The sequence below is a fragment of the Chrysemys picta genome, chromosome 1, assembly GCF_011386835.1.
Source record: "Chrysemys picta bellii isolate R12L10 chromosome 1, ASM1138683v2, whole genome shotgun sequence".
Classification (NCBI taxonomy): Eukaryota; Metazoa; Chordata; order Testudines; family Emydidae; genus Chrysemys; species Chrysemys picta.
Window position 1 is genome coordinate 150028645 of NC_088791.1, and position 110421 is coordinate 150139065.

At 44.9% G+C, this 110421-nt stretch overlaps 1 protein-coding gene and 1 long non-coding RNA gene across 3 annotated transcripts; one reads left to right on the forward strand and one right to left on the reverse strand.

Annotated features, from left to right (window-relative positions):
- Positions 1-5468: 5468 nt before the first annotated feature.
- On the reverse strand, positions 5469-109807 carry LOC135981943 (uncharacterized). Of its 2 annotated transcripts, XR_010599164.1 has the most exons (4): positions 109377-109807; positions 29355-29572; positions 27671-28124; positions 5469-10789 (listed from the first exon to the last, which is right to left on the reverse strand). It is a non-coding gene; the product is annotated as an uncharacterized LOC135981943 (long non-coding RNA). The 2 variants fall into 2 exon arrangements; XR_010599162.1 differs by having other exon boundaries at positions 27671-29572.
- On the forward strand, positions 73109-73516 carry NHLH2 (nescient helix-loop-helix 2). The gene has a single exon (XM_065587053.1). The coding sequence runs from the start codon at positions 73109-73111 to the stop codon at positions 73514-73516; it is 408 nt and encodes a 135-aa protein (XP_065443125.1).
- Positions 109808-110421: the final 614 nt, after the last annotated feature.

The window sequence follows — 110421 nt, forward strand, 5'->3', positions numbered from 1 at the left end:
AGAGGCCGGGTACCGTGAGCTGAGTGCGATGGGGGCGTTGGACGTCCCGAACAGGCTGGCTATTGAGAGCGTCGCGCTGTGCATGCGAAGTGTCTAGCACCCAGCTTCAAAGCCTGCCTGCCTGCCTGGATTGCGGGGGTGTCTGTGCAGGAGTTACTCTGAACGTGCTGGGCCAGTTCTGCACCCAGGCTTCCAGAAAAAAAATCAGCTTTGTCTGAAGACTACAGAGAAACGATCAGCCCAAAAGCAGCATGCTGGGATTCTGTAATGATCAGGCAAAGTGTTTGTATATCCCACAGCCCTGGCAACAGAATTACAAGTGTGTAGGGTTTAAGTATTTACTTAGCTCAAGTAGTGAGACAAATCCAGTTTTTGTAGCAGGAGGACCTGAGTTGTATCCCCAGTGTTGCCTCAAAGTTGAGGATGTTCTCTGCATAGTGTGCAGCATCAAGAAAACCGCAAACTATCAGAGACCATGAATTTATTACAGTATATTTTCCCCTGACCTTCACAAGAAAACTCCAAGAACATGAGGATACCAAGGTTTTGGTGTTTGTTATTCCATGAGACTTTTTTCCTGTGGTAGCAACAGCAGCTTTCACTTGGCAGCTTATGTTGCCAATGTGGACACCCAACCAGCCCCTCACCCTGTAATGGCCAGGCCTTTTGCCCTCCCCTCCCCCCAATGTGCACTCCGGTGAAAATCTTATGAATTTTTGTGGGGGAAAAAATTATTAATTCAGGTGAAGAATGTAAAAGCTGAAAAACCTTATGTCCACTAAAATCAGGCTTTTCTGGTTTTTTGAATGTTACAAAAATCAGTGGGTTGTAGGGTGACCAGACAGCAAGTGTGAAAAATCGGGACAGGTGGTGTGTGTGTGTGGGGGGGGTAATAGAAACCTATATAAGAAAAAGACCCAAAAATCGGGACTGTCCCTATAAAATCGGGACATCTGGTCACCCTAGTGGGTTGTGAAGAGTGTGTTAGTGTGGGGGGAAAAGGGGCCTTTTTAGAGTAGGCTAGTCAGAATAGGGGAGGGATCCACTAACCCATGCTCTCACTCTTACCCAAATCCTTAACTCACTGCCTCACCCCTAAATCTGGAGTGACTCTGGTCTCTTCCAATAGGCCTTTGTGATGTCTTGCACTCCAGTCTAAAGGGGTGGTTGTGGAGAGCACTTCAGCAGCATGCAGGAGTATAGAGATCTACTGCTACTTCCATTTCCTACCACTTATGACATTACCACTATATGCAAAAAGAAATGGAGAGACTGGTCAGGTTGGGCAGACCATAATATGATTGCCCCCTCTTCTTTCTTTCATGCTTTGATCAGCAATGGAATAGTTAAAATATTAACTTTTAAAATGCCACCATTACATTTCTTAGTGAACCCCCCATTGAGTTGACTGGCAACAATTTACACTTACGATTACATTTGGTTCACATTTTGAAACATATCTTCACAACCATAATGGCTAGAGACTTTTTTTTAACTGAAAGCTTAGCCTCAGGAGTGTAAGGAGGCAGCCACTGAGGAATAGTACCAGCTCACCATGCTACCACAAACCGGCAAAAATTAATTAGTGTGCACACACAACTCTTTACCAACTGAAAGACCAATAGTGCCCTCATTTCTGGCTTATTAGGAAAATTGTCACAGAAAAAATATGTACAGTGCTGGCAGCTAAACAAGAATTCCCATATGAAGGTCCAACTGCAGCCCTTATTCATGTGAGCAATCCATTGAACTCACTAGCATAACTCCCATGAGGAAAGGCTGTAAGCTCAGGTCTCAGTTCCATAAATTACTAGATATGCACGTATGTATCTACCTTGCCAGATGCATTTTACAAGTTCACCTCTCTCTAAGAAAATAGGTAAAACCACCTTATTAAAGCTGGGAGACCATTCCAAACCATCAGAATTTTGTTTCCCAGTTTACAGTATCCATTCTAAATAGCTCTGAGGTTGCTCTTGTGACATTGCACCCCATAATGCTTTATGGAATGTAAATATGACATAACTGGAATATGTTTTATTCTATATATGCCATGTAACATCTCTGCAAAGGTTATGATCTACTGAATATATTCATCCTATTTGTATGCATGTGTCATTTTTGTATTCAAAGTTATGAATATTGGCTGTGTACTTGTTTGATTTGAAGTAGCCTTAGTAAGGCATTTGGGCAGCTTCTTTAGAAAGGAATTTGCAAGTTAAGTGCCCAATCAAGAAACACTTAATGGACAATGGATCTTGGAAGGCTCCAATCCACATGAGAAGTCTACCTGAGGACGTTCAAGGTAGCATGTGAACAATGGCTGCTACTTGTAAGTTCTGAGTGATGCATGGACATGTGACTTGCCCATGTGACTCCAAAACTCCATCTTGTAGCTGGGATCCTACACAGGGTGAGGGAGAGGTGTCCACCCTCAGGAGAAAGTCTATTTAAACCCCTGGGAGACCCCTCCATTTTGTCTTCAGCTGGTTCAAAAGATAACCTCTCCACTCCCAAAGGATACCTAAAAGAAACTGGAACAAAGGACACTAACCACAGGGATGTGAGTGATTGCTGGACCCAGACTAGAAGGAGGCTAGTCTGTAAAAGAGGCTTATTAGAACATCTCTGAGGGTGAGATTTTATCTGTATTCAGCTTCTTACTGTATTAGGTTTAGACTCGTGTGTTTTATTTTATTTTGCTTGGTAATTCACTTTGTTCTGTCTGCTATCACCTCGAACCACTTAAATCCTACCTTTTGTATTTAATAAAATCACTTTTTACGTATTAATTAACCCAGAGTACGTATTAAGACCGGGGCGGGGGGGGGGGGGGGAGCAAACAGCTGTGCATATCTCTCAATCAGTGTTACAGAGGGCGAACACTTTGAGTTCATCCTGTATAAGCTTTATACAGGGTAAAACACATTTATTTGGGGTTTGGACCCCATTGGGAGCTGCGTATCTGAGTGCTGGAGACAGGAACACTTCTTAAGCTGTTTTCAGTTAAGCCTGCAGGTTTTAGGGGACGTGGTTCAGACCTGGGTGTGTGTTTGCAGCAGGCAAGCGTGTCTGGCTCAAACCAGGCAAGGATCTGGAGTCCCAAGCTGGCAGAGAAAACAGGCTCAGAGGTAGTCTCAACACATCAGATGGCAGTCCCAAGGGCGTTTCTGTGATCCAACCCCCCGAACCCCTCTTAGGGGAAAAACAGTGCTGGAGTTCTTCTGGCTTCCTTGTAGTACATGTTCCGCAGCAGCATGACATCAGCAGTCTGGAATGTCATCAGTGAAGTGGTAATACCTGTCATGGTACCTTCCTGTGCTGGCTTTCTCTTACTGTACATGAAAGTTTTCTAACCAGACTAATCATCTGTATTGCAGCAGGCTTACCCCATAATGCTATGGAAGCCTAGCATATGGCTAATTACTGTTCCGCCAAACAATCCACTAAGGCCTTTTTGTTTCTCTGATGTACAATTTGCATTTTTTGCAGACAGCATGACAAACAATTCCTTTGGAGGTACTTTTCCATTTTAAATGAGGCTCTAGGAAGATGAATTTCTCGCTGGAATGTGAATGATGTTACAGCCTGGCCTGACCTTCCTTTCTGGACTAACACCAGTCTTGTAAATGGACCCAAATCCTGGACTCACATGCTTCGAAGCCAGCCTTCCAGATCTGGATAGTGACTGGGAAGTCACTGTTCCTAGCTCTGGGTCTCCTGGGCACACACCCAGGTGCAGACCCATGTCTGACACCCCTCTTGGGCAGTGTGACCATGCAGTCAATCCAATTTAGGGTACGTCTACACAACAACTAGACACCTGTGGCTGACATGGCAGTTTACACAGCAATGAAACAGCCTGAGCCCCGCGAGCCCCAGTTTGCTGGCAAGGGCCAGCCATGGGTGTCTACACACCATTAGACCATGGAACCAGTATCCCAGCCCTCCTGAACCCCCCAGTGGCTTAGACACATTTCCCCAGAGTCCACTTGGCTGTGGGAGCTCTAGTTCCTCAATTAACCCTTTCAGTGACAGCATGGCAGGCAAGCAAGGAATACTGGCTTAGCTAAGCAATTTCTTACCCACAGACACTTTTTTTTTCTTAACAAAACACATTAAAGGGTTACATATTTTTGAAAATCAACAGACAGTCCTAAAATGCATGTTGGTCTCACCTAAAGGCTTACCATCCCCTGATGCTAACCTAAGCAGGACTAGCTTCTTCAGACACCCCTCCTGTCTATCACATGCCATTATTCCACTCAGCCATCTGCACACTAAACCCAACAACTGGAATTAAACCAAAGTAGTGCAGCCCTCAGGGGACTTAACTATTGTGTGTCACAGGCAGAGAACAGGAGGGACTGAGATGCACCAATGCCTGAGAAACTGATTGAGACATACCCAGATGATACTCTGACTGGTCTGTGGACATATCCTAAGGCTACCAATGGCTAATCCTCTCAATCTCCCCACAACAGCCTAGTGGTGGAAGATGCTACTCCACTGGACACTCTTATCATATGGTGCCCCCAGCTGAGGAACAGAGACACAGGGACTTCTTCAGAAGAAGGGGTTACTAATCAGGAATGTACACAGCTTGCAGTAGAGCATTTCTTTATCTAATCAGTGTACATCTTGGAGGATCTCCCTGTCAGAAGAAGTCTAGGAGCCTCTGATCCCCAAGGACCCATGGTTATCTCAGATAAAAAGGGCTACCAGCGTTATATAGAGGGGACTACAAAATCGTCTTCAGGAGAAGGCTCTCATTTTACAATATCAGGAAGAGACACTGCACAAAATCCAATCCCTCCTGGCAAAGAAAGCCAATTGATCCTGCACCACTGGAAAAAGAGGGAAGAGAATTTCAGGTGATTCCCGATACCCAAGAAAACAGGAAGCTTCACCCTTTCTTGGATCTCAGCAATCTCAGTTTTTATATAATGAAAGAAAATTTCAAAAACCTTTCTCTGGGGACACTCATGCACCTTATAGAAAGCAACTGGCTGTGCTCTGAAAATCGTGGACACCCGTCTATCCTCAAGGGTATGTTTAAACCACCCAATGTATTATTTATGATTACAGTAATTATCATTATTGTTACTGGAGTGTCCGGAGGATCAAGGTCTAAAAGTGTAGGATGTTCTACAAACAGAGCTCTTGCCCTGAAGAGTTTACAATCAAATTTAATACCTGAATCAACAAGAAGAATGTGGGAGAGAGAACATAAGAACAGCCATACTGGGTCCGACAAAAGGCCCATCTAGCCCAGTATTCTGTCCTCCAACAGTGGCCAGTGCCAGGTGCCCCAGAGGGAATGAACAGAAGAGGTAATCAAGCGATCCATCCCCTGTCGCCCATTCCCAGCTTCTGGCAAACAGAGGGTAGAGACTCCAGAGGACAAGGAAAACAGTGACACGAAACACATGGGTGCATAGACTACTTGTGTGCACAGTTAGATTGTTTTGACTCAATTGATTTTTTTATTTATGATCAATGTTACAATATAAGTAAGTAAATGAGATGAATATAAGAAGTCCCTAGTGGCCCCCTGCCTAATTGATATCAGCTGGTAGTTTTCCATAAACATCAGGATAGCAGTGGGTTGGAAAGGATTTGAATAAGAACAGGGTAGTGGTTTTATAACTAGTTCAGGGAGAGCACAGAAGGAAACGTGCAGGAGAACAAACACCCATTGCTGGCATCATCAATGGAGCAAAGTGGCAGGAGAGGATAAAGTGTGTTGTGAAGGGCCTTAAAGGTAAGGGCAAAAAGCTTGTATTTGATGTGGTGAAGAAGTGGGAGCCAACAGAGAGATTCAAAATGTGTGTGGGTATAGGGATGACATGTTTAGAGCAATGGGCTGGGAAAGTGACCTTGAGCGTCATGTCCCAAACACTATTCATATTACCCATAACTCTTCTGTATAAAACACAACTTCAGGAGGCCTTGAAGTCTCAGCTGAGACCTTCACATTCTATTGGGCTTGCAGACAACTTGCAATCCACTCTAAGGTAGTGGCAATTCAGTCTGGGTCAGAATTTCTAGCTGGCCCCATTTCTACAATTGGTCTCACCAGAATTTTGGTGAAGTTAAGATCTGGAATTAGGCCTGACCCTCTATATTGGACCAAACCAAAACCCCAGGTCTGAACATCACTGAACTTTGGGAAAGTCAGAATACAAAACCAAATCTGAGCTTTGCCGCTCAGGCTCATCTTTGTTAACAAGCATGTCCAATATAACTCATTTAATAGTCACTGTCAAGTGTTTGGGACTATTAAAATCACTCCCAGGTTAACAATAGTGCTGTTGCAGGAATCAGCATAACTGAGTGTATTGGCCAGGAGGATAAGTATGATTATAAAAGAGATTTTCATGTCATAGATGTTGGCATTTGCATTGATGGGAAAGGAAATAGAAGGGAAAAAACAGCATGTGCCAGTATGATGTGGTTTAGATGAAATAATCAGTTTTTGAATGTTTCCCTGAGGCATGTGTCCTCTGAATAACACAGACCCATGAAGTGTAGGTTTGGTTGCCAAAAAAAGAATTACACAACTGAAATAGAATGAGATGTGTAAATCACTTTTGTGAAGGGGGAAGAACTGTATTTGTTTTTGCTCCAGATTTATAAATCTGGGATTTTTTTGGAACAAAGAATTCCAGAAGTTCTATTCTTATCCACAAGGGGGAGCAGAGGTCCTATAAGATGTGTCTAGTCCTTTCAGCACAGCGGCTGTCTAAAACAACTAACTACAGCTGAGAGTGGGGGAGGAATTAAAGAGAAAGGGGTGATGGCCTGGGCCTTAATTCAGTAGTGGACATACATAACATAAATATAAAATGAACAGGAACATCAAAGTCTATGGAATCATAGATGACTCATCAGGCTTACATAGCCAACAGTACACAAGGAAGGAGTGTTGCTAGCATCACATCTGACTGCCTGACCTCCCTAACCCTATGGATCAAGTACCAGTTTTGTGACTGCATGAACTGGAGGTAGCCTTGCTATATGAAACTCAAATCTGCAACCTCATAGAATATAAGGGTTGGAAGGGACCTCAGGAGGTCATCTAGTCCAACCCCCTGCTCAAAGGAGGACCAATCCCCAGACAGATTTTTGCCCCAGATCCCTAAATGGCCCCCTGAAGGATTGAACTCACAACACTAGGTTTAGCAGGCCAATGCTCAAACCACTGAACTATCCCTGCCCTCTAAACCTTGAGGATTGTAAGCAAGTGCTGAGCTACCATCCCTTTAGACCAGGGGTGGGCAAACTTTTTGGCCTGAGGGCCGCATCGGGTTTCATAAATTGTATGGAGGGACAGTTAGGGGAGGGGGTTGTGGCCTGGCCCCCACTTCCTATCTGTGCCCGCCCCTCCCACCCGGGACTCCTGCCCCATCCAACCCCGCCTGTTCCCTGACAGCCCTCCCGGGACCCCTGCTCCATCCACACCCCCCCGCTCCCTGTCCCCTGACTGCCCCTGGACCCCCGCCACCCCATCCAACCCCTCCTCTCATTCCTGACAGCCCCCCCAGTCCTCCTGTCCCATCCAACCATCCCTTCTCCCTGTCTGCCCTCAGAATCCCGCACCCTGCCACCCCATCCAATCCCCCCTCCTTCCTGACTGCCCCCCAGGACCCTTGTCCCCATTCAACCCTCTATTCCCTCCTGACCGCCCCAACTCCTATCCATATCCCTGCCCCCTGATCACCACCCCAAACTCCCCTGCCCTCTATCCCCCCCCGCTCTGTGTCCCCTTATCGCGCTGCCTGGAGCACCAGTGGCTGGTGGCGCTATAGCCGCGGCACCCATCTGGAGCCGGGCCACACCACCACCGCGCAGCACAGAGACTGGGTCAGGCCGGGCTCTGCAGCTGCACTGACCCAGGAGCTCACAGCCCTGCCGCCCAGAGCATTGTGCCAGCAGTGGAGCGAGTGAGCTAAGGCTGCGGGGGAGGGGGCCAGGAGCTCGGGGGCCCGGCAGGACGGTCCCGTGGGTGCCATAGTTTGCCCTCGTCTGCTTTAGACAGTAACATAGACGGGCATAAATCCACCAATCTGAACCACTGGAGGGCAGGAGGGAGCCTCTGTTTGTACTTTGAGTGATTTTAGTGAAAGGGATCAGATTGATAGCCCCAGAGAATAAAGTTCTCTCTTTATTCCCCCAAAATATACAAGTCAAGCAGCAACAACACAAGCTTCCTTCTCCTACTCCCACCACCTGCAGGGTCCCACTGACCAAGTCACAAGATCGTTCATTCTTCATCACCCATTCAGTCACTGAGGGAGACTGCCAATCCAGGTGTCAAGTAGCACTAGTGGATGGTGGCTTTTTTATGACGTGGAAATATTTAATATCTATTAGGAACTAGTGTAAGACTGCTAACTAATTTCATATAGGTCACTGAACAGCCATAGGATGATAACAGCTCCATTGAGTTTTGATGGTATGAGTGCACCTTCAGGCTTCAACAATATTAATATGCCTTGCTACTGACTATGTCATAGATTTGCCATTGGGTCTGACTTCAGTGCATGATATTCTAAGAGGATTTGGCATTTATGACTGGTTCATTGGCCTTGACACCTGAGGCACAGAGAAAAGAGGAGTCTGCATAAGTCTGAGAGTGTATGTCAGACGCCTTTAATGACTGCAGTTATTGGAGTGAATTGTGCTGAGGGTACAAAGGATTGTAGGGATGAAGGCATACCCAGGAAAGCAGAAGGTGAAGAGATGCCACAGAGTTCACTGTGGCTGGTTTACTCCCCTGACCTAGCAGTGACTGCAGAAGAGCTCAGTTTATTGGCAGACGTTAACCTGCTTGTTTCCTCACAGACCATTTTATGATCTGGAGAGTAGCGCTTTTAATCAGAGATTCATCCTGGCTCCCATGCTTTCCCATGGGGAAGAACTGGGTGAGAATGTAAAAATAGTAGGGAAACTTGGAGCCAGTGACCATGAGTTAACTGATTGCATCAGAGTAGCAAAACAATATACATATACAGCCAAAGCAAAGTGTGGAAATAATAATCCTTCTGTATATGGCTCTGCTGTGATCATAGCTGAAATACTGCAGTCAGTACAGGGCACCGCATTGTCAGAAAGATATTGACAAATTGGAGGGTGTTTAGAGAAGAACAGCAAAAATAATCCCATTTCACTGGTCAGGAATTGCCAGAGCACAACATGCTCTGGTCAGATCCCCTCCAACAGCCAGGGGCACCAGTAGTAGGTGGTGTAGAGCCTAAACAGCATAAAGCAGGGATTGAGGATCTGACCCATGGAGTTACACTGGTGCAAAGTGAGTAAGTGAGAGGAGAACCAGGACCTAGATCCCTAAAAAAATGTTGGGTTTAATAATCCATGATGTCAGTAGTAAATCCGAACAGGATTTGACAGTGTCCCTTTAGTGATAGATTGATTGCCTAAACAAGGACTTTCCCATTTAAGATGGTCTCAGATTTATTTTACATGTTTGCGTTACTGAATACAAAGATCACAGGAAACTGACTGAGTTGTGTTATTTATTTATATGTACTGCACTATTAGATTGCAAGGAGTCTGCTGCCTGAAGTGCAACTGCTATTTTGTGAGGCAGAGTTCCTGCAGCATGTTCTAGCAGAGACACACACACCATGCTCTCTGTAGGAGACTTTTCTCCTGTTCTTTTCTGGTTTGTTATTTTTTTCGGGATCAACAATAAAAGTGCATTCAGACTTTTAGGCCTCGTTGACGTTAGACTAAGTATATTTTGAGAGGAATATTGTTTCACTGTTCTATCAGTACAAGCAATGGTGGGAGCACTAGTGTAGATAAGGGATGGATGGGTTTTTTGGCCAACAAGTCATCTAGACCTGCTCTGAGCAGGATTAGAGAACACAGTGGTAAAACTATCAGCAGTCTACACTAGTGCTTTCACCACTGAAGCTGCACCATGGAAAGTAAAATAGTGGGAGACTTTGTGGGAAACGCTATTGAAGCCACAGCTTTACATGTTTGCCCCTTGTGCATGGAAAACAGCCTGGAAGTGATGAGACAAAAACCACAATACTGTACAATGCAACTTTATTTTAGACAGCATATTCTATTAACAGTATGCCAACTCTCTTACAAAGTTAAATCATAAATCATAGCAGATGGCAAGGGGAGGGATAGCTTAGTGGTTTGAGCATTGGCCTGCTAAACCCAGGGTTGTGAATTCAATCCTTGAGGGGGCCACTTAGGGATCTGGGGCAAAAATCTGTCTGTGGATTGGTCCTGCTTTGAGCAGGGGGTTGGACTAGGTGACTACCTGAGGTCCCTTCCAATCCTGATATTTCTATGATTCTATGACAGAGATAGCTAACAGATGATTAATATGGTGTAAAAGTCTACACAGATGGATAGATAAAGGAAGGTATATTCCTATTATTTAGAGATGGCCTCAAGCAGCAAAATTCAGATCAACATCCAGATTTTGAATGCCCTTGAAGTCTACAGTATTCACATCTGGGTGTTTGGTTCAGCCCAATACAGACATAGGGAGCAGCTGGGGAATTCAGTTCCTGGATTTCAAACCTTCTCCAAGTTCAAAGGTGTTTTTGATTGAATCCAGAAGAGATTTCCATTCTCTTTTGCTGACTTCGGGCAGTGTGCACCTGCCACCCATCCTCATCACAGAAAAGCAAGACTTCTTTAAATAAACGCTCATTAGTCACGGATTTCTTCTGAGTTTCAGTTGGAGTCAGTCAGTGAGTTTACATTCTATTTCCAATTATCTGTGAATAAAGCATAACAGCTACACAGACATGGAAGGAGGGAAGGGAAAGGGAGAATAGTCAGAAGAACTCTTTGGATTCACTTAAAATAAGTCAATGCTTAATTCATGTACAACCAAATCAGTTTTTGTTTCTTTGTTTTTTAAATTGAAAAGTTTCTCCTATGGGCTCTTTATCTGATGTTTAGCTATAAGGTGTAGCACATTTCACATTGATTTAGTGAGAGGGTTTTTATTAGTCAACAAGTTAACTGTCATTTATTAATACTGTATGTACTTAGCAGCAAACTCAGAGTCCCAAGCAAGTCATTGCACCTTTGTGCCTCAGTTTCCCCAGCCAGAAAATGAGATTAATAATACTTGCCTGCCTCCAGGAGTTTTGAGAGGCTTCCTACACTCATGTTTTAGAGCCCATTGAAATCAATGACAAGACTTCAGTTGCCTTGATTTCAATGGGCTTTGGATCAGGCTGTTAAAAAGCTTTGGGGTCTTTGGGTATAAAACACTGTCAAAGTGCTACGTATTATTAAAGGGTCATATCCTGAGCACCTTCCTTGGTTTTTACTCAGTCGTTTCTCAATGGAATTTTGCCTGAATAAGGGCTGAGTATAAATTAAGTAAGGCCCTCAAGATCTGCTCCATTTTCTAATAAAACAGTGGATACATAATACATATTGCTAAGCTTTATTCTGACCATAACGTATCAATTCCCATAGAGCATCTTTCCTCCCTGAAGATCCCAAAGCACTTTCTTGGTAGGCAAAATGTAGCTACACAGGACATTGGAGTAAACACTCCTACTCTTCTGAAAAGTGCCAGAGAGGAGTTTTAATGACCACACGAGATCAGGACCTTTGTTTTACATTTCATCCTAAATACAGCCCCCCGCAGCAGAGTGCATCTATGAGCAGTATTCTCCTTATTGTTCAGCATGCGGAAGTGAGACATCAAGAAGGATTAAGGGCTTGATCCTGCACTTAGTGAATTCAATGGCAAAATGTCTTCTTTAGTGCAGGATCAGTCCTTAAGTGACCTGTCCCAGACCATCTAATGAATCAGAAACATAGCCAGCAAATGTACCCAGCGCTCACTAATGTCTAGTCATGTGTATTAACCACAAAATCATGGTCCCTCTTTAGCCTCGTCTAAGCTGCTACCACTCATTTATTTCCACTGGTGACAGCAGCACCAGAAACCATAGTGCAAAGAGGCTGATGGCTTTTTAGGATAGGTCTTCACTACAAATGAAAGTATGATGGAAGTACAGGCAAGCATAACCATGCTATCTTTAATCTAGCTAGCACAAGTAGTAATACTGTAGTAGCGACAATGCACTTCGGTGCAGGCTAGCCGCTTGAGTATGCACCCAGAGTCCCTGGCAGGCTCTCTCTAGGGCTGTTAGTCAGTGTTGAAGCCCATGCTGCCATATATTCCCTACTGATATTACCTTCCTATCCACACTACAGTTACACCTTAATTTGCTGTGTAGATGTACCCTTAAACACCAGTTGGTCTAACTTGGCTCTGCATAGGCCTTATTGATACAGTGCTTAATAGGTAACGTTCAGCAGCCAATAGCTCACCTATACTAAGGTTCCAGAGATTGCTAACTCTGGTGGAGCCAGACCTAGCAATGGTGGGAAATCCTACAAAAGTCCCTTTGTATAGACAAGGTATTAAAAGTTTACATCTTGGCAAGATCCTTCCCTGGTGAACAGATGTTACCTACCCTGGAAATGTTCATTGCTTTGATCAGTGTATTAACATGCAGCATTTCAATTATCAAAATTCTTTATGCATCCAAACATATTTCTCTTGCCAGGCAGCAGGAAGAAGTATTCAAACAAAGGCACTCACCTCTATACAAGATATAACACCTCTTTGAAATATACCCTGTAATGATGCCTATCAAATCATGACAAAGATAGCAGTCCCTGAATTGGAATGATGTGTAGCTTGCACCAGCCGTGAGCATCATCTGTTTCTCTTTCTGGACTACAGGGTCTGAGCCACATGCAGAGAATTGCTTAGTCCACTTTTTTTGTCTGCAGGCTTGTAGTGCTGTACTTCATGCAGAATGACAGACCTAGAAAGTCAAGTTCTCTGTTTCTCCAGAGCTGCCTCCCAAACTTCCATCACACCAGGGTTGCATGAAGAATGGAAACATTTATTCCCACATAATTACCCAGGAATTGCCAGATTTCACCATGGATATTATTCATGAGTTATTCAGCCAGCTCTTCTTTACTCCCTGCCATAACAATGTGCCATAATATTCACCTTGAGGTGACATCTCTGGTGGCTAGAGGGGAGTTCAGTCCTCATGGCCCACTCAGTCCTTGACCTTTCAGCTGAGGTTGCTGACAATCATGCAGTAGTTGTGCTGGTTTCTGTTCACATGGACAGCTATCCACTAGGAACTAGACTAAAGCCTAGACTAGACTCATTTCATACAGGGGCCAGAGAACAGTGATCAGATGGTAATGACTTTTAGTTATCACGGACCTGGGGTGTTGCTGAGCCACAATGTAGAGATGAAAGTCTCCATCTCCCAGTGCCCTGTGCCATGCAACTTCTTCCCTTGAATGGACACTGAGCACTTTGCACTCACTTGGCAAGGGTGTAAATGATGAAACAAGTGCAAGGTAGTGGGCAATCAGGCCATTGGAATCATGCAGAAGTGTCCACTGAGTTTACATGGCTGCAGTTTTGGGTGCCCAACCTGAGAGCTACTGGGCCTTGTTCTGGGTCATGCTGAGCACCCAGAATTTCAGCTGAAGTCAGCGGGAGCCATAGGGCCTAAGTCACTCTGAAAATCAAATACAAAGTACCTCCGGCTGGGCACCCAGGAGTCAGGGCACACAAAGTTAGTGAACAGTTCTGAAAATTCAGGTTTGAGTGCTTGATTTTCCTCTCACTCATACTAGTGGAACTCCATTGAATTCCATGGATTTACTTCTGATTTACACTGGTGTAAGTGAGAGGAGAATCCGGCTCTAGGGAAACACTGGGGAACATCCTCCAAAATTAAAGCTCATAACTCTGTTCCCAGAGCACACATTCTTTCTAATGCTGATAAGAAAGAGCTGTGAGCAGGAAGTACATTCTGGGAACTGAGGTTCAAATGAACAGCATTAAGTATCTTCGTTGATTTCAGAGGGTCAGCTCCTGCGGCCCAGGTGAGGAACGCTTGGGTCAGAAGATTGTGAGAATCACAAAGGTGGCTTTAATCTGCTTTTGCATTGGGCCAGCTGTACACGGGACCTGTCCCTTGGTGTAAATTGGAACAGCTTCTGCAGCAACTGGCATGGAGGTTGGAGGAGGTACAAGGAAATCAGTCTGTCTGCACAGGGCTTGAATGTTAGCTCCACTTGCAGCACCCCTGCAAATATTTTCATATAATGCAAGTTCCCTGTAATACAAGGTTTTAAATAAAATGTTATGTGGTACAAAGTCAGTTGCCTGGGAGAAATGCAAGTATACTATATCGACACAGACTGTTAGTCTTAAAGGTGTCACAGGACTCTCTGTTGCTTTATATCGACACAGTTATCTTCAACTTACTAGACCGTAATCTTGTCAAAAAAAAAGAAAAAAAAGGTTTATATGACAAGACCTATCTTCCATGAAACCGTGTTGATTGACATTGCGTCTAATTTTAGCCTCTAATCCTTACACATTATGGACCCATGTGTCAGGAGCGTGTTCTCTAATGAGATGTGGTGATCTGTATCAGATGCACATCAGTTAGAACTTTAATCCATAAGCATTCAAGGTCCTCTGATTCTGTAGTTTGTTGCAGCCCAGTGGGGGAACAATGGACAGAAGCAGTTAAGAGGATGCCAAACTAAGTAGGCAGCTTGCTACACCTGAGGCCACTATGGACAGGGGAGCAGGTCTGGGTCCAAGTGTTGAATAGCCACATGATGTTTGTCCATCGTTATCAATGAAGACCTCAACAACTCATTTTTTCGATGACCGGGCTTTGTGTGTCCGAAGATGACTGATCAGTCTGATTCGGGCGTGAAACGTCCTGTCACACGTCGGGCATACATGTAGTGGCACTGTCGATGATGTACGAGCAGCTCTGGACTTGCGCAGCTCATGCTTTTTTTCAGCCTCAGCAATACGCCTCGCCTCAGAGGTATTACTGCCTGTGTGAATGAGGCTGTGCCACGCTGGACGGTTCAGTGCGAAGGTTTCCCATGTGGCGGTGTTGATCTCGAAGGACTTCAAAGAGGTCTTCAGCATGTCCTTGAATCGCTTCTTTTGTCCTCTATGGGAGCGCTTTCCCTGAGTGAGTTCTCCGTAGAAGAGCTGTTTAGGAATGCGTTCATCTGACATTCTCACAACATGTCCGGCCCACCTGGTCTGGGCTCTCATCAGCAATGCGTGAATTGACGGCAGACTGGCTCTAGTAAGGACATCAGTATCGGGCACTTTGTCCTGCCATCTGATTTTTAGAAGCTTTCGCAGACAGGAAATGTGGAAGTGATTGAGCCTTCATGCATGACTCCGATAGACAGTCCACGTCTCGCAGGCATACAGCAGAGTTGGAAGCACAACTGCTTGGTAGACCTTCAGCTTCATTGGTAGGCTGATCCCTCGACGTTCCCAAACGTTGAAGCGCAATCGGCCAAATGCAGAGCTGGCTTTAGCAATTCTGCAGTTTACTTCATCATCGATTGACACTGCTCGGGAAAGGATACTGCCCAGGTACGTGAAGTGGTCCACTGTCTGAAGTCTCTGTCCATTTACAGTGATGGACAGTTCTGAGTACGGCGCATGGGGAGCTGGCTGGTGCATGACCTCGAGCTTCTTGATGTTAATGATGAGATTGAAGTTATTGCATGCAGTTGAAAACTTGTCCATACTGGCTTGCATTTCTGGCTCTGTACTAGCATTCAGAGCACAATCATCGGCAAAGAGAAAGTCTCGAAGTACAGTTTCCTTCACCTTGGTGATGGCACGCAGTCGCCTCAGATTGAATAGTTTCCCATCAGTTCTATACTTCAGGCCTACTCCTTCAGTGCAGTGTTGAAAGGCATCAGTCAAAGTGGCAGAGAATATCATGCTGAACAAAGTGGGTGCTAAAACACACCCTTGCTTGACACCGTTGGTGACTGGGAAGGCCTCAGATGTTTCACCATCATCCAGGACACGAGCCATCATACCGTGATGAAATTGACGTACCATTTGTATAAATTTGTCTGGACAGCCAAATTTCGACATGATCCTCCACAGGCCCTGGCAACTGACAGAGTCAAATGCTTTCGTGAGGTCCACAAAAGTTGTGTAGAGTTCACGATTCTGCTCTTGACATTTCTCCTGTAGCTGACGCACAGCGAAGATCATGTCAATAGTCCCACGTCCCTTGCGGAAGCCACACTGTGATTCTGGCAGTAAGTCCTTCTCCAGGTGAGTGATCAATCGGTTCAACAGAACCCATGCAAGAACTTTCCCCGCTGTAGAAAGCAGCGAGATTCCACGGTGATTGTTGCATACCTGGCGATTGCCCTTCCTCTTATAGAGGTGCAAGATGGATGCGTCTCTAAATTCCTCTGGAATGGTTCCCTGCTTCCAGAAGGACTGAAACAGCTCAGTGAGTTTCCGTAGCAGCACAGGTCCACCGACTTTGTACACCTCTGCTGGTATGGCATCTGACCCTGGGGCTTTGCCACTTGACAGCTGATTGATAGCTTTCTTCATTTCGTCCTCTTCTGGTGAAGCATCCATGGAGTCACTGACTGCAACCTGGGGCATCTTGTCAATGACCTCATCACTGATGACTGAGGGGCAATTGAGAATTGCTTCAAAGTGTTCAGCCCATCTCTAGAGAATCTGTGCCTTCTCTGTAAGGAGCACAGTACCATCAGAGTTCAGGAGGGGAAAGCTCCCAGAAGACTGTGGACCATAGAGTGTGTTAAGGGCTTCATAAAACTGCTTATAGTCGTTCCTGTCCGCATATGCCTGTATTTCATCTGCTTTGGCGCTCAGCCACAAGTCCTGCATTTTGCACAATCAGTTCTGTACTGTTCTGCGAACGTTGATAAAGGCGGTCTTCTTTGCCGCCGAGGATGGATCGTTTTGATATGCACGATGCAGGCGGTGCTTCTCAGCAAGTAAGACCTGGATTTCTGCATTGTTTTTGTCAAACCAGTCTTGCCGCCTGCATGTGGAGGGCCCCAATACCTTTGATGCAGCTGTATGGACAGTGTTGCGGAATTGCTCCCAGTCTTTCTCAGCGTCATCCTCAATACGAAGATCAGCAAGCTCATTCTCTAGGTCTTCCGCTAGATTTTCAGTGATGCGGCTGTTCTTCAGCTTCGACACGTTGATCCTTTTGAGAACCTTACAGCCTTGTGGTCGTCTCTTCGGCATGATACGGAGCTTCATTTTGGATACTATGAACCTATGATCCGTCCAACAGTCAGCGCCACACATAGCTTTTGTAACCCTGACATCCTGTCTCATCATGAAGCCCCTTCTCCTGATGATGACATAATCAATCAAATGCCAGTGCTTGGAACGGGGATGCATCCATGAAGTCCTGTTACGGGTAGGAAGGCGGAAGACCGTATTGCTGATCAGAAGGTCATGTGCTGCACACGTTTGCAGCAGTAACAGGCCATTGCTGTTACACTTTCCCACTCCATTTTTCCTGATGACTCCTTCCCAGGCTGCGGCATCGCATACGACTCTTGCGTTAAAATTGCCAAGCAGAATCAGCTTTCTGTGCGGTGCACTGACGATAGCAGAGTATCTAGTTCTTCGTAAAATTTATCCTTCACATCCTCTGGGTTGGTCATTGTAGGAGCATATGCGCTGATCAAAGTAGCTTGTTTTCCTTTTTGAAGCGGAAGCTGCATTGTCATGAGCCGGTCATTCATACCCTTGGGGGAACTGGCAAGTTTCCGAACAAGATGATTCTTGATGGCGAAGCCAACTCCAGATTCGCGACGCTCATCACTGCTGCGACCACTCCAGAAGAATGTATAGCCACCGCCTGACTCGGATAGCTGTCCTTCATTAGCAAGGCGAGTTTCACTAAGGGCTGCAATGTCAATGTTGTAGAGTGCGAGCTCTCTAGCGACAAGTGCTGTTCTTCTCTCCGGTCTGTCTGCCGTGATGTTGTCCAGTAACGTGCGCACATTCCATGTGCCAATAGTGATCGGTGTCACTCTAAGTTTTGTTTTTGTTCGACCGCTTTTATGGGACCCCGCCAGCCGCGGTATGCTGGCCAGGGTAAGGTGAAGCAGGCAATGTTTAGGGCACCTTTTCTAGCCCCCTCCTCATTCTACGGAGGTGAGCAGTGCAATCCTGAATAGGGCTGCTCAGTCGCTCAAGAAGATGCCGAGCTCCACTGCTGCTTCGGTCAGTGAGGAACGACCATTATGCCTGAGCTGCCTATGTGCAGGTCCGTGGCTACAGCTCCCAGTGTATCCACACCTGCTGCTTCGTCGCTCGCCCATCGCCACAGGACTTGATATGATGTGATATGATGTCGAGACTTGTGCGTGAATTGGATTAAAGTGAGGGAGAGTTGCGCAACGTCAGCCTCACTCTCTCTTACCATTTCCTATCCTAGGCACATAAAGCAATGACAAAAGGCAACAGTCCAAGCTGCAGTGGGACACGGGTCGTATGAGGTAGCTATAGACTCAGGACAGTGGTGGAGATGAAACCAACGACAACTATGGAGTAGCAGCAGACAACTAGGATACCTGGATACATGGGGCTAAGGCCAGGATCTGGAGGACTTAAAAAGAACCTCATCCATCAGCTGGTCTGACATAGGAGAGTCGGAAGAAATGAGGTATATGAACAACCCAGAGGACCAACAGGATGCCACTCAATTGAATGGAGGCAGCATCAGGGTGGAAGCAAGTTCCCCACCAATAGCAATAACAGAAAAAAGAAGCAGGAGACTGGTTGGAAGACCTGCACACTTCATAGAATATGAGGCCTAACAGGCTTCATGGGCTGGCCATGGGCTATGTGCTAGTGGGGGTGTTCTAATGGAGGCATTGTACTAGTAACCTCTGGCCCCAGGAAGTCAGCAAACACTTGTACAAAGACATGACAACAAAAATTGTATGGCACTCGGAGGGAGGAGACTGGCTGCTGGAGGGAACAGTTTGGAGGTTAGTCTGGGTGCACGTTGCTAAAATGCTAGTGGCAGTTGCAGCACTTCTGTAAATAGTTCTCTTAACAAAGAGCCAGTTTTGTTTTAGAAATATGGAGTCCTCTCATGTTATTACCCAGCACACAGTATATGAATCAGCCTAAAGCAGGGGTCGGCAATGTTTGGCACGCGGCTCGCTAGGGTATGCACCCTGGCAGGCCGAGCCAGTTTTATTTACCTGCTGACGTGGCAGGTTTGGCCGATCGCGGCCCCCGCTGGCCGCGGTTCGCCGTCCCGGGCCAATGGGGGTGGCGAGAAGCCGTGGCCAGCACATCGCTCGCCCGCGCTGCTTCCCGCCGCCCCTATTGGCCTGGGCCAGCGAACCGCGGCCAGTGGGGACCGCGATCAGCCGAACCTGCCGCGTCAGCAGGTAAATAAAACTGGCCCGGCCCACCAGGGTGCTTACCCTGGCGAGCTGCGTGCCAAACGTTGCTGACCCCTGGCCTAAAGGCTACATTAAAGCCTAAAGGGGCCAATATGGCAGTCAAGGATTGCTGAGCACAGGTATACCTTGGACATTCCCTCTTTTCTGCAGCCATACTCCTTACAGCAGCTGTAGGGAAGGGTGTGATTTAGGAGTTGCCTCAGCTACACTCCATGCCACAACGATCACCTAACACCAGTTAATCTTCCAGTTAAGCTGACTTAGGGCTGCTCGGTGCTGGTGGAATTGTGCAATGCTGCCCTAATGCCCTGGAGGTTTTGATCCAGAATTCCGGTCTCCAACTCTGTCAAAACAAGCAGCTTTTGAATCAGAGTAGAGTCTAGCCAGGCTGGATGCACAGCCAACATGGGCACATGTTCAGGACAGGTCAACATATGGCACGGCGACCTGGCCTGGTGAGAATAATGGAGCATGATAAAATGTGTCAAACTGCTATGGGCACTTGGCGCTATGAAAGACCATTTGCATTGTGTGTGTGTGCAGGAATTCCATTTGTCATTGCTGTGCAAAGTATTTTGAGTAAGCAAATGTATATTCAGAGAACCTTTTATTCCAAAGCACTTACCCTCTCAATTTCTGAATTTCTACAGGAGTGAAGGAGGGGAAATAGAGTAGTCAGTGGTCCCATCCACAGGCGCCAACTTTCCCTGGCACCGGTGGGTGCTTGTGCCCCCCCTGCTCCCATCCCAACTCTGCCCCCTCCCTGCCTCTATTGGACCCCTCCCCAAATCCCTACCCCGGCCTTGCCTCTTCCCCGAGACCACCGCGTTCCTCCTCTCCTCCCTCCCACCGCAGCTGTTTCACGGCGCAAGCGCTGGGAGGGAGGGGGGAGAAGCAGGACTCAGCAGCGCACTCAGGGGAGGCGGTGGAGTGGGAGTGGAGGTGAGCTGGGGCGGGTTGGGGAGCTGTCAGTGGGTGCAGAGCACCCACCAATTTTTCCCCGTGGGTGCTCCAGCCCCAGAGCACCCACAGAGTCAGCACCTATGGTCCCATCCATGACTGCTGAGTCCAAACCAGGTTTAAGGAAATCCTGTGAGGCAACACTAAGGAGCACAGGCTGAGTTAGTCCAGGAGCTAGAGAGCCAGAGAGAACCACAGGGTCTGTCTATGTCCAGCAGCTTCATTGAAGAATCTCCTTTACGTATGTTTATTTAATCTGATTCCTCTACTGCAACAGGGACACTACAGAGGAACCCAATAGCAGCTGGCGGTGGGCGGGGTAAATAGAGGCATGGGAAGGGAAGAGGCAGAAAAAAGGGAGCCAGGAAGCAGGCCCAGAAGAAGCCAGAGCAGCAGGAGGAGCTAGGAGAGTAGGCAGGAAGACACCGAAGAATTGCTAGCCAGCTGGTCTGCCATTAGCAGCTGTGCTGTCTGAAAAACAGATGGGTAGGTGCGTGTGGGCCAGTATGTAAGGGGAGGAAGCTGCATGTCATCAGCAGGAAAAAAGAGGTGAAGGGGCGGGTCCTTGTCACAGTGGGAGGAGCTGCAGAGCTGGCTGGCTCTATGTTATGAATGGGCTTTGTTATTCTAAGAGTTCTGAAACTGTTCAATCTCTGAGCACTAAAGTGGCATGTCAGAACTAAAGGAATAAATGCAGGCATCATGCCGCCACTGCATTGCATCCACACAGCCAGAACCAGAAGAGGAAAGTTAACAGGAACAGCCCCTATGCTAACAAAGTGTCCTGGGATCTTTAACATCCGTGAAGAGCATACAGGGATTCAGTATGTAAAGTCTCATCCAAAAGTGCAACACTCACTGACTGAACTGTCTTTGGACTCAACAGTCCTGATTCTCCATGTTAGGGGAGGAGTAACTGCAGGGAGTCCCACCAGTGTAAATGAGATCAGAATTCATCTCAGATGATCTGTCTGGAGAAGATGACCGGCTGAGCTGATTTTACTGGGATTTGAACATGCTGTTCTAGAAAAGACAAATATTACCAACTCGGTGAGTCAACGAGTAGCTCATCTCATCTCCTCCCATGCATGCTTGTGTCCTCTGAATTGGCCACAGTCTTGCTACCAGAGAACATCACAGAGGAATCGAGAGTAGTGCTTAGTTATTACACCCTGCCCTTTCAAACATTAGTCTGGGGCTCTCAAAGTAAATTCTGCAAGTGCCTCCTTTATAGCTTCAAGTACTTTGAATGTTGCTACCGCTGTTTAGGATGGCTGGGTGGTGAGATCAGTGGCCTGCATTAGCTGTGCTAAATGCACTTACACAGCAGCAGTAGCAACAATCTGGAATTCAGAAAGTCTACAAACAGTTTTAATTAGTTGAGTACTGAGACTAATTAATATGCAAATGAGGAGCTTACCAATATTAATCATCTGTTTTACAAGGCTGCTTTACTAAAGAGTTTCTAACGAATTTGCAAATGAGGTTTCTGTCATTAAAAATCAGCTAAACGCCTATCTGAGAATACTCTCTACTTAATATGTGTGAAGGGGGAAAAAGGAGATTAGGGGGGGTTGTATTTTTGGAAATAAACAGCAGTGACTGAAACCAATTTTGTCTTTGGTAGGCACTGCGCTGAGTCAACCCATTTCAAACTCTAATTGACAGTGTTTCAGCAAGATAGCAGTAATCAGAAAGCAGTTGGAATGGGACCTGTGTGTGTGTGTGTGTGTGTTTTTCCCAAACCATGACAATTCAAAGAAACCCCCATCAAGACAAAAATAATATCTATGTTTAATATCTGTAGATAGAATTTAAATTCTATGTATATACACATCTATAGCTTCTAAAGTTTCCCTGCTATATTACTATGACTGACACCTTGGAGCATAGTAACTGCAGTCATTTACCTGAGCTAACATTCTTTATGCTGTTGATTTACATTTTGCACTTCACTGAGCTTACAGGTCAGTTTCACATTGTGTTTCTAGTCAGTTTCACTCTCAGATTTTCATGCACTAGTTCAATGTTTAGCATTTCAGCTCTGCCAGAGGGAATATTTAGCTCAAATGAAGAACATTTTCATGTACAATAAGAAAATCCACCAAAGCATTTCTGATTATATTAGTTTCCTTCTGATATTTATTTCCCCTTCCCCGCATTAAAAATAGAGCCTAAATTCTTGGCATTAAGCACCCCTTGAAATGACTGCATATTTTGAAAAGTGAGAATGAGATTTACAAATGTCTTATTGAAACAAACATGGGACCACAAAGAGAGAGACTTAAAAAGGAAAATCCTGCCTGAAAATAAATCCAAAACACTGGGTGTGATTCTCACTGCCAGTGGGTGGAGCTTGGCTGCAGATCTGGATTAAAGAGGTTCCTGAGGTTGCAGAGCTGGAAAATAGAAAAAGCTTAGCAGCACCTGCTATCAGTTCTGAAATAGACTTCTCCCTCTCAGCTGACCATAGAGAGGCTACACATTTCATTTATTTAGAAACAAGGCCTTAGCTGGGGCTGCCCCCACACCTCATTCAGCTGCACTTAAGTGACAGCTCAGGCATGTTTCCCTTCTGCTAGAAATTGACCTCATTTTCCTGAGCAGAGGAAAGGAGAGACTGGGAAGCAACAAAAAATAACTTGGGAGGATGCAGTTAGCGGCTGTGATACAGCAATGCTTGCACACTCAAAACTCCCATTGAAATCAAGTTACAGTTGGCATCTGGATAGGCCCGAGTGCTGGGTGAGACAGGGTTGGGGAGCTCTGCCACCTTCTGGGTCAGATCCTGAGATCTTTACTCACACTGAATAGTACCTTGCTCCATGAGCAGTCCCGCTGTATCTAATGGGCCAGGTCCTCAGTTGGTGTCGATCAGCATAGCTCCATTAGTAATGATGTGGATTTATCAGCTGACGATTTGGCTCAAAGAGCTTATTAATGTAGTGAGGCATTACTCATTGTGAGTAAGGGTTCCTCAGTGAGCCTGTTACTGCACTGGGCTTTTTCTACACACTGTGCAGTGGATTAGGTATTTCTTCTCTGCACATTATGTCTGTATGTTAACCACACAGGCATTGGCCCTGCGGCATTCCCTCATGCAAACCATTGGTAAGATGCTAAACAATCACTTCCCAATGACTGCGCATGCATGAACTGTAATTTCCACATCCTCCTGGACAAAACAAACCCAACTTTCAGTGGAAGGCTCAAAGCCAGTCCCCATCAGGAAAGGTTATTACCTGGGCAAACTGCACCTTTCTTCACCCAGCCATTTCAGCACAAAAGCTATTCCAAAGAGAGTTGCAAGAATTCCCTTTTAAATAGGAAAACATGATTTTTCTTCAGTCTCTTCATACTCCAAACTATCTGGATGGCTTTGTTCACATTAAAAAAAACACCTTAGGGGAAGAGACCACACCTGGAAAATTTCAGCCAAAGTTTTAGAAAGTTCTGAGCAACTGAATCCATGGCATCCTTAAGGAAATACTTAGGCAAATATAATAGTGGCTTTTGATAGCACTCCAGAAATTGAGCCTGATTCCCAGGGCCGGCTCCAGGCACCAGCCCAGCAAGCAGATGCTTGGGGCGGCCAAGGGGAAGGGGCAGCATGTCAGGCTGTTTGCAGCAATTCGGTGGTGGGTCCCTCTCAGAGGGAAGCACCTGCTGCCAAATTCCCGCCGAAGAAGAAAGTGGCGCGGTGGAGCTGCCACCAGAGTGCCGCCGATCACAATTGCGATCGCGCCTTTCCCCCCCTCTGCCCCCTCCCCCCCGCCCACCGCTTGGGGCGGCAAAAACCCTGGAGCCAGGCCTGCTGATTCCCCATTGATGTGCACCTTGTGTCACTTCTCCCTATGCCACGTGAGTGCAAAATGGTACCAAATCTGAGTGCTCCACTCACTCACACTTAGCGTGGCCAGGGGTGGCTCTATGTATTTTGCCGCCCCAAGCACAGCAGTGAGGTTGCCTTCGGCGGCTTGCCTGCGGGAGGTCCCCGGTCCCGCGGCTTTGGCATACCCACCGCTGAATTGCCACCGAAACCATGGAATCGGCGGACCTCCTGCAGGCATGCCACCGAAAGCAGCCTGACTGCCACCCTCACGGGGATCGGCAGGCCGCCCCCCGCAGCTTGACGCCCCAGGCACGCGCTTGGTGCACTGGTGCCTAGAGCCATCCGAGTGTGGCTCAAGTGCAAATGACTCTACAAGGGGCAAGGCAGTGAGGAATCCCCACTGCCCCCATTGACTTCAGTCGAGTTGTCCTGGTGGAGCAGTGAGGTGCAGAGGGCCAGCACAAAACCAGTGCTCTACTTACCCACTTTTTTCAGGACTTAAGTGGAGCTCAGCGGTGCTGGCCTGGCCCCCTACATGGGAGGGAATTTCACCAGGAATGAGTGAAGGGCTTGTTGGGGGTATTGCTTTAAACACCATAGAAGGTGCCTGATCCAAAGCCTATTGAAATTAATAGGAGTCAAGCTGTAGGTGAGTAATGAATGAGGTGAGGAGCCCTGCTCACTCAATGTGTGCCCTCAGTAAATTTCAATAGGCAGCTAGATTGGCCATGCATACATGCACAGCTCAGCCTTCCATCGCGCTGCACCTTCCTAATTTAGGCCTTGATCCTGCACCACTGAGGACAATGGGAGTTGACTTCAGTGGGAGTAGCACTGGGACTTTAGTCATTAAACATTTACAGTGCGTGTGCAAAGTGTGTGCTTGTCAAGAGGTCATAACCAGTGCTTAATTTGTGCCAGGGCTGAGCCCCAGCACCTCTAGGCTTAGCAGTTCATAGCTCTGGGACCTTTGGGCTTGCTGCATCAGTTATGAATGTAAAAATATTGCTTGACTCCCGGCACCTAATTGCTTGAGCCCTGGCACCTCTTAAATGAAGAACTGGTCATAACCTGAGCAAACCAAGGTCAATTTTCCACCACAAAACTCAAAGACTTCTCCTCAGAGGTGAATGTGCCCCTGCCTAATTTCAACTTGCTCCCCCTAACTGCTCTGGTGCCAGAGCTGTAAAAAAATAAAATAAAAGCTGCACAATTTTTTTTGTATAAAATGGGGAAATTGTATATTTTTCATTGTCCTTGTTCTCCAAAAAGGCTGAATGGTTGCAGCCCAAATTTTCCAAACAAATTCATCTTTATCTATAGTGGTTACTACTGCACCACACATGCTTACACACATCTATAGAAAGACACACTGAGAAGTATAATACATTGATCCAAACACTCAAACTAAAAAGGAAGCATTTAAGGGACAGTCATCTCAAATTTGACCCAAAAATATAGGTTTTGTAAAAATAACTTTTTAATAAAATCTAAGACTAACAACAGTATTTCCATGAAAAAAAAAATCCATTGGAAACAGATTTTAAAACAAATAAACACCCCCGCTTCAATATTAGCAATGTAGACATTGAAGCATTGTGCTAGATGACATTGACAAGAAACTGACTAGAGGAGAAATTGCAACTGATTGTGAGTATATTTTCTTTGTCCAAACAAAGATATGCAGCAAAAGTAAATAAACTGGGAAAAAAATCTAGGATTTTAAAATTATTCCATATTTAAATATTCTGAGGTGTCATTAGTGAGGAAGTAAGATTTTTTTAGAATATGTGTGAGTTTTAAACTGACATTGTCCATTTTAACATATGCATTTTCCATTAAAAACTTGCAATATAGAACAAGATAGTTTCATTCTAATGTGGAAACAAAGGGATAGGAAGAAAGCCAGAAAGAAAGAGAGACAAGGTGGGTGAGGTAATATCTTTTACTGGACCAACTTCTTTTGGTTAAAGAGACAAGTTTTTGAGCTCCACAGACCTGAAGAAGAGTCCTGTGTATCTCAAAAGCAGGTCTCTTTCACCAACAGACATTGGTCCAATAAAAGATATTACCTGACCCATCTTGTCTCTCCTACATGCTGGGACCAACATGGCTACAACAACCCTGCAAAGGAAGAAAGAACAGGTAGGGGTAGGAAAGAATCCGACGGGTTACAGCTTCTCATTGCTAATATATAGTAAAAGATAAGGACTGTAGGATAGATATTTCAAAGTTCCAATGCTAAAGCAGTCCTTCAAGCTGGATTGAAAATAGTTTAGACTTCAATGTTTATTAATACATTTTTGGTTATTTATATGAATCTTGAGGGGGAAAGGAAGCTTCTGCCATTTTAATTCCTTTGTTAATGTCTTTATGAATTCAATTAGCACTTCATTCACGCTTCTTTGTTTCTGAATCCCATTATGATATGGCTTATGCCAACTTCTTTCTCCCAGGAGAGCTGAGGCATCACACACTATTTCGCTCAGCTGTGTGGCTGAGCACTGACAAACTCAATTTACTGAAGGCGGGTGAGCTGACACCATAGAGTAACAGCTGCCGTGACATGGACAAATGGCCTATATCATTCCAAACCCAAGATCACTGTCCTGGGGAAAACGTGCCTGTACACGAGTAAATGGAAGACAAACGGAGTTGATTTACCTGACATGAAAATAACCTCCCATTGCTGGGCATAAAACTTAACCACCTAATAATTCATTTTTGTTTCTGTGATTCTATCATCTCTGTTCAAACTATCAGCAAGATTTCGGTGTAGCTGCTGTGTACCTAGAGACACTGGGCCAAATTCTTCTCTGGTGTAATTCCATTAATGTCTATAATGTTACACCAGGGAGGAACTTGGCCACTAAGCCCAATTCTTCTCACACCAATTTTACTTCAGCTCTTGATTTCACACTGGGGCAAAACTCAAGCCTATAGTTTACCAGGTGAGCGAATAGTTGGGTCTTGATTCTGATCTCATCAATGGAAATTAGGAATAAAGTCAATGAAATCAGTGGAGTTACAGTGGGGCAAAACCTGTGTTAGTGAGAACCCAATCAGGCCCATCAAATCTGACTTAGATTGTAAGGGGCAGATTTTGAAAGGTATTTAGGCACCTAAAGATGCAGATAGGCACCTATTGAGATTTCTGAAAGTACCTACATTCCATTGAAAAAAATCAATGAGAGCTATGTGCCTAGATGCTGGGGAAAATCCCACTAAGTGTCTAACAGCATCTTTAGACACTTCTACATCTTGGAGAATTTGGCCCTAAGCGCCTATGGGACTAGGGACCAAAGAAGAGGTCTGATTCACCACGGCGTCACTCCAGTTTTACACCAGTGCAATTCCAATTAAATTAATGGACTGGCACCAGCATAAAACTGGAGCAGCACAGTGGTGATCTGAGTGCCAAAATACTAGTAACCTCTTTCACATTATGTGTCAGGGGTTAGGAGGCAGGTGAGAGTATTTTCACCAGATGATTTATTTGGTTAAATAAATTCAAATATTCAACATGGCCTTAATACATACCTAGAGTAAGAATGCTGGGCACCGGGGAGGTGACTAGGTGGTAGTGGAGCCATTTGGCAATCAAACCAATGGCTACTGCACCTCCTCGCTCCACAGGGTTTTGGGAGGATGGTGGATGGAGCTGCATACCTGTAAATCTTCTGTCCCTCCCTCTGCTTCTGTGCTGGTCCAGCCTGCACCCCAGCCTTCCCAGTGTACGGGGCAGAGGAAGTGCTGCAGACCTGTGTTCTGAGGGAAGGGGAGGGGTGCATATAGATCCTTCATGGCGGGGTGGGGTTTAGAGTTCTGCTCTTCCCACCCCCACACTCCAAGCCAGTTGTCCTGCAGGCAAATGACACTGTCTACATAAACAGGAGAGTTGAGTTTTCAGTCCTGAGGAAAAGAGGCAGGGATTCTCTATTGCTTATTAAATGTTCAATTCCAAATCCAGTGAATCAGAGATGAAAAGCTCCTGCTGAGAAAGGGAAGAGAGAAATTGCATTTTGGCCTCAGGGAAACCTGCGCCTCTAATATTAAAGACGTGCAAATAAATAAAGAAGATTATTAGATTTACACATCTAATATTCTCGAATGCCATGATCAATGTCTAGATTTTGCTTTATGAGGTTCTCCAAAAATCTATAGCCCCTCTTATTAATTGGAGATCCTCACTGCAAAGGTCTTTCGCATGTCTCTGGCAACTAGGTCTTAGCTGTCAACTCCATTAAATTCCATTATAATATGGCATGATTGAATGCTCCAGCGGGATTGGCTAGCCACTGTGTATTAATATATTATGGAGCACGTACAGTCATGCATCAGCACCACACTGCATTCAAAAAGATGCTGTTGTGTTTACATTTTTTTCCAGTGCACACGGCTGCCGTTCAAGTGGAAAACGGCTGTAACGTAAATAATCCCTTGCAAAAGAAAATCATCAGCCACTAAGTATCTTTCTCTGGGACGGGTGTGCTAACAAAGCTCTCTCACGTGCTCTGAGTCTCATTCCCTTAATGGGTTGCGTTTGAGTGGCTTTAATCAGTTAACATTTATGTAGCGCAACAGTATAGAAGGGCCCAGGATTTTTTTGTATGAGGGAGTTCTGAGGTGCCATGGTGTAGAGGGGCTAAGGATTTCCCACCCGCCAGATTAGATGCTGGAACACTACACTGATGGGTCCACGATAAGAGTCTAAACAGAAAAAAATACTAGAAATGCTTCTCTGTTCTAGAAATATTGAAGCAGGACAATGTGTGAACTAGAGAGGGTTCAAATAGCTCAAATTTTGAGATTTTTTCAATGGAAAAAAGGCACAATTTTTTCACAAAAATATCACTGGTTTTCACCCAGCTCTAATATGGACCAGAATGCTCAGCTACCCTTGCTGCACCCAAGGGAGAAGGAGGCAGCAGAGGTTGCACTACACCACCATTATGACTCCCCCAATCTTGAGCCATCCAGGAAGTGGCTCTAACTCGCTCCAGTTAGAACTATCCTTGAAGGATTGTTCCCCTGGCTAGGTATCAGCAGAGCACAACACAATCCAGCCCTGCCCCTTCTGGCCCCATCACATACCCCTCTTTGCCTTGGAATGCTCATCTCCCATTGCCCCCTGCAATGGGGTGAGGGTCATGTGGGGAGACTCCCTCACTGAGATCTGGTTTAAGCTCCTTTGCACTACTTTGGTCCAAGGTTCTCGTCCTACCAGTGTAATCTTCTGTCTCCTTTTCCTGCCACTCCTCACGGTCCACCTGCTTTCCCTGTGCTCCCACTGACCACAGCCCAGTGTCTGGGTGGTACGTTGGAGCTTAAACAGCATGATCCACGATTGGGACCTATTTCTCCTGGTGTCTTCCCTTCACTGCAGTACTGCAGTGGTGGCATCTCAAAGCAAGGTGAGACTCAAATGGTCCAAGTGAAAACCTGGTTCATTAAGAACAGGGAAAATCAGTGTAGTACAAAGGAAACAGTACGTATAACTTATCTACTCCTATACGTGGCAAGGGTGGAGTTGCATTTTATGTTTATTGGGAGTAGAATGAGTTTTAAATTTCTAGAGCTCTCTCCCCTTTTCTCTGCTCGGATGTTAACGGTCCCTCAGGCCATTACAGGCATATACCTTGTGCTTTCCAATCCCTTTGGCTGCATTTACACATTTTTTCTTCCCTTAAAATTTCCAACTGCTGCTACCCCGGCGCAGATTCAGTAATGGGAACAACAGTGAAAGCTCTCCTGTAGACTGGCTGCCAGCATTTTAGCCACTGTGTCTTCTAACCTTGCCTAGCACAAGTCTAGGTAATTGAGTGACCGCGAGCATCTTGTCTACACTAGCACTCCCACCTTCGGCTTCGCTGCCACCACTGCAGCATCAGCAGCAATCGTAATGGTGAGAAATGATAAACAAGGTCTTTGATGTGGCAGGCTTATTATTCCTTGGGGGCTTCCCAAAGTGTTGTTCCCTGAGTTAAGACCCCACATTCAGTCCAGATTGTATTCAATGCTATGGCTAAACACTTTCAGTTCCTGTGTTCTACTTCCCCTTCTCATCATATCGCCCCAGCCACAAATCTCCCCCCAAAGCTGTCTGCCATTAGTACCAACCTCAACAACCATCCCTGGGCATGTTAGGTGTCTTGGACAGAGGTGTCACCCTGACCAGCTGAGTGTGCTTTTAAAGATGAAGGACTTACACAATGCCATATTTCATCCTTACCATTAATTCTGCTCTCTATCAAATAAGAATCATAGCCAGACTGATTGATCTGGCACAATAAGGGCTAAGGATTTTTAGGCTTGGGAGCACTGGGAAAGTCTCTGCTAATAATAATGGGTTACAATGCTTTTCCCAGAAGATGTAGTTGTCTCTATTCATTTCAAGAGACTAAACCTCCCAATTTAGAGGAATACAAATAATTATGATTGTGACGGTGATCAAAAAATGCAGTCCTTCTGAGCAGTGACGGGGAAATAGATTCTGTTCTATTACCAGAGATATACTTCACCTTTGTCCCTGTGCATTGCATAGGGGAAAGTCAGTCTGTATATCCTGGAGGCAAGCCAATGGGTAACAGTGTAAAACAAGCATGGGCTGTGTTTTCCCAGATCCGAGGAAGATGTAAATGTGTAAAATGTGATGGAAGAGGTTTGATTTTTTTTTCTTTTATTCCTCTCAGGAATGGTCTGACAGCCCCAGGCTGGAATATGTGTCTCTCCCAACTACTCTGTCACCCTGGTAACCATGGAGACCATGACGATCGATTAGATGCCATCTGATCTCAACCTCATAAAAACACACACAGGCAGCAGATGGCAACCAGACCACTAGACCTGTCTCGGGGGGGGGGGGGGGGCGGGAGAGAAGAAGAGGAGAGAGGGACTGAGAGACAGAGAAAGAGAGGGATCATGAGGGAATGGAAAGAAAGACAGAGAAAAGAAAAAAAGACAAAGAACGTGGGAGAAGAGAGGGAGGAATCATGAGAGGGAAAGAAAAGAGACTCAACTCCACTGAAGTGAATGGGTCTATAATAATTTACACCAGTTGAAGATCTGCCCCCTTATGAGGGAAAGGTGAAACGCAGGCTGCGAGAGAGAGAAAAATGAGAAAACTACTATAAAAATCTTGGGCCAAATCCTGGAGTGTGGCTGAACTGAAGGAGAAGAGGTGGTGTGTAAGTAGGGTGACCAGATGTCCTGATTTTATAGGGACAGTCCCGATATTTGGGGCTCTCTTATATAAGCTCCTATTACCCCCACCCCCCATGCGGATTTTTCACACTTGCTGTCTGGTCACCCTATATGTAAGTATCTTAAACTCACCATTACGCTCCTCCTGCAGCCTCTAGTAACCATACTCAGGTCTCCTATAGCACTTTTAATCTGTAGCGATCACAGCACTTTACAAAGAAACATCAGTGTCATTAGCCCCATTTTACAGATGGGGGAAACTGAGAGGTGACGTGACTCCCACAGTAGGTCTGTAGCAGAGCCAGGAATAAAAATCCAGTTCTCATTACTATTAGCTCAGCAGCCAATCCACTGCTCTGCTCTGGCACTTCCTGCAACCTGTCAGAGTAGCTTGGAGGCTGCTCTACATTACTCCAGCTGTAAAAAGGAGCCAGAACTGCAGCTGAGGGTCAGTCTGGCACAGGTGTGTCCTACCATGTCCCCTTTTCCCTGCTGCTGGCATAGCAGGGAGGGAAAGTCACGTAAGAGCTCCTACACCAGCTCTGGGCCACCAAAGGATCATTGTGACATTCTGGAGCTCCTTAGGCTGGTTTAGGGGGATCAGGTTTCTCCAGAGGTGAAGTGCAACACAGCCACACTGCACCAGAGAAGCTGGCCTCCTATCATAGGAGCGCCGTATAGTCTCTCTCGGGGTTCTCACCCTGAAACTGGGCCAGCAGCTCAGAATAATTCAAAAAGTCCTCCGTGTCCCAAACACAGGGTCCATCACAGCAACCCCACAGTTCATACCTATCTGCTGCCCTCCTGCCTCCACAGAGGCCTTATTCCACTCAGCAGAAACCTAGCCTTCTGGCTTCATGTTCTGAGAGGGCATGTGGCATATATATATTTATTACCCTTCTTCTGATAGCTCCTCCCAGTTGGCCAGGAGAGAGGGGAGCCCTGCCCCAGCCGACATAGAGGGCTTCTGATCCTGGGCCCTTAAAGTGATAGTGTCCTGGGATCTTCCCATTCCACTGCTAACTCCCACCTCCTCTCTTCCGGTTTCTGGGTCTGCACTCATGGCAACACCCATTACAGACAGGGAAGCATGAAACCCCAAACAGACTGAAGAACAAGTGTCTAGAGTACAGGAGGGGGCAAGGAGGACTATATGGAGAAAGCAAAATTCCTGTTTAATGCAGCTGATTCTCATTTTGTAACAGGAATAGGGACAAAGCAGTGACATGAGGGTACAAAAAGCCAGGAGCTGTAGGCTTATCCTAAGGGAGCCATGCTGTATCTGCGTGTATGCCCTGGCAGCTGGAATCCAGATAGCTTTGTGACATTAAGACAGCTGGAAAATGACTCTTCAGCTTTCTTCCAACAGGTTTTTACTTAACTTTTTGATTCAGGAGGTTTCTCATTAGCCAACATACAAAGGTTGGGCACATCTGTTACTGCTTATTACAATCATACCTATGCATGGCTGGGCCTGATCATTATGGGATACCTGCAGTGAAAACCTAGGATACTGCAGGAAGTGCTGGTGACTGAGGTGCGTTGTATTCGGAGGCCCTAGCTAGACTAGGAAAATAACTCATTAGTTAACACATTTTTAAACATGACCTAATGTTTTTAAACATGGGTGTGGATAGATAAGACTTAACACCTTTAAATGATATTAATTGGGTGTGGCCAGCACTAGGCTCCTCCCCAAGATTGATTTTACCCATCTAAATGGGAGAGAGGGATGACTCCTTCCCTTTTCCTCCCTTCTGACATTAGGAAGTGGCTTCCCAGGTCTAGAAGGGGGTCTGACTATTGTCTAAGATGCAGCGTCACTGAGAGCAGCTCCTAAGAAGGTGTCTGAAGCCCGGATCCTCAAAGGTATTTAAGGTTGAAATCAATGGGAATTAAGTGGCTAAATAACTTTACTTAAACCCAGATACTCAACCTCCACTTTAAGAAAGCAAGGAGTATGTGAACAGACATCATTCCCCCATGCTTCACCCCACACACATCAGGGGATTATACACACGCCATTACTCCTGAGGGAATTCTGCACCACTGCACATGCACAGAATTTATGTCCCCCCACAGATTTCTTTGCTTCCCAGCAGAAAAATGACTTTCTGATTAGGATGCAAAGGGAAGCCACAAGAGCCGTCATGTGGCCCTCCCCAGCAGTATGGTTCAGGTGCCCATGGCAGCCAGCAGAGGGGTAAATGACTGTGGGACAGGAGGCAGGATTGGGGAAGACCCAGTTGGCGGTGCCTACCCTGTGCCAGGCTCAGCTGCTAAGCCTGGCTGGGCTGGGGAGGATGGGACTTCCTCTTCTGCTGCACAGCATCCAAGGCTGTGTCAGAGCCACCCCTAGATTTCTATCCCAGCTGCAGGAAGCTCTGTAAACTCCCCCTTCCTGCGCCCATCACTCCTAAGCTGCATGGGAAGGGATCCCTGTACAGGGGGCTGCATCACCATCTGCCCAACTCCCATACATCCAGACTCCCTCGTACCCAGACCTTCCCGCCGAGCCTCACTCCCTGTACTCAGAACCCCTGCAATGGACCCCACTCCCCTTGCACCTGGACCACCCCAATGAGCCACCCAGATCCCCACCTCACCGAGCCCCAACCAGCTGTACCTGGATCCCTATTGAGCCCCACTCCCCCAGCATCTGGACCCCACACACCTAGACCCCCCCGCTGAGCTCTATTTCCCCAATACACAGACATCCCCGGCTGAGCCCCAGCCACCTTCACCTAGACCCATTACCGTTGCACCCAGAACCGCCCGCCCCCACAAGCTCCTGTGCATCCAGATCCCACACACACACCCAGATCCCCCACTGAGCTGCCCACACCTAGGTTGCCCCACACAGAACCCTCTCAACCCACAGCTGGGTCCCCCCACACTTGGATCCTGCCTTGCTGCGCCTGCCTGTCCACACAGAGGAGCAGAGCCCTGGGATATTTCTGGGGCAGCCCCGGTCGTTTGCGCTGTGTCAGGGTTGGGTGCAGCCTCACCACTGGAGTCTGTCTCCTGGCGGGGAGGGGGGAAGCTGCAGGGTGATCTCCCACCTCTGTACAGCCATGCTGGAGCCTCCACATTTATTTGACAAATAAAATTTGCAGAATTTTAAAATATTGTGTGCAGAATTTTTTGGTGCAGAATACCCTCAGGAGTAACATGCCTTCTCCCTTTCCAGAGGTTTCCCTTAATTTTTTAACAAAACCCTAAGACAGGCCTATACTTACAAATGCAAAGAAGAAAGTCAGAGTGAAGGTGGCAGGGAGTATTACAGAGCTAACCACAGACAGGTCATTGTTTGTTGGTCTCCTGGTTGTGTCCAGATCTCAAGTGTGCTGATCTAGCTGAGATTTTGGGAAAGTAAGAGTTCTCCAGGGTACCACAATTGATATTCAAATGCAACAGAAAAATGCATGTCCCCTAGGTGAAAAGGAAACTAATGCAGATATTCCGTGGTCTTGCTAAGCCACCACCTACTGACACGGTGAGAGGTACTTATGCCAGCAGAGGCCTTTCAGTGTAGCAATCACAGAGGGTTTGGCTGAAGTACAAGTTCTCAACACACCAGAAACTGTTAGCACCTGCTGAGATTTGGCTGAACACTTCATCATGAGGCTACAGAGGAAATACTGGACCTGTGACAAAGTCCACCCCATGTTTGACATGTATGCAGATGAATCAATTAAAAATGTTACTGGAAAGAATAGACTCCATGGTATCACACCTGTCCCATACAAAAATCATTAACTCTACAAACATGTCCAAGATCACAGCGAAGAAGCTACTGTCTTGTAGGCACACGAAGGAGGAGATAACCACATATCTTGCAGGAAAAATGCTCCAGCATGTGAAGCATTGCTCGAAGAATTCTGTTGTTATATGACATAATGAAGTTGTTGCCTCGCACCGTTCAGTGGAGTTTCTTCATCATTCCCATGATGAGGCTGACACCAAAACTGTCTTGCATGCCACACAAAGAGGCGCCACTAAACTCCAGATTTTTGCACAAGACCCAGATGTTCCAGTGCGCTGTGTGAGACGCTGCCCAAGACTTCCACAAGATTTTGTTTTTGTGCCTGCTGCTGGGGAACAGCATAGTTGTATATTCCTCAGAGATGAGTTCCTATCACTCAGGCCATTACAAGCCGCTGCACTGCCAAGTTTCCACTCCCTTTCAGGATGCGATGCTTCTGGAAGGTTGGCTGGAAAGACCAGATTATCTTCCTGGAAGGCATTTGATTCAGCCTCCAAAGACTCTCTCCTCGCTCTGAAGATGCTCAGAATGGCTGAGACAGTCACTGATGAGGTCATAATTGCACTGGGGGTGTTCATATGCTGGATTTACCATTTGAAGACCAACATGATGACACTTGGAGCGCTACATTGGTGGTGGTTTTCCAAGAAGCTGACAAATGGAGAATAATTGCCATTGACAAGGAGTGCAGTTATACCTGCTATCAAGAGGGTGAATTATCATGCAGTGGAATGGCTCCAGGATGATCACACACATCCAAAACTACCTGCCCCTCTCAGGCACAGATGGTCCTTGGAGGATGGACTGATCACACCAGTTATGTGTAAAATATCATGTGCTCCCAAATCAATCCTTCAGCTAATCAAATACTCATGTGCAAAGACCAGATGCTCACTGCCCTGCAAATGTTTGGCCAGCAGCCTGCCTTGTACGGAGATGTGTGAGCGCGGCACGGACAAGGATCAATGTGATAATGTGCCAGCAGTGGTGCCCTAGACGGAGATGACACTGATGATGATTTTGATAAATAATTGTGTTCAGTCTTACATGTCAAGGCTAACTTCCATAGGATTACCAAAGCTCAATGTCTTTTTTACGTAAGCAATGCATCCCAGTGTTAAAGTATAATTTAAAAAAAGTTGATTTTTAAACATTTTCTTGAATGCATATCTACATAATTGTTCTAGGTTTGCCATGTGTGTTACCATTGTGGTTGTGGGAGAAAGGGCCTTTGAATGATACCCAACTTGACCCATTTCTGAAAACACTTATCAAAATTTCCACCAACCGGAGAACCTGGACATGAGAGAATAGTGAGTCCCCCCACCATTGAAATTATGATTCTGTAAATTTTTATGACTCACATGACACCTCCCTTACCATTCTATCACTAATCAGCCCACAGAATGAGATCGTATTATATTATGCTCCCAGACTACTAAAGGCATTTTGTAGCCAGATTGATCCCAATGACCACCCTTAGCCTCAGGGCAGTATGTCCTCGTGGTGAGAGTCAATACGACTGCCCTCCCTTGCAGGGCTGCGTGGTCTGGTGGCCAAAGCCAGTATGGCTGTCCTCTTCTGCAGGGATGTGTGGCCTAGCAGCCAGGGGGGAAATGGGCTGTCACCCATGGCTAGGTGGCTGCTGGGGTAGGCGGACCTAGGCACTCCCTGCTCCACCGGGTCCCAACTCAGGGCCCTGATAGTGGCAAATGGATTCACCACTAGGACAGTGAGGATCCGTCCAAAACATGCTGCCTTTGTCACGGTTCCACAACTGGACCAATGTCTAGTTCCCCTGGGTCACTACCTACCCTGTTTTTCAGCATTGATGACCACAAGCCTCCTGGGACTCTGGGGTAGTCAGCTTACAAAGCTCCCAAAGACTCTGTCCCCTCTTGGACTTCCACAGGCAGCTGGATATCTGTGTGGGTCTTGGAGCACTTGGCCTCTGCTATCTGGGGCTCCAGCAGCTCCCGGGAGGGAGCCTGCGATGTACATCCTCTCTCCCCGGCAGTCAGCCCCAACTGAGCTGGGTTGCTCCCTTTTATACTGAGGCTCCAGTTTGAGCATACCCAGCACTGGTGAGGTTGTGTGGCTTCCTCCACCCACAATGTGGGGTTAACCCCTTCTTCTCCAGTGTGGGGCAAGTATGCCTCATCACAGGGTGAATCAGCAGAACAGCTCTGCAGTTCTCCACAGGGTGTTAATGTCTGACTTATTTTCAGAGTCAATGTACAAGGCCTAGCAGGTCTCAAACCCAGGCCTGCAGATCTTCTAGTCAGTGAACACCTCTTCACTTCCACCCAGCAGCAACAGAAGGCAGTTCACGCTCCACTCACAACTCACTGAAAATATAGACCTCAGGAAGTCCTGCCTCAAGGATCCAACAGGCAGTAGCCTCATGGCTCCTGATTGACTCCCCATCCTATATAAACCCAAGTGACATTCCAAGAAGCATCCAGGCAACAGTTTGGATTTTCTGTAGCTGCTATGACCATTCCAGCTTTCTGCTATCAAACTCCTGGCTTTGACCTCAGCTAGATTTGGACCTTGCCTCCAGAACTGGACCCTGAAACCTGACTTGAACACTGATCCTTGAGATTGATCCTGGCCCGGAACTTGACGACAAACTCCTCTGCTACTCTCAGCCTCAGGTTTGACCATGCTCCAACCATTAGTCTTGACTGCCTTTTTCAGGGTCCTGACAGTTTGCCTGTTCCACCCTGGCTCGTGGTGAAGGGCTATCCTGTGGGAGCATGGAGGCAGTGGGCCACTCCATACCCAGCATGCCCCAGAGGGTGCTGGAGATGACTGAATGAGTTGACCTCCCATATGAGGAGCTCCCTGCACTGTGAGCCCAAGTATGCAGTTTGCCACAGAAAACAAGAGCTGCACAGGCAACCAGCCCAGCTCCATGATGGAAACATGGCACTGTGGGCCCAGCTGGCACAGCATGCCAGATAACAGGTGTTATGAGGACAGGTGGCCCGGCTATGGGATGTGAACACTCCCCTCTGGGCATGTGCTGCAGTCACGCACCCAGATCCAAGACCACCGGTTTCCCTCCCAAAATGTTTTAATGGGGATTGTCAAAAATTCAGAGGGTTTCTGAATCAATGCTGCTTGTTTTATCTGCTCCGCCCCAAGTCCTACCACACCGAAAGTAGGACTCGCTATTAGCATCCTGATGGGAGAGGTGTTGGGCTGAGCCTTGCACCTACTTGAGTGAGCAAGCCAATGCTAACTGACTGGAAGGCATCAGAGACAACTTATGCCTGCTGATAGGGGGGGTGCACAACCCCGGAACAGCTCGAGTCACCACCCCCACAGGTAGTCTCCCCTTCTCAGAAAGCAGCAGCCCCTCTCTGCAGCTCCCACCTGTTCCTCCTGCCTCATCTGGCATAGTTAAAGCAGTGGCCCCTCCCTGCAGTTTCCAGCTATTCCTCCTGCCTCTGCCTGTCCCTGCCCAACACAGCTTGCTGGCTCAGCTGCCCTGCAGGGAGGGGGCCCAGCCACACCATGTGGCCAAGCAATCGGGGGGAGGCACGTGATCCCACATCCCCTCCTCCCCCCATGTCACCTCTGCCCACCATGCTGGCCTGCACCTACACTGCCCACTTTTGATGACTAGTCTCCAACACCAAGTGGAATGAGGAGGCCCGGCTCTACCAATTCCAGTGGGGACTACGTAGGGTTGCCAACATTGTATTTCAAAACTAAGGGACTGTTTTCTTAGCACCCCCATATCACCTCTCCTCCCAATATCATCATCATCATCATCACTGCTACTACTAATAATAAGCAGTGCTCACCTACATTCGTCCCAGGTATTTCTTGCTGCTTTTTTGCAGAACTCAGCATCTCCTGAACTTGTTGTACAGAGATGAAAAAATAAGGGCTGTCCCTTGTAATAAGGGTCTGCGGGCAACCCTAAGACTATGTGAGGAGATTAAGGATGGGCCCTGACCAACTTACCATACTCATTGACAATAGGCTATGCAAGTGACAAGGGGAAAGGAAGGGATCTGGGCCATCACCTGACAGGCACCCCTTGATACCTATCTCCAGCCCAGACCCTGAACCATCTGCTGGATACCACCCACTATGGGCTGTGTTTCTATTGTGGAAGATCTGACCACGCTGTCTCCAACTGCCTGTCCAAGGCCGGCTCCAGGCACCAGCCCAGCAAGCAGATGCTTGGGGCGGCCAACGGAGAGGGGCGGCAGGTCCCTCACTCCCTCTCGGAGCAAAAGACCAGCCGCCGAATTGCCACTGAAGACTGAAGCGGCGGCGGTAGAGCCGAAGTGCCGCAGATCGCAACTTTTTTTTTTTTTTGCTGCTTCAGGCGGCAAAAACCCTGGAGCCGGCCCTGTGCCTGTCACAACATTTTGCACAACCCAGTTTGGGAAATGACCACACCCAGGCCCAGTAGAGAGGGTTGGTCTGGGTGAGCCCGAAAGTAATGTCCCCTCATGCCTCACTGAAACATGACCCATGCACGGTCAGCACTCCCTGCACCTCAAAGTCTGGGTCGGCCTCTGTGTCCCAGGTGAGCTGCCTCAAATTCCCCCATAGTGGGAACTGGTGGATCCTGGGGCAGCGGACAGCTTCATAGATGCCAACCCTAGCCCTGGGTATTGTGGTACAACTGATGATGGTCCCTGACTTAGTGGAAACTGTATATGGCTGACTCCTACTGTCAGGGGCAGTGACATAGGACACAGGGCCTTGGATAGGTGCCATTTGGGACCATCAAGAAGCCCTTTGTTTGTGATGATTCACTGACCACACTTTCCCATAATCTTCAGCATTTCGTGGCTGGTGACTCATGATCCGCACATCCTTCAGCATGAGCGTAAGGCTGGCTTCTGCTCAGAATTCTGCAAGCAAGCCTGCCTACACACAATGCCTGACAAACCCCACAACCAAGATGTTCCCCTCTGGGCACTGGGTCAGGTAGGACCACCACCAGAGTTGACTTCAGCTCTATCCTTCAAGTACAGGAGCTACAGTGACGTTGAGAAGAATGCTGACCCCCTACCACCACACCAGGATTATGACTGCGCAAACGAGATGCAACTAGTGGCGACAGTGCCAGTTGGCTGTAGTCATGTAATGTTGGAACCTGAGCTGGCAGTCCTACATTCTGTCTCCAAGAGAATCTGGCCCAGGGTTTCATCTGATCATCTACCTCTCCTCCTGGAGCCCTGGTTCTTTTCATTAAAAAGAAAGATAGAACCCCACATCTATGCATGGAGTGCCAGGCTCTCAATCAGGTAGCCATCAGGATTCGGTACCCCCTTCTGTTCATTCTGGAACTAATGGACCATGTGCACTTGACCCAGATATTCACAAAACTTGACCTGTGGGGGACTACAGTCTGGTTTGGATCCAAGCTGGGGATGAATGCAAACAGCTTTTTGAACCCTGTGTGCCCACTGTGACTACCTGGTAATGCTGTCTGGCCTCGTGAATGCCCCTGCAATGTTCCAGCACTTTGTGAATAAGGTCTTCCATGACATCCTAAACTAGTGCTTCATAGTCTACCTAGATGATAGCCTCATTTTGTCTGAGGATCTGGAGCGACACACCCAACATGTCCACTCCATCCTGGAACGGCTCCGCCATGCTGCCTGTATGATATGCTGGAAAAGTGCAGCTTCAATCAGTGCTCCATGGGGTTCCTCTCCCCCAAGGGCCTTTGAATGGACCCCAAGAAGGTGGAGGTGATACTGACCTGGGTATCAGCCACCACCCCCCACCACAAAACATCAAGGAGCTACAATGCTTCCTGGAATTTACTAACTTTGATAGGCAGTTCATCTCTGGATTTTCAGGGCCACTCACCCCACTGACTTTGCTTCTCTGCAAAAACACCATCTTCACATAGTCTCCAGAGGCCCAACAAGCATTCAACTGGTACAAGATTACCTTTACCAGCACCCTAATCCTGGCCAATCCCAACCCTGCATGACCCTTTTGTCATTGAGACTGACACCTCCAGTGCAGCAACTGGGCCATATTCTCCCTAACACATGGTCCCCACCATCACCTCCTCCCTTGCACCTGCTATTCACAAAAGCTCACTCCAGCTGAACAGAATTCTATAAGGAAATTCTTGATAAGGAGATTCCAGCCATCAAAGCGGCCCTCGAAGAGTGGTGCCACTACCTGGAGGGTGCTTGGTACCCAGTAATGGCCTACACAGATAAAAAACTTACAGTACTTCTGCCAAGCCAAGGCGCTGAATCAAAGGCAGTTTTGCTGGGTTCTGTTATTCACAACACTTCAGTTTCACATCATGTACCACCCAGGAGCCCAGAACAAGACCTCTGGTGCCTTGTACTGAAAAGAGGAATATCTTGCCAGCCAAGAACCACCCCTTTCCCATGCTGAGTCCCCATGCATTCTCAAGCCCTGGAACTTTCTGGACGCTGCAGTGCCCCAAGGCCTCATGACACTGATCCGCTTAGCTGTAGAGAAGGAGTCCCCTCCCAAGGCACTTGAGGCAGCAAGCCTGGAGGCAACACCAGGTCCAGTTTGGCTTGCTGTATGTCAAGGGCCACCTGTGTGTTCTATCAGAACCCTCTCAGTTAGAGGTACTATAGCTCCGTTGTGACTTGCATTAGCAGGCCATCTGAGTTGCCTCAAGATCCTCCATTTGGTTGGCCTGCTCCTTCTGGTGACACTGAATGTGCATGACGATCCATTTGTATGTTGATTCCTGTGTGACATGCATCTGCCCCAAGATGCCAGGCTCAGAACCCTTGGGTACCCTAATGCCTTCGGAGACTTCGTCCAGACCCTGGGTAGCCATTACCCTGGGACTTTATGGTCAATCATCCTATGTTTGATGGGCACACTGTAATCCTTACCACGGTCAGCCAATTGACAAAAATGGCCCACTTCATCCCCAGTGCACACCCCATTCCTTCACCGAAGAAACAGCCCAGCTGTTCATGTCACATCTCCATGGATTCCTGCAGCAAGTCACAACAGATTGGGGTCTGCAGTTTGTCTCTGTTTTGACGCAAAACGCTACAACTGCTTGGGGTCCACAGTTACACATCCACTGCCTATCACCCACAAATTGATGATCAGTCCAAGCGAGCGAATCAAATGTCAGAACAATGTTTGTGCTGCTTCATAAATTTCCCCAACAACTGGTCAAGCCTATTACCCCAAGCAGAGTTTGCTGACAGCAATGCCAGTCATATCTCCACCATGCAGAATCAGTTCTACACAAACTGTGGCTTGTGCCTCCGTCTCCACCTGGCCGTGCCTGTCTCCTCTACCAGTCCCACAGCCTGGGTAAGTGAAATCCATGAGGTTCAAGAAGAATTCAAGGCACATCTGGACAAGGCCAAGCAAGACTACAAATAGAACAGTGACCACTGGCACCAGAAAAGCCCAGCATTCACCATCAAACTAAAGGACATTTTAGGAAGTGTCTGGGCAACAATGTGGATCTTCTGTAGCTGCCACAACCATTCCTGCTTTTGAACTCCTGGCTTCAACCTCAGCTTGATTTAGAACTTGCCTCAGGACCAGAACCCTGAACCCAATTTGGACTGATCCTTGGTATTGACGTCAGCCTGGATTTAAACTACGAACTCCTCCACTACTCTCAGCCTCAGGCCTGGCCTGACCTAATCGTCCTGATGGTTTTTGTCAGGATTCTGACACTAAAATTTTCCTGTTTTTAATCATATTTATTGAAAATATTATTTCCTGTCTTTTTCTAAGAGTGGTAAAACAGATGGCCAAATTCTGTTCAGCTACACCAGTGAAAATCTGGATTAATTCCCTTGACTTCTGTAGTGTTATTCCTGATTTACACTGATGTAACTGAGATCACAATGTAATCTAATCTCTCTCATCAGGTTGTTCACTCAACCTTAGTCCTTCTCCAGATGGCAGGAAGAAGTTGAGAAATGTCACTACACTTATCTGAGTGTTGCCTTGAAAATAAGGGCCAAATTCATTCCCAGCCTAATGACATTAGCTTCCAAGGAGTCACACTGCGGATGGAATTGGTCCAGTAAGGCTGAGAGACCATATAGCTGATCTAGGGCCCAAATCATCTCCCATTAAATTCAATAGAATTTTTCCCCATTGATTTGGATCAGCCCTTTAAAAAGTGATAGATGCATCCAGAAAGAGATAGGTTGAGGACCTTTCTTAAGAAGTTATCACCTCTGCTGCTTGATGTTTTCTCTCGTTCAACCACAAGTCACTGTGCTAGACATAGGAATCATTGGGAGAAATTCTATGGCCTATGTTGTGCAGGAAGTCAGTCTAGATGATCAGAATAGTCCTTTGTAGCCTTAAAAACTATGGGTGAAGACCTGGTCCCATTGAAACCAATGGGAGTCTGCCACTATTTCAGTGGCATTGGAATGTCACCCTATTAATCTGTTTTTCCCCTTTGTATATGGCTGACAGAATGGCTGATTTGTGGTGGAAGAAAGGAGCATGGTCATAGAAATATAGAAAGATAGGGCTGGAAGAGACCTTAAAAGGCATCTAGTCTGTTTATTTGCCGTGCCTTATTATTCTGTTTGGGAGGTGGAGATTGGTTAGTTTTTGGTTCTCTAATAACCCAATAAATTTAACTATTAAGATTAACTCTTGTGAGATTTTTTCCAGAAGAGTATCCCAGAAACCTGGGTCCCTGCTCCACATAGAATTGGACTGGTTGGGTATCTGTAGTTCCATTAAGAATCCTTCAAGGTTCCATCTCGTATCTCCAACAAGTGATGGAACATAAGGGATGGGTTGTGCATTAGGCAGCTTGCACCACGTAGTGGGAGGTGCAGACACACACTGCACTGGCAGCATTGGAGAATTTATACCTTCCTGTTAGGAGGAAACAGAGGTTTTGACGTTGTCATCAAATTGGATATGTTTGATATTTTGGAATGCACTTTAAATGCTCGTAAGTTATAAGTCCATCCCTCTCACAGGAGAGCTGAGAATTATCCTAACAGAGAAAATGTGATTGGAGGCAACTTCCATGCTGCTGTGTTTTGATCACCTGGCTATAATGATAGGACTTCCCCAGACAGGACATTTCTTGGTTCTAAATCCCATTGCATGACTGTGGGCTCACTTCCACTCTCAGAGACACCTCTGGAGCTACAGGAGCTGCCTGGAACTGAGGACAGAATTTGGCCTGTTTCGTTTATTGGTGGCTTGTTTAGCCAACTCAGTTTGCTTTATCCTGCCCAGTAAAAGAAGGTCTGAACATCCATTTTCGTGGAATTCATAGTTGCGTTATGCTGGGAGTTTTCTGAAACACAGCAGCAGAAATCGATACCCTGTAACAATGCAACATGGATGTACAACAAATCAGTCCTTTGGGTGCTGCTGACAGTTAAGTGAAGTCTTGTTTGTTTGTGTGTTTGAGGGAAGGAAGCAAAATTGTGCTCACCTGTGTCTCCTACAGACAATCCAATTTTTTTTTTTAAAAAACCTGGGCACCTACAGTTAAGATCCCAAATCTGTATTTAGGCACCAAAATAAAGACGGTCTGATTTTTTTTTTTTTTTTGGCAGAAGTGCTCAGCACCCATACATCCTACTAAGAGCTGCAGGTGCTCAGCTCTTCTGGAAATCAAACCAAAAAACTTTGATTTAGGTACCTAAATATGAATTTCGGAGCTTAACTTTATTCACGCAGGTTTGAAAATTGTGGCCATTAAACTTAGTTGGGTAATGAAAGATTCTCACTGGGATTTTCCTTTAAACTACATACACTGCTGGAGCATAAGCAAACAGGGATCAATCCTGTTTCCACTTAAGTCAACGGGAGTTTTGCCATTGATTTCACTGGGAGCAGAAGCAGGCCCATAACACAGATCAGTATTTTTTAAGCACCTGCTATAAAGAAATAATGTTTTTCCTCAGTCATCCTCATTGCCAAATAGCCTTGTTTCAATTCCCAGTGTCTGTTGTTCTCAGTTACTGCCAATGAAAAAATCAAGTAATGAAGACTAACATCACGTAATGAAGATGAAAATTACTCATCTATTTGTTGTTTTTAACCAAACTCAGTATTTTCTTGCTACTCTTTTTCAACCCCCTTATCATCAGACCTTCTCCCATGCTACTTGGAAACACTTGCACCATCCACAGCTGCTGTGTGCCAAGGCTGTCTCCGGAGGTTGATGGTAGGGTGGAAATCGTTGAAATCTTGGTGGAATGCCTCAAGGGCCTCCTTCCCATGGGTCCAGATGATGAAAATGTCATCAATGTAGCACAAGTAGAGTAGGGGCGTAAGGGGACAAGAGCAGAGAGCTGTCACCTACTACAAGACAGGACCAACAAAGAAAGTAACAGAACGCCACTAGCTGTCACCTGCAGCCCCCAACTAAAGCCTCTCCAGCGCATCATCAAGGATCTACAACCTATTCTGAAGGACGATCCCTCACTCTCACAGACTTTGGAAGACAGGCCAGTCCTTGCCTACAGACAGCCCCCCAACCTAAAGCAAATAGTCACCAGCAACCACACACCACACAACAAAAACACCAACCCAGGAATCTATTCTTGCTACAAACCCCGGTGCCAACTCTGTCCACATATCTATTCAAGGGACACCATCATAGGACCTAACCACATCAGCCACGCCATCTGGGGCTCGTTCACCTGCACATCTACCAATGTGATATATGCCATCATGTGCCAGCAATGCCCCTCTGCCATGTACATTGGCCAAACCGGACAGTCTCTATGCAAAAGAATAAATGGACACAAATCTGACATCAGGAATCAAAATTAAAAAACCAGTAGGAGAACACTTCAATCTCTCTGGTCACTCAATAACAGACCTAAAAGTGGCAATTCTTCAACAACAAAAACTTCAAAACCAGACTCCAATGTAACGCTGCAGAACTGGAATTAATTTGCAAACTGAATACCATCAGACTAGGCCTGAATAAAGACTGGGATTAGTTGGGTCATTACAAAATCTAAACTTAATTTCCCCAATACTAATTTTTCCCTACTGTTACTCACACCTTCTTGTCAACTATCTGTAATGGGCCACTCTCTTACCACTTCAAAAGTTATTTTTCCTCCCTTGGTATCTTGCTGTTAATTGACTTCTAATTAGACTGACCTCACACTTGGTAAAGCAACCCCCATCTTTTATGTATTTATACTTGCTCCTGTATTTTTCACTTCATGCATCTGATGAAGTGGGTTCTAGCCCACGAAAGCTTATGCCCAAATAAATTTGTTCGTCTAAGGTGCCACAAGGATTCCTTATTGTTTTTGTTCTAACTCTGAAATGGCACTTTTCAAAAATCCCACTAGGTGCCTATCTCCACTCCATGTATTGATGCATCAAGGCCACTATAGACCTGTGACCTGAAATATCAGCAGTGCTGGAGGAAGCAGTTGGTGACACATGAGCTGATCTAGAGTGTGAAGTGGCCTGCTGAAGTTCTGCCAACAAAACAGACGTGAAGCTGATCCTGCATGTGCACCTCCTGGGTTTACTTCCCCCAACACTCAGCATCATGCTTTCCTCCCAGATGCCATTCAGCAGCTAACGCCCAGGTTTCACTTCCCAGAAGATGTGTATTTTCACCTGTCTGCCATGTATCGGTGTGTAAAGCGTGGCCTTAAAAAAAAAAAAAAAACGTCACCCTTGAAAAACCTCTCTTTGTTCTTACTTCTACTCTCTTCTCCTGAGCCAGAGGATAAAGATTAGGAGGACCAGTATTTCCCTGCACTTTCTCCAAGATCAACAGTTTTAACCCAGAGTGTTTTCTTTCTGACCCTAGACATACAAGTCAGCTGTGAAGTTCCGATCTGGCTCCTTAGGCCAGGTTTACACTAGGAGTGCTTCACTAGTATAGCTATACCTGTATGTTATACAAGCAGAGCTCACTTAGTGTGGTGGCCACAACTCATACCAGCAAAAATGGCACTTTTGCTGGTATTGCTCATTCCAGCCCTGCTGAGCTAAATAAGCTGCACTGGAAAACAAAACAAAACACAACACACCACAATTTTGCCGGTATAATTGTGTCTACACTAGGGGCTTCTACCAGAACAGCTCTGTTGGTCAAAAATCACAGCTCAAACAACCCCGGACATAGCCATGCCAACAGAAGTGGTAAACAGTGAGGTGGCAAAATTTTCCAACAATACAAAATTACTCAAGATAGTGACGTCTAAAGCTGACTGCAAAGAGAGTTACAAAGGGATCTCACAAAACTGGGTGACTAGATGAAATTCAGTATTGATAAATGCAAAGTAATGTGCACTGGAAAACATAATCCCATGTCTACATACAAAATGATGGGGTCTAAATTAGCTGTTGCAACTCAAGAAAGAGGTCTTGGGATCAATAGGGATAATTTTCTGAAAACATCCACTCCATGTGCAGCAGCAGTCAAAAAAGCGAACAGAGTGTTAGGAAAAGGATCGATAAGACAAAATATCATAATGCCACAGTATAAACTCATGGTACATCCTCACCTGGAATACCACACACAGTTCTGGTCAGCCCCATCTCAAAAGAGATATTAGAACTGGAAAAGGTACAGAAAAGGGCAACAAAAATTATTAGGGGTATGGAGCAGCTTCCATATGAGGAGAGATTAAAAAGACTGGGACTTCTTAGCATGGAAAAGATGACTAAGGGGGGATATGATACAGGTCTATAAAATCATGACTGGTGTGGAGAAAGTAAATAAGAACATGTTATTTACCCCCATCACATAACACAAGAACCAGGGGTCACCCAATGAAATAGGCAGCAGGTTGAAAACAAACCTAAGGAAGGACTTCCCACAATGCACAGTGAACCTGTGGAACTCATTGCCGGGGATGTTGTGAAGGCCAAAAGCATAACTTTGTTCAAAAAAGTAGTAGATAAGTTCATGAAGGATAGATCCATTAACGGCTATTAGCCAAAATGGTCAGGGATCCAACCCCATGTTCTACATGTCCTAAGCCTCTAACCGCCAGAAGAGGAGAGTGCACGGCAGGAGATGGATGACTCGATACTTGCCCTGTTCTGTTCATTCCCTCTGAAGCACCTGGCATTGGCTTCAGAGTCAGAAGACAGGATACTGGGCTAGATGGACCATTGGTCTGACCCATTATGGCCATTCTTATGTTTTCTTAGGGGGTCAGGATCTGACTCACTGCTCTTATGACTGGGCATAGTCATCTTTTCTCTCTTCCACAACAGGCTCTAAAAATCTACATTTTTATCCCAGAGCCTTTCCCGCAAACAAACAGGTCTTTTCCTTGCAAAACCTAACCCTACCCTACCTTCTCTAACCCTACCAGACCAATGTCATTATACCCCTCCCACCCCCATCTAGTGGTTAGACCAGGAGCCAGGCAGGATTCCTGGGTTCTAGTCATATTCTCCAGCTTTCTCATTGTGTGGTCATGGGCAGGTCAATTTCCCCCTCTGAGCCCCAGCTTCCCCATCTTTAAAATAAGGTTACTGCTACCCACCATTTGCTCCATCTAGGCACTTATATGGCCTCATCACTGAAGTATCACAACATTAATGAATTTCCCCTCACAACACTCCTAAGCCGTGGGAAGAATTGTCCCTATTTTACAGATTAAAGGTGCTATAGAAATGCAAGGGTTTATTATTATTCACACAGGGCATGATTTTTCCTCATCATTATGCTAGTATGACTATGGCACAACTCCAGTGAAGTCAATGAGCCTGATTCACCATTGCATTACTTCAGTTTTACATCAGTGCAGCTCCATTTATTTCAGTGGCATTCCACCAGGATAAAGTTGGACAACCCAGTACTGAATCAGGCCCAGAAAAATGTCGTTGCATTTCAGTGAGAACAGAATGCAATCCCCGTACTGTACAAACACACATAGCATGAGTCTCTTCTCACTTACACTATACAAATGTAAATCAGGAGTACATTAATTGATGGCAATATAGTTGCACCATTGTAATGAAGGTGTAACTAAGAGAATCAAGCCCAGACAAAACACATTTGACACACACATGCAATGGATCACAACACGGTTTGACAGCCAATTTCCTACTTTTTTTTTTTTTTTAAATCTCCTCCTCCTCCTGTTTAACTTTGTTCTCTTGCTTCCTAGCATTATTATTATTGCTTTGCCGGCTGGCTTCTGCAGATCTCAGGAACGAAGCAGATGTCAGCAGCTCTGAAAGATCCTATTCCATTACACAGCAGAACAAATGAGTATGTCAAAGAAGGGCCCTCCAATCTAACAAGAAAACAGAGTGAACAGACACAAAATAAATAAATAAACCCTGCGGGGCCAGGCAGGCTAGTTCTGATTAGATATTATGCTAACATGATGCTTTCTTTCTGCACTAACAGTGTTTTAATACATTTAAATGATACAGGGGAAATAAGTCATGAAACAGGAGAAGACGCTTTCGTGTCAGAAACGATTACGATTATCCAGGAAACCTGGCTGCAGCTCCCATGAAAAAATGCAGCTTGCGGTGCGGGATTATGAATGTAGCCCAAACCATATTTACATAGTTTGCCTGACATTATGTCGTTACATTTGCCAGCGATTGCTTTTCCTGGCTGCTGGATGAGTGATATGGCTGTTACAAATGCATAAGCCTCCTAGACACAGGCTGATCCCAGTGCTGTCCTAGAATGGCAGTCTCTCCTGTGGTTCCTTAGTGCCTTGTGTAAGCAGAGGGAGTGAGGCATCTCAGCACAGCTGGACTGCATTCCCCTTTGTCTCTTGCAGGACTACACCACAGGAAAGGCTTCTGAAGAGCAGCAAGAGGAAGCCCCAAGCAGGCCTATGAGACCATGGCACCGCGGCCATACTGAAGGCCACACATCATTTTTTTGTGTGAGATTTTCAAACGCACTTAAGTGATTTGAGAGCAAAAGTCTCAGGCCTGGTCTATACTACAGAGTTAGATCAACGTAAGCTGCCTTGCATCGACCCAACAATGGAAGTGTTTACATGTACACTTCATTCCTGCTGACATAACTCCCCATGACGCCGCCTTAACTTCACCTGCACGAGTGGCGTAGAGTCAAGGTCGATGTAGTTAGGTCAATGCAGTGTCAGTGTAGACGCTGCATTGCTTACATCGACTGTTACTGGCTTTCAGGAGCTGTCACACAATGCTCCACCCTGACAGTGCAATCGATATGAGCGCTCCTGGTGAGGACCCGCACCACCAACACCAGGAGCAAAGCATAGACATGCACAAGCGATGTGATTACTGTGGCGGCTGTAAGCTGCCCTAAGATAGGTCGACTGAATTTTGTCTTGTAGACATGGCTTCCCTGGCTCTCAATGAGACTTGTGCTCCTAAGTCACTTACGCACTTCTGAAAACCCCATCCTTCATCTATTCACCACCATCAGTGTTTTCCTATTGGCTTCACCAGCTTTTGGGTGAGGCATGCCACTAAGGCCTTGACCATTTGTGGTCATTAAAGATCCCCTGGCACTTTTCATGAGAGCAGACTTCTTAACCTCAGTGTCCTGGCCAAATTCCTTTTGGGTAATTACATTCTGCTTCCATAAGTTTCACTTTCAGCTGGATATGGTTTTTTACTTCATTCCCTGTCCTAAGATGGTATGTGATGTTGCTGTGTGCTGTTAAACAGCTACTGTGCTCCACCCTAGAGGTAGCTGCATTTCAGCAGTGGATAAACTTATTCCTACTGGGAAGCTTGTAGAGTCAGTTAGTCAAAAGGTGGCAGCCTCCAAGATAAAAACTGCTGTATAAATGGAAGTTTATTTTAATATTTAAAATTCCAAAAGCATTCTACAAACATTAACTAACGAGGAGAGAGAGGTAGGGTGACCAGATGTCCCGATTTTATAGGGACAGTCCCGATTTTTGGGTCTTTCTTATATAGGCTCCTATTATCCCCCCACCCCCGTCCCGATTTTTCACATTTGCTGTCTGGCCACCCTAGAGGTACCCCAGAGTCCTTCCATCATTCTGTGATTCAAGGACTCCTCTTTCTCCCTGCCCCATCTATCTCTGCATCTCTTGCCTTTTCAGTCCCTCTTTCTTCATCTCATCACCTCCCTTCTGCCTTCCCTCCTTTCGCCTCTCACTCTCTACAGCCATTCTATCTTCTCTTGTCACCTTGCCTCTCCTCTCATCCTCCCTTTCCATCTCTCACTAGCCCATACAAGCGATATCCTCCTTTGTCTGGGGGCTGAGTATCTCAAAGAGCTTGTGTGGAGAAAAGAAGAAGAAAACTTGTCAAATGTTACGTGATGATGTTAATCCTGCAGTAAAATTACAGCCTGGGAATACATCCCTCTATCCCCTCAAGTCTATACAACACTAACACATGGCCATTTATTAACTGCAGCCCACACTCTCCCTGCTGCTGTAACCCATCCTGCAATTTTCCTTGAGATGAAAAGCTACGAATGAAAAACAGATGCATGTTTCACTTACAATGTATAGAGTATGGAGATGGGCATGAAAAGCTAAATCCATCAAGAAAGCAGGGAGTTCTCATTAGATCTTAAAGGTCATTGTATTGTGTGGCCACATCTATACTCTGAGAGCTGGATTCCTTCTCAGGCACATGGATTTTCCATCGGTACAACCCCAGAGACGTACTCCTGCCTTCTCTGGGTTTAAGCAAGCAGAGAATCAGGCCACATTATACTCCCCTGGATACTGTGGAGGGGTGGTTGTCAGGGAGCTGGCAGCCAGTGCATGGAGCACTGCAGCGCAGAGGTCAATGTACACATTTTAAATGAATGACAGGGAGGAGAAACGTGGGGAGGGAAAACACACATCTAAAAAATGAAGCGGAGCGGCTGTGGCAACTTCAACCAGCCCTGCGCCCTGCCTCTTGTTACTAGAGCACCGGTTCAAATCCAGCCCTGGCCAGCAGTTAAATCAAGGTTGTTAATCTAGAGACTGCTCAGCAGGTTTCTTGGGGAAGGGTCTGATTTTTGCTGAGCTGTGGCTGCAGGCTCAGTGGGACAGGTGTCCATCCTGTGAAGAATACCACCAGCACTGCACATGATTGGGCCTGAAATCCCATGAGAACATTCCCTAGCCACAGGGACCAATCAGTGGCTACACCAAGGGGCCCAGTAATCTAACACAACTATATTTTGTACAGCATCCATCCTAACAACTCTATCCCACCCTGCCTGCTAGGGGGAGCTGGGAGAGGGGCGTCTCCCACCAGAGCATGAGTGATTCCTGTTATCCAAGTGCTGGGTGGGGGTATAAGAAAGTCATATTCCCATCCCTACTCTGTCAGACTTAACTGGCTTGCCCGAGGGCACAGAGTAACTCATCCATACCCCATTTCCCCCCATCTGTCAAGTGAAACTAATGCTACTTATTCACCTTTTTAAATCTATGAATGAAAAGCACCCATGTTAGCATATTATTAAACTGAATTCATTAGTTCAGTGTCGCTCGACTGGTGTGTCATGATCCATGCCGGGGTCACAAAAGGCAATCAGTGGGGCCATGGGGAGTTGTAAATGTTCTTACAATCGAAAGCAAATCAAAAACTCATTTTCCCAATCCCCCTATCTCCTCATCCTTCAAGGTCAAGTATTCTTTGTCAGCCTCTAGAAAAAAAGACAACTAAATTATATAGGCTAACCATTGTTATCACTCATAGGTTTGCTTCTACATTTGTAGTCGATGTAAGGAGGGGATCATGAAAAGTTTTGGCTGCAAATAAAGGGAGGCCTACCTGAAAAAGTTAAGGAACTAATTGAGTGTTTCTCAATTATCGGTAGCACTCTCTCCCCATCCCGATGCTCTTATTTAAGAGGTACAAGCAAGAAGAAAGATGGGTATTTAGAGCTGAGATTTCAAACGCGATGGAAAGTTGATGAGCTAGCGACGTGGGGAGGTGGTTCCAGATGGACGGATCTGTGGGAAGGAGGCAGCAGCTCTGGAGCCTGTAGCGAAGAAATGATGTGCAGAGGCAGAGAAGAAGCCGTTGCTGTGCAAACAGAGGGAGTGCAAAGGGAAAAAAGATCCATGAGACTGGCTGGATTAAGTCCATGGAGACTCTTAAAAACCAGGAGGGCAATTTTGCATTAGCCTGTGACACACAGGTGCAGTGGCTGGGTGAAGGTACTTGATGACACTCCTGAAGGCTGTGAGGTTGAGTCATGCTCAATCTCACACTGAACAGCTGACTCTAGTTCACTTATCTGCAAAAATGGATATGGGAGCTACTGGATTAGGGCAGCCAAACGCGAGCAGAGGTAATACAGGCCACATTATTCCCTTGGGTACCACTGGCTATGAAACGGATGCGTCTTAACCACATCAGCCTGATGAGCCCTTGACTTAGGCCACGACGTGGATGGACAACAGCCTGTGGAGATGCCAAAGGAGGTAAGAGATGTGGACAGCTGCCTTCTGCACATGCTGGAAGCTGGAAAGGTGAAGTCTGGGGAGGCTGAGGAAGAGGGAGTTGCAGTAGCTGAGGCAATTAAGGCCTGGACAAAGATTTTACCAGAAATGGAGTCAAGGCAATGGTGGGAAGCCATATGAGAAGGGAGTGGCTTGTCGGACAGCTGGAAGAATTTCTTGGAGGATAGGGTGAAGAAAGTGATTCAGGAGGTATAAGCAACTTCCTACACAGGCAAGAACAGACTAGCTGCTGCCAGCAGCCCCCTAACACACTAACTGGTGGGCAATGTTCCTGGATGGAGGAATGGACTGGACTCTCCTTTATTCTTCCCTTGCGTGCTCCAGAGAGGGCAAAGAAACATGCATGTCCTCATTATGCTTATGAGACATCTGTACATTACAATAAAGGTAATCGTGAGTAGGGCAGCGGCTGTGAAACAATTTATCTGTGCCTATCAAGAGTGACCAGAGAACCCGCAAGAGGCAGAACAAAGCCAATTACATCTGGTCAGACCTAAATAAGTGGAAATAAATTGGTCAGTCCGGGCCCCTTATGCTCTGTGCTGCAGCAAAACTCAGTCTGCTCTTGGGATGTATTAAAATTCTTTGGATTTTTATATGCTCTTTAATTATTAATCAAGCAATTAGTCTTAGTCTTCTGTTTGCAAGTGAATCACAGGGAGCAAGGATGGAAGTACCACAAGCGAGGGAGCACTGAGGGGAGGAGAATTAGAACTTCCTTTACAGTCATTTAATTAGGAATAATACTAATAAATCATCAGTTGCGCTTCTAGATTGGCTTACATCCATGGATCTCAAAGAGCTTTAGGGACATTAGCCTCACATTACCTCCTGTAAGGTAGGTGGGCATTATCACCATTTTACAGAGGGCACAGCTGAGATTCAGACAGGTGAAATAAATTGCCCAAGGCCAAACTCTGAGTCTGTATTACAGCCAGGTATAGAACACACATGTTCTTGATTCACTGTCTCCCCCTCCATTCTAGCCACTGAACCACACACCCACCTTTCACCCAGAGTGCCCTACAGATAGTAGATATAGGCAGCAGACTGAAAATGCTACCACCTTTGGAGCAGAATGTGGCAAGCAGTGATCTCCCTTCTAACTAGCCACCTCTCTGTCTGTCACAGCTGGTTAAAATATTCATAACAACTAGGTCAGGGGTTGGCAACCTTTCAGAAGTGGTGTGCTGAGTCTTCATTTATTCACTCATTTAAGTTTTGTGTGCCAGTAATACATTTTAACGTTTTTAGATATCAGGGGGTAGCCGTGTTAGTCTGTATCTACAAAAACAACAAGGAGTCTGGTGGCACCTTAAAGCTTATGCCCAAATAAATCTGTTAGTCTTTAAGGTGCCACCAGACTCCTTAACGTTTTTAGAAGGTCTCTTTCTATAAGTCTATAATATATAACTAAACTATTGTTGTATATAAAGTAAATAATGTTTTAAAAATGTTTAAGAAGCTTCATTTAAAATTAAATTAAAATGCAGATGAATGTATCTATTGCTAGGTGATCACTAACTCCTTTATGCAAACTTAGTATTATCTAGGATTTCTTTGTCTTATATGGTTATTCACTAGTAGTGATGACCCACAACCTTGTGGCTTAAGTTTGTGGTTTTATGTGAAGTATGAGCATAGATGCCAACTTTTATTTGTCTCTGAGGGGTGCTGCATTCCCGCTCTACTCTGAGGACCTGCCCCTGCTCTGCCCCCTCCCCTGATACCCCCACCCTCGCTCTGCCTCTTCCTGCCCCCACTTACTCACCCCTCACTGCTCTCCACCCTTCCCCACGCATCTCCCGCAGTTGCCAAACAGCCGATGAGCAGTGCCTCCCTCATCAGCTCATTGGGGGCGGCACCCAACAGCTGTGGCTGGTAGATGCCGAACACCCACTATTCCCCCCCTTCCTCCCCCATGGGTGCTTGAGCCCCAAAGCACCCATGGAGTCAGCCCCTATGAATGAGGGTGGGTATTGTGCTGGGAGGTTGTGTTGATTTGTGCAGGTGGTGAATGAGGAGGCTGTGTGTGTTTGGAGTTGTTGTATGTGCTGGTTGTCTGGCTGTGTTGCGAGATTTGTGTGTGTGTTGGCTGTGTTATTGTGTGGGTGGTTGTGCTGTCATGTGGGTGGTTGCTCTGATTTGTGCCTGGGAGGAAGGATGTGTGGGAGAGTTGTATGGATTGTGCAGAGGGTGAATGAGGGGTTTGTGCTGTAGTGGGGGGCTGTGTGTGTTTGGGGTTATTGTGTGTGCTTGTGGTTTTGAGAAAACATTGCAGTTGGATCCAGTAATCCACCATGTGTGTAGTCTGCATCAGACAACCAAAGAAATGGTTGCATTTAAATTAGCTGTAGAGTAACAGTGGTGATTGGTTGAGTTACCTCTGATATCACAATGGTCTAGAACTCTGGGCATGGCAGAGATACATGCCTTGCTGTCGCACGGGTGTAATTCATTAAATCAAAATTGCTGAGAACTTAAAAATTGGATGCTAACAGACCATGAATCCCAGTGCTGACTGAACCTGGTGATATTCTGAACAAAAACAAAAAAAAAAAGCACTCAGCCCCCACTTGTAGTTCTTTCCATTGCTTCACACTGACTCAGTCATTCTGGACTTCAAAGTGACACACAGACAGGTGCCAATCCTGGAATCTTATTATCTAGATTTTCATTTAAGAAAACATACTAGTCCTGCCAAAACTGCCTCCTGTGAGGTTTTTTGCACCTGCCTGTGAAGCATCTAGTACAGGTCATTGTTGGAGACCGAATGCTGGATGGGATGGAGCACTAGTTTCATCCAGTATGGGAATTATGTCATTAAGTCATAGTATGGTTTCTGTTCTCTGACTGGATGACCAAAGCTTGATAAACAGGTGTTGTGCTTTTCACTGTGGCCTTGATTTCTTCAGTGTGACAGGGAAGGAAGCGTTTCAGGGAGCAGGAGCAATAGAAAGAGATGGCTGCTTAGGGAATTGAAGAACATTTTAGATGTTTTCTTACTCTTTTGCACACAGAAAGAGCATTCCACTTGGCTACATATACAGAGACCTCAGATTTAAAAATAGCCATGTTCCATCCTGACTGTGGGGGAGTGACAGACAGAAGGCAGATTTATGGCTGCCTAGAAGACTTGTACATTCAATTTTCTTTGTCACACTGACACCACATAATTGCATGTGTGTGTACATGCCTGTTCCTAGTTACAAAGATTATAGACAGATCACCTGTGGCCCATTTAAGTGCCTGAGTGCCAGGCCTCCAGCCATGAGTGTTTGGGAGCCACATATGCCAGCACGTATTATTTCATCTATCTGCCAAGTGCATGGATTGAAATCCACTGGCTTCCACTGTTTGTCGTGCTCCATATACCAACCATTCACTAGTTATTCACAGTGTTTATATGAACTATTTACTATAAGCTAATGCTCTTTGCAGAGGTTACATTCGCTTACCCTTTTCTAGCTCATTGCATTAAGCCTGTCAGTGCCAGTTCTATACAACTTTCTTCACCGCCGCTGTCAGTCACCCAAACTGCTTAGTAAACGTGTGTGCAATGTAAGGACTATCTGCAGAGGGTGCAGTCCAAGGGCCCTATCAGTCTAGTTTATTAGCTGGACTTAGTGAATCAGGCCTCTGGCTTTGGGTTCTGGAGGCTGCCTTAGCACGGCTTAATTGTGCGCTCATCTTTCTCTAAATACAGAAATATTTTACAAGTTATCTGTGCTTTCCACCACTTGCACTCGTTGATGGTGACAACACTAATTGTTCATAAATGTTTTTGCAGATGAAAACATTGAGACTATGCCCCATATTCTTCATATATATCATAATAATATCTCAATATGGCATATCTAAGAGATGTTTTATGCAAGATGGATCATGTGAGGTATCATTGGAAAGGTTATGATGTAGTGACTATGATTATCTTATTTGTATGCATGTATCATTTCTGTATCTGAAGTTAGGAATATTGACTAACAATTACAAGTGGGTTTGCACCTGGGGAACGCCCACCAGACAGTAGGCAATCAGCCTGGTTGGGCCATTAGGGAGAACAATAGCACTCTAAAGAGGCTAATCTCCCATCTTCCTGGGATGCTGCTTTGACACTTCAGGGTCATGTGATCATGTCACATGGCACTGGACCCCATCTTGGCCTACTAGTATTTTTCCACTAAGAGGGAGGGAGGGACCAAACTGGGAAACAGAGGATTCCCACCCTATGTAAATCCTATTTAAGGCAGGGAAGTTAGTTAATCTAGGTTGGTTCTTCACTGAATCACTGCCCAAGATGACTGCTGAAAACACCTAAGACTGATCTGGGAAAAAAAGGACTGGACCCAGGCTAGAAGGTGTCTGGCCTGTGAAAAGACTATCTGGAGATCTAAGCTGTACGTAAGAGCAGTTTGTCTCAAGAATCTCTGCAATCCACTTTAAACAACAGTTAGGGTGATAAATTGCTACTTGTAGCCAGTTTCTTTAGTGTATTAAGTTTAATTTGCATGTTTGCTTTATTTGCTCAATAATCTATCTGCTTGCTATCCCTTCTAATCACTTAATCTATCCTTTGTAGCTAATAAACTTATTTTCTATAAACTAGTTTGTGCAATTCATAATTGGGAGGCAAAAACTGTGCATATCTTCCTCCACATTGAGGGAGGGGGTGATTTTCATGAGCTTATGCCATACAGATTTCTGTACAGTGTGAGACAATATAATTTTGGGTTTACATTCCAGAGGGGGTGTGTACTTGAGTGCTGGCCAATCCCCAAGCTGAGTCTTCCCACGCAGAGCTGATCTCAGTGTCTGTCTTTTTGCAATTGGGTGTGGCCTTACCTGCATGTGTGCTAGAGGAGGCTTCAGGGCCTGGCTTAGTAGGACAGGGTGAGGGAGCCCAGGCTGGTGGAACAGGCAGGCTGAGTGGTATCCCCATACATCAGGTGGTGCCCTGTGAGGGGAGGGGCAAACCCATGACAAACATCACCCAACCAAATGCCAATGAACTACAGATCCCCCAAAGAGCAGCCCAGTGATCTTGCCAGTTTCATCTGCAAACATATTTACCAGTAGTCTTTTGTGCATTTGTCCAATTGAAATAGCTCTCACTCTAGATTCCTAATGTGTCCAGGCTGCAGTAGGACCTAGTGGCCACCACGACAATCACCAAACTCATTTAAAGGTGCCACACATGTAGGTGGGCATTCTCCAAATCTCATTTTTGGACTAGAATTGGGGAGGGGAATGGTGACAATTATACCTTTGTCCTGGTCAGACCAGAAGCAGCTTGAAGCCAAGGCTTAGCTTTGGTCCTTTTGGGGCAGAAGAGCTAATTAATCTATCCTCCCACCGAGATGTATGAATCCGCAACAGTCATCTACCTCCCAGGATACTTCACCTACAGGACTTTTGTGTGGCTTAGTGAATTCTTGTTTGTAGGGGGCTTTGAGGATGTAAAGAGCAATATAAGAACTAATATTAATGGTTATGACTGCACTGCCCTGGCACTTTGCAGTGGCTGCTAGAAGTGTGACTGACTGCTAGCCCTACTCTTTTGACCTAGGGAAAAGATTTTTTTATTTTTTGCTTTCTACAATTTCAGGGGTCTCCTGTATGCAGCCCAAATACACATGGGTAATTATAAAAATAGCCTTGTTCCCTCTGAGCAGAGACCTGTGACTAGTAGAAAAAAAAAGTCACCCAAACTTCAATAAACCACAGCCACTGGAATATGTCCACTGGAGATAGTTGTTTGAAAAAAATATGATTTTCATGGCTCGGTGTTTTAATATGCTTGACCATTTATTTTCCAAGGAACACATCCAATACAGACAAACTCCATCTATTTCAATGGGCAGCATATACCAGCAACTTGAAAGGCAGATGCTATAAAAAGAGAGTGAATGTTCCAAGACATCCTAAGCTGCCCCTTCAACATATAGAGAATGTGCTGGTGAGTAAAGCCTTAAAACGTGGCTCTGTTCTGACAAGTGATGCTATAAAAGTGGCACTGTGGGTTTCCATGTTCAATCTCTCCACGACTCCAGATCAGTTTTGCTCATGGTGCAAGTGAAAACTGATGGCTTGGGTTCCCCCCCCCCCCCAATGGCTGACCTGGAATCTGAGAGTCAAGCTGGGTTCTTTCATTGTTTTGCCTTGTCATCCATAAGGAAGTTTCCACAGGCAAATTTCTGCCCTCAGTTATACCCTGCACCCTCAAGCCTTTGCCAGTTCAAAGGTAACTCAGGGCAGTAATACTGAAAGCGATTGCAGGTGACCTGTGTGAAATGAGTTTGAGTCTGGATCCAGTTCCCAGTGTGACAGGTGTCCACATCACAAAAACAACTTCACAGATGGCACCTTCATCTCACCTGTTCTCACTGAGTGCTGCAAAACATTCTGTTCAATGAATTTTCTTAGATCTTGCCAAAACGTGTTCCCACAGTGCTCAGGATTATGAATCCCCACTGCACATGCATTGCACTTGCCCATGTAATTGTTTTGAGTGGCCTTGGAGGTCTTGTGGATTGATTTGGCCACCCTTAAAAGCCATTTGGAACCCTTTGCTAGTGCAGAATATGGCAGTCTGCTCGCTTAATGGAGCATAGAATAACTGCTCTGTAGATTACACTGTCAATTTATTTCTGGGTACGATTCATAATGTTTGTTCTGATCTATACCACTGTATATGCTTTGGCTCTTGACTTCTAAGGCAGACAACTCTTCATTATGGACCAGGCAAGCACTTGAGATCAAGTGGGCTTACTGGCTAGCAGCCCCTAGATTTGAACTCTTGGGAGTGTCATGTCCGATTATCATCCATGGAGTGCACTTGGCTTTCAGTCACTTCTAGAGTTGACTGGATGATAATTCAAAACCTTGAAAGTTTCCATGGAACAGAAATTTCTCTTTCCTGATTGGATCAAAGAGTCAGGAAGGAGGTGTTTAAATGTCAAGAGAGACAGACACACAATCAGCCTAAACAGCAAGAACTAAACTAACATGTAACAATTCCAAATAAAAACGCAAGCAGAATTTTGGCCCGAAGAAGGGAGAAGTGACAGACTCCATGAAGTCCTCTAGACACTGCTCTATTGATTGTACACGGAAGGTGTTCAGTTACTATGGTGAGGTGCCACGGTCTAAGCCAGTGGTTTTCAAGCAGGGGTACATGTACATAGAGGTCTTCCAGGGGGCACATCAACTCCTCTAGATATTTGCCTAGTTTTACAACAGGCTATATAAAAAGCCCTATTGAACTAAAATTTCATACCATGACTTGTTTATACAGCTCTATATATATATACACACACACTGTACACTGAAATGCAAGTACAATATTTATATTCCAATCCATTTATTTTATGATATGGTAAAAATGAGAAAGGAAACAATTTTTCAGTAATAGTGTGCTGTGACATCTGTATTTTTGTGTCTGATTGTGTAAGCAAGTAGTTTAAGTGAGGTGTAACTTGGTGGTACACAAGACAAATCAGACTCTTGAAAGGGGTGCAGTAGTCTGGAAAGGTTGAGAGCCACTGGTCTAAACCCATAAGATAGGGATATCATCTCCAGAGCCCAGGGACCCTAGGATGAATAGCCAAGATCTGCTCCATCAGATACCTTGCCACTGCCTCTACAGACTTCTTCCTACCTTCAGGCCTTTCCCCCCCACCACCCCCTTCCTGGGCTCTGTGTAATTATCAGCACCTCCCAGGACTTCTCCCCAGAGGTCTGGTTGCTTCCCTTGTGCCAGGGTCAACCATAGGAGCTTGCTTCAATCCTAGGTCTTTCAGACATCTTCCCTTCCCACCCCACTCCAAGCTTCCTCCTTGCCTCCCTCAGGTCTCTACTAACAAGTAAACGACTTAGTATTCTTCCTTCTCCAGATTTCCTCTTTATAATACCACCCAGCTTCTCCCCAGCTGGATTTCATCTTTAATTGGGTCTGGTCCCCCTCAGGTTGTAACCAGGTGTGTTAATTGGCCTCTTGGGCCCACATGAACCCTTTCACCACCTGTCTGAGATAGACATCATGGAACAGGCTATCCAAATCCCCAGGATAACCCACTTCAATACAGAAATAAAACCCCCTCTGACTGCACACCCCTAGTTGTCATCTACCATCCCACACTGGAACTCATACGGGGTATCAAACAAGTACAACCCATATTCAATAGGAACTCCATCCTGAAAGAAATCTTTCCTGAACCCCGTCTTCTGGCCTTCAGACAACCTCCCAGCCTTGCCAAGCTCATCAGAAGCAGGCTCCCACAGACCAGGACATGCCAACTCAAAGCAGCACCAGAGCCTGCCAGAACAGATGCAAAACCTGCAGACATCTCTACTGGCTATGATGATCAACACTCCCCAAAACACACCTTTCAAGATCCAAGGGTCCTACACATGCCTTTCATAACATGTGGTGTACCTTCTCCAGTGCACTAAAAGCCCCCAACAGCTATGGGAGTGAAAGCAGACAATCACTATGCTCTTGAATGAACCTACAAGAAAATGATAAAAGACAAAGACACCCTATCACCTGCGGCTGAACACTTTTCACAAAGCAACCACTCTGCATCTGACCTATCAGTCCTCATCCTCAAAGGAAGCCTCCAAAAGACAAACCTGGGAGCTTAAATTCCTAACTTTGCTAGACACTAAAAATCATGGTCTCAATGAAGACACTGGATTTATGGCTCATTACAACGAGCTGTAACCTACTAACTCCCCTTTTTTGATGTTATGACTGGAGGTGTTAACAGGCCACACAACCTTGACTAGTCCCTTACAATATGTGCTAACTACTTATGCTAAACAATTTGTTCCACCTTACATTTAGCTGTGATGCTGGGAGGACCTTTCCCAGACCTGAAGAAGAGCTCTGTGTAAGCTCAAAAGCAGGTCTCTCACCAACAGAAGTTGAGCCAATAAAAGATATTACTTCTCCCAACCTTATCACAATGTATTTTTTTAAACAAAGGTATTAATACCACTGTTGCCCCCAGAGATTGATGGGCACACAGAATCTAAAGCAAAAAACACAACTAAGCAAATTAAACAAATAAAAAGTGAATGTGTTGTTGGCTGTCAGCCCATTTCCCCGTAGAAAAGTGTTACAAAACTTGCCATCATAAATAGCGCTAAAATTGGTACCCATGTTTGCCACCTCGGCAGAAAGGTCAAGGAGTGAATGGGTCACCGAGATTCCCCATCCATTTCTAAAACTGGCTTCTTCCATGGCAGGAGCAAGGCACATTGCCAGGGTGTGTGGAAGGGAAGCTTGCCTTGCTGCTGTATCTGTTCTGAGAATAAACAGAACTTTAGCCTCCAAGGGGATCAGTCCAATTCCTTAAATCTGAAAATATCTAGGGTCAGACCCTTCAGCCCTTACTGTTGTGACAAGTTCCACTGACTTCAAGTGGGGCTGTTCAGTTGGGTTAGGAGCTGCACGACTGGATTGTTAGTCTAATCTCCATGGAGCGGGGCCCTCTGGATTTTGGTATGGAGTAGGATATATTGAGGGTATAATCAAATAGTAATAAACAGCATTTTATGTGGTGTCAGAATTTGTCTGCTAGCTACTGAGTGACCCACATGATGAAGTGGCTGAGCCACCCTCCTGCACCCAGTTAAGGAAAAGGAAAAAATTAAAAATAAAACCTATTTTGAAATGACAGTGTCAACATCAAAGATCAGCACTTCCACACTGCATGCACTGTGCAAGTGACTAGCTTCATGGACCTACTTGTGGAAACCACCTCCCTCCTGCTTTCTTCTCTGTTGTCCCCTTCTCTATGTTATAGGGACTCACCCGCATTTCCATGAGCACAGCAATGCAACCTCCCCTCCCCTCAGATCTGAGCCAGGAAGGAGCTGTAGTTTGGGAAAGCTGCCTCCACAGCATGTGCCCTCCCCCCATTAGAAGTCCCTGGGCAGGAGGAGCCAGATAACAGGTGAGCAGGGACTAGGCAGGGCATGTGATCTGGGGGAAGAGGACTGGCCACACTACGCCAGATTCTCCTCACCCTCCAAATCCATGGGGCAAACAGGAATATGTGACTGATCTGCATTAATGTGCACTGGGACATCTGGCTGCATTGGAAGGAGGCAAAGCCATGGAGAGGGACCTTGGATCTTCCACCCATGTGGAGCCTGATCTTTACAGAGCCCCTGTGGAGGAGCATCTGCAAGCTGTGAGGAATGGGGGAATGTTACTACACAGCTGCAGCTACCCAGTTCCATGCCCTCCTGAGGGAGAATTTTGGTTCCCTCTGCTTGCAGATGCAAAAAGGATGATCCAGTCCTAATATTTTGGAGCTCAACCCTGCAGCTAAGATCTGTACTTGTATCTCTTCTTCATAGGTAGAAAGTAGCCTTCACAGCAACAGTTTTCCCTTTCCTCAGATTCTGCAGAGGGCTGTCCATAGACCCCAGGTTCTGAGTGGTGGGCTTGTCAATTAGAAGGCCAGGAGAGGAGTGACTGTACAGGCGCCAACTCTGTGGGTGCTCCAGAGCCCAAGTATACACCCCAAAAAATAGGGGGTACCCAGCACCCACAAGGACAGATTAATCTTTTGTGGGCCCCAGAGCCTGTACTCTGGCCCTGCCCCACCTGTACTCTGGCCCTGCCCCACCTGTACTCCAACCTAAGGCCCTGTCCAGTCTCTTCCCCCAAAGCCCTGCCCACTTGTCACAGAGGAGAGGGGGCAGAGAGGAGTACCCACCGGCAAAAACAAAAGTCAGCGCGTGTGAGTGAGTGGGTCAGGAGGATCAAGGCTCAGAGACATACATTTTAGAGATTCCCAGCCAGAGGCTATATTGCATTTCTGCAGCCTTTCTTCTAGAGTGAGGATTTCCCTTTAAGGGCAGCCACCACCAGGGGGTTCTAGCAGTACAGCTCCATTGGAACGGTGAGGCCAAAGAGCAGCTCCAGGAATCCAGAGCTGTTATGGATGGTTAGCGCACCAAAACAGAAGGCCCTGGTTGCCTGCTGATACCTCATGACTCAATGTGGGAGGGGGAGTGTAGTGGGGTGCACTCACCTCCCACAAGTACCCCCATTTCAGTGCACATGCCTCTTGTCTCTTAGTTTGTGGTGAGTCTTCAGTGACTCAGCCCTCCAGCCAAGTCACACAGTCAGTACATGAGAGAAAAAAAAAATGAAGACACAAAATTTCTCGATACTTTAAATGACAGCTTCTTGGAGCAGCTGGTGCAGGAACCCACAAGGGGAGAGGCAATTCTCGATTTAGTCCTGAGTGGAGCGCAAGATCTGGTCCAAGAGGTAACGAGGGTCTTTGCCGATTGAAGTCACTAAAACACAGGATTGGGGACTTCAACAACAGAGTCCAGGGAAGGGTTTTGTGGCCTGCAGCATGCAGGGGGTCAGACCAGATGATCATAATGGTCCCTTCTGACCTTAAAGTCTATGAGTCTATAACAGGACTGCTTGGAAACAGTGACCATCTTATAACAACATTTAACATTCCTGTGGTGGGAAGAACACCTCAGCAGCCCAACACTGGGGCATTTAATTTCAGAAAGGGGAACTATGCAAAAATGAGGAGGCTAAACAGAAATTAAAAGGTACAATGACTAGAGTGAAATCCCTGCAAGCTGCATGGACACTTTTCAAAAACACCATAATAGAGGCCAACTGAAATGTATACCCCAAATTAAAAAAAAACACAGTAAAAGAACTAAAAAAGAACCACCGTGGCTTAACCATGTAAAAGAAGCAGTGAGAGATAAAAAGCATCTTTTAAAAAGTAGAAGTCAAATCCTAGTGAGGTAAATAGAAAGGAGCATAAACACTGCCAAATTAAGTGTAAAAATGTAATAAGAAAAGCCAGAAAGGAGTTTGAAGAACAGCTAGCCAAAAACTCAAAGGTAATAAAGTGTTTTAAGTACATCAGAAGCAGGAAGCCTGCTAAACCTCCAGTGAGGCCCCTGGACAATCAAGATGAAAAAGGAGCACTTAAAGATGATAAAGTCATTGCAGAGAAACTAAATGAATTCTTTGCTTCAGTCTTCACGGCAGAGGATGTTCGAGAGATTCCCAAACCTGAGCTGTCCTTTGTAGGGCACAAATCTGAGGAATTGTCACAGATTGAAGTGTCATTAGAGGAGTAACTGTTAACAGTAACAAGTCACCGAGACCAGATGGCATTCACCCAAGAGTTCTGAAAGAACTCAAATGTGAAATTGCAGAACTATTAACTACGGTTTGTAACCTGTCCTTCAAATCAGCTTCTGTACCCAATGAATGGAAGATAGCCAATATAATGCCAATATTTAAAATGGGCTCTAGAGGTGATCCCGGCAATTACAGACCAGTAAGTCTAACGTCAGTACCAGGCAAATTAATTGAAACAATAGTAAAGAATAAAATTGTCAGACACCAAAGAACATCAATTGTTGGGCAAAAGTCAACATGGTTTCTATAAAGAAAAATCATGTCTTACTAATCTATTAGAGTTCTTTGAAGGGGTCAAACAAACATGTGGAGAAGGGGGATCCAGTGGACATAGTGTACTTAGATTTCCAGAAAGCCTTTGACAAGGTCCCTCACCAAAGGCTCTTATGTAAATTAAGTTGTCATCACATAAGAGGGAAGATCCTTTCATGGATTGAGAACTTGTTAAAAGACAGGGAACAAAGGGTAGGAATAAATGGTAAATTTTCAGAATGAAGAGGGGTAACTAGTGGTGTTCCCCAAGGGTCAGTCCTAGGACCAATCCTATTCAACTTATTCATAAATGATCTGGAGAAAGGGGTAAACAGTGAGATGGCAAAGTTTGCAGAGGATTCTAAACTACTCAAGATAGTTAAGACAAAAGCAGACTGAAGAACTTCAAAAAGATCTCACAACACTAAGTGATTGGGCAACAAAATGGCAAATGAAATTTAATGTGGATAAATTTAAAGTAATGCACATTGGAAAAAATAACCCCAACTATACATACAATATGATGGGGGCTAATTTAGCTACAACTAATCAGGAAAGATCTTGGAGTCATCGTGGATAGTTCTCTGAAGTCATCCATGCAGTGTGCAGCGGCAGTTAAAAAAGCCAACAGGATGTTAGGAATCATTAAGAAAGGGATAGAGAATAAGACTGAGAATATCTTATTGCCTTATATAAATCCATTGTACACCCACATCTTGAATACTGCATACAGATGTGGTCTCCTCATCTCAAAAAATATATACTGGCATTAGAAAAGGTTCAGAGAAGGGCAACTAAAAGGATTAGGAGGTTGGAACAGTCCCAAATAAGGAGAGATTAAAGAAGCTAGAACTTTCCTGCTTGGAAAAGAGGAGACTAAGGGGGATATGATAGAGGTATATAAAATCATGAGTGATGTGGAGAAAGTGAATAAGGAAAAGTTATTTACTTGTTCCCATAATTTAAGAACTAGGGGCCACCAAATGAAATTAACAGGCAGCAGGTTTAAAACAAATCAAAGGAAGTTCTTCTTCACACAGTCAACCTGTGGAACTCTTTGCCTGAGGAGGTTGTGAAGGCTAGGACTATAACAGGGTTTAAAAGAGAACTAGATAAATTCATGGAGGTTAAGTCCATTAATGGCTATTAGCCAGGATGGGTAAGGAATGATGTCCCTAGCCTCTGTTTGTCAGAGGGTGGAGATGGATGGCAGGAGAGAGATCACTTGATCATTACCTGTTAGGTTCGCTCCCTCCGGGGCACCTGGCATTGGCCAATGTCAGTAGACAGGATACTGGGCTGGATGGACCTTTGGTCTGATCCAGTATGGCCATTCTTATGTTAACCACAATCAAACCCTTTCCAGGACACAAGTGCAACCTGGCCTATCTCAAAGCCCTCAGTAATGTCTCTTTATCTGCAGCCCTATTCCTGAGCTCACTCCTTAATCAGTCCAGCAGGGCCTATTACAGTAATTTGGTTTGAACTGTCTCAGCCCCTTCTGGGCATTCTCAAGTAGTCCCTGCTCTTCCAGAAATCCTGGCCCTCATGCGAGACCACATCCCCCAGGGCTCCCTCACTGGAGGCACTTTGCCTCTCTGGGCCTTTCCAGCCCTTCGCCTGGGCCACTAAAAGAATTCAGTTTCCCCTTCAGGGATGTATCAAAGTCCAGCCCACTTTCCCAATGGCTAGTGAGGAGGACCCAGGCCCACCTTCTACTCCAGGTCCCAGCCCAGGGACCCTATAGATAGCAGCCATCCACCAAATCCCTTTAAATAAACTGTATCACTTCTACAATTCCCTGAATCACTTCCCCACATCCTCTGTTCATTCTTCACACTTACCTCAAGGCCTTGTCCTGATGGAGTCCCAGCAACACCATCCATCCTCCTCTAACTCTAGCAAGTTCAGACTCATGCTATCCCTGCAGCTCTTCTTATACTAGCCTGCTGGGCCCTGATTAGCTGCATCTCACACAGCCGCTCTAGGCAGCTTGGAGGACCTTTCTACTGCCCTTTTGTGGGGTAGGGTGAGGCAGGGCTGCAAGGCCTCCAGCAGGGGGCTTCCGGACCCAGTCCACCCCATGACCGGGAGCAATGCCCCTTTCCAAAGACGCACCTTGCAGAGATGTCCTCCCACATTGACTGGAATGGCTCTGTGCCAATGTACACCCACGGTGACTGAGGCACTGCATTTATTGTAGGAATATTTCTTATTCTTAGAAACCCCACAGAGCAGGCAAATTATTCAGTCCCAGTCAACATAATGTTGTTATTATTATTAAAAACCTTCACTGAGGCTTTGCCCTGTGCTGGTGTCCTCCATGCAAAGATCTCAAAGCACTTTACATAGGTCCTGAATTAATCCCAGGGTGTTGGGCAAGCGCATTACTACTTGGGGCTCTCAACACCCCCTGCAACAGTCTCCCCCTTGCACAGTTGCGGAACCCCAAGGCCAGAGAGGAGAAGTGCTTTGCCCAAGGCCACCCACCCAGTCAACAGCAGAGTCGGGGCAGACCTCAGAAGGTCTGGCTCCACGACCACAGAGCCTCCCACTTCCCACCAAAGAAATGCTTCTTGGCAATAGATTCATCCCAAGATGCTGGCAGTAGAAAATGTACCAGGGGTACTGCCCTGGAGGTCTTCCCTGGTGCAGGCGGTACCATGCACCTCTCTAAAACCAAGCTGTGGCTCATTTCAGTGCTAAAAAAGCTGTTGGCCCAGCATAGAGCCCTATGCCCCGCAACCTATTGTCTCGCCTGGCTGGGGGGCTAAGCGTCCTCCAGACCAGTGGTTTTCAACCAGTGGTCTGCAGATCCCTGGGGGGTGGGGTGGTACACACTACATCTAAGATTTCCAAAGGGGTCCCCACCTCCATTCGAAATTGTTTAGGGCTCTGCAAATGGAAAAAGGTTGCAAACTGCTGTCCCAGGCTATTAGCTGCTTTGTTGAACAACCCTGGGGCCACCATGTCCCTTCCTCCTCTCCCCCCCTCCCCCGCAATACCAGCCAGGCTGGGTGTGCCTCCAGGTGTATCGGACATTTGGGCTAGCACTAAAGAAATGTGCTGGAGAACAGTCTGAGGAGTCTCACTGAGCATAGTGTATAATGTATATGGTGCAGATTGGTGTCTAAAGCTTCTTTATTAACTTCCATGCAAAATGCCAGTGGTGTTTTTCTAGATGAGTGGGTAGCCAATATTTTGGGAGCGAGGGAGCAAACATGGCCAGAGCCTGCATATCCAGAGGCTAAGGTTTCTATCACTGGCTGCTTTCGACTGTTATAATTTGTGGCACGGATTCAGTGAGAATCTGCTCTGCTGAAAATATTTGGGCTGTGAAAACTCCCACACTGTGACAGATGTCAAGTCCAATTAAGCGACTCGTGTCCAGGTTTCTGTCCAATAGGATTTCCCATTAAATATCAATTTAAGGGGGGGGAGGGAATGCCATCCCTCTTTCCCTATGCCTTTATCTCTTCCACCATCTCCAGGCTCAACCCTTTGGTACCAGGAGAGAATCCACAGCATCTCTCTGTTTCTCTCCCTTTGCCACCTTCCCCAGCTTTTCTTTGCTTCGCTATCACTACAAGCGGGGACTTGCACTTTTTCACCAACATCATCTCTTGCAGCATTTCCAAGCCACTGGCAATGTTTTTTTTATATATATATAAATAAAAGAGATAAAGAAGGAGTTGGGACAGAAGGATACGAGGTATATTTTAAATCTGATCTTCAAGGACTGGAAGAAAACTAAACATTTATTTCCCTCTACCCCAGTAAATAAATACATACATAAAAAGAAGAAGGGGACGCATCATTATTCCTGATTTACAGTACTGTGTGCCTGGGAATAGAAGAGACATCAGCTGAACAAAGCCTATCTCTACCAAACAATCTCACTTCTGAGCCAGATCATATCAGAGACCTGCATATCATTCTCTCTTTACAGGGGTAAGCCAAGGAGTACAACATACATTAAATCTTATCCCGACCATCATCTTTATCGATTGTGCTGCTATTAGGAAGGAGAGGGGGGAAATATCTTGATTGTGTTTATCTCTGCATCTCTTTTGTTATTTATCGAGACCCGGGAGGAGGAAGAGAAGGGGAAAACGGCACTTTTCAACACATTCTTCCCTCCCACCCCCCGCGAAACACACCGGCTACTGATATATTATAGATCTCTGGGAGAAAAAAAGACTCTGCTGGGGAAATGTATTTCTAATACGTCTTAAATTACCTACGTTGTTATTTATACTCTCCAAAAATTAGATAACATCTTCCATTTCTGGACTTGCGAGGCCATCACAAGGAATGAGATCTGCCTTTTCCAATTCAGATAGAACAACTCGCTGCTTTTAATTTATTTTTATTTTTGATTTTGATTTTTCTTTTTAATGTTCCTCTCCTGGAGTTTCGAACTGTAAAAGCACCAGGGTGGGGGAAAGGGGGCTTTAAGAAAGACTGTTGCAAAGACTCAGGCAAGGTAAGCTCTCTTTAACTTATATTCTTTTGCAGGTGAAATTGGAATCGTTTTATTTGAAATCTCTCTTTGTTCAGATTGCCAACATAGACGCTGGATATTGTTTGAGATCAACCAAATCGTAAAGAAAGTGAATTCAACACGCTGTATGGACAAACCTTACAGCAACTTTCTCCTATAACTAACGCTATAATTTCCCGTTTTATATGTTGCCACGCTGTAAATTTCTAAAGCTATTTATCTATCCGTTCTTTCCAATCAACCTCTCAGCTGAAAGGCGCTATTAATATTTTTCAGAAGATCTCTGATATTTAACCTGCGTAGTGGCTTGTTATTTTGTTTTGTATTCTTGCTTTCAGAACCTCATTAGTAAAATAATCAGCATTTTAAAATAGCAATAAGCAATTCGGAAAGTTCTAGTGATCTCTGAGTCTCTTCTCAATGAAGAAATGTTGCTGTTTTTCTTTCCCCCTTTTTTCTGTTTTGTAATCGTTTCATGTTTGTTTCCTTTGCTCTCTACACAGCTTCCTGCAGCTCCACTGTTTGTTTTCTTGACACATTCGCTGGCATATTGATAGACTTTTAATCCGTGTGGAGGTGTTGTAATAAAACAACTAGCTACAGAGAGATCTGTATTTTAGACTCTGAATTCCCACTCAGCCTTCCCTCAAACGAAGCCCCTCAATGTGAAAAGCATTTCAAACAGGCTGAAAGCTTACCTGACACCTCACCCTTTATTATTAATTATCCTGATTATTTTATTTAAAATCTTTAATGTGTTCTGAATCATGCAGTCTTTCGTTTTGAAGATTTTTTTTTGCAAACTGGTTCTGAGTAATAAAATAAAATAATAATAATAATAATAATATTAATAATAATAAATTATTAAATGCCCACAGTAGTTAAGATCATAAACTTTACATTGAAATATTTTGTAATCCTAATTTTTGTGGTAGGATGATGTATTCCCTCCCCCACCCCACATTTGTGTCCAAGGTTATTCTCTAGTTGCCTGATGTATTGTTTTATTACATGCCGGCATGTCCATATGAGTTCCTGGATTTGTATTGCTGTCTACATGACAGATGGTGTTCCGTGAAGCTGCAAGAAGATACGATTCAATTTTCTTTTGAAAGGCACGTCTAAATTCATTCATTTATTTATATATTTTAGAAGGAGGGAGAGAGAGAATGAAAAGAAATGTGAAAGTTTTTTTTTAAACCATCTTTAATAACCTGGAACCCAGAAATATCCCCATCCAATCAGTTACTCTGACGCTATAGATTCAAGAAAATTAGCATGAGAAAGCAGCCCCGCATTGTAGGAAGAATAGAATAGAGGAGACACATTAGATCCTATAGGTTTGATTGTATCTCCCCCATACTTCCACACTGGCCTTGTTATGGTTAAGGGGTCTTGAGTTATATGTCTTTCTATTTTAAGCCATCAAATCCATATTGGATTCCATTTCCCTGTTAAGAAAAAAAAAGTTTAACAGACAATTGTTAGAGGGGAAATACTGTATTTAGAAATGAAAAATCTATTTAATATTTGGAGAGTAGGTGAATTATTGTTTTATTATTCTTTTATTTTGTTATTGCTCCCTGGGCCTGTTTCCACAAGCAAACAAACTAGGAAAATGATCAGAGGAAGAATATTCTGTAAAAGCTGTTGACAGCTGTTAGATTGTAAATTATATAGTATGGTTCATTGTTGTTATTATTATTCCTGTGATCATTGGTAGTAACCCTTTCCACTTAATAAAAGAATGGATTTGATTCCTCTATAGAAATCTCCCTGTTATAACCTAGGTAAGATCTAATGTTTATCTTTTGTATTTTGTATTTTACCGAGATGGGGGTTGTTTTGTTCAGAACCAGTTAGTTGGGATTTACAACCCCTTGAGAGAAGTAGGGAGGAGGCTCAGGCAAGGGGAAGGACATTGGTAATTATTATTAAGTAATTAATATTTATAATTATTTATTATAATTATGTAATGTTATTTTTCAAAGCCAGGTAAAGGGAGATATAATCAGAGGCTAGAGGGCATGGTTCTACTCTGCTGTAACACCACTGAAGTCAATGACACAAAGCTAAAACTGACACAAGTGAGAGCAGAATCGAACCCCAGTCTAGTTTGGTTAGACCCAACCTGCCTTTGTGCCCAAACGCATTGTTGTCTCGTTGTTATCAACAGGCCCTATCTCTAGCGGTCTCCTGGTTTGATCTGGTGTCTCTTTCTCCTTGGGCTAAATTGTTCTCCCTTGCAACGGTGTCAGTCTGGAGTCACTCCCGTGCCTTGGCTAGAACGACTCCAGCAGGGTACACCAGCGCGTGTCAAGAGCACAATGCGGCCCTGTGTCCTGACCTGGGAGGCGATCACCGGCTTGCTCTCCCCAGAGCGGAGGGGCACCGTCCCTGGCACTTTCAAGGCCAGGGAGTGTCATTCCAGCCCGGCTTGGTACTGACAGATGAGCTCCGCGTGCGGGGCGGGGCTGGGCCGGGCTCCCAGACCCTCGCCCAGGGGAAAGGGGCTTTGCCTTGTAACAGTAACAGTGTGGACTTTTCTATTTTGTGCCTTCCTCCTTCCCTTATCCCTCCCCTCTTCTCCCCCGCCCCTTCCCCTGTCCGTGTCACTGAAGGGTCATTTCCCCACCCCACCAAAATGATGCTCAGCCCGGACCAAGCGGCGGATTCCGATCACCCCTCCTCGGCTCCCTCGGACCCGGAGTCCCTGGCGGGGACCGACGCCAAGGGGCTGCTAGGCTGCTGCGTCTCGGACCCGGAGCCGGTGGAGGAGGGCGGCGGCGAGGGCAAGGGGGGCGGCCGGGCGGCCCTGCACCCCCAGCAGCTGAGCCGCGAGGAAAAGCGGCGCCGGAGGAGGGCCACGGCCAAGTACCGCTCAGCCCACGCCACCCGCGAGCGGATCCGGGTGGAAGCCTTCAACCTGGCCTTTGCCGAACTGCGCAAACTGCTGCCCACCCTGCCCCCGGACAAAAAACTCTCCAAGATCGAGATCCTGCGCCTGGCCATCTGCTACATCTCCTATCTCAACCACGTGCTGGACGTGTAGGGGCTGGGCCGCGGGAGAGAGGGACCGCGGAAGCACTGATGGAGGAGAAGGAGGCGAGGCGCACTGCCGGGAGGTGATACTGACAAGGGGAGACACTTGCAACATATTCCACCTGGGGAAGGGAGGGGGCATCCTGGGGGCCCTCTGAGCCCTTCCTGGCACACCCTGGGGTGTATCTGAATCTTTCGGGACAGCTTTGGGGGGTTCCCCCAGGGTCTTTCGGGTCAGACATTGCAGATGCATCTGCGTTTTCCAAGACAGCTGTAGGGCGTGATAACCAGCCAAGATCATTCATATCAATAGACCAACTCGCTGTCTCCTGCAGGGCTAGCTCCTTTGGAAATCACTCCAGACTTCGCAGGTAACATTTCATTGTCCTCCCTTTCTTATTGAAGGAGAGCTCAGAGCTCTGATGGCTCTAGGGGACAAAAGCTCCGAAATTAGAGACTTTTTTATTTCTCCTCCATGAAAATCGCACAGTGCCCTACACGAAATGCAAGAGACGAGTTTGTTTTTCACACGAGATCTTTTACAATTAGCCTCCAATTCAGCAAAGCACTTAAGCACTTGCCAGGTCAAGGGGACTTTAAAACGGGCCTAAGTTCTGCAAGCTTAAGTGCTTTGCTGAATGAGGACATTAACGACTCAGAAGGTAAAAGGAAGCTATAAAGAACATAAAAAGGGAAAGGGCAGATGCATTTCCAAAGTCTTCTGGGGGTATATAAAAATATACTGAATATTTTGCAAGGTTTTCTTTTTTTAAATCATTTCCCACCTATACCGCAATGTGGAAGAGCAGTTTGGTGACACAAATATAGAAAGTCCAGTTTTAGAAGGAAAATGTAAAATCAGATTGTTTTTCAGGCTGTCAAGTGCCCCTTTATATATCCAAAAACATCTACTTGTGACCTTAAACATGTGACCCATGGGTGCAGTTAAAAATAACTATTTTTTATTTAAGTTAGAAGGAGTAGACAATTTATTTTTTTCAAGACCTATTTATTTTTCTGAGTGGTGGCAATTTTACTTTGGATACTTTGTGCCAATTGGTTTATATAGTCGAGTGTTTACACTTTCTCCTGTGGAATATTATGTCTAACTTTTCAAGTGTTTGTTGGGATCAATACAGTGGTTATTTGTTTTTTGCTCCAATTATATTGCACTTGTATATGACAACCTTCCCTTCCGCCCTGTTTCTAAGTATATTTTATATATTAAGACATTTGTTCTTGAAGGATTTTTCTTTTTTGTGTGGGATCAACACTAGCACTTCACTAGAGGTTTTTTTTAAAAATACTTGTTGTTATTCTGAATTATAGTTATGTCTGAAAAGTACTTTACAAACAGTTTATAAGGGAAGTAGTTTTTTGTCTGTGTGTGTGCGTGTGTGTGTGTGTGTGTGTGTGTGCGTATGTATGTGTGTGGTATTTTTTTAGGAAATGACTTTTTTCCTAAAAAAAATAAAAAAAATAAAAATAAAAATAAAAAAAAATCCAGGACTACTTTCCTTTGTAACAACCAAAAAAATTCTATAACCTGAAAATGTTTCATGTTCTCTGCTGTGAATCTCTCAAAACAAGGAGCGCGTTTTAGAGACAAGAAAAAAGAAAAAAGAAGTCTGCGATCCAAAGATTTTAATCTTTTTCAGGGTTTTTTTGTGTGTCTTTGTTGCTTTATATAATGCAATATTTTGTAGTGAAAATAGATAAATCTGGTTTCTATCTGACGCGTTTTTCATATCTCTCATGAATGGTGCGCTGTTTTGCATATAAATAAAAGTATCAAATAAAGCTGGTTTTTCCTAATTATTTTTCTTTGTTTTTTCCATAAAATGGAAATTAGAAAGGATGCACAGCCAGTATTTGCACGAGATTTTTGAAGCCTTATGAAGTTGTCTATGAAAGAGTCTCAACAGGTAGCATAAAAAGGGACAGTTTCTGTCTGATACTAAAGATAATAATTTACCTGATAATAAAGAAATCCCTCAAATAAGGCCCTGATCCTACAACTGGGCTCAACAGATTCAGTTGCAGGATCAGGGCCTAACTGTGTATGAGCTGCAGGACATTTCTTTCATCCCCTGCTCATTCCACTGGGCATTTGGTAGCACACTTTAAAGTTCAGGCTGTGAAGTCAAATCAAACCTTTAGAACCACCTGTTTTTACAAATTGTTTCTGACGCATTCATCTATGAGGCTGGTATTTTACATGCTTTGTCCCTGCCTGAATGTGAGGTGTTTAGTTTTTTTAAGTTTAATTAAAATCCCTTCTGCCAGTTCTGATTCGGGTTCAGGCTAATAAAAATACAATTTTCTTGTTTATAAAAACTCCAACCCCACTTATTTGGACAGGGCTACAGCTAAAATGACTGACATTTGAAATGTGGCATTAACGTAGACCTGATTCTGTAAAGGTATATTACCAGGGTGAAAATCTCACTGTGCAGAGGACCAGACAAGGCCTAAGCACCACTTAACTGACAATTAAGCTCTTGTCTGGCTCCTCTGCATGGGGTGAATTTTACCTACAGTGCTTTACACTATGAGTAGTCCCATTGACTACAGGACACATCTTTAACCTTCACCGTAGTAATGATGTCCATCATCAGGCCCACAATCTTCACTGATGAATAGAGGCTTTGCTTAGTTTGAAGGGAAAAAAAAGATTTGATTAACCACAGTCCTGACCAGCTGAACAACTGTACACTGAGAAGGTACAGTAGAAGATGTTAACTCTAAAGGCGCATATTTTCATATGCACTGTGCAGCATATACAGATATTGCAGCCAGATGCACCCTTTTCAAAATGTTACAACTTTAAATGATCATGTAATTTTAAAACTTTTGCTCCAGTTTTCTTCAAATCTGGCTTGTTTCATGTAGACCACACAGAGATTTATCCATTATGCCAAGTGTGATAACAATTGACTGAGCAGATTTGAAGTTATGAACATTTACATTCAGCAAGCCCTGGCACTGCCTTAATTCACACATACTTACAAGGTCCGTAGACAAGTGTGGAAATGCACATTAGGGCCAGATTCTACTCTCAGTTACACAGGTGTAAATCAGTAGTAAGTCCACCCGTGTAAATAGGCTGCAGTACTAACATACAGAAATCAATCCTTGGCTGACTGGTGCCTCTAAGTGGACCAGTTCCTGCTTTAACTGAAGTCAATGAGGGGTGAGGGGTAGTAACAGGATCAGATCCTAAGTATCAGAGGGGTAGCCGTGTTAGTCTGAATCTGTAAAAAGCAACAGAGGGTCCTGTGGCACCTTTAAGACTAACAGAAGTACTGGGAGCATAAGCTTTCGTGGGTAAGAACCTCACTTCTTCAGATGCAAGTAATGGAAATCTCCAGAGGCAGGTATAAATCAGTATGGAGATAACGAGGTTAGATCAATCAGGGAGGGTGAGGTGCTCTGCTAGCAGTTGAGGTGTGAACACCAAGGGAGGAGAAACTGTTTCTGTAGTTGGATAGCCATTCACAGTCTTTGTTTAATCCTGATCAGATGGTGTCAAATTTACAAATGAACTGGAGCTCAGCAGTTTCTCTTTGGAGACTGGTCCTGAAGTTTTTTTGCTGTAAGATGGCTACCTTTACATCTGCTATTGTGTGGCCAGGGAGGCTGAAGTGTTCTCCTACAGGTTTTTGTATATTGCCATTCCTGATATCTGACTTATGTCCATTTATCCTCTTGCGTAGTGAGATAATTCCAGTTGTCAGTTGATAGCTGATGCCAGTTAATTATAAACAACTAAGTCTTTTGCTCCCCACTTCTTTCTTTTTCTTAAAAATCAAAATCATCATCATTGAGGAAATAAACACAAGAAACAAAGTTAGTGCAATGTGAAATCTGCGTGGTTAAACATGCAAAAGCCAGGAAATGCCAAAATGAAGATCAAATAAACAACCTTAACTCTACCCCCTTGTGCTTATGCATTATGAGACAGATACCATCCTCAGCTCATAGGTGATACACTGTACCTAAGTTAGTAGCAAAATGTATTATTATTTGACTTACAGGATGTGGTCACATGTTAAGGACTATATCATTTTGTGCAAGCCCACCAGCAGGCAGAGTGCAAACTTAAAATGAATATTGCTGACTTTTTAATGTTTAAACCTGTAACCTTAATGTTGCACTAATGTGTTTTTTTGCATTTAATGTTAGACGTGATCCCATGCTGCAACCATGGGTATGAACATGCTCAAAACTCGGGAAAGTTTAGTTCTGAATCTAGACCTAAATCTGGCCCGGAACAACATGGCTCAGGTCCTTCTCTAATTAATACTGATATAAAGTATAAGACAGAGACCTGGAAAATACCACTAACATACATACATGGGAAATGCCTCCAATGTACAGACCTGGGACATTCCACTAACGGATATCCAGCATGCCATTAATATAAAGAGATAAGCCATATCACTAACATATAGCAACGGGGGCATAGTACTTCCAATATATGACAAAGAATGCTGTGCTAATATATTGACAAGTGCATATGAATAACATCAGACATGAAGCATGCAACAAACACCAAACACAAGGCATTCTACTGAAACACAGAAACGGATCCTGCTACTAACATAATGACAGAGCTCAAACTACTGCACACAGACAATGGACTAACATAAAGATATAGGGCACAAATCTGTACCACTTTATCCACAAGTGTCACTTACACAGGTAAGCTTACTGACTTCAAAGGGCCAATTTGCATAAGTAAGGGCTCCTTACATATGCACTGTGCAGTGTATAATGCTCATGTGCATAAGAGATTGCAGGGTCAGAAGCATAGAGCATTCTACAAAACATGCAGACATGAGTTATGCTGCTAACAGACAGGCATACATGAGGTAAACTATTTCCAGACATGAAACATACCTCTAACCTTTAAGCATGGTACATGCTATGTTTATTCATAAATAGCTTAGTTATTGACCAAGAAATAGCGCCTTCAGGTTGGATAATGTTATGTAGCCAGTGCTCAGAATGGGGGAAATAGTGAAGGCGTTTGAAGTGATTTGATATCTTGCATTATTCCTACAAAAGGAGGAAGGAAATGATTTTCTATTTTTTGTGTGTGATCTTCAACAAAGAAATGACACTTTTTCAGTGTATTGTTATGAAGAAATGTCTAAGTCTATCTATTTATCTATCTATGTCGTATTTGAAATAAGGCATACATTTTTAACAGAGAGAGTAATTAACCATGGGTCAATTTATCAAGGATCCTGTTGGATTCTTCATCACTGACCATTTTTAAATCAAGATTGGATCTTTTTCTAAATGATCTGCTCTGGGAATTATTTGGGGGGAGTTCTATGGCCTGTGTCATACAGTGTATCAGACTAGATGATCGCAATGGTCCCTTCTGGCCTTGGAATCTATCTAATCTATCTATCTATCTATCTATCTATCTATCCTGTAACCCAAGTAACCTAGCCCTTTTAGTGTGGATAGATATAATCTAATATCAGCCATTATTTTTCAATGCTCTTGTTTTATTCCTTAAGGGAGGAAAGTTCAATAACCACAATCATAATCACCCCAAAAGAAAAAGGCACTCTCCTGCAGTTTTTGTTTCTTCCTACCGAGGTGATTTTGTTTCCCCTGCCTCTTTCCCGGTGCTGGATTTCTCCTTTCTGTCCAAAATGGCCATGCTGTTTTATCCTGTTTTATTTGCATGTGGGCCTCAGATTTGTCTTTGGCTTCTTGTATGGTTTGGGATGAGACCCTCCCGTCTCCTGGGAGGGGGGCAGGTGTTGCTCCAGTCGAGCGAATGGAACCAAATTACAGGACCGTCTGTCGCCTCCTCTGGGAGATGGCGGAGGGAGGGAAGGAGGGGAGGGAGGCAGGATGCCACATGACAGAAAAGAAAGGCAGAACATTATCCTGATGCCGATAAGAGCCTGAAAACATGAGTCACACCAGCCCTCAGCCCCACCCTAAAATAGGCAGCAGCAGCCACCTGAGAGAGAAATGTCAGTATTAGAGATAGAAATGAACTCAGATACTGAGCTTGAACAGCACAGGCTTAAAACTGAACAGGGTTCACATCCGCCAAACTTTCACACCCTCCTGCCCCAAGAAAAACCCAAAACAAAACAAAACTGGGCCACTCAACAGGCCCTTCTCTCAGCTCCCCACCTCTTTGAACTTTCCCTCAGCCCTCCATATGATAGGCTCTTCTTCCTAGTGACTTCCCCACAATTTTCTCTCCAGGAACTAGTTTGGGGAAGGTCTTGTCTACATCTGGTTCCCCTCAGAACACTGGGTCTGGAGCCCCAGGATTCAAATACCCTGCCTTAATCCACCTTTGGGCTGATACCCTGTGGGAGAAGCTCTGCAGAGACAGGGATCATCACAGGACGAAATGAAGTGGGCATAGATTGGGTGCTTTATTTAAATAGCGTTGTCTTGTGGTGAGAAGGCATGCCTGGGCATCAGGGTTCCTGGATGCTCTTCCTGGCTCTGCCACTCACCTCCTGTGTGGACTTGGGCAAGTCATTTAACCCAGTCAGTGTCCCATTCTGTAAAATGAGAGGTGGAGTATGTGTGAGAGGGAGAGGTGTGTGTATATATATGTGTATGTGAAGGGAGGGATGTAGGGGAGGGGGGGAAGTGTAGGGTTGGGGATGTGTGAGGGGGAGAGGTATATGTATGTGAACGGAGGGATGTAGGGGGCAGGTGTATGTAGGGGGAGATAGGGTGACCAGACAGCAAGTGTGAAAAATCGGGACAGGGGGTGGGAGTGGGGGTAATAGGAGCCTATATAAGAAAAAGACCCAAAAAATCAGGACTGTTCCTACAAAATCGGGACATCTGGTCACCCTAGGGGGAGAAGACATGTATGTGAAGGGAGGGGTGTAGGGGGTGGCAGGGCAAGTGTGTGAGTGATGGATGGAGTGTGTGAGGGGGAGAGGAATGTGTATATGAAGGGAGGGATCTGTAGGCAGAAGGGAGGGAAGTGTATGAGTGTGGGGTGGGGGATGTGTGAGGGGGAGAGGTGTGTGTACCTTAAGGGAGGGATGTAGGGAGGAAGGTATGTGAGTGGGAGTAAGTATATGAGAAGGCAGGAGATGAAGACTGGAAGGGAAAGTAGTGTGAAGCATAAGGAAGGGGAAGGCTTTGAGTGGGTGGGTCTTGATGGAGGTATATGAGAGAGGAGAGAAGATGCTCAGGATGGCCACAGATAACAGCCATCTTGGGAATTACAAGTAGTCATTACAGGAAATTCAAATCAGGAGGAGACTGATGCCATGTAGGATGGAGCCACAGGGAGTCATTAATTAGACATTAAAGACTGCTGAAGGGAGTGGATGGCAATATTAATGGTGTCAAGTATCAGAGGGGTAGCCGTGTTAGTCTGGATCTGTAAAAAGCAATAGAGAGTCCTGTGGCACCTTTAAGACTAACAGATGTATTGGAGCATAAGCTTTCGTGGGTGAATGCCCACTTCGTCGGATGCATCCGACGAAGTGGGCATTCACCCATGAAAGCTTATGCTCCAATACATCTGTTAGTCTTAAAGGTGCCACAGGACTCTCTGTTAATATTAATGGTGTCCATATAGAGAGGGACATTCTGTCTGAGTACAAAGGATTTGATTTTATCCCCAGTTTACTCTTTCAATGAGCTGTCAGTCTGTTTCTAAATCCTCCTGCACATATAAGTGGTGAAAGACTGCAGCCTCAGGGGCCAAAGGACAACAAAGGTTTATGAACCAGATAAACAATCTGACCTAGTTATGTTTGGAGAAAGAAAGAAAGAAAGAAAGAAAGAAAGAAAGAAAGAAAGAAAGAAAGAAAGAAAGAAAGAAAGAAAGAAAGAGTAGAGATGGGCTATGGGGCTATGACCTTGGGAAGAGCTGAGTTTGGAGGGATTTCCTTGTGCAGACACAGTGGGAAAAGTCCAAGCTTTCACTGCCTACTCAAGCTAAACTCCCACAGACATCAATCAGACTTTTGCCTGGTAAAGGACTGCAGGATCCATCCCTGTTTTAAACACAAGCTTCAAAATTTTCCAAGGATCAGTTCCAACAGGAATAGCCACAAATCTGTACTGGACATAGCAGAAATGGTGTCCTTGCCAGACGGTGGTTTCCCTCAAGCTGCAGTCTCAAGGCCCAAGTGTGAAAGCTCTCAGCATGAAGAGTTCCCATTGGAATCAATGCGGCAAGCCAAGTGTGACCTTACTTTTCAGCTGTGGGGACTTTGCTGCCATCATCCAGCAATGGGGGCTGAAGCAAACATTAATCAATTGAATTAATTAAATGAAGACACTGGTTTATTCCCCTAAAGACTAAGGTTCAGGTTCTGATACCAGTTACACAGGTGTAAATCCGAAGCAGCTCCACTGATGTCGCCAGAGTTACTTGCAATTTACAGCAGAGTAATTGAGAGGAGGAGGAGGATGCTATAACACCCAAAGGCCCCAATTATGATTGGGCCCTCATCAGAATCTGGCCCTAAATATCCAGTCCTGACATTCTTATTGAGTCTTTACTCAGGCAGAACTCCCAGTAGACCTTACATTCTATAGGACTAGATTCTATTTTTTACTGTCACAGTTTCTGACCTTGTCTGAATTATCCAAAACAAAACTAGGGTCGGGTAAACTGGTTCAGATAAAAAAATCTAGAGATAGGCTCCAGCTAAAAAATTCACATCTGGATTTTGAACTCTCCAGAGTGGGGTGGTGATCCAGGGTTTTAATTCAGCCTCCTCCTAATAGGAACCTACCAAACTTTTGCCCCAAACTGAACTCAAGATGGAGAAAGGAAAAGAGAAGATGTGAGTGAAAGAAAGGATGTGAGAAAGGGAACAGGCCAAATGAACTATCACCAGGCTGTGGAGGGGACTGAATTGTCCCTCCTGAGCCTGCCCAATATTCCAAATTGCTCAGATTGGGGCTGCCTTATGCTTCCATGTTTTATTTGGTGGTAGCCTCACTGGAGAGATGGGCACCTGTCAGGATGACATTGCAGGAGGCTAGCCTTAGCCTGACCTGGGCCTAAACTGAACTGCCCAGTATGAACACTCCAGGCTTTGGGAAATCCAGGCCCAAGCTTTGTGGCCAGGGCCCATCTCTAATGTGAGCCAGCCACTGCTGCGCAGTTACGTGTTGTCCGTCCAAGAGCAGTTTTGGGGAGGTTCTTTCTTGACAAGGAGACAAAGAAAATAGCTGGGCCCACTGGTTCAGAGATAAACTTGGGAGGCAAAAATCACCATCCTATACATGGACATCAGACCCTCTTCCTCAAAGCCTACTCTTTGCTATTCAGCTTTATACTGGGGACCTGTACAGTACCTCCCCCGATATTCCATTCCTGGAGCCCCTCACATAGCTCTGCTGATGCACCTCATTTCTGCCCTGCAGTGCCTCAGTTCCTCACATAGCTCTGCCAAGGCACCCCATCCAGACCTTCAGCCCCCTTACTAATTCAGTTCCCAGGTCTTTCCTGAGCAGAGACCGCCAAATATGTTGAACTGTATGATGTTTTTGTGACATGTACACAGCAGACTGGTACAAGACTTCCCAACTAAGTTTCCCTTGTGACAAAACCCAGGATTTGAACCCAGACCTCTAGAGATAACCTTATCCCACTGGATCGTCTTCTGTGTTACCGCTAAAGCACCGATGAACAGCTGAACTGCAATTCATTCTTGATCTCCAGACACTCATAATCTCCTTTCTGTGTGATTTTGAGACACACAAACTCTGCCTACCTGCGTGTCAGTAACATACTTGTTAATAATTTACCTGCTTGATTAGCTGGGCGCAAGCAACCAATATGCATTTTATTACAGCCCAATATAAAGTTATACATCTAAGGACAAAAAATGTAGCCATACTTGCAGGATGGGGGACTGTATCCTGGAAAGCAGGGACTCTGAAAAAGATTTGAGGTTGTGGTGGATAATCAGCTGAACATGAGCTCTCAATCTGATGCTGTGGCCAAAAGGGCTAATGTGATCTTGGGATGTATAAACAGGGGAATCTTAAATAGGAGTAGAGAGGTTATTTTACTTCTGTAGTTGGCACTGGTAGGACTGCTGCTGGAATACTGTGTTCAGTTCTGGTGTCCATAATTCAAGAAATTGAAGAGGGTTCAGAGAAGAGCCAGGAGAATGATTAAAGTATTAAACATGCCTTGTAGTGATGAAATCAAGGAGCTCAGTCTATTTAGCTTAATAAAGAGAAGGTTAAGGGTAATTTGATCACATCTAAAAGTACCTACACAGGGAATAAATATTTAATAATGGGCTCTTCAATCTAGCAGAGAAAGGTATAACATGATCCAATGGCTGGAAGTTGAAGCTATACAAATTCAGACTGGAAATAAGGCGCACATTTTTAACGGTGAGGGTAATTAACCATTGGAATAATTTACCAACGGTGATGGCGGATTCTCCATCACTAGCAATTTTTAAATCAAGATTCGATGTTTTTCTAAAAGATCGGCCATAGTTCAAACAGGAATTATTTTGGGGAATTTCTGTGGCTTGTGCATATGGCCCTGCCAAATTCACGGCCATGAAAAACACATCATGGACCATGAAATCTGGTCTCCTCCATGAAATCTGGCTATTGTAGCGGTGCCATGATACTGCCACCCTTACTTTTGTGCTGCCTTCAGAGCCAGGCACCCAGCCAGCAGCCTCAGCTCTCCAGCTGCCCAGCTCTGAAGGAAGCACCACCACCAGCAGCAGTGCAGAAGTAAGGGTGGCATGGTATGGTATTGCCACCCTTACTTCTCTGCTGCTGCTGGCAGCAGCACTGCCTTAAGAGCTGGGTTCCTGGCCAGCAGCCACCACTCTCTGGCCATCCAGCTCTGAAGGCCGTGCAGAAGTAATGGTGGGAATACTGTGACGCCCGTGTGACCCTCTTTTGGATCGGGACTCCCACAATTACAATGCCAGGAAATTTAAGATTTAAATATCTAAAAATGTGAAATTCAAGATTTTTTAAATGCTATGACTGTGAAATTTACCAAAATGGACCATGAATTTGGTAGGGCCCTAGTTGTGCAGGAGGTCAGATGATCACAATGGTCCCTTCTGGCCTTGGTATCTATGAATCAGTAAAAAAACATCCACACTGTAGCAGCACCATATTACATGGAAAATACAGTATTTAAAGGGACTGTATTTAATAAAGTAGCAATATGAGAGGCAAAAGCACTTACAGTTTGGATCCAAGGGCCATGTCCTACCAGCGATATAGTTATTACAGCAGAGCACAACATTCAAGCACTGAAAGGCAGAAGAGGCTGCAGGTGGAACCAATTCAAATCAAGCCCTGGTTGGTACTGTCTGAAATACATTACCCTCAGAAGTATGGTTGATGGCCTGCATGGAATGAGTTGCTGGGGTTCACTATAGTTCCTAGTGAGACAGGTGTACACAGCATAAAAACCACCTTTACAATTGGCACTAACTGGGAATCTCAGCAGACACACCAAGCACAAAATGCATGGTGGAGCATCCCCATTTCCCTTCAGATATAGTCACTCCAGGGCAGGGTTAAGGCATGTTGGTGAAGCAGCAAAGGGAAACCTGCCTTCCATTTTAGCATAAACAAGTTGTTAATAGCATCCATCTCCTTCCTGCTCAGATGAAGCTCATTTAATTACTGTACTTTAATCTGGATGTGGATACATATGAAACAAACTGAAAGGAAACGGAGTTTATGCAACAATATAGAAATGCTTCTTCTAAAAGGAAAGACTCATTAAGATAAGGATGGTTAGGTGGACTGGAAGAACCTTGTAAAAGATAATTGCATTGAAAACAACAGTGCCTTCAGCAGGGGAATTTCTGCCAAGTTAAAGTTATAACACTGTTACAATCAGGGAAGTGTCTATATACGAACAGCCCTACTATGCATTGTTCTCCTTGTGTGTCTCTGAATCGTCTGAGTTTACCAACACAAACAAGCCTTAGCTCCCCTTGGTTCTGCAGCCAATGGGGAGCATCTCCATGCCTTAGTTCCCCATCTTTAACATGGGCCTAATAATCCTTCCCTTATTCCACCCTCCAATTGGTTTTGGGGCAGCCAGTGTCTTTTCTGTGTCTGTGTGCGCCTAGCACAATGGGCAGTAATGGAAAGAGGAAGAGCGTGAGATGGGCAGCAGAGAATCTTCCCACTTGGAGACTCTCTCCACAGTGAGAGACAGAAAACAAAGCAGAGCCATACAACACAGTGAATCAGACATCACAATCATTGAATGGGGAGCTACTCACTATTCCTTTTTATCCTCATATTTGGTGTATGTCACCCCCTGCATTACTTACAGCCTACCATCCAACCAGTGCTGCGTTTGTGCTCTGGGCTTGCTGCATCAGTTCGGAAAGTAAAAGAATTGCTTGAGCCCTGGCTCCTCCTTCATTACAAATTAAGCACTGAAATCCAGCCCTTGCTCTGAATATGGAATTATTCCTTTCTTTTTCTATGGTGCTCACATTGTTGGATCTTAGTTATTTACAGCGATTAATTAATTGATTTTGACAACACCCTGGTGCAGTGAAGTGCTATTATTATCCACATTTTACAGAAAGGGAACTGAGGTACAGAGATAAAAGCCAAAATTGTCAAAAGAGTCCACTAATTTGGGGGGCCCAATCTGAGCAACCTCAGGCCTGACTTTTCAGAGTATCAAGGTGTGCCCATACAGCCAAGAAAAACTCACAGCGCCACGTCTCAGAGCCTGAGTCAGTTGATTCAGGCTCACAGGGCTTGGGCTGCAGGGCTGAGAATAGTAGTGTAGACATTTCTGCTCAGGCTGGAGCCTGGGCTCTGAAACCTGGGGAGGAGGGAAGGTCTCAGAGCTCAGGCTCCAGCCTGAGTGGGAACGTCTACACTGCTATTTTTAGTCCCGCAAGTCTGAGTCAATTGACCCAGGCTCTGCGACTCAGTGCCACGGGTTTTTCTTTGCAGTGTAGACATACCTTTAATGTTTACATCACTTTATATGTTCAGAGCAGAGTCCCCAATGACCTCGGCTGCAGTTCTGCCATTCAGACCCCCAGGTCTCAAGTCATCCAGAAAATGAGGAACCTACAGTTAGTGGCCACTTGTGAAGTCCTTTCCCTCCACGTTGCCTAGGTGCCATCTGGGGAGCACTGAGAGCACAGAGGAGACATTCTCCTGTGCTCTCAGTCCCAGTGCCTGGAGCCACAGCAGCCCCCCACCTGCCTCAAGCAGCCAGTACAGTCCTACTCCATTCCTGCAGTCCTGGGCGGGGGTATGCTCAATTCTTCTGGGTGGAGTAGCACACACACCATCCAGCTGGCTGACAGGAGCTGGGAGGTGATGGAGCATGCTCAGTGCAGACAGAATCTTTGGAGAATTTAGGCGCCAAGTGCTAACAAGTCTCCACTGAGCACATGCAAACTGAGATTTTCAGTGGCTCATAACCCTAAGCAAAAATCCCATCCCTAATACCAGTGCAATCTCCTTCCATCTCCCTCTCCCTCTCCCCCCAGCAATAGGGTTGCCAATCCTCCAGGATTGGCCTGGAGTCTCCAGGAATTAAAGATGACTCTTTAATTAAAGATTATGTCATGTGGTGAAATCTCCAGGAATATGTCCAGCCAAAATTGGCAACCCTACCAGCAAAGTTCAACAAAACAATTTTAAGGAATTTTTAACATGGGCAAAACAAGGTATTTTCCCCTCTAATCTTGTTCTGAGAAATGGCTGAACAATTTTACCTAAAACTTTAAACAAGAATATTACCAGGCATGGAAAATTTCAACTCAAATTGTTAAAGTCTGGCACAGTGATAATAACCAACTGGAAACAGGGTTTTATAGTGGCGAATATCAGGCAACTATAACCATAGGCATCGCAACCTGCACCGCCTGTAATTCTGTACTACTATTTTATAAAAGCAGCTGTTGTGGAAAGCCAATAGAGGATTTTTTAGCATAGCCATCCACCGGTATTGCTATTCACCGTAATATTCAGGCCTCTATTCCTTCAGTGCACTCCCCACTGCCACCATCACCACTTTCATCCCTTCTCCTTTCAACCCCCACACATCACCCACCAGATCATTAATCCCCAGAAGTCACCTCTCCTGGTTGCTTGACAGATGAATTCAGCTAAGGCATGTAGGGATAATATATCAATCACACACATGGTAAGCCTAGGCTCATGGGGGTCTGCATTTGAATGATATACAAGACAAGTGCCATCCCGTGCACTTTCCATATTAGATGGATCCTCCATCTGATTATGTTTGGAGAGAGGGAGGAGGAGGAGGCATTTGGTAAAACAAATCTCCAGTATTAGATTAGCCTCTGCAATCTGAAGGAAGTATAGTTACTCTCTTGCATTAGGATGAAAATTAAAGGAGCATGGTCAAGATAAGTATGGTGGGCCTGATTCTCCCATTGCCTCACACATTGTTTAATTATTTACAGCTGTGAAAAATTCAAGGTATAACACTGTGAGTGAACAATTCTGGTTTGGCAGCATTTTACACCCACTTTGCAGTCATTCGGCACAGATGTAAGTGACAACACAAGATGCCAGGCAGTGGAGAATTTCCTACATTGGAGATTCCTACACCTGTGTTGCTAATAACTCCTGAGATTGGTTAAAAATGAATTCTAAGGGTACGTCTTCACTACCTGCCGTATCGGCGGGTAGCAATTGATTTATCCGGGATCGATATATCGCGTCTCATTAAGACGCGATATATCGATCCCCGAACGCGCTCACCGTCGACTCCGGAACTCCACCAGAGCAAGCAGCAGTAGCGCAGTCGACAGGGGAGCCGCGGCCGTCAATCCTGCACCGTCTGGACCCCAGGTAATTCGATCCAAAATACTTCGACTTCAGCTACGCTGTTCACGTAGCTGAAGTTGCGTATCTTGGATTGATCCTCCCCCCTCCCCCCCCCCCCCCCCCGTAGTGTAGACCAGCCCTAAATCTCTCATTTGGATTTCACATTTTTGTTTCTTGCTTGTTTTTTGCACATCACTTGGCATGGACAGGTCAACCTCAACAATTTCATTTGCTGTTTCTGGTCATTTTCACTTTCTGGATCTCTCTACTTCTCTAGCTGAAACAAACAAAGCAATCACCAGCTCTTATTTACATTTTCTAAAATAATTTTGTGAAAACATTTCTTTGACTTCTAGGACTCCAGCCCTGCTCCTGTTAAAATTAATGGGAGAGTGGCAATTGACTGTGGCCACGATTTCACAAACTGGAGCCCAACTTTAATATTTATGCACCTGCTTGATTTTAAAAGCACTGAGCACTCAACAGCTCCCATTAACTTCAGTGAGAGCAGTTGGGTGCTCAACAAATGAAAATGCAGCAGATGCATAAACATGGACTTAGGAGCCTAGCTTTAGGCTCATATTTTTTTGAATTCTTGGCCTCTAACAGGAGCAGGATTAGGCCTTATGTTTTGTAAATCTCCACCCCCTCCAGCCACTCTGGCTTTATTATTTTTATTTATTTATTACAAACAGGGAGTAATCATTTTTACAGCGAGTGTCCCTTCACTGTCATTACTTAATTTCTTGTATGTTGCATACTCAACAAAAGAAATAACTGAATCTCATTTCCCCATCCTACAAAGATCCCCAGTCTCCTTCTCCATCATTACATTTCTGGAAACTCTTTTCCTTCTCTTTTATTTTAATCCTTGGTGTCCCCTGAGTTCTGTGATTGCATTTAAAACAGATACGACAACATTATGAAGCATTAAACTAATGGCATTTGAGACCATTTTTCTCCTGTAAACCATTACGACTTCTCTGTAACTGCTGGCATAGAGCAGAGAGCCAGCTAACCCTCCTAGCATTATTTCCTTCTATTGCACGCTATCTCCACTTCGGGATTCTAGGTGCCATCTCTCTCCTTGCTCTTGCTGTAACAGTCCCAGGGAAAGCTGTTTTGATCTTCAAATGAGTTGTTTGGCATGACCGTGATGATAAATATGTGAATGGGGGTTACGATGAATTGCAAAGTACCCACTGAATCCCCAAGGTAGGGAGGAATATGTCTTCCTTCACACCCTTTTGATGTGTTGTTAATTACATGGCTCTGGAACTGTTACCATGTGCAAACACAGTGAAAATTGACTTTATAAGCCATCCCTGTCCCTCCTGCATATGCTGCACATTCTACCCCAATGGCTCTCTCTATAACAATGATGTTTTAGACTTCTTGCTTGATATTCCAGCTTCATAAATGTTATGTGAATGGAAAGGAATGTAGCATCCTCCAGGCTCGATGCATCCTTTACAAAAAACAAAACGAAACAAAACAAAAACACAACTTACTCTGTATTAGCCGCCCTTTCTCTTCCTGAATAAAAGCTTTAGCACAGCATGAAAGGGTTGCATGTGCTGAAATGTAGCCCAAGGATATGTGTTATTATCCCTCCCCTCTTGACCAGCAGGGTCTCAGCTCTCTCTCCCTTTCAGCCTTTTGTTTGAACAGATGGGATTGGGGAGTGGAGGGAAAGAAAGGCAGTCTGTTCTCATTAACTCTCCCAGTACACAAACACAAACCTGAGCACTGGGGACCTACAAAATAGGACCGCTTCCACTCCATATCCATTGAGACCATATGTACCAACACACAAAGAAAGACAGAATATAAAAACATAAGAACATAAGAACAGCCATACTGGGTCAGACCAATAGTCCATCTAGCCCAGTATCCTGTCTTCCAAAAGTGGCTAGTGCCAGCTGCTTCAGAGGGAATGAATAGAACAGGGCAATTTATCGAATGATCCATCCCATGTTGTCCAGTCCCAGCTTCTAGCAGTCACCGGTTTAGAGACCCCAAAGCATGGGGTTGGCTCCCTGACCAGCTTGGCTAATTGTCATTGATGGACCTATCTTCCATGATCGTATCTAATTCTTCTTTGGATTCAGTTATACGTTTGGCCTTCACAACATCCCCTGGCAATGAGGTCTACAGGTTGACTCTGTGTTGTGTGAAGAATTACTTCCTTTTGTTTGTTTTAAACTTATTATTCATTTCATTGGGTGGCTCCTGGTTCTTGTGTTATGTAAAGGGGTAAATAACACTTCCTTATTCACTTTCTCCACAACAGTCATGATTTTATAGACCCCTATCATATTCCCCCTTAGTCACCGCTTTTTAATGTGCACAGTCCCAGTCTTTTTAATCTCTCCTCATATGGAAGCTGTTCCATACTCCTAATCATTTTTATTGCCCTTCTCTGTATGTTTTCCAATTCTACTATATCTTTTTTGAAATAGGGCAACCAGAACGCCACGCGGTATTAAAGGTGTGGGCATATCACATATTTATGTTGTGGCATTATGATATTTTCTGGCATATTATCTATCCCTTTCCTAATGGTTCCTAACATTGTTAGTTTTTTTGACTATTGCTGTACATTGAGAAGATGTTTTCAAAGAACTATCCACAATAAATCCAAGATTTCTTTCTTGAGTGATAATAGCTAATTTAAACCCCATCATTTTATACACATAGTTGGAATTTTGTCTTCCAAAGTGCATTACTTTTCATTTATCAACATTGAATTTCATCTGCCATTTCATTGCCCAGTCACCCAGTTTTGTGAGATCCCTGTGTGAGATCCTTTTGTAACTCTTCACAATCAGCTTTGGACTTAGCTATCTTGAGTAATTTTGCATCATTTGCAAAATTTGCCACTTTACTGTTTACCCCTTTTTTCAGATCATTTATGAATACGTTGAATAGCACAGGTCCCAGTACAGATCTTTGGGGAACCCTGCTATTTATCTTTTGCCACTGTGAAAAATTACCATTTATTCCTTTGTTTCCTGTCTTTTAACCAGATACTGATCCATGAGAAGACCTTCCCTCTTATCCCATGACGGCTTAATTTAAGAGCCTTTGGTATGGAACCTTGTCAAAGGCGTTCTGAAAGTTCAAATACATTATATCTACTGGATCACCCTTGTCCACATGTTTGTTGACCCCCTCAAAGAATTCTAATAGATTGGTGAGGCATGATTTCCATTTACAAAAGCCATATTGACTCTTCCCCAACAAATCATGTTCATCTATGTGTCCGATAACTCTGTTCTTTACTGTAGTTCCAACCAATTTGCCTGGTACTGAAGCTAGTCTTACTAGCCTGTAATTTCCAGGACTACCTCTGGAGTCTTTTAAAAAAAATTCATGTTACATTAGCTACCCTCCAGTCATCTGGTACAGAGGCTGATTTAAGTGATAGGTTACACACTACTGTTAGTAGTCCTGCAATTTTATATCTGAGTTCCTTCAGAACTCTTGGGTGAATACCATCTGATCATGGTGACTTATTACTGTTTGATTTATCAATTTGTTCCAAAACCTCCTCTATTGACACCTCAATTTGGGGCACTTCTTCAGATTTGTCACCTAAAAAGACTGGCTCAGGTGTGGAAATCTTCCTCACATCCTCTGCAGTGAACACCAATGCAAATAATTCATGTAGATTCCCCACAAAGGCCTTGTTTCCCTTGAGGGCTCCCCTTTAGCACCTTCATTGCCCAGTGACCTCACTGATTGCTTAGAAGGCTTCCTGCTTCTGATGTACTTATACAAAATTAGCTGTTAGTTTTTGTGTCTTTTGGTAGTTACTCTTCACATTCTTTCCTGGCCTGACAAATTATATTTTTACACTTGTCTTGCCAGAGTTTATGCTTCTTCCTATTTACCTCACTAGGATCTTGTGACGGGTTGGATCACAGAAACCCCCTTGGGAGCTGCCACCTGATGTGCCAAGACTACTTCTGCCCCTGCTTTCCCTGCCAGCTCGGGGCCCCAGCACCCTGTCTTGCTGAGCCAGACACGCCCGGCTGCTCCAACACAGACCCAGGGTCTGAATTACTTGCCCAAAGCTGCAGAGTTAACTGAAAGCAGCTTACAGAAGTGTGCTTGTCTTTAACACTCAGATGCTCAACTCCCAATGGGGTCTAAACCCAAATAAATCCATTTTACCCTAAATAAAACTTATACAGGGTAAACTCATAAATTGTTTGCCCTCTATAACACTGATAGAGAGATATGCACAGCTGTTTGCCCCCTCCCAGGTATTAATACATACTCTGGGTTAATTAATAAATAAAATATATTTTATTAAATACAGACAGTAGGATTTAAGTGATTTCAAGTAGTAACAGACAGAACAAAGTGAATTATCAAGTAAAATAAAATAAAACACGCAAGTCTATGTCTAATACAGTAAGAAACTGAATACAGATAAGATCTCACCAGTCCCAGTAAGCTTCCTTTTACAGACTAGTATCCTGCTAATCTGGGTCCAGCAATCACTCACACCCCCTTTACTGTCCTTTGTTCCAGTTTCTTTCGGGTATCCTTGGGGGTGGAGAGGCTCTCTCTTGAGCCAGCTGAAGAGAAAATGGAGGGGTCTCCCAGGGGCTTAAATAGACTTTCTCTTGTGGGTGGAGACCCCCTCCTCTCTCCTATGCAAAGTCCAGCTCCAAGATGGAGTTCTGGAGTCACCTGGGCAAGTCACATGTCCATGCATGACTCACAGTTTTTACAGACAGAAACCACTGCCCACATGGTATCTTGAATGTCTCCAGGAAGACTTCTTATGTGGATTGGAGCATTCCAAGATGCATTGTTCCTTAAGTACTTCTTGATTGGGCACTTAACTTTGTGGATTCCTTTCTCCAGGAACTGACCAAATGCTCTACTAATGTTATTTAGAAATCAAGTTCGTACACGGCCAATATTCATAACCTTGAATACAAAAGTGATACATGCATACAAATAGGATTAATAGATTCAGTAGATCATAACCTTTATGTTACATGGCACATGTAGCATAAAACATACTCCAGTTATGTCATATTCCCATAAAGCATTATGGGATACATCACCACAGATCTGACTTCCAATTTTTAAAAGATGTTGTTTTGTTTCTAACCTCCCCTTTTACTCTGTTGTTTAGCCATGGTGGCTTTTTGTGGTCCTCTTCTACATATATACACATCAACTTGACATCTATCTAAGAAGGCTCCCCCACATCTTTATTTTAGTTTATTCTTTTAATAATAAAAACATTATTTCATTTTCATTCAGCTCTGTGGTTTAAAAACGCCAACAAGAAGGCTGAGTTGAGTCAAGTCTCAAATGAACAACAACAAATCAGTAAAAAACATGAACTCTAAGGATTTCCAAGATTCTGCTCTTATCTTGAAATATTCAGAGCTGACTCGGGATGTGCCAGAAGGAACAACAAACATGGGGATTGCCAGTCCAGATCAGACCAGTGATTCACCTAGTCCAGTATCCAGTCTCAGAGTGACCAGTACCAGATGCTTCAGAGGAAGAGGGTTGAGACCCTCCAGCCATAGAGTAAGCTGTTCCTTCCTAATGCCTCTTTGTTAGAGGTTGGCTTACGCCTCGAATCATGAGGATCTATATGTTTCAAAACTCTTTTTTTGGTTGTTGTTTTAGTCCAAACACAGGACTTGCCAGTCTGGAGCCTTCTGGGGGTCCATCCACTCCAGTCTCCTGTCTCTGGCAGTGGCCAGAAGCAGCTGCTTCAGAGGAAGGTACTAGAAACCCTGCAGTAGGCAGTTATGGGATAAACTGCCCTTAGGAAAAGTCTCTTCCTAATCCCACTGGTGAGTGGCCAATTTAAGCCTGAGGCATATGGTTTATGTCTCCACCAAAACTTTTGTTTATTATTAATATATCCCAATAGAACTCTGGATATTGCTAGCTACACAAATGTCTAATCCCTGTTGGACTCCTGCTATTAAACCCTTGGCTTCAGTGATATCTTGTGGCATTGAGTGCCACAGCCTAATTGTGCACTGTGTGAAAAAGTCTTTCCTTTTGTCAGGTTCAGATTTACCACATCTCAATGTTACCAAATGCCCCCTTCTTCTTGTATTTAAAAGGGATACCCTGTGATTCAGATTCAGACTGTGTTTGCTGTGGCCGCAGAACATTGTGAGGCACCCAGGATATGCACCTCATGGCACTGCCATGCTGGATGTTCTCATTATCTGTGTCATTGAAGGAGGTTTCAGACAAGTCCAAGTATGATTTTGTAGGTCTCATGGCAACTTTCTTCGTCTTAAGAGTGAGGTCTATTTCTGGCCCCATTTACAGCCACCCAGCCCTGCTAAATTTAATGGGACCACAACTGAGAGACGAATGAGCTGGAGAGACTTTCAAAACTGCCTAAAAATGAATCCCAAAATGGAGAATGAGGGCAGCACTTGGCAGATCTGAAATATTAACAGTGGCCGCAGATCAATGGAATCAGGAACTGATCCTTCAGACAGGGCTCTTGATTAAGGTCCATGAACAATCAGTTCATTTGATCATATATCCCTGGAAGTCTCAGTCTACCCTAGTGAATACAATACCTGTATGAGGAAAAAGGTGAGCTAAGCCAGAAAATGGCTCTTCCTCAGGGTCAAAATGCTACTGCGAGCCTTGAACATTCTAAGCTTTTGTCTGAGGTATGTAGGAAGAAAACCTGAGAGCTGTGTCCAGCAGCAGGTAGATCTATATTTCCTCACAGCCACATGCATTCAAAAGGCTGGCCCTGAGGGAGAGAGATGTCACTTTTTCTTTCCCAGGTATTCTGAGTGTAGGGAATGCAGAATAAAAAATGAAATGTTTTTTCCGGGGGGGGGAAGGAGGGGAGAGAGGAGGGAGATGTTCAGAGCAAGAATCCAGGTGGGTAGGGGAGCACTTCTGCATGGAGAAGGAGCACTGCCTCTGCTCACAGCTGCTTGCTGAGCACTTTCCAGGCATACAGAGACAGGTTTCAAAACTAAACATCTAATATGCATGCAGTTACCTCACTTGCACATGCACTTCAGGTAATTATTCCGGCAAATGGCCAGTTATGCAACCAGTTCGTAATTTTTCACAGGCAGTTACCTAGTTAGCAAATGTAACAACCCTCTCCCCCAGTGGTCAACAGCTGGGTTTGAACCAGAACCCAGGGCTTTCACTACCAAGTGCAGACCTCTATCACTGCCTTGAGTTAAAGGAGTACTTCATTAGCAGACAGCAGTAGTAGGTTACAGTTATAGTTATCTTCTATGTGGACTAGCCATTACTTTAAATGCACAGCACTCTACATACATTACATGCACACAGTTAGCTAAATTAAACAATCAAGTCACAATCTAGCCTTTCTAGTAGGCTGTAACAGGTCCACAGTCGTTGCTATATGGGTCACCGTGACCATTAACAATTGTAGATGGAAGCTGGGATAGAACTCAGATTTTTCTTCAGAAACAGCACAGACTCCAGACACCTGAAAGGAAGAATTCCTTTAGCTGTTAGCAGTAGAGGGCATATGATGGACAGCTGAGCAGTTCTGATTCCATCCCACAGAGGGCAATGTTGCACTTACACACTAGCCAGAACAACAGAATCTAGTTACAAGGGAAAAATAGACTAAGAAAAGAAATAGTTAAAAAGTAGATCAACAGAGCTGTGTGGGAACCCACATTTCCATTTTGTGGGAAATTCCACAGTTTCAAAATTTATTTCCATGCCAAACTAGAACAAAATATTGAATTTCAAAATTTCTGAAAAGAAATGAAATTTTGGGTGAAAATTTCATTTTGGGTCAATGGAAACGCTTAGCTTCAATTTAAACTTTTTAAAGTTTTTATATTATAATTTGTAATGTAACTCTGACAGAATCCCCAGGCTGCAGCCTGGGACTGTGGGACCGCTGTGTCCCCTTAACTCTCCAGCCTGGGCTGTCTCTCACAATGCTTTCCTAGTGACAGGCAGCAAACTCCTGCAGGTGCTGTAATTACTGAGCACAACCGCATGTGGAGCCCCACACCCAGCTAGATTGCATGAATGCTCCCAGGGCCACTCATGGATCACACAGAGAAAGGCACCAGCCAAATTCCCCAGCTCCCAGCCTTGTACCTCAGGAATACACTGCTCAAGATGGGCAGTGCAAATTTATCAATTGGTTCATCACTTCATCAATGGAAAGTGGTTTTACACCAGCCTTTGCAAAACCCGAGATTTGCCACACACTTTATACAAACTCACTGGTAAAGATAAACAGTTAAAGTTATTGATTTCAAAAGATAGATTTTAAGTGATAGGCAAAAAGTCAGTTAGTTACCAAAATAAAATAAAGTATAAGCACGTAGTCTAAACTCTCAACCCTATTAGACTGGGCCACATCTAGATTGAGCCGTTTTTCTCACCCCACTGGATATTGCAGTTCATAGTACATGGGTTTCAGCCTCAAAACCTGGGCCAGTCTCCTCTGTTGGAGTCTTCAGTCTCCTGAGTGTCCTTGTTGCTTGCAGCATAGGTCGGAGGAGGAGCAAAGGTAAAGCATGGGGCCCCATGTTATATACCCTTAGTCCCATGTGCTTGGAGAACCTAAGTCCAGGCGTGTCTGTTGACATTGCTGAGTCACCACCAGGCAAGGTGGAGCAATTCCCCTGGTGGGGCCTTGTGCAAGTGAGTCAATGAATTGTAGCTCCCTTGCTGGACAATGGCTGTTGATAGTTGTTTGACACCGGCCTGGGCATTGGTTAGCTACCTTTTCCTTGTCTGTGGGTATCTAATATCTGGGCAATTCCATGACTCACAGCATATTTTACTGACAACCATAGAACAAAATCTCATAACTTCATATGCACTAATGATATACATATTTAGATAGAACAATGGCTTTCAGCAGATCATAACCTTTCCCAATACCTCACATGGCACCCTTTATATGAAATATCGCAATTATATACAAATGATGAATATGGCAATTACAGGGCACTCCCCTGGGGTGTAGAGTGTCACAATAACAGAATACATTTCAAAATGAAAAGTCATTTGAAATGGAATGCTCCGAAAATGTCAAAACATTCCATTTTGACATTATCAAAATGCTTCATTTTGATTTTTTTAAGCAAAATGTTTTGAAAAATTTACACCTGTTATGTTTCTGGCATATACACAGAGTAATTACATAGCAACATAAATACTCTTGCTGGAAGACTGCAACTTAACTCTACTTTACTGCTTAGAATTCAGAACAATAACACACAAGAACCCCAAAACAGAGAGAGACAAAGCAGGCTGCTCTTTAAGGCAGAGAGGCACAACTCAGCCCACCATTTTCAAGGCTGGTTCTTTCCTGAATGAGTCTGATCACATGCTTTGCTACAGCACTCCCTAGCCTGCAAGCAGGTATAAGAACTTCTCTCCCTCCCCCTCACTCTTAAATTGATAGTTTGCAATTCCAACACAGTCCTCAATACACTACAACATGTTTTCCCATTAAAAGTTTTTATTTAGATGAAATGGCATTTTCCTATGGAAAAATGTTTCATCAGAAATTTTTTGCCCACTTCTGTGGGTCAACACATATAGAAATGGCTTTTCCATGGCTTGATTCCCCAGATAAGCCTCTCCTCCACTGAGTCATCTGTTATAAAGCACTGGCCAATGAAAACTTCAAACTAGCAAATCTTCAGCAACATCTGGAGTTAGAATATGTTGATGTAAAAAAACAAGTCTTGTGGATTTTTTGTCATGCAAGCTTGAGGCAACAAAAAGAATGTGCAGTCAGTCTCAGCCCTTAACACAAAAGCTTTTGAGGTGTCTTATTGTGTGTCTGTGCATTGAAAAGCCTAGAAAAAGCTCATAATAATGGGAAAGGTTAGATCTTCCAGCAGCCTATGAAATGGTTTGAGAGCAGTTTGGTGACAAGAAAAGAAGGCAGCTGGACTTGGTACTTTTGCCAAATGACACACTATCAAGAATAATCTCTGCCAGGACTGTGGAAGTATAAGAACCAATCATGACTCTAGTTCACAGCAGCTGTTTCTTTGCAATTCAGTTTGATGTATCTACTGATGAGGCTTCCACTGCGAAGCATCTCCTGTATGTTGGAGGAGAAGCCAATGGCAAAGAGAAGAATTCCGTTCTTCACAGGCTTTCCAACCGGCACATCTACAAAGGCTATTTCTCAAAGAGTAGATAGATTTGTGGAGTTGGCTTGTGACAGATTTCTGTTACCAATCTGCCTGAGGCGTTAGGTGATCAGGCTGAGGCCGCAGGATCATTAGGGGAGGAGATGAAGGAGCACACCAAGTGACTAAATGTTAAAGCTTTATTAATAAAATAACAGCAGTGAGTGCTGGGTGCTCCCCATGTCACTCAGGGGAAGAAAGAAAGCGTTAGTGCCCGTGCCCTAACCCACTTTCATACTCACACACGCACAACCCAAGGCTGGCCGAGCCCGGGTGTAATGTAAGAAGAAGAGGGGGAAGGGTGGACAAGAGTTCTGTCCTGTGCACAGGCTGTACAGGGTCCGCTGTTGATCTCCAACTTGCTTCAGCTCTCGGGAGGGTTTTAAGTCCTGGGTTCTTCTGGGGGTGTTTCGTTCAGGGACCTTTGTCCCCCGTGCTCTTTGTACCAGTCCCAACCAGCTTTCCGCAGCTTCCTCAACTTTCCCAAAACACACCGGCTTCAGGGACGCGAGACTGTTGTTTTCCAACTCACTGACCTTCGCATCTCACCAGCTCGCAACTCATGGCCCCTGCAGTTTTGTTCAGCTCAATTCTTTTTCTTTTTTCACAGCTGGTCAGAACTGAGATATGAGCTCCCGGCTTTTTGGCATTAGAGAGTCTTTTTGTGTGCATTGGCCTTGGGGCGGCTGGAGTTAGCTTCTTATCTTCGGACCTAGCTGGAGCATCGAGTTAACCCATTTCTTTCTCCCTTCCTCCCTCTACGGCCTCTTGTAACCTGCAAAGGAATCTTTCATTCCACACTCACACCTTCAACCCTTCCCACAATACACTCCACTACATATACAAGCGCTAGCAACATACAATGCTAAACTGCTTATCCCGGGGGACCCCATGGGGGGCAATTTTACTGTGACTGTGACAGGCTGATAATGGTTGTGCTGGAATAAGCATGAATGGAGCATCAGCAATAATCAAGAGGCACAGGGGGATGGTTCAACAGAGAGATGGGTCCAAGCTGCAAAGTACAAAGCTGAACTTTCCCAAAGTTTAGCAGGAGGGTGGTTCAGATTTGGGTTTCCCGTTCTGGCTCGTCTCCAATGACATGTATTCACTTTTTTACGCCAATGGCTACCCAGGCTCATGGCAGTATGCACAAGGAAACCCTATCTACAAAGAAAATCCCAGCACAGTTGGCAGTAGTTACTGATGCTGCTGCAAAGATACTTAATGTGGTCAAAGCTCACACTGGGAATTTACTTCAGGGGCAATATGTGATGAAACTGGTAGGAAGTGTCTCAGTTTCAGGGTAACTGCCCCTGTGTTCCCCCTCCAAGGTCCACCAAGGGCACCCACTTCAAGGTTTCTGGCTCTCAGTCATCACCTCTCTTGGATGGAGACCCATGTCTCCCTCCCTCCTGACCGGGGTTTTTCCAGGAGACACAATTCCCCGACTACATTGTGATATTCCCAGCAAGCCAGACTGCCTAAACAGGCCAGTATCTGTGCTTTGCTTTCTCTACAAGGACTATGAACAGAGTAATTGCCATAAGTTACCATACAGATCTTTCTAAGCAAGCACCTTAATTCTAAAGGTGAAAGTGATACAGAAAAAAGCATATTAAAACCAATAAAAGTTCCTATATGCATGCTAACAGCTTACTAGGGGTCACCCATCAGACTTATGGGGCCCTAATAGGTCAAGTCTTATCAACCCTGCCACAAAGATTGGGGACCCCCTTTTGGAGAGAAAGTCCTGTCCTTTTGCTGGATCCATAATTAGGCCCGGAGTCAGTTTAAACTCAGGCTATTTGTTCAAAAGTTCTTTCTTTATTGGTGTCTGGAGAATCTGTTTTGAACTAGTATAAGTGCCCCTTACCAGGAATGAGGCTACCTTCCTATGGGGGTTACAAGCCGGCTGATTTGCCTTAATCACCACACACTGTTTTTCGTTCCTGGAGGAGCTGTGGTAGCCCACCCCCATGGAGTAGAACATAATCATATATAAACCACTCATTTAAAACAATGGACCCAAAGGTGCTGCATGGGGTGGCAATATTTACCACAGGGAGCACCCCTGAAATCTATGTATCTATTTATTTGAGTCCTGCATATTTCTAAGCTGCCTCTCGCTACAGCAGATATTCTTCTCCTTCACACAAAGTTAATTAGCTTTCATGAGGGAGCCTTGATCCGTCTGAAAGAATTCCAAGCAGACAAGCAAATCTTTCTGTCCCTTCACTCAGGCGAGTTGCTCATGAGCTTGGATGGCAACTCATGGCCACTTTACTTATCTGATATTTGTGCTCAACTGACTGGGTTCAGTGAGTTTGTAAGGACAGAATTTCATTTATGAGACAATGCTGAAGCCATGCTAAAAAAAACCCTCGCCCTATCTGTGACATTCTATACCTGGGGGAGCGTGCTGTAACCCCCATATTCCTCATTTTCATAGAATCGTGATCTTACATATAAAGCATGCCTTGTAAGGTATCAGGGGAAAGGTTATGATCTGCTGAAAGTCATTTCTCTATCCATATATGTGTATCATTAAAACATATGAAGTTATTAGTATTGTGTTGTATGGTGGTCATTAAAACATGCTGTAAGTTGGGGACATCAGCCAGATATTAACTCCACAGAGACAACAGCAAGGAAAGTAACCAACACCTGGGTGGGGTATCAATCAACCCATCAACAACTACTGTCCAGCAAGGGAGCTACAATACAATGACTCACCTGCATGAGGCCACACTAGGGGAACTGCTCAACCTTGCTGGGAGACTCATAAGTCCAGGCATGTCTGGGGCATTGCTGTTTTCCAAGTACATGGGTTGAAGGTATAAAACAGACAGAGTAGACACATATTAGGCCTTTTCTCCTCCCACCACCTATGCTGCAAGCAACTAAGACACTGAGAAGAAGACTCCAACAGAGGAGATTGGCTTAGGTTTAAGGAACAAACCTGTATATTAAGAACTGCAATATCCAATGGGGTGAGAAACTGATTAATCTAGATGTTGCCGAGTCTAATAGGGTTGAGAGTTTAGACTGCGTGCTTATATTTTATTTTATTTTGGTAACTAACTCTGACTTTTTGCCTATCACTTAAAATCTATCTTTTGTAATCAATACATTTGTTTAACTGTTTATCTTTACCAGTGAGTTTGTATAAAGTGTGTGGCAAATTTAAGGTTTTGCAAAGGCTGGTGTATAACCACTTTCCATTGATGAAGTGGTGAACCAATTGATAAATTTGCACTGCCCATCTTGAGCAATCCAAGATGGTATATTCCTGAGGTACCTGGGAGCTGGAGGGATTTGTCTGGTGCCTTTCTCTGTGTGATTCATGAGTGGCTCTGGGAGTATTCATGCAATCTATCTGGGTGTGGGGCTCCACATGCGGTTGTGCTGAGTGATAGCGCCTGGAGGGGCTTGATGCTGTCACTAGCAAGGCACTATGAGAGACAGCCCAGGCTGGAGAGAGTTAAGGAGGCTCAGTGGTCTCACAGTCTCAGGCTGCACCCTGGGGATCCGTCACATTATCTAAGAAAGAGAACTGTGTGTAACAGGATCCTTGGGGTGCAACCTGGCACTGTGGGACTGCTGTGCCCCCTTAACTCTCCAGCCTCGGCTGTCTCTCACAATGGCCTTGGGCAAGTGAGTCATTGCATTGTTAAGTAGCTCCCTTGCTGGATAATGGCTGTTGATGGTTGTTCGACACCTGCCAGGGCATTGGTTATCCCCCTGTTTATTGTCTTTGGGGAGCAGTATCTGGGCGTTTCCCAAACCCACAGCATGTTTTAGTGACGAACATACAACACAATTCTCTTAACTTCATATGCATTAATGATATATATATATTTAGATGGAACAGTCAGTTTCAGCAGATCATAACCTTTCCCGATACCTCACACGGCCTGCTTTATATGCAGTATTACACTTATATATAGATGAGGAATATGGGGGTTACAGGATGCTCCCCCAAGGTACAGTGTCACATTATGGTTTAAACTTTATATCCCTGCTCTCACCCTGGTTCCTGATGTACAGCGGCTGCAGCATTGTTCACACTCCTGGCTGGCTGGGCATGCTAGAAACATGCCACAAAGGAGCTCTAGACAGGAGGGAGAACATCATTTGTTAATTAGGCTTTGTCTACACTGCACTTTCCTTGGTAAAACTTTTGTAGTTCAGGGGTGTGAAACCCTCCCTCCCGAATGACAAACGTTTTACCGACAAAAAGCGCTGGTGTGGACAGAGCTTTGTTGGAGAAGAGCTCTCCTGCCAACAAAGCTACCGCCTCTCATTGGGGGTGGATTTATTTTGTCAGCAGGAGAGTTCTCTCCCGCTGACAAAGAGCAGCTACACGGTGCACCTTTTAACGGCACAGCCGTGTTGCTAAAAGATGCGTAGTATAGACATAGTCTTAGACTTTAAACTTTCCATGAGCCCAAAGCCAAAGCCCGGATCCACTGAATTCCATGGAAGTGCCAATCTAGAGCCAGACCTGAATTTTGTGTCTTCCTCATCCAAGCACCCTAAAGTTAGGATCTAGACTTTGCCGCTTGTGCCCAACTCTGTCTGAAAGTAAGTTTTTCACCCCACTTAAGTGTCATGCCATGGCACGGATGTCACAGGAGTTCAGATCTGCCACATCTGTACCAGCAATTTTGCATTTCAGCCTTGCAAGAATCCAATTTAGAGTACTCATGAGAACCAAGGCCCTTAACCATCTGAGGCTGGGTGCATGGGGGGACGGGAGATAAAGAATGATTCATCTTAGAATCCAAAATGAAATAAATGGTCTCAACAGCAGTCGCAGCGTCTCCTCAGTGCTGCCTAGTCCGTATCCCAGAAGGACCACATGGACTGTGTAATCAGGCTCAGCTGGTAATCAGCAAAAGTCCAAACTAGCATAAAGACTAAATTATCCCTTAGTCCTTCCAGCTCAGGGGAAAGGATATTGATAGGGGGAGACGGCTGCTGCACGGCAGCTGCTAGCAGCAGTGGATTCATAGGGCAGCATTGCAGCACCTACACCAGCACAAACGCCATTGTTATTTAAATAGCCAGAGACTGGTGTGTGAGGTGCCAGATTCTGCTCTCAGTTACAAATTCAGAGTTACTTGCCTGGCTTTACTCTGGGTTTACACCATCAGAGCTAAGGGCATAATTTTTTTTTTTTAAGGTCAGAGATTTTTTACAAAATAATATATTTGGGCTTTCTTTTCTTTGCCTTCTGGTTTCTGAGCCCTTAGGATGCAGTTGGGTCACATATTCAACTTTTCTTTGAAACCACAAGGGCTAGAAACATCATTTTTAAAAATGGAAAGCTGAGATTCTCACAAATCACATGACTCCAGGAGCTGGGGCTTTAAGAAAAAACATAGACTGTTGAGACTCATGATAAAATTGCAAGAGTTAGCCACACTGAATACTTTTTGTTAGCATGAACTATTATAACTCTGGATAGTCTTATCCATAGAAACTTCCAGGGATGTTTTTAGTCTAAATTCATTAATGTTTGTAAAGTGCTTTGAGATGGAGAAGGATGAAGTATCATTATATCTATACTGCACAGAACAACAACAGAGGAAAGGCAGGTGAAATAAGTTTAAACCTGGCCAAAGAGCATCTTAGGGCTGTACCCTCACTACCTTGGACTGTGATCCTTTTGGGTATTATGTAAGTTAAGCAGATGTGGCGTCCGACCATTATTTGAATGGGAGACTTCCTATGAAAATGCAAGTACTGAATGAAATAGTATTGGTAACTCAGCAGGGGGTGCTCTTCCCTTGAAGATCTTACTGATCCTAATGCTCCAGCATAACACAAGGGTCCATTCACATACTGGTCAAGACTTTCACAAGTAGGTGCTTAAAGTTAGGCCCCTAAGTCTCTATTTGAGCATGTAAGTGAGTCTGATTTCCAAAAGTGTTGAGCACCCATTGGCCCCCATTAAATTCTTCCTGACTTATTAAGAGAGGCTTTTTTTTTTTAATGTTAATTATTTTGGCTGGGATCTAATAGTTCAGCAGAGTATTTGTTTGCATTCAGATTATTGTGCATTATCGCCATCTAGTGACAAGCAGAAGCAGCTCCATAGGAAAGGATCAGAGGGGTAGCCGTGTTAGTCTGAATCTGTAAAAAGCAAGAGAGAGTCCTGTGGCACCTTTAAGACTAACAGAAGTATTGGAGCATAAGCTTTCATGGGTGAATGCCCACTTCATCAGACGCAAGTCTTGCGAAAGCTTATGCTCCAATACTTCTGTTAGTCTTAAAGGTGCCACAGGACTCTCTGTTGCTCCATAGGAAAGGCTCCCTTTCCCCCCTGCAAACAGCACACTGCACCTCCAAGGCTTTGCTCTCAGCAAGCTTTGTCTGCAGCTTGTAAAGGCAGAAGCAATTTTCTCCTTTGTCCACCAGATAGAGACCAATAGCTAAAGAAAAGAACAGTTGCCAGGAGCAAGAGCTGTGTAGGTTTGTTTAGTTTAGCAGAGGGCACGGTTAGCAAGGACTTGGTCAAAGTATGAAAGATTCTGAAGGGTACAGTGAAAACTGATCAGTCCCTGTTTGTACACTGTCCCATAACATCAGGTGATTCAGTAAAAGTAATGAGCAGTAAATTCAGAACAGGATATTTTTCCTCACAGTTAGAACCAGCATCTGAAGAAAAAGATGTCAGTGGACAGGGACCTACCTATCCTCCTCCTTCCCCAGTGCTTTAGCTGTACTTCCCTCTCTCTGTCCCTTGCCCCTACACACACAAAAAGGGTACCTGTTTTCTACATGCCAAACAAACGATGTATGTCATCATCAAAGTGATGGGTTTCTACTGCAGAGGGAGAAGTTTCATATCTGATCCACGTTTTTCTAAAGTTTGGAGGCAGGGGTGCTGGAACAATTGGTATGGGGGGTGCTGAGAGCCATTGAACCAAACTGTAAACCCTGTATATAATGGAAATCACTTCAAGCCAGGGGGTGCAGCAGCACCCCTAGTTCCAGCCCCTATGTTTGGAGGTATCTGGATCTAGGGTTTTGTTCTGGCCCATCTCTTTTTCTCAGATGGCTGGTTAAATACTATGTTATGGCAGGTGTCAAGAGGGGGCAGGAGCAGCCATAGCCATTTTGTCAGCCATTTTGTCCCCACCCTGAGCAGCTGAGCAAAAAACAAAACAAAAACCCTCCGCCGGTCAATCAGCAGAGTGTGTGCATCCATGCAAAAGCCAAGTAGCCCAGTGGTAGAGTGCCCCCTGGAAGTCTGTGCCCAGGGCAACTGCCATGCTCACCTACCCCTAGACCCAGCTCTGCCAGGTCACACTGTTACACATAGTCTTCTAACTTCTTGGTCTTGGAAGGAATGTTTGTGTTGTTAGTTTTTGGTTATAAAAGGTTCTGTGTAGAGGGAGCTGTGTGGGCAGCAGGAGAGTCTTCTCTCATGTTGGTTGCTCATTAGTGTCAATACCTGAGACTTCCTGGGAACCTGGCATTGGTGTTGGACTGGGATTCCTGGAAGAAGGGATTGCCTTGCATGTTGTTTGTGACCACCTCTGTTCCAGGACTGGTGTATGTATGTAAATAAAGCAAGTTACGCATGGAATTAGGGTGACCAGATATCCCAGTTTTATAGGGACAGTCCCGATTTTTGGGTCTTTTTCTTATATAGGCTCCTATCACCCCCCACCCCTATCCTGATTTTTCACATTTACTGTCTGATCACCCTACGTGGAATATACCCAGACACATTATATCACTGATATCTCCTGCACTAGGAAGCCAACCTGCAAGGCCCCCTATGTCTGCTACTACCTGGCTTTGTTATGACACTGGTGTGAGTAAAGGACAATGGTATCAGAAGGAGCAACAACATAAAAAAATGATACACCTTTGAAAAAAGCCGTGAGCTCTGCATTTATCCATGTAACTGTTATGCCTTTACTCTTTGTGTACTGCACCTTTATATCTTTAAGTACTATGCTGTCTGCAGAGACAGGCAGCCATTTTGTGATAAATCCTGCGCAGACTGTCAAAGGAAATACACACAGTCTCTCTCATGGAGACTTTACTCTTTTTTTTTTAGTTTTGTGGTTCTCCAAATCTAAACTAAAGGAAATTCAGACTGGAAGTATCTGTAGCTTTTTGTGTATGGAAAAATATAACAAGTTTAATTTGGTATTATTTGTGATCTCATTGTTTGTAATTTATGAGCATTTGGGTTGCTGTTCAGTGTTAGTGAAAATGTGCATGCACCTTTAAAGCACCACAGATGTGCACCAATGATTATTCATACCAGGAAGTCCATTTTTTGTGATTCCCAGTTCATTTTCTACCATTTACTTAGATTATGAGCTCACTGAGGCAGGGACTGACTTTTGTTCTGTGTTTGTACAGCTCCTGGCAAAACGGGGTCCTGGGCCATGGTAATAATATATTTAAAGTTTCAGTCATCTATTCAAGCAGCAGAAACAATACCACATGACTTAAGGAGACCAATCACACACTACAAATATACAGTAGACTAGCCTTCTCTGTCTGATCATGGCTCCCTCTAGTGGCTGGTCCCAGCAGCGATAACAGTTTTCTAATTACTCACAGTTGGGCTAGCTGCTTTAGAGGCTTATGCTTTTGGTGGTGAAGGTCCTGAGCTGGATCTCCACTGGTGCCCTTGGTGTCTGTAAGAGGATGCAGCCATAATTTGTTACAAAATGGCACCCCAGATGGGACTTGATTCATTACAAATAACTAGTAGTACTTAGTAAGGCCGCATCCTTAGACATTCCTCTGTCCTGGGGCTGTGACACTTTTTCCCTTCTTGTTTTAATGTTCATCTCATCACCATTGTAGCATGCGTTTTGCTTAGTGTCAAAATACATATTCGAGTTCAGCATCAGGAAAAGCTGTGGTTAGATATGTCTGGGCAAGCTGTGTATGTGACATGTGACCATCACAAAGCGCATGTGTAACTTAACACCCCCCGCCCCCATATATGTTAAGAGCTTCTCAGTGTGGAAAGATGACAGACATGGGACAGAGAGGAAGGTTCATCTGCCCATAGGTACTGTAACTAGGGGTGCTGCCGTACCCACTGGCTTGAAGAAGTACCCAAATACATGGTTTCCGCCTGCAGCACCCCCACTATAAAAATTGTTCCAGCACCACTGCATCTGCCCGCAACTGCTACGCCTCCCCGGACCACCCATCAGGGAGTGAGATTGCTTATTTTACATGCTGTACTGTAGCCTAGGTTCATTCATTTGGGTTCTATTGTGGTTTTCAATAAATGGTTAAAATCCACCTGGTCTCTTCAACTTAACTGAATTGTTCAAGGGGAAAGGGCAGTTTGTGCCACCACTAACTATTGGATAAATATTTCTGAACACTGGCATGAGACAGGATCAGTTCATGAATCAGTTGCTAATAAAAATAAAGGGTGAATTCACGAGTATTGATTGAAATAAATAATTTTGACCAACTCTATCTGGTATATTCTTGAAGGACTTTCAGAAGCTGATCTCTGATCCAGCAAAGCACTTAAACATGTGCTTAACATTCAGTGCACGAAGAGTCCAATGGGACTCTAAGTTAAGCATATATTTAAGCATTTTGCTGGATTAGGACTTTATAAGCCAATACCTATGAGAAGGCCAATACCTTACAATGTGTTTGTATCTGCTGCAAAACAGGCTGGAGAAAGGCGAGGTGTTGCTTTCTGATTTTTTTTCTTATAATATTAAACTCTCCACCTGTGCTCACTCATATTCTGGCAGCCCAAGTCAGGGTTCTGTCATTGGATAGCCATAGAGGAGCAGTTGGTCACTGATACAAAGGCAGAGAATAGCATTTGGTACAGAAGGGTCCACTTAGGGGAAGTCCCTCAGAACATCAGACTGCTAAGACTTCCCAACCACTGATCTTTCTTTTCACTGAGATCTGGGTTAATTCAGTTTCCACCACCAACTTCCCCAAGGAACTTAGATTTTCAGGAACAGATTATTCAAAAGTGGTCTCCCCGCCACAATTTGATGGTACAAATAATTGCAAGGACAGTTTTGCACCTACAATTATTTGCAGGCACAGTTTAGGTTATTTTGGCTCTGATCAGAGGTGAACCTTAACTGGGCTTCCCTTTTTCTAACAATTTTGCAAACAAAAATAATTACAAGTGCAATTGCTCAGGTACATATAATTGCAGATGCAGTTTGAGTCTTGATTCACCAAACACTTAATGCATGTACTTAAGTCCCATTGACTTCAATGGGACTTAAGGTACAGCCTTAAAGTTAAGCATGTGCTTAAGTGCTTTGCTGAATTAGGGCCCGAGTCCTTTCGTTGTTTAAAGTGCCTGATTTGCGGACACAATCTGGTACTTATATAACCTAAACCGTGCCTGAAAATAACTGAGAGTCAAAAAGAGAGGTCAATGTGTTTAAAAACCTAGCCCCTAGATGCCTACGTACACTATTACACCTATAAATCAGCCACTTAGACACAGGAACTATTTAAATGCATCTGAAAAATTGAACTCATCATTGTTTGTGCTCATATAAGTCCACAAGTATTTACTAATGTAATATAAAAAGACCAACAGATCACTTCAGAGCAAACCAGGCACTGAATATAGGTTATTCAAAATGTCCTAGATATTACAGATAATAGGAAAACTGCATAATTCCCCTGGAATCTTTCCTCCTATATTAGACCAAAATCGAAAAGAAAGCAAAAAACAGACATAGGGAGAATGGGATTCAATTATGTTTAGCAAAACAAAATGATCTATTTCTCCTCCCACTAATAATAAGAACTCAGTACAAACTGGTTCCCAAGCAGCTACATATTCCAGCTCATCTGAGATCCTTAACCCACCTTCTTATTTGACGTTTGCTTGAGAGAATTTTCACTTAAGGGCAAATTGATTCATACCTCCTCTGCGGTCCCACTCCTGCAAAGTTTTACGAGCTCCACAGGAGCTTTGTTTCAGTCCTGCAGAGCTTAGAAGCTCCACCCAACTAAGACTCATGCTCTGAAGGCAGATGGAACAGCTGGATTTGCAGAGCTGGACTGAGAGACTCTGGGTATGTGCTGTGGAACAGAGGAGTCTGAGCCAGCGATGAGTGGTGCCCCAAACCCATCACCACACCTCTCTGACTTGTACCCCCCACCACCAAAGTATCCTAACCTCCTGGACAGTTCTACTTAGGAGTTCGGAGAGTAACTCCAGGGAAGAGAACTGGTTAATAACCTAGAGATTGGAAAACAGGAGTTTCAGTAAATCGAAGTTTAGCCTATACTGCTAGAAAGAGGTATGACTTCACAGCGTGTGCACTAGAAGTTACAGCCTCACTTGCCTGATGCCTGCTGCCCTGGGCATTCCCTCACAATTCTTCAGTGCCCCCCAGACACAAGTGATCTATTGGCAGATCTGCTGACAGCTGGGAGGCCACTTGCAACATGTAAATTGAAAGAGCAGAACACCCTGTCCTTTGAGTGGCATTGTTTCCCTTTGTTCAGCAGATAGCTGACCTCTCCAAGCTGGCACGGTGCATCAGAGGCAAGTGTTATAAATACCAACAAACCAAGAAACCCTTTATGGAAGCCTCAAAAAGCCTGCAACCTTGATGTGCTGTTTAGTGACAGGTGTCTCATTAGAAAGAAAAACAAATATATATTACAGTTTAATATCCCCCGCTCTCCTACTATCTCTGGCAGCATCCCCAGGTTAGAGAAGCCACAGGACTGGGTTGCAATGAACATAAAGGGAATGGAGACTGCTGGACACAGGCAGATCCTATGGGTCTCTCTAGCCCTCTGTCTCCAAAACAGACTAACACGCTTGTGCTTTCAGGAGCACCTGAATCCTGGCCTGGATTTCGCAGTCACAGAAGGGACTGCTTACTACGCTACAGCAATG

Coding starts and splice junctions, on each gene's coding strand:
- NHLH2 (XM_065587053.1), top strand. CDS start 73,109: ATGATGCTCAGCCCGGACCAAGCGGCGGATTCCGATCACCCCTCCTCG.